The following is a 144179-nucleotide window of genomic DNA, read 5'->3' as shown; positions in this document are numbered from 1 at the left end:
GAGAAAGAAAGAAAGAAAGAAAGAAAGAAAGAAAGAAAGAAAGAAAGAAAGAGAGAAAGAAAGAAAGAAAAGAAGAAGAAGGAAGAGGGGGAGAGAGAAAACTCTGTGCTCTTATTTGTAATTGTTCCATTATTTATCATATATTAATATTTTTCACAGTCCCTACACCTAGAGTGATTTTACTGCCTTTCTTTTGCCCAGGTATTTTTCAGGGTTTACATGTCAATAGTCCAGAGCATAAATATAGGTGCGTTTAACAGAGTTGAAAGGGATTATGGAGGTCTTCTAGTCCAGCCCCTGCTCAGGTAGGAAAACTCTAGGGATGCCAAAATCTGAATAGAGGTCCTGGGAAAGGTGTCAGAATAACAGAATAACACTTAGAAAGGTACCTTGGGGGGAACGCTATACCATTTCAGAGAAATGGCTGTCCTGTCTTTTGTTAAAATCTTTCAGTGTTGGAGCACTCAGAACTTCTGGTGGCAAGCAATTCCACTGGTTAATTGTTCTCACTGTCAGGAAGCTTCTCCTTGCTTTTAGGTTGCTTCTCTCTCTGTTCAGTTTCCATCCTTCTGCTGCTTTGGAAAATACATTGTCCCCCTCTTTCTGGCAGCCCCCTAAAAGCCTGTTGTCTATCACTCTCTTGGGCAAAGCATGTGAGCCATTTCCTCCTTTCAGTGGCCCAGGAAAGTACATCTATAGTACGTAGATAATAAAATCAAAAACAGGTGAACAACATTTTTACAAACCTATAGATATGTTGAGGCTGGGTATGACAAGGAATGGCTGGGAGGAGAGGGGAGGGGCCAGGCGAGGCAGCCCTTTATGTGAGTGACATTGAGTTGGCCATACCCACCCAGTCACATGATCACCGAGCCATGTTAGCTAGTCATGCAACCACCAAGCTATGCCCACCCAGTCACATGATCACCAAACCATGCCTACCCAGTCACATGACCACCAAACATGGCCACACCAGTCACATGACCACCAAATCATGCCCACCAAATCACATGACCCTAAGCCATGCCCACCAAATAAACCACGCCCACAGAACCGGTAATAAAAAAATTTGAACCCACCATTGAAGGCAAGCTTTTGTGAGCTGATTGTGACGTCCCCACCCCCACTCATCGCAATTCAACCCTTCTCAGAAAAGCTAGAGTTTGGGACCTCAGCTGGCATATAATTCTGGAAAAATGTATTTTCAGAGATGGTAAATTTGGAAATTTGCCATACAATAGTAGAATTAGCCCATAATGGACGATAGTGGAAGAATTGTTCTTATGTCATTTCCAAGATTTATTCTGCATGCAGTAAGTCCAATTATATAGATATTTATACTTCTTTCTAAATATAAGCTTAAATTAAAGTAGATAAAAGTAGGTGATATTAGCTCATCAACAAGTTTCAGATTTTGTTTTTAAAAAGAGAAGGAAAATGGATATGCATGTACAGATATTACATCTGACAAACTGTAGTAAAGGGAAAAAAAACAAGAGTCAAAGGAGAAATAACCACCATTGTGATTATTTGGGAACCCAATTCAACACAAACAACTATGTGTTACACTAATTACACTAATTTAAGTGCCTGTGCATTTTATTATTTTTTAAGGAAATTGCCTATGACTCTTGAGTTTCTCATAGAATAACCTGACATCTATAGGCCTAGCTACTTTTCAGAAGAAATAGTCAGAGTTTTGCATTGATTATGTGAATAAATATATATATACAGGTTTAAAAAGGGTTTTTTAAGTAATTAATTTTTCTGATTGAAAATATCAATGAAAACTGCAAATTCTATGGAGGTACCTCTAGGTATGAAACATTCCTAATTGTAAAAGAACAGGATAGTTTAAATTTAAAATTATATACTTATTTTTTAAGAAGGAGTTATTTAAGAAGTTATACCCACATTTTTTTTTCTTTTTGAATACAATTGTAAATGACATTTGTAACCAAAAATCTAAATAGCTCTATTCAGGCATGATAAGATTGTGAAGAGGTAAGTGTAATTCAGCTGACACTAATCCTGGCAGACATCTCTGTCAAACAACATCACAAAGGAAAGCTTCTTGTAATTGCTCACCATTTAAGCAATATGTATTATAATATCAGAATAGGCCAATATCTTTTTTCCAAAGGATTGTTATTTTTTTTAAAAAAAGTTGCAGATGAAACAATGCCTGTAACTGGAAGATTCCCCTGTCAGTCTTTTTTTCTCCCTTCCGCCAAACCAGTTTAAAGGGTGGTGGGTTTTTGGCTTTTGTTTTGTAAGGTAGAAAGAATTACAGTTTTGTCTTCTATTATATCAGAATATAAATTACTCACTCCTAGTAGCAACCTCAACAATTCTCTGAGGATAGAGGAAACCAAACTTGATATATACTACCAAGAGTCAGAAAAGGCCACTTCAGATTTTTGAGATCTGTATCAAAACAAATTTAATTTTTTTAACAAAAATTAAAAATGCTAACCCTTGAAAACAAGAAAGCACAAAAAGGGTGAAACATAATAGGAATATTTTAAATAAAATAATGAGCAAGGATCTAAATTGGGACTTCCTTTATCTCCTTCATTAGTTCAATTCAAATGTGTTTCTTCAGGTCAATTTTGACTCAAGAAGACTTCCCCATGCAATATTCTTGCCAGCACTTTCAAAAATTGCTTCCTCTTGCTCTAAAATCACCAGCTTGCCTTGAGATTGACTAGAACTCAAGTTCTCCTATTCTGACTTTAACCACTATACCATTCCCACCCCCAATGGGACCTAAACATTTTCCTCAGAAAGGCCCACAGGAGGAATAGTTGCATTTAGATTCAGTGTCTATAATCCTGTAGCATTTCAAGGGATAAAAAGTCCATATTGTGTGTGAACTTTTTATCCCTTACAATTGAAATGACCACCATGAACAGATAATGTGTATGCTGAATCTCCCAGTTTGTAAATTGTAAATGGAATTCTCACCACCTTACGTACGGTAAGTATCTGAGGCAAAGAGGAAATACCAAAATAATCCAAATAATTCAAATAAATCATAGGTAGACATTGACTTACAATTGTTCACTTAGTGACTGTTCAAATTTACAACAGTACAAAAAAGAAGTGACTTATACCATTGTTCACACTTATAACCACTGCAGCATCCACATGGACATGTGATCAACATTCAGATGCTTGACTCATATTTATGACAGTAGTGTCCTAGGATCACGTGATCCACTTTTTGCAACCTTCTGACAAGCAATGGAAAATCAAATTTACTTATTAACAATAGTACTAACTTAGCAACTACAGTGATTTATTTAACAACTCTGATTGAATCACGAATCACAATTGCATCCATACACTATATAAGCCAAAATTAAACAAATCAAATAACGGTTTAATGAGATGTGAGAACCTAGCCAGTAATTTATCCTTCTGCTATCCTTCAAGAAGAAAAACAACAATCTGATTCCAAATGTACTTATACAAACAAAAACAGATTAAAAAAAATAGGGATAACAAGAATGACTCAAACTTTCAGCCAGCAAGTGTACGCTGGCTCAGCACTTTCAGGATGCCAAGCCCAAATTGGAAGAAGAACATTTTATTTTTCTCCACCCTTTATGCGCTCAGAACACTGTTGTTTACAGCAAATGATCACTATTGTCATACAGTAGTTTGGTTTCTATAGAAATCAAGCTGAATCCTTTTAACCTAACTTTTAAAAATGAATAAATGTTAATTTGCTGAAAAAACAAAATTGCTATAGCTTTGAGTTGCTCAATGGCAAAACTTTTACTGGTAAAATAAATCATTAAAAACTCTCCACCATCATTTACACGTTGTTCAAGCCATATAGAAACTATTTATCCCACAATAAACTATATTTGTATAAGTTTATTCTTTATTTGTTTAGTGTATGGCAATATACATTAGCCAGGAAACCCCAGTGTTAATACAGACTAGTTATTTGGCTGCCTAAAACTGCTAGTCTGTTAGGTTCACTGTCACATATTCTCCTGGAGATGTAGTAACTCTCTGCTCAGAATGTCATCTGTTGCTTTTTCCCTCCAATGATTTCACTTTGAATTTAGGCAGGTTCAGTGCCAGTTGGATTTGTACTCAGAACACAAAGCATTTTTTCCATCAAAGTGGTACCTTTTTATTGATTTGCATGTAGCATGCTTTTGAACTGCTAAGTTGGCAGAAGCTGAGGCAAGTGACAGGAGCTCACTCCCTCATGCAGTACTAGGACTGTAGTCTTCTCTTTAAATCCCTGAGCCATCATACCTCTTTTTTTCTTGTTGTAATTCGAGAGATAGAGACAAGCTTTTGGTCATCCCAATTCTATGTAAACAACCTCATTATCAGTCCCCTTGTCCTCAACCCATTTTGGGGAACTACCCAAGTAGCTTCAGGGAGAAGAGCAAAGGAAGCCATGTAGTTAATTAGATTTTCTTTCAGCAGACAATTTCACATTAGAGGCACTTCTGAATTTATTGCTACTCTGAGAAAGAAGGAACTTTAAAAGTTTGCTTCTTTGTTAGCAGTTTTCTAGACCTTGGTTTGTAGCTCTCAAGTCATCATTTGGGAATAAAGCACAGGTTTTTTAAAATATTTCCTTTAAAAATAGCAATAGTAATAGCACTAAGACTTATGTGCTACTTCATAGTGCTTTAAAGCCTTCTCTACATGGTTAACAGAGTCAGCATATTGTTTCCAGCAATCTGGGTCCTCAGAAGGATGGAAGGCTGAGTCAACCTTGAGCCTATCAGGATCAAACCCCACGCTATGGGCAGAATTAGCCTGCAACACTGCATTTCAACTACTGAGCCACCACTCAAATCCAAGTTATTAGCCTGTGAGATTTAATTGATCCCCTTGGAAAAGAAAAAAAAATCCTAAAAATAACTGTAGTTATTGCATCAAAAATATTACCATACTAACAAGAGCATTATGTTTCTTTCTTTCCCTGATGTGTATCTATGGCTGGAATTTGGTCACAGTCAAATAATTTGATGAAACAAATTTGACTGCTTTTTTAGCCAGAATGAATTAATTGTTAGGTTGTTATATTAAAACCAGTGACCACCACATAGTACACTTGGGCAAAAATGTATGCACCAGGCTTTTTTTGCACCAGTATTTTTAAAAATAGTATTAAAAATTGAAGTTTGCTGCAAAGTAAAATCTCAGTTTCCAAAGCATTCTTATAATCTATGGTTTTCTGGCAAAGATGCTCACAAGAAATTTCAAATTGCTGTGTTTGACCACCGATACCATAATAGTATTTATGTGATCTCTAAGAATTGGACATCAACTTGATAACACATAATCAATTTTAAAAGTGCTGATATGCTTTATATCCCAAACAAATGATGCAGCCTTCAAGTAGCTCAACAATAATATTTTATTCTGCCAAGAACAGTGAGGGCTGACAACTTTACATCAAAAATTTTCTGAGTGATCTGCTGTCTTTCCATCTGCAATAGATTTCTATGCTGACTTTTTGGTGTTTGTCAGTAACAAACAGCTAATACTAATGCTAATCAAAGTAATTATATTAGCTGTCCAAGAAGAAAAGAAGTACTAATAAGAATTTAGTCAATTGTCATTTCAGATTTTCATTAATTCTGTTATTTGTCATTTGCTTCTATCTTTTGACTGAGGACAATTATGCCAGCTGCTATTTGAATAGAGGCTGTCCAGCTACATTTAAATAGATTTTGTCTTCATTAGCACTTTGTGTATATTCATCTAGAGAGGGTTCTTTTATACTGTCATTAAGCAAGCCCAATTCATGCTATCATTCAGAGTGTTAAAGGAAAATATTACAGATGTCTTACAGTTTTAGAAATTATTTCCTCCATTTGAATCCCATTTTTAAGTCTCACTCAATTAGCTCAAAACACATTAGCCAAACAACAATTTTAAATGAAGATGTAATTCTTTCCTATCTTCACAAGTGTTCGCGTTTTGCACTGTTCTGACATTAATTGTTTCTTTTTTAAAAAGTTATATTAATTTAAAATTGGAAATGATAGAATATTAATGATTCCTGAATATGTCACCCCAATCTGCTCAGAGCAAAATGTATAATGGTTCATGTAAAATAAAGTATTATAGTACCGGTAAGAAAAATAATTTAAATGTTTAAACATTTTTCCAAAATTATCAATTCCCAGTTATATGGAAGTGTAATTATATATGCTTGGTTGACATGTTCAAGAGACAAATTTATTTATTGTAATATTACCTTAATATACTACTCCATGTTCAGATCAGTAGTTCACATCACTTCTCTGCTTTCAATAAAATTTATGCTTTTAGTTTAGCACTCTCAACTCAGAATTTGAAAAAAATGAAATTCAATTGATTGTCATTCGTATTGTTTGTGCTAATAAGCCATATGTTCTCTTCAATGTTCTAAGCAAATATTTATTATAGCATGTTAAAAGCCCATATATGCCCCTTACTTTTTACAACCAACTTACAACAGGCAACAGCACTTACATTGTTCGTCTGATCTTGAAAAATCTGTACAGGTAGCCCTCAACTTACGATCACAATTGAGCACAAAATTTCTGCTGCTAAGTGAAACATTTATGCCGTTTGCCCTATTTTACATTTCTTGCCACAATTGTTAAGTGAATTCCTGCAACTATTAAGTTAGTAACATGGTAGTTAAGTAAAGCTGGCTTCCCCATTGACTTTGCTTGTCAAAAGGTTATAAAAAGGGATCATGTGGCTCTGGAACACTGCAACTCTCATAAATATGAGTCAGTTGCCAAGTGTCCAAATTTTGATCCTATGATCATGGGAATGTTGCAATGGTAATAAGTTTGAAAAATGGTCATAAGTCACTTTTTCCATGGTCATCGTAACTTTGAATGGTCACTAAATGAACTTGTAAATCAAGGATTAGAATGCAATTTAAGATACAATTTACTAGGAAATTTCAGGGAAAGTTGAAGGCAAAGGATTTATGTATGGTAGCCAGGAAAACTTATGAACATGCCCCTGTTTCCATCAGGAGTTGAGGTTGACTATAGGGAGACTTTCTTTAATAAAAAATAGACAAGATCAGTACTACATCCAGAGACATACTTTTTTATATACAACTATACACACACCATGCAACACTATGCAAGGCAGGTTTTTTTAGATACAATCTGTAAAACGGCATGGTCAAAACAATGCTGCTCCTTTCAGAAATGCTACTGCAAGCTATATGGCTTGAGAATTTCAATCTACAACCAAGATATAGCATACTTAAAAGGAGGGTCTTATATGACATGTCATTCCAAATTGACATATTTCTGTCCAGTTTTTCTTACATGTTTGTTCCTGTTATCTGTTTTATTAGCAAAATGCAAATTTTAGTCTCATCTTTCAAAAGTACAATTATAATTTACTATTAGGGACAAAAAATAATCACAATTGAACCAGATGCCTTCAGAAAAACAGCAGCTGCAATTTGTGGATTCAAACTAGTTTCTCCTTATTTACATGAAGCTCTCAAGCCAAGCCAAATGGATCTAAGGCAGAATTAGGTTTATGAACTTTTTCTTTCTTTTCAGTTGGGCCTTGTGTGTTGCATAGAAGAGATCAGTGCTGGATTTAGGAGGCAAAGAGTGCTTATAGATAGATGGCTATACAAATAAATGCACTTCCCTAAAAAAAAAAAAAAAAACAGAAGATACAGGCCTACAAAAAAGCACACATCACTTTAGAAAAGAAAATGATGGTCATCTGATTGGTGTTCCTTCTCAACTTGTTATTCAGGATTTTTGATGGATATTATCAGAGCCCTACTTTTTTCCTTTTATGAGCTTAATTAGCATAATTTGTTTTCAGAGTGTGCAATTACTTGCATTGATGTCTCAGTGCATTAAGAAGTGAAGCCCAAATCATTGTTCCTGATATAAAAGTACCCAGATGTAAGATATATGGCTATTTATTTAAAAATTGAAGAATGTAAAGTATTTCTCCTTATTAGATGAAAGTTTTCTAGACTATTAAACAAGTGAGAGTTGATGCAAAATATTCCCCTGGGAAAATATTTTCATATGAGTATTTGCTACAAAAGGAATAAAGCAGGAATTTCAGACTTTGACACAAAGGGAGGTCAATCTAACCCTTTTCTGTTAAAGTATTTTGTTGGTCAAAGAACCATCCTGGAATTTGTTCATGGTGTACAAATGTCATTCATATATAATTTTTCTATTACACTACATTAATAGATTAAAAGGTGGATTAAAATAATCAAGGTGGCAACTTCAACTGAGAGATGAAGCTCCATCAGTTTTTGTATGTGCATTGGCATTGTATGCATCTACAAAGAATAAATCATGCAGTCATAGCTGCCATCTTGACTTTTCAAATTGGGCAAAAAATTCCTTTGAAGAGGAATATCATTGGCAGAATAATATTCCTCTGAATATCAGAAAATAAATATGGGCCAGCCAGTTCTTCTCAGTCCAATCTACCTCACAGAATTGTTGTTCTTGGAAAAATTGGAGGAAGAAGTTCTAAATATACCATCTTCATTCCCAGCATAAAAAAATAAATCTAAGAAATAAATTAATAAAATAAAATCATGACTCATATACAATTGATATTTATGATCTAGTAGCCACAAATCAATTTGGCCAGCAGTTTTAGATGAATTGATTTAGTATTAATTTTGCATCTAGTGTCAGATTATATCCTAAGGGACCATAACATGAATATCTACTGTCAAGAATGAATTTCAAAATTCTGCAGATTGATTAGGAACAAAAAATCTGTTTGAATCTATAAAGCCAAGCAAGTAGTAGCTGGCATTTGTGTGTGATACACTTGACTTGTTTATTTAGTTGTGAGGCCTAATATTACAACATTTAACTTCTATGCATGCATTGGATCTTGTGTTCCACTGTAGCAGTTTGTAGTATCCAGCAATTGACAGTTTCACTTACCTTGATCAATGCAATAACTAAAGCCTATTCAAAGCAGCCCTCTTTACCAGCATGTACAGATATTTTAATGGGTCACTTGCCCTGAAGAACCAAACAGAAGCCAAGTTACTTTACATAGACCAACAAGCATCTGCCAATTAGCAGAAAACCATAAAATTCAGTAATCTTTTGTTATTTAGGGTTTTTCTTCCTTGCTACATTGGCTTCCTTACAGCAATGATAGCATTAATCTTGACCTTTAAAAAAAAAGAATCATCCCATGCATTTTGTTGATTTCTATCTTAGCACATTAGGTGGTAGAAAATACATTGAAGCTGCAATTCCTAATTCTACTTTGAATGTGAATTAAATAAACTTGATTTTCTTCAGCATCTTCATAAAAGAATAGAAAAGGATATTGTCAAAATGATTACATTTCCATTTTTTCTCCCATAAGTCATGAATGGAGAATAATTTTAAGAAGTCTTATTGAAATGCAGAATAAAAAATAATCACTTATTAAGAGAATGATTTGAAAAGCATGAATAATGAATTTAGCTTGCCTGAACTTGTCAAATGCAGATCAGTTATCAAGTAAACTAGAATGTGCAAATTTAAGGATTTTTCCAGTTGCTTTTATCAGTTTAGAAGAACGGCTGTGTTAAGCAAGACTTTAATCTTTTGAGAAAAATATGTTATCCTGCAGACATCATGGCGATCTTCAGAGGCATTCTCAATGTAAGTCAAAGTGGTAAGAGACAGTGTCCTATTCTCTGAAGTTGCACAATAAGAAACATTGCAAAATGGTAAGAAAATTAGTGAATGTTAATTATTAAAAAATAATTAGAAATAAATGACATCACACTGAAGCCATGCTCTACACCCTGCCAGGCTGAAAAGCAATTCCCAAGAAGAATACAATACTGTATAGAGTATATACTGTTAGCACATTGAATGTAATGTAGAAAATCTTGATCCATAAGAAATCAGAGGATAGTTGGATACATTTTCAAAACTATTCTAAGAACCTTACAATTCTAAAACAGTGATATGAGTATAACTAATAGTACTCTACTGTACTTGTCATAGCAAGCCAACTTCCTTGCCTCCCGCCCCCCAAGTGTGTTGATTGCATTGTGTAGCACTTTTGTCCCAAAAATACTCTTTAAAAGAATATAATCTTAATTACTTTCATGAATAACAACAGATCAAGGCCCATCCTGGACTTGCAGAAAGCTATGCTAGAGCAATGGAGCCACTAGAAAGTCAACCTTCTATCCTTTCACCCCACATCCTTACTTCTCCAAGAAACTTCTGCAGTTCTGGCTGAATGGTGAGGAATAGTCACCATTCTCAATATTTTTTTTTATTTAACTGGCACTTTTCTATGGATTTCTTCTTGTAGTTTATAGAATTGTCACACTCAGTTCTAAAGAAATAAAACAGGCCTTTTTCGGTTGACTTTACAATGGGAGGAAAAACAATGTTAGGAGGAAACCAAATAAATCAGGACTTTTGTTACAGTGTTTTCTTCCTCTTTCACCAGGCTAAATGAAAAGCCATTTGGCCACCTGCTTAAGTACCTGGAATGAATGTAACAATTTTGCTCCTATTAGAGAGCCAGTCCTCCCATAAATCCAACAGGCCGGCTTCCATCAATTTGCTTTTTTTTCTGCTAAACCTCTCTGTTTTATTCTTCCTCCATTCATCTTATATATGGGTAATTCAGTCCTTCCTGTCCCCCTACCCCTGTCCCTGCCCCATCTGAAGCTGCTAAACCATGCTAAAGGTCATGCTATTGAAAACAGAAACTTGCCTCTTTAATAGAGGCATTTCCTCTGCTCTTCTCTATAAAGAATAACCTGTATAAATGCATACAATGTGTTGTATATAGACATTTATAGACTTGTAATACTACATTCCGATTGGACAACCATTACCGCCTAGCGATTGGTGGTTAACAACGCATTACGATTGGCCACCTAAACGGTGGGAGGTTTAAAATGATGCCATTGGTTGCGAGCCACGAGCAGCCGCTATAAAAGGGGCTGCCGCGGCTCGAGTTCAGTTGAAGTTACTGACAGTTAAACAAAGAGCTGAACTCAACTCCGGTCTCGAGTCTACTTTGTTCTGGCAATAGAACACTGGCAACGAAGGTGGGATCGAGCGAACAAAGACCGAAAGCATGTGGCAACGTACGCCGAGAAGTCAACGAGATGGCTGGCAACAACGCGCCACCCGCACTATTCAACCCAGCTGAAGAAGACTGGGACAGGTTCCTGATGTTCCTGGAAAGCAACGAACTACAAGGAATCACTGACCAGAGGAAGAGAGCCGTATTCCTGACACATTGCGGTCCGACCATCTTCAAAATGGTGACGGCATTAGCGAAACCGAATGATGTCAAACAGATTGGCATGGCCAGACCTGAATCGGATGCTGAGAGCCCATTACGTGCCTGTTGTGTCAAACCTGATTCGAAGACATGAATTTTACAAATGGGATCAACGAGAAGGCGAAAGTATTGGGGACTTCATAGCAGCACTAAGGGACATTGGAGGAGCATGTGAATTCCTCATGGATGGAGCCATGAGGGATCACATAGTCCTCGCATTAAGAGATTCTACCCTGCAGAGCAAACTGCTTAACCGACCCAACATTACCATAAATGAAGCCATCGCTGAAGCAACCGCAGCTGAGGCAGTAAAAAAAATCTGTGGTGAAAATGAAGCAAATGAATACGGCTAACAGTCCAAGTCGGAGCAGAGAAAAGAAAGTGGAAGGTATTCAGAAACACACTACCTCAACCACCCACCATATTTTGATGATGTGTTAGTATCTGCCGGAAATAAAAAACAACTACAAGACTGGCTGAGGGCAGTTTTGAAAAGATTTAGGGAAGCAGGACTAAAAGTCAAAAAAGAAAATGCCAACTTGTCACAAATCAGGTCGAGTTCCTGGAATACCTTACAGATGAAGCAGGGATACATCCCACTGAGAAAAAAATAAGAGCAATAAAAAAAGCACCCAGACCAAAAAACAAAACGGACTTGCAGGCATTCTTGGGTCTCATTAATTTTTATAAAGTTTTTATGCCACAGAAGGCAACTATAGCAGAACCAGTGCATAGACTACTCAATAAAAAAGCCATTTGGAACTGGGGCCAGCGTGAGGAAGCCGCATTCCAACAAATTAAAGACTTAATAATGTCCAAATCAGTATTAATCCAATACAGCGACACTCTGCCACTGACTGTCACATGCGACGCATCACCTTTTGGAGTAGGCGCAATACTTAGCCACACGCTACCTGATGGCAGAGGAGCAACGATTGCTTTTTACTCCAAGACGCTGTCAAAAGCCAAAAAAACTATAGCCAACCAGACAGAGAAGCTTTAGCCGCTATCTCAGGTGTAAAACATTTCCATGAATACCTTTACGGTAGGACATTTTCCTTAATGACCGACCAAAAGCCACTTCTAGGAATCCTGGCAGGCAACAGAGCCACCCCCAACATCTTATCCCCAAGAATGACACAATGGTCGGAATTTCTGGCAGCCTACAACTACAAGCTAATCTATCAACCAGGTAAAGCCATACCCCACGCCGATGCACCTCTACCAGACTTCAACGACGACCCAGTTCCCATCACACCCTGCAAATTGAAACAATACCGAACCTGCATATCACCGCATCAGACATTGCAAGGGAAACCGCCAAAGATGCACTAATGGCCCGAATGCTGAACTGGGTGAGGAGAGGTTGGCTGGAAAATGACAAAAACGAGACTTTTAAACCATTTAGAACCCGGCAAACTGAACTGTCAATTGAAAAAGGATGTATATTGGGTGGGGGATAGGGTTGTTGTTCCAAGGAAATTACAAGAAGACGTACTAAACATGTTACATGAGGGACACCCAGGCATGGTAAAAATGAAGTCCCTGGCCAGAAGCTACGTCTGTTGGCCAGGAATAGACAAAGACATTGAGAAATGGGTGAAAACATATAATAAATGCCAGACATCCAGACCTACTCTCTCTTCAGCACTGGTCCTTGACTGGGAGATACCCAGAGGCCCCTGGTCAAGGATCCACATAGACTTTGCCGGACCCACAAAGGGATATACATTCTTAATCATCATCGATGCCTACTCAAACTGGTTGGAGGTCAGCATCATGAGTTCAACAACAACTGAAGCCATCACTAAACAACTCAAGAAACTCTTCGCCACTCATGGTCTACCAGATGTATTAGTATCGGACAATGGCCCACAGTTCACAGCTTTAGCCTTTGAACAATTCCGCGTAGAACAAGGCATACGACATGCTCTGACAGCGCCAGCTCATCCGGCAGCAAACAGAAGGGCAGAACGCATGGTTCAATACACGAAAGAAGCATTAGAAAAAATTGAAGGAGGCAACATGCAAGACAAAATCAATACCATGCTCACCATTCAACATATAACGCCGTGCACATCAACAAACAAGAGCCCAGCTGAACTTTTAATGGGCAGAAAATTGCGAACATACTTGGACAGACTACACCTCACCTACAACTCAGAGAAGCCACCAGACTCCTCCAGTAAGTACCGCACGTTTATACCAGGCAACTTGGTATAAGCGAAAAACCATTGTGGTTACCGGCCATGATAACACAAATAACAAGCCCCAGGTCGTACCGTTTAGAAACGACGGATGGCAGAACATGGAAAAGGCATATAGACCAACCATGGTCTAGAAACCTCAAACGCAACACTGATACACCCCGAAACATAGAACAAACCCAAGCATAACAGCCAACAAGTAATAATAAAACCAGAGGGGGGGCTTAAATAATAAAGAAAGGGAAGACCCTCCTTTAACATGAGCAAAACAGACCACCAACCAGCAACAGAAAGCCCAAGGACAAATAAAAACTACTTACCAATAGACCTCTTCGAAATGAGGAAGCTGGAAGAGAACCAGGGGAGCAGCAGCCGAACCGACTCTACCTGTCTGGGTAAATCAGAAGGGAGTGGCAAAAGTCATCCAAATGACCTAACAAGTATCGGCGAAAGCAGCAGGGCTGACTCACCCTTCCAGGAGGTTCCAGAGAGAAGGACGGGAGAGACATCGATCCTGTCCGAGCCGATTGAAGACAACACAAGAATGGAACTGCACAGGTCAACCAGGACCCACAAAAGCCCCGCCTATCTGCGTGACTATGTCACGTAAGGTTGGACCAAACCAAGAGGGGAGGGGTGTTGTATATAGACATTTATAGACTTGTAATACTACATTCCAATTGGACAACCATTACCGACTAGCGATTGGTGGTTAACAACGCGTTACAATTGGCTGCTTAAACAGCAGGAGGTTTAAAATGATGCCATTGGTTGCGAGCCACGAGCAGCCGCTATAAAAGGGGCTGCCGTGGCTCGAGTTCAGTTGAAGTTACTGACAGTTAAATAAAGAGCTGAACTCAACTCCGGTCTCGAGTCTACTTTGTTCTGGCGATAGAATGAATAAGAAGTGGGTGGAGATTTTCACATATTTTCAAAGTTTTTCTCACTGTGTAAGTTTCAGACATCCCCTTGTGACACCCAGTCAAAGTCAGACCTTGCAGTTCCCCTTGCAGATCATAACAGGGCCATGAAGACATCATGCCAAGTTTTGATAAAAACCTTGAGGCTGTTGTGGTTTGTTTGGCAGTTTCCACAGAACCCAGCATTGGGTACTGTGGAAACTGGTCATATTAAAGGTATCTCTGCTATCATTATTAAGAGGCTCCTATAGTTTGTAAGAGATTATTATCTTGCTTGCTATGTATGCTTTTTATGTTCAGCTTTTAAATCTGTTTGCACGAGGTAATAATAAAACTTAAAATATTTACTGAAATGTTCATTGTTTCTAAATCCAAAGAAGCCAATTGCCTGGGCACCTGATCACTTCCCTCTGATACTTAGCAAAACAAATGTATTCAAGGATAAAAGAAAAACATATGGGAAAAGATTTAATATAGAGGAATAAACTTATGGACTTTGTTTGAATTTGAAGCAGAGATTTGTGAAATGCAATTCTGAAGCAATTTGGCTACTAAAGAGATTAGTAGTACTTAAAAGTACTTAAAATATGGTAATATTTCAATCAGTCTTACTTAATGTCGGAACCTCTCAAATGCTGAAACCCAGAATGATCAGCTAGTGAGCAAGATATTCTGGAAGTTGCAGGTTCAACTTATTTGAGAAGGACAGCAAATTTATTATGGCAGAAATATTTATGAGCTAAGTCCTAAGCCAAGGCCCCAAAATGTTTCTGAGCCAGTGTTTATATTTGAAATGAGGTATATCATTGCAAAATGGTTTTCATGGAATGTGTGGCCAGCCATAAAAGCCTATGTACCAAAAGAAACTGTGAGGTAGCTTCCCATTTCTCTTTTAATATATCAGTATGCTACCTGTCAGTCAGTTGTTTCTGTTTCTTTCAGAAAGGTAAAGAACTAGACTGCAACCATTCACCATTCTTACTTTCTAGGAATCCCTTCACAGTCTGTGTAGTATCCAGAGTATGTTTTGAAAATTAAGTACATGCTTTTCTTCTGCTATGTAGCTTTTAGAATATGATGGATGCCAATAAAACTATCACTAGAGATACTAATATTGGTAGTCACCAACTGGAACTCTGACGTTCAGTTCATTATTATCTGAAGTAAGTTTCTACATATCTATCATGTAGTAAACAGTACTCTTATAAAACAGTACTCTTCTATAAATTTTCTTAATATTGGAGATCTTCCCCTGGCAAAAACTATCATCACCTTGGCTGAATGCAACCTCTTTCAGAAGCCATACCCAATAATTTTCATTTGTCCTTTTCCCTTCCACAAGATATTTATACTCAGAATTATTTGGCTGTTATATATATGGTAAGAACATGACTGAGAGACTAAGGAGACCCACATTTTAGCAAATCAAATGCAGCCTAGCAGATGTAAAGATATGGATTCAGATGCAAATAAGGAAAGGCTGAGTGCAAGGCAAAAGAGGCAGGAACTGAATTGCTGTCGACACTATAGAGCCCTCCCCCACCATGTCTATCTCTCAATGAGAATAAAGGCAACTGGAACAGTGATGTATCCCTGCACATTATTCATCTCCATCGCCCATCTCCATCGTCCCAAAGTAAAACACAATCAGTGGCTGCTCAGCCACTCCTGCTGGAGGCAACATCAAGGAATACAGCAATCCATTTCAGACCTGTTTTGCATTTGTTAGAATAAAGGACAAGCTGGCTATTATTTTAATCACTGGATTGTAAACATATAAATTCTGCTGCAATGTCACACTGCATGTTTCTATCCACTTATCAGCCTTTAGCACAATCCTATATTCTTTCTTCTTGTGACTATTCTTATACCTTGAATAACAAATTCAGATCAACATGAACATGGTGATTAGAGTATCACTAGAAAGAACCTGAGTTAAATCCCTACTTAAGGTTGATGGTGATTTAGTCAATCAGCCATTACCTGACTTAATATACCTTGTACTAGCTGTAGAATACTGATTATTTTAAATGTAAATGAAATTAAAGCACCACTCACTACTTATTGGTATGTTATTCAGACAAGTGCGATTTTTGGCTTTATTATCTTGTACTAAAGGGAAAGAATACAGGTAGTTGACTTACACCATTGATTTAGTGGCCATTTGAACAATGGCACTGAAAAAAGTGAGTTGTGACCATTTTTCACATGACCATTGCAGCATCTTCATGGTTATGTGAACAAAATTTAGACTCTTGGCAACTAACTCATTTAGGATAGTTGCAGTGTCCTGAAGCTATCTTATTATCTTTTTTTGATCTCCTGACAAGCAAAGTCAATGAGAAAGCCAGATTCACAACAACCATGTTACTAGCTTAATAACTGCAGTGATTTACTTAAGAACTGTGGCAAGAGAGATCATAAAATGGGACAAAATTTACTTAATAATTGCTCTACTTAGCAACAGAAATTTTTGGTTCTGTTATGGTTGTAAGTCAAGGCCATCATGCAGCACTCAAAGTTCTTTTTTAGCTCAGCTGAGGGGCGGCAATCCACTCTGCCACACGAATCAAATGAGCTAAGAATCAGTAGAATAAAGGACACCACTCCTGATGCAGGCTTCACACTTGTGCACTTCAGTGAATCAGCTGAGCTAAAAAATCAATGGAATAAAGGACAGAAAAGAGCAAGGGCGGGTGGTTATGGCCAGCCAGACGTGGTATTTGCCAGTTCTACGAACTGGCCAAAATTTCTGCTACCAGTATGCCAGAACCGGTCTGAACTGGCTGAATACCACCTCAGAAGAGGATGCTCCCAACTATTTTGAAACTGAACAAAATCTATTCTTGGTCTCCTCTATAACAGTTTTAAGCAACCTGATCCAACTCATTATGTTTCAAATTTCACTGTTATTTCACTTTCTATTATTTCTCATCAAGCAATGTTTACAATAGCTGAGATAGTAGGAACTAAAATTCAGCATAGTTTTGGGGCTGTATGAGCAGGGTCATGGTATTGAGGAATGATCGTTTTCAATCTGACACTTCATATCAAAGCACAAGCTTTACAATTCGATAGATAAAAAAATTGCAGTACCAATAAACTATTGCCTTACCTCTTGCAATGGATAAGAATTGCTTAAGAGCTGATTTAATAATTAGGGCCTTTCTTGATAAAACTTTAAAAAGATTAAAATTTCTCTGTCTCTAAACGTTTGCTTTATTAAATTGCTGCTTATCAGAAGCTAATTGGTGCCCCTGAGAATTGTGGCTCAGAGAATCAGCCATACCAGACAGGTAATTTGAAAATGCTACTTCTTTTTCCCAGAGAAATCACATCTAGGAACAAGAAAATGAGATAACTGCAAGGTAATAATTTTGCTAAAAAAAATAAAACAAAAGATTGTCCCAGGTAGAAATCATCACTAACCAGATAAATGATAGTGTGGTCATGTGTATAATACAGAAAGCAAGCATTATTTTCAAGAAAGAGTAAGGAGCTGCATATAAAGTATATTCATGTGTCTACTTTCAGAAGAGCTATCTTGAATATCCGATTTGTTGACTGCTATTCTCATACAGGCAAAACAGGGGTGGGATTCTACAGGTTCACATCTATTCACTAGAACTGGTTGTTAACATTCTAAGCAGTTGGGAAAACCAATTGTTAGAAGAAATTACTGGCCTAATCCTGTAAGGAAGGCAGGAAGGAAACATTCTGGTGTTGCTTACAGAAAATGCCTCTCCATTAACCCTTATTACATTCTTGGCAGGACTAGACTTCCTGTCTCTGGAACTTCGCTGGAGTTTTTTTTCTCTCCTTTGTTGGTACTTTGCTTGTGTGGAGTGACCATTCAAAGTAATAATGGCACTGAAAAAAGTGACTTATGACCATTTTTCACACTTATGACTGTTGCAGCATCCCCACAGTCACGAGAGGCCAGGCGAGGAGATGCATGCCTCGATGTGAGTGATATTGAGTTGGCCACACTCAGGCAATAACATGACCACCAAGCCATGCCCACAGAACCAGTTGTTAAAAAAAATTGAATCCGACCCTTGAGGCAAAATGCCATTTCAAATTATGATCTTAAGAATGTACAAGTTAGAGAGGACTTAATTCCTCATATAAATTAATTATCAGAAATTGGACATATTAGTATTGCGGGGTGAAAAGTACCTGTAAACCAAGCAAGTGCAGAAACAAACAGAGAACAATTAACCAGTGGAAAAATTGTAGGTTTTCTATCACTTGAGGTTTTTAAGAAGATCATAGACAGCCACTTGTATGAAATGGTATAAAGTCTTCTGCATGAAAAGGGAGTTAGACTAAAGATTAGAAACCTACAAACCACTGGTGGGATTCAATTTTTTTTACTACCAGTTCTGTGGGTGTGGCTTGGTGAGTGTGGCAGGGGAAGGATACTGTAAAAGCTCCAGTCAGAAGTGGTATTTGCCTGTTCTCTGAACTACTCAAAATTTCCACTACTGGTTCTTCAGAACTGGTCAGAACCTTCTGAATACCACCTCTGCTACAAATGTAATTGTTAGAACAAAACATTATATTTACTTTAGATAAAATAATAACAATTCATGTTCAGATAAGAAATTGAAGACACATTATGTACAAGTGCTGTAGATAGAAAGAGTGCAAATGGTCTATATATTCCTAGCCAAATCTGGAGTATACCTGGAGAGGTTATGAATATTCTTCCAAGAACCTGATGGAAATGTTGAGTGTAATCTACAGATTAGGGGAACGGAGAGAAATTGTGAAACAAAAGTGGTATGATGTTAAAGACAAAAACACAATAAACAATTTGAATTTTTTTATCAATTAAATATATTTTTGCATTATTTTGATGTTTTATTGAAGGATTATGCATTTTAAAAACCTATCAAGAGCAACCTACCTGGAAGAGGCCTGGGTAAGGGGAAATATTCTAAGTCATCAAAAACAAACACAGAAACTGGAATTTATTTATTTGTGAACAGTTAAATTTTTCTTTTACCTTGAGAACATACGTCTTAGCTGTTTTTAAGTTATAATACCTGAAACTTTGCACAAATTCTTGAATTTATTTTGTTTGAGTCCTTAACAGTGGTGGGATTCAATTTTTTTTACTACTGGTTCTGTGGGTGTGGCTTGGTGGGTGTGGCAGGGGAAGGGTACTGTAAAACCTCCATTGCCAGCCCACTCCAGGGGAAGATTACTGCAAAATCCCATTTCCACCCCACTCCTGGGGAAAGGATACTGCAAAATACGATTCCCTCCCCACCCCAGTAACCTGCTTTCCAGGTTTGTTCTCCTGTGCAGGGCAACAAAAGAAGACCCAGTCGATCATCAGGAACTCGGGAGGCAGAGAATAGATGGGTATAGGGCCAGTCAGAGGTGATATTTGCCAGTTCTCCGAACTACTCAAAGTTTGAGTCCTTAAGATCATTTTTGTGCTACTGAATGACTTGTAATCAACTTTAAAGGCAATAGAGACTTTGGCGCATGAAATTGATGATATTGTGTGATATGCATGTACCATGCTTTAATGCATTTCAGAAAGCTTGTAATGCATTTCAGAAAGCATGACACCTAGGGAAAACATAGCATATTCATTTCCATCAGAACCTCAGTTTCTATAAACAACAAAATATAGGTCCATTTTATATCAGACCTGAACATCCTGGTTTTCCCCAAATAAATAGTTAACATGGGTTCCCTGATATCTGAACACAGGTCAGGAAAAAGCGCTTCAGAAATAACTGTTTCCCAGACATATTTTCAGAGCTAAGAAGGAAGCTTTTCTTTCAAAGATAAAAGATAATATAATATACCTTACACTCTAAGGTAACAGCAAAGCCTTCTCCCTGGCTCCTAAGGACGGTGAACTCATAGGAAGCTCAGAGACCAAGCTGTAAAATTCTCACAACTTTGTCCTTCACTATTCTTATTTTCCACCAGCAATACTGGGTTTCACAGTCCAACTTATTCTGCAAAGTAAAAAAAAAAAATCTGGCCTTCTATATGGAGATTTTGTATACTGTACTGAGGATTTTGCATGTGAATCCTATAATTTATCACTGAGCTCTAACCTTTCTATATAATGAAGAAAAGCTCAATATATGAATCATTCTTAGCTTTGTTTTAATGTCATTATGCTTACATTTCTAATTCTAATCAAGTTGCTTACTAATTCTCTTTAGATTAAAGTCTTGGAATTCCTATGATTGGATAACTATAGGGCTATATATATTCATCATGGGTGGAATTTAATAGGAATTGTAAATATAGCCATAGTTATTCAAGCTTCATATCTAGTGTGGGCAGGTGTTAGCATTCCAGAGATTAACATATGTCAATAAACCCATGTAGCTCTGGATTCATTGCAAGATCTTTGAGCAGTTAATCATCCTAGCTTCAGTTTATTTTCTATAAATTGTATTTGGAACTCATATTTCCCATCTATTCTTCTATGTATTGTTTGTCCAAAATAGCAAAAAGGGGACTTATAGGTATATTTTTACTTCAGATCCCACTAAGTACAGCAGATGATAACCTATGAAATATAAGCTTCATACATTTCCTGAAGCTCTACTTTTGTGACCCCTTGAGCATCTAGAAAATGTCTGGAATGACCAAATGAGAAAAACATTTAAACTACTGAAATGTGGAGCAGAGTGAAAGTCAAAGATGTGAAATATATTCTTAAGCCCTTGTGGTGGCCTAAAAGTACTAATTACAATTCTTTTCCATAGCCATCACTATAAATATAGCCAGTTTTGTTCATGAGAAGCTGCAAAAGCAAAATAGGAGATTTTTAGTATCTAGAAGGCTTTAGGCTTTCATTTAATCCAGTCCAATTTTCATCCTAGCTCTTATTAAATCATTGCACAAGCAATATTGTTACTGTGTTCAATCCAGTGACACTTGGAATCCTTTAGTCCTTTGAAGCTAGAGATTTTTATTTTTAGTGTAATGCAAAATAATTGGCTATCCTGTTGTATAACTTTCCCCAAGCTCATGTATATGGGGAAGCCTAAAATGTTGGCTTCTTTGACTCCAGGAATTCTACACAATCAGAAGAGGAGAAACCTATAGTGGAATATAAAAGACCAGAGGACCTGTGTTCAGTAGCAGGGCTGAAGGTGCCCTCTTATTTCTAATTCTATGGCTACTTCATACAAATAATATGTGCAGAAGGCTCTGGTTCTTGGAAAGACTACTGAGAGGCAGATTTAATGGTCAGCATGTAAGAAATGACACTTTGAAAATAGGAGCCCTCCAGTTTAGTAGCCTTAAAAAAATCAATGAATTCTTTCTTAAATTTGGGGGTAAAAGTCAACCAAGAACAGACAAATATGAATGATGTTTGATGTAAGAAAAAAGAAAAATAAGTATAAATATAATATATAGCTTATTACAGATAGTTTCTGGATCTGGAAATATTTACAGTTGAAATGGCTGTATAAATTTTTTAAAACTGAAGGAAATATTAAAATTACAGAGGGTTCATTAGGCATGGATGTTGCATCAAAAAATAATATTTTGTAACAATCTACAACACAAGCCAAAGCATGCCTTCTGAGATGCAAATCTTCCTGGCTGACTCCCAGGCATGTGCAAAAGTTCTCAGTCATCCTCACTGTAGCAAAGAAACTGAGAGGGAATAAGATTGAACTATAGATAATGTTTGAAAATGCAAGCACAATGAATTCCCAGTTGCCCCTTCTCCACTCTCCCTCCATAATTGCCGTAGATCTTTAAATAAATAAAAATATCATAGATTCCCCACTTCTGGATCTACTGAAACCTATACAAGCAATTCAGTATTAATGACCATGGAGCAATTTCATAATTGTAAGAGAAATGTAAGAGAAATCATCATGTAAGAGACATGGAATCTTAGAATATTAAATAGGCAGCAGAAGAGGAAAGATTACTATATAAGAGTAAGTACATAGTGCTCTGTGGTATTACTAGATTATAATTTATTGAAATAATATTTTCTATAAGCAAGATTGAAATTGAAATAGATGAACTAATTATATAAACACGATATATAAATAAATGATTTTTTTTTAAAAAGGATTCCTGAAGAAATACCATGAAGCAGACGCCCTGAAGTTTTGGACTTTCACTATTTCATCACTGAATAAATAGTTCTGTTCACTTTTTTTTTCAAGCAGTGAATTTTTTAGAACAGATACATTAAAGTTGCTATAAAACTGAGATTTTTTAAAAATATGATTTTAAAAATAAAACTTAAAATATGCTTCAAATCTAATCAAAGATAGGTAGATAACCTTTACATGGCAAATTGCCCTTGAACTGAATGCCTGGCTAATTAAGCTTCAGAAGACCTTGCTTCCTGACCCTCATTGTTCAGAAGCAGCCTTTTATCTAGTCCTCAGCTATCTTGCCTTCACAATGACTGGGGTCTTTCGTTAAAGTTAAACATTGTTCAAAACCAGCTTTGTCTTATACAACGTTTGAACTATTTTGATTGTTTGGAAGAGTTATCATTCAACAGATACAGAAGATTAACTAGAAAATTCTTCAGCCTCACAGCTGCACAGCCCTTGTTTTTTACTCTTTTAACAAAATGAGCCAATCTTTTTCCTGTATACACAGCAGGCTCCTAGCCAGGCTGACCACATGCTTTAGCTGCCTTTATCTTGGATAAAAATAATGGGGGGAAAGAAGCCAAGATTGCCTTACCTCAGATTTCTCTGTTGCAACTCTCTCTTGAGCAAGAAGGTTTAACAAGAACTCCCTTTTATGGAGCAAGGATCAACTTGATATCAGAAGCAAAATAAAAACACTTTTCCAACTTCATAGGTCCCTATGGAAGTGGACTGGATATTTTCACCCATTTTTAGAGGTGTTCCAACAAGTTACTCAAACAGACTGTTTTAGGATTTAAATGTAAAGCAAAGCAAACATTTAATTGCCAAAATATTTTAGCAGCCCTAACTGAAGAACTTCTCAACCAGCGGGCTTAGGATCTACACCAGGAGTCTTCAAACTTGACAGCTTTAAGACTTGTGGACTTCAACTTGCAGAATTCCTCCACCAGTCCCGTTAGCTCAGGAATTCTGGGAGTTGAAGTCCACAAGTCTTAAACTTGGCAAGTTTGAAGACCCTTGATTTATACTACACTGTAGTTAGTAAGATACAGTACTTCAACTCCCAGAATTCTTAGCAATGTTATACTATCGAGAGAATTCAGGACTCAAGTTAGTGCACACATCTGAAGGCTATCCAAGTTGCAAAAGTTAGCTGTACTTATTCTGGCAAAATTCATTTGGAACATTTTCAAAATCCTTTTACTCTGGTTCAAATCCCCAACTTGACCATGATTGTACAGGATGATTTGGATCCAGTTGCTCTCATTGTCCAATCCACTATATTGGATTTTTGCTATAATGGTAAAATAAGAATGTTTTTCAGATAAAAATTAGGACATAAATACAATGCATAAAAATAATAATTGTGTTGTAAACTGACAGTTTTAATATTTTTCCAATAAAATTATTTTATTATAATGACTGAGGAACAGACTTGCTTGGAAAGCTTTCCATTTGTGGGGAATGAGGTTTAAAAGAAATGCATTTTGGATTAGGCCTTTTAGTTTCATTAACAATGCCATTTGTTGGAAATCATTTTGTATGTGCTGATTGAATTCATCTCTGAGTGCACAAAAGTACATTTTTCTTGCAACTGATATCAGCATTAACAAAACTTGAGTCAGACTGGTCATTTAAAACCTTTACCTCATGGATTTTGTGTGACCTTAAAACTGCTCTGGTTAATACTGCTTCTTGTCACATTCTTGCTGAGTCACCGCTCAGTTTTAGTATCAAGGCAGAGATATATTTCAAATCCTGTCTCACAGTTCATAGTCAGAGATGTACTATGAATGATTAGATGGTGCAGACTGAAATTGTGGACAGATGTAGCTCTCTCTCCAAAGAGACCCAATTTCTTCAGCTCAGATAAGTTGTCCTAGTTCTGGTCTTTTGATGCTGGAAGCTGCATATTAGAAACATTTATCTGTTTTTTAACAAAAAAACTGCTCAAATCAATCTGTGGTTAAATAAACAAAGATCACCAGTGATGGTTCTCAGGCAATGTTTTGTTGGAAAGGGCTCAAGGTCCAATTGTACATTATGACTCTCTGTACAGGTTTGCCACGTACCAAAGTACAGTGTTTCCTTGTTCTTATTTGCACATCAGCAAACAAATACTATTTAAAAAAAATAGAAATCTGAACTGGGGGAGTTAAACCTTGCATTATTGACATGATCAGTCATTCCCCTTACCCAACTGCTTCCCAAATAAAATACCTCTATTAGATCTGAATGAAAAAAATAAATAAATCTCCATTGTGTTCAAAATTTGCTATAATGAGGTCCATTAGATTGAAGTTTTGCCACCAGTAGGAATTATTTCTCACAAAACCAGCAAGAACTTCAACAATAATGGCATTTACAGAAACCCTACACTTAGTTCTAAATGGAACTGTCAGGAGGAAGTATATCTCAGTACCACATTTGGAATTAATTGTATATTTATGTTTTGCTATATTGGTTTAATCTTCCTTCCTCCACTGATGGAAATATATTTTTTACGATTTATTCATTCCATAAGGCTTTAAAATTATATGTTCATTATCGCACTGGGTCTGGGAGTTTTATGAACAACATGTAGAGTTTTTTTCTAGATGTACTTAATGAAATGGTTTGCCTGATATCCCAAGCAGATAGCCTGTGCCCCCAGAGAGGTCCTCAGATTCATTCCCATATCCACCATGCTATTAATTTCAACATCAGACCATCACTGAGCAGGACATTCAATGAAAAAAAATGTACATTGAGACTCTGAGAGCTTTGAAGTACTCTCCCATCATATTATCAGGCTTACATTCTGATCCAGCTCTACATAGTGTGACCTTCATTGATCGTAAGTAAATAAGTTGCAAACTAGCACCCACCAGCACTAAAAATGCCTGCTGCAATGCCTATTTTGTGTGAGAAATTGCTATTGGATTTCACAAGACTTTTAGATAGAGGTGAGTACAGTTATAAAAAATTCCAAATAAGATGCTGTTCATTATTTTAAAAAGTGACTACTTTTTGTAATTCAGAATAATGAGAAATACAACAGCCACAGCAGATGTTATACTAGATTAAAACACCAGTATTCTTAAATCTTCCTTCTAGTTAGCTTTTCCACCATTAAATGGCCATTAATGATATGAAGCTTTAAATTATCTAACTGATTGATGATCAAACTTAAACCTAAGTTTGATCATTGCATTCTAGGAAGCAGAGGGCCTATTTTTAAAAAATGTATTTGAGATGGGAACATTTCTAAGACAAAGTCATCATCACAGGAGGCCTGTTGCTGTTCTACAGGAAACCCAACCTAGCTAGAAAAATAAGAAATTTCCTTTTCAAAGAAACCATGGAATGATTGCTAAATAGTACAATATAACAATAAAAGAATCTTGTCTCAATTCCTGATTTTTTAGGTTGAGAAAAAAAGGCAAGCATTCATTTGGATGACTTGTCAATTGTGTCTAAAAAAGGACAGACTTGACATGATTTGGTTGACTGTCACAGGATTGAGTCTTAAGCTGAACTGCAAAAGCAAAAAGTAGAGAGGATGAGAAAGAACTTGAGTGCCTGAACTCAGTGATGCATTAATGTGGAGTTTTAAAATTTTGAATCAAAGAAAAATAGAATCATTGTTGCTCCAAGAGTGATAAGCTGGCAACTAGCGGCCTTCACAGCTTTAATGATCAACCATTTAAAGATAGCAGTTGGTGGATTTCCCTGGCTCTGATCCCCCTTCTCCCACAACATTTCTTATGAGAGAGTGAGAAGGACAAGCAAACCCCATTTGCTATCCGTAATGGGCTTGGTGTCAAACCTCTTTATCAACAAAAAGATTAATGAATCTCCCTGAAGTGAGATAAGGAGAATTTATTAAAAGGTTAGAGTGACAATAAAAGCTTTCTGATGGGTATTTTTATTTCCAGACATGAAATCAGTAGTTAGATCTTTCCAAACACTTGCAGCCCCATTTTTCCGGGCATTCTATTATATACAAAAGAGAGAATGCTTGCCTTCTTTTGAGGAAACCTCAATCCTGCACCCACTCATTGAATTAATTAATTTAGATGCTCATTTCAACAAGTGACTGTGGGTAGAATACATAAAATTGTTTTGAAATGGATGCTGACTTTCTTATCACAATGAGAACCAATTGCCACAGTTAACATGAGTGCCTGAATGAATACCTTTCAAGAAACTAAAGTGACAAGTTGCCATCCCAGAGCTTCTCTGAATTACAGCCATTCTGTTCTTTCTGAACCCGGTTCTATCATTCTTCAAGAAGCGTGTCAATTAATCCAGTGCTAAACAATAGCTGATAAATTGATAAAATGCAAAAAAAAAAGTGCTGATGAGGTGGGATAGAGGTCCCTGGTACATCAGACAAATTTCCACCCCAGCCCCCATTTCTTTCTATGTACATCTAATCCATCAACCACTTCCCCAGACTTCTTTGGAGGGCAGGTTTGGTGCTCTTCAAAAAGAATGCTAAACACATATTCAATTGTATCATACTGATAGATCACACTTAAGGGATGGCCCACTAGGACTCTTAGGTCCCTTTTGTTAAATATTACTAAATATGGCCATAGAGTAGAGTTGGCTAGCAGACTCCACTCATTGGCCCAACCGCTGGTGGGAGAAATAAAGTCCCATCAGTGGCTAAAGCTTTGGACAGCGCCGGTTACATAAGCTGGCACCTGCCGCGGCTGAGCAGCTTTTGCTTAATAGACACAATAAAAGAGTTTTACCTGCTGCATCCTGCTTCTTATTCCCGTGGACCCACTTAACACTGGTGATGAGGATGAGATTCTGAGTTTCAGAGAGAACAAAGGACACCTTGTGGGAATTTGGATGCCATTTTGCTGGTCACCAAAACAATCATGACCCTGCTGACCAACATGGCACACCACCCAATGTCGAACCCCTACAACCCAACAAAGGAGAAATGGTCCTCATACATGGGCCAATTCAATCTACACCTGGAAGTCAATGGATTCCAAGGAGCCCTTGATGCAAGGAAAAAAGCCTTGTCTGACCTACTGTGACTCCAAGATGTATAAAATGGCAGATGCCCTCATATCAGATGACCTGTGAAGCATATCCTGGGATGAATTCCAATGGGTACTCAAGGGACATTACGCTTCCCTCCCTCCTACCAGGCGAGCCGACACAAATTTTACATGTGGAGCCAGAGAGAAGGGTAAATGATAAATACGTTCGTAGCTGAACTGCAGAAAATAGCAAAGAACTGCAGGTTCCCAGACACCAAAGGGATTATACGAGACAGAATCATCTAGGAATGAGGGACCAAATGCTACAAAAGAGCCTCTTGGCCCAGGAGGACATCTCATTCAAGGAAGTCATTGATGAGGCATGAGCCGCGGAGTCCTCAGACAACTCACCAGCGTGGATCAAAGGAACTGGGACATTCCATGCAACCCAGGTCAATCGCCACCCCAACCAAAGCGACTCTGCCTCCAAAGCAAGCAAGGACAACAACAGAGAGGTGCACAAGGTAAAGTCTGGTAAGCCAGATGAGAAACAAGGGAATCGACAGTGCGGGGGTTGTGAAGGAAATCACCACCGCTCGACATGCTGTTTCAAAGACACCATCTGCTGAAGAAGTGAGCGCATTGGCCACATTGCAAAGATATGCCGAGCCAGCCAACCGACCAACAAGCAAGGCAGGTGGGCATCATCACCAGCAAGGTAAAATGGTCCCCAAGGGGGAGAGCAGAAGACTCCGGGTGGGAAATTCAAAAAGAGAGATGACACCAGGGAAAAAGAAACACAATTCACCTTCATTGGCTATGCCCAGACCCAGGTGAGGCAAACCAATGCCTATGAGGCCAACAAAATAATGACCACAGTATCCATTGAAGGCAAGCCCTGCCGGATGGCAGTAAACTCGGGATCCTACATCTCCATGATCTCATGGAACACCCTCAAAAGAGTACAACCCAAACTGCGGCACGATCAATTGGAACCACAGATTTTATATTAAAGGACTACCAGGGCTGCTGCATACCTGTCTTGGGCAGGAAGACAGCCCACATAGAATACGGCTGTTTTCAAAGAAACCTGCCACTCACCATCGTAGACCGGAACCTGCCAAGCCTACTGGGAAGAGAATGGTTGAAGCTGCTCCAGATCCACATCACTGGCATTCACACAGCAGAGACCACCCCCATGTCCTACAGCAGACATTGCAGAACTGGAACAGGAATTCAGCAACATCTTCAGTGACAAACTGGGCAAGTACATGGGGACCCAATATCATTTAATTTACATCCCAAAATAGCCCTTGTCTGACTCAAGCTGCAGCAAGTCCCATTTGCTCTCCGGCCCAAAGTCAAGGAACAATTAAATAAGTTTATTGCCCAAGCTGTCCTCGAGCCGGTTGACCATGCCAAATGGGAGACCCCAATCGTCATCCCAGTTAAACCAGATGGGTTGGTCAGAATTTGTGCTGACTACAAGACCACTCTAACTAAAGCCGTCCAGCAAAGCGCCTATCCCGTGCCAGTAGTGCAACACCTCCTGCACTCCCTGGGCCAAGAAACTATATTCACCAACTTAGATCTGGCCTAGGACTATCAGCAACTGCTCATTGAAGAGGCGGCTGCTGAAGCACAGATGATCGTCACCCACCGAGTTGCTTTTAAATGCAAGCAACTGCAGTTTGGAGTAAGCATAGCCCCCGGCCTGTTTCAGAGCATTATGGAAAGGCTAGTGCACAACAGTCTTACATAATCCCAAATATGTCCAGAGCATTTTGCTGATTTACTTTAATTTAGTCATTTTGTCCAATAATTCAATAACATTTGTCTGGTATGTTCTGATTTTTGACAAGCCCATGTTGGCTTATAGTAATAGCTTGGCTTGTTTCTAAATGTATGCAGATCTATTGATTGATTAACTTTTCCAGAGTCTTCCCAGATATTGATGTCAGGCTGATTGATCTGTAGTTTCCTGGATTTATTTTTCTTCCTTTTTTGGGAATCACATCAGCTCTTTTCCACACTTTTTTATATTTCCTAAGTGCTCTAAGGTCTATGAAATGTGGTTTAATAGTTCTGAGACTATGTCTGCCAGCTTCTTCAGAACTCTGGGATGTAATCCATCTCGTCCTAGTGATGTGGGTTCATCTAGAGTGGATAATTGTTCCCTTACATTTTTGTCTACACACTCACCAGAATGGTTATTCATTGTCTTTGACTACTTTGTGTAAACCCAGCTAATTGGATAAATGATAGATGAATTCAGCTACTGAGCTATAAACTCATCAAGTCTAATTTCAGTCTGGAGTTCTGATGGCGTTTTCATCAACAATGAATCTGAGACCGCGATTGTGCATGGCTTTGATCTGTGCTCTGCAGATCGGAAGGTCCCAAACAGGACCAGATCCATCCTAGAGGGGTGGTGAAAGAGGGGGAGATTGCCAGCTATGTTGAGGGAAGCCTCATCTTCTATCCCCCCAAGCTAGGTATATTCCTCTCAAAGACAGGCAGTAGCAGCAGTCTTTAATGGCTGCCCTGGAGATGGGAAAGTATCTGGGAACTAAATTTGTGCTGGAGCAGTGAAGAAGTGGACAGTGTGGAGATCAGGCATAACATATGGACATAAAGATACCCTGGAATTAAGGTATAAAGAATTTTTCAAAAAGGATTACAAAGTGACAATCAGAGAGACCAAAAAGAAAGGTGGAAATAGATGTAAGAGGATTTGAATTCTGACAGGAGCTAAATTGAAGGAGAAGCTGGAAGAAAATTTGAATAAACATATGATTTTGGCACTAAATAGACATAATTAAATGTTGAACTTGAATATGCCACAAAGAAATAATTAATATTTGGATTTATTGAATCATTGAGACTTAAAAGCTTCAAACAATGGAGAAAAAAGTGGAAAGAAAGGGTGCAACTTGGATGTAACAGAGAGCACCACCTAATGGTAAAGGAAAAAATTTAGTGACTTTAAAAAGTGCCTGGTTTTTTCAAAATCAGAACTTGATACAAAATAAGAGGAATCTTGTTACAATAAAATAGAAACCCTGAAAGGGGAAAGTGAAAACACAGAATATTAAAATAAAAGAAAAAAGTGTGAAGAAATTGGGACTGTGGTGATTTTGGCACAAATTTAAACTTATGGATATTGGGTTATTTGGTGATTTTGGAAAAAACTTAAAGAAGTAATAAAAACTGATCGTTGGAAATAAACATCAAAGACGCTGGTCTAATTAAATTACTGGACAATTGGTTTAGACTTAAATTCCAAAGAAAGAGAAAAAGAAAATATAAAAGAAGTATATAAAAATGGCAGAACTTTTCTTGGAACTAAAAATGGAATTAAGAAACATAAAGGAAATGTTATATGAAAGAAATGAATCGTGCTGTATTGCCTTACCATTTGGAGAAGAAAGAACAACAAGGAGTGCCAGAAGGGGAGGAGCTGGTCAAAAAGAAGCCAGCTTCAATGAACAAATGGAACAACAAACATTAAAATGAAGGGGGAAAAAAGAATGAAAATTAAAACTTGGAGGTTTGAAGGGACAATTAAAAAGGGAAATGTCTTGAAAAGCAAACAAAGAAAAAGGAAACAGCAAAAAGGGGAATTATAGAAGTAAAACTTAAAGAGGGAGGAGGATAAAAATTGGAGTAAGAAACAGAGGGAAAAAATGAAGAAAAAAGAGGTAATAAGAGAGAAAAAAACCCAGAAAATAAGGAGATATGGAAACCAAACAAAAGTGATAAGAAATTGTTTAGCTAGGAGAGATAGAGATAATGGGTAGATAAAGATTTTTAAAAAAGGATTCTGCAAGGTAATGTGTTGTAATATATAAGAATGTAGCTTTTAAAAGCTAATGGAACTGAATTTTTTTCCTTAATTGGCTTCTTTTTTTAAGGATTATTGTTAATTTATATATAGTTGAAATAAATGCAAAAACTGGAAGCTATGATAAGAAGATGAATTATATTTAATTAAATAAAGAATACAGTTAAAATGAATTATGAGGATTCTAGTGAAAATACTAATGTCAGTTTCTGTACTTAACTGAATAGATCAATATATTTGAAATAATAAATGAGTTAGAAAGTAATTGAGGGAAGGAATACCAGGCAGAATCTTTCTATCTATCTATCTATCTATCTATCTATCTATCTATCTATCTATCTATCTATCTATGAATCTTTGGTTATTCAGGTTTTCTCCTGCATAAAGTTGGAAGTATCTAGGCGACATTTCGATGAAGTCTCATTCATCATCTTCAGGCTTGTGTCTTCAGCTTTGTGCTTCTCAGAGTAATGTGAGCTTGCAGCTACTTCTTCCTTTTAACTGCTAGTGGGGGTGTGATTTGATTGGGTGGGGGCTTGGCTGTGTTCTAATTGGATGGGGGTCTCTTCTCATTGGTTGGGGGGTGGGCTGTGTTCTGATTGGCTGGGGGTGTGTTCTGTTCAGGTGGGGGCTTGGTTGTGCTCAGGTTAGTCTTAGTTGCTGGGGGATTTGAGCTGGTGAGCTGTGATCCTGCTGTTTGGCTTCACGTTCGTGGTCATGCCACATCTTCATGGTGGGTGTCAGTTCACTTCATGTATGGGTCAAAGGGGTTTTCAAGCGGGTAGTGATGCAGCTGCAGTATGGCTTCTGGTCCATGGCCGTGTCTCATCTTCTGTGTGGGTGTGAGTCTGCTTTCTATGTGGAAGTGTGGTGGTAGCATCTTGTGCGGCCCTCATGTGTTTGCACTCACAAACAAAAAAATCTCCACACCACTAGCCAGGCAAACACCTGGGCACAAAAAGATCCCCCCTGATACCTCCAGCTCAAACACACCCCAACCAGGCACCCAGATGAAACCTAGCTTCCTAACAAATGATAGCCATCCATTTACTCAGAGCTAAGCTGCATTAAAAGCCTCCAATACAGGAACACAATGTTGCCAGCCAATCAAGACACAAAAAAAGCCACAAAACAGACAGAAGATATTAGAAACACCAATCAAGCAGAACACAGCAAACTCCAAGACCAATAAACACAGACCAAGACTCCCAACTTATCAGGATGAAGAAAAAACCATTCTGGCACAGGAGTAGGCTAGCCCCAAATTTAAAACTGAAACAACTGTAAAAGTCTGACTCACAGACGAACACAATACAGAAGCCTGATGATGGCAGATGAGATTCTGCCAAAATGTTGCTACAACTTTAAAAGCACAATTATAATGATGTGGGAAAATACCCGAACAAAGCTGAATGCCATACATGTAAGTACCCACAAAAACTTAAGAATGAATATATATATATATATATATATATATATATATATATATATATATATATATATATTCTTAAGTTTTAAGAAAACTTAATCTACAGAGGCCTGATGATGGCAGATGAGATTCTGTTGAAACGTCGCTACAACTTTGGAAGCACAACTGCTATGACGTGGGAAAATACCCGAGCAAAGCCGAATGCCATATATATATATATATATATATATATGTATGTATATGATTTACAGTAGTTAGGATTTTATTGTTATTAAACTAGAATGTGATAATTATACAGTGATTATATTAGGATAAACTTTGATTATGGATTAAAGGGGAATAAATTGAGGGATGTATAAAAGGGTAGCACACTCTAATTCATAATTAAAGGGGGAAATTTTTGGAATTATTAGATTTAAGATGAAATTTACTGAATAATGAAACAAAATCATGTGATAAAATTGCAAATATGACAGATAAAAGTATAAAGGAATAAGGAATTTAGAATAAAAAATAAGAATGTTAGACTATAAAACAAGATATGAGAATATTTAAAGAAAAAGAAATTAAGTTAAGATATAAGTTGAAAATGGATTTAATAAGTGTAAAGAAAATAAGAATATTGGAGAAAGTTTATTGGAAAATGGAAGTAATGATATAATATAGGAATGTGAAAGTTAAATATATATTAAGGTCATGTATGTATTGAAGTGTAAAAACCTGGAACCACATTGTTCACGGAAAGAGATGCTTTTAAAATGTAAAAATAAAAAAAAAAGTACAAAAAACCCCCCCTAATTTCAGTCTAATGTTAATCTATGATTCAAACTAAACTTATTTCTTCTATTTTCATTTTTAGAGAAAACACTGGTCAGGAAAGGGAACTCTTGTATTCTCAACTGCTAAATGTGATACAGTGTGATGGAGTAAATAAATACATTACTAACCGTCGTGAACCAGAAATGAGTATCACTTATTGTAAAAATCTGTATAGCTTCATATCATATGACATTATAAAATATTATAATGGCTTTTAGGCACATGTTGTGGAAAAGATATACAAGCATACTGTATTGGGCAAATCAATTCAAAGTGTGAAAGAAACAGTTGTATTATTTATGGAATCATGAATACATTTGAAGGTAGTAAAAAAAAACTTGCAAATACCATTATGTTCAAAGAAGAAACACAAACGTGGGTCAAAAGGATACTTAATCTTTAATCTTTACCCCAAATTTGCATCTTCATTTTCTCAACATTTCTTAGTGGGAGTTTAATAGGATTTACTGACTGCAGGATTTTAGCATGTTTGCCCATTCACACTCAATATTACTGCTTTTGTAAAATGCAGTTACTCCATTAAAAACCAGGTACACAGTGTAAGTCATCTCAATGGATTGCCCCTGCTATTGTAATGCAAATCTATTGTCTTTGAGCAAGATACCACCATTGGCTGAAGTACAAAATCCTTTGAAAATATCAGAGCAGACTTTGAGCAAAGTAACAAAAGATTTGCCCTTTTGTCATATTATCTAGTTAAGAGTTGGAGGGGGAGACAGAATGCCAAAAGGAGGGAAAGTATGCATATTGTCCAATCCTACTTTTGCCTCCCTCTATCCTTCAATACCATCCACTAATTAGTATGCAGTCCTCAATACAGTCATCCTTTCACCACTGTTTGATTATCCTCTGAACCAATGCAGAATTTTCAGGTGTAGCCAATGGTTTAGCAGTTCCAAAGGAGAACATATTGTTATTGGATTATTAGTTTGAGCCTTCTGAGTCATCAGTATCTGAAAATAGGTTGGATGATGATATATTCTACATCCATTCACTGAATCTTTCGTGATTAGAAACATGAAAAAGTTGGGTTTTGCAAACAAAAAATCAATGCACCTATTTATTAGAAAATGTTCTAGTTATATGTAATTGCTTAATACTACTGAGGTAGATCAAAGTAAACATTTATATTTAATCTTTTCTAAAGTAAGAATGAGCAAATTGCACCTATGAAAAAGGAAGCAGCAAAAAGGGGAATTACAAAGCAGTCTTTAAAGCAGACTTCAAAATCATCTCCAAATTCAGTTTGTGTGGTTTCCCCAAATTAATCAGCATAATCTACAACCCTCCATTTCATGTAGGGAATTCATGAGAGTTGTAGCATAATCTCTAAGGAAAGGGTTAATGGTTAATTTTTTGGTCCAGGTCTTGGAGAGTTTCAAGTCCATCTGCAGTCAGTTTCGTAGAAGGACTTTGGAGCTATCATTGGTTCTCACAGTTACATTTCTATTTTAAAGATTTATAACTGTAGGGAAATTAGAGGAGAAAGTGCCATGTGCCACCTCACATTTCTGATGGAAATAAAATGTATAACTCAAAAATTAAATAATTAAAAACTCATAATATTTTAAAAGAAAAAAAATAAAATTATTGAATCATAGATTTGGAGTAACTTAAAATATCATCAAATGCAATCTCCTGCACACTGTAGGATTCAAAACTATCTAGCCTTTGTTTGAAAATCTCTAGCAAAGAGACAGAAACTACTCCATTAGCTAACCTATTCCACTGAATAACAATTTTTAATCTCAACAAATTCTTCTTAAAGTCAATTCTGTATTTCCATTTTTGAAATTCATTGCATTAATTATAGTCTTAGTTTGTATTTGGCTGTGAGAATAACCAGGAGGAAGAGCCACAGGCAATGGTCAGATAAGAGAAGTCTGAGTCAAAAACAAAGAAACACAATTTGACAGAATATCTTATACTTGTTCCTCTCTACTTCTGATAGGATAAAGGTAGCAAGGGGAGGGAGAGCCAAATTCAGACTGAAAAAATAGTATTAGCATTAATAACTTTGGTTTCCTTGTTTGGGCTACCTTGAAATGCTGATACTTATCCTCTGGAAAAAGTAAGCCTGCAAGTGAGAAGTCCAAAACTTCTACAGTGTGACTGCTACTCATACATCCAAGACAGCTATCATGTACACTCTAACCATTCTTTTCTACAAGCTGAATATATCTAGATCTTGTAACAATTCCTTATAAGTTTTGATTTCCATCTTATTAGTCCTTCTCTGGATTTGCCCCAGCATATTCTTGTCTTTATTAACTAGAGTGTGTGGAATTAAACACTCCATGCAAGGTCTGACTATGGTAAAGTAGACAAGGTTAATTACTTCTTGTGATCTGGACTCTGTGTGCCTCTTGATTTTATTTAAGATATTGTTGATCTTCTTTGCAGCTGTATTACACTGTTGATCATTTCAGTTTTATTCTTATGTGTTATGAATATGCTATTTTGAATCATTTCTCAGAGATATGTGATACATCTCGTCCAGCTTCCAGCATTAAAAAATTGTTCTAAACCATGCAGAAAAGTTTTGAATATATCAATGCTTTAGATCATGTCTTTTCAACTTCCCAGCATTCCTTTGAACTTACAAGTATGGTCAGAATGTTTAGCAGATTAATTCATTATAGTTATATTTTTTCTCTTTCTCTCAACTTTTGATTGATAGTTTCATACCTCTTCTGTGGTGTTCTGCTTACAAGGCAAAATACAAGTTTGAGGCCACACTTGTGTAAAGTTTGACGTAAAGAGCCAAAGTACAGTACACACAAGCAGATACTGTTCTATTTATCTTCCACCAGGGTGTGGTTTGCTGAGTTGTAAAAGAGCCACTAAGAGCGTTCGCTTCCACCAGGAAAACCCTTGCACGTAGCTTCTATGTCAAATGTGCTGGGGAAGGAAATGTGGTTTTAAGCATTCCACTACATCAAGCTGGACAAATGGGGAATTGATTAAACACTTAAAAATGTCCATTTTAAAAATATGAATAGGAAATAAAGAATTGCCAAGAATGATTATTTCACACTTTGATACCCTCTTGGATTGTTTTTGGCAGTAGTCCATCATTCAGATACAGTGGCAATGGCTGTTTGAAGGAAAATAGGCTGATAGCAGAGTTAGAATATGCCAGTGATCAATGGCCCAGCTTAGAATTCACAGTTTGCTACTCCCCATATCTTTTTATTACCAATGCTTTATATATACTCTTAAAATTTACAAATGTAAATTTACGCTGAATAGCAATTCATTCTTACATACAGGTATTTATTTATTATGTATAACCTCCAAGCCACTGTCAGAATAAGAGTGAAAACTTCACTTAAACACCAGTAAGAATGATTTCAACTATCTCAGCCATGAGCTGAGGGCTAGTTAAATGCAACATGGTGAATACATAGCAGGAAGAAAAATTGCCAGAATATATTTGTGTTGTAATGGGGTATACAGTGGAAAAGCCTTATGACAGATGTATTGATCTTCGTTGCTGCTTCCCAAATGCTTCTGCAGAACAAAGAATACTCGGTTAGGTTGACATTAGTTCTGATTTATCAGAGTTATATACAATGCATTTTTTTCTCCCATAATAGGTTTGGATCACTGCCTCTCCATTCCCATTCTCTAGCTTGGACTTCGTTCAGCTTCTCCTCCTTTATATGGAAAAATCCCCGTGACCTACATTTTAATGATAATTCAGGGCAAATTCAATAATGGAAAAGATATATGGTTTCATGGGTTCCTTTGCAGAGACAGAAAGCTGACTTCAGAAAATGTACCATCCTATTTACGTGATAATATTCAAATGTCACCTGTTCCTGATATCCAACCTGGTATCCAACATAGAATCTTGCAACATGCTGTACAATTCACCCTTAATAATTAAAAACAATTTAAACCAGTCCTTAGTCGCAAGAGAACAATGTTTGCAAGAACTGAAAAAAATCCAAGATAATAATAGAGAAAGTGAAATCTAAGGAGGCACAACAAGCAACACAAAAAGAGAGCAATCTTGTCATGTTTTTACATAGTCTTCAAATGTTCTTATGCTTTAAAAGTAGCTTCCCTTCTTACCGAATGAATTCTAAGCTTCTATTCTTAGATGGTCATAAAATATGTACATAATATATGTGTATGTAGTATATAATATGCAAAATTGAACTTAAGTTTGTGAACTATTTCAATTTTCAATATTGCATAAATATGACCTAAAGAGGGATCAGTTCTCCACATAAGTGCTAACATTAATTAAACAGAACTGAATTAAATAAATACCTGCTTTTTTATTGAGGAAAATGATCCATTTCACTAGGTATTTTGGAAGGGACGCATACATTATTTTAACCAGACCTATTGATCTACTTAATATGCAAAAAAGGACACAACCTAGAATGCCTCTATCCTATTCATACATGTTCTTCTTTTTATTTTATTTTTGTTTTAAAACAATTACAGAAAATAGGAACAAAACACATATGTAGTTATGATAGACATGCATACATTGTCAAAGAAAATATTTTTTTAAAAAAAGGTGAAAGGAAAAACAGATAAACAATATAAAGTAAATAATTAACATTCTATAAATATTTATTTAATACACTATTATGTCTTTCTCCTTTCATCTTTCCCTCATGTAAGCTTCATTCAAGACTACATGTTGTCCCTGAATAGTTGGAAAGCAATGAAAAAGCAAAATAAAATTATAAAGAATAAATCAATAATGTCCTACATTCCTCAAAATCACATGGAATTTGCTATATCCATTGCAATCAATTCATCCCACCTTGACTCTAGATTAGATTAGAATACGATGTAAGGGGAAAGTAGATTGCATACAAATGGAGCTGTTTTACATTACATATCACAAGAAAATTTCTTCAGATGTATTTTATTAATTACTGTTATTATTCATTCTAAACACTTCCATTTCATCTTACGCCAATCTGGAATTACAGGAGATGTTGGCTCACAACAGTATTTTCCAAACTCATGAATGCTATAATTCAAATAGGCTGAAATCTTCTTCCAAAAGTATTCACATGCAAAACCTCCATTATTGTAATGGCATTAGATTGCAGTATTATTTTGAGTTATATCTAGAACTGATGTTAGGTAAATCAAATTGTGAGCTGCTTTTCAAGCACTTTTCTTAGACTTTATGCTAAATTTAACAAGTGAAGATTGAAGGGAACAATAGGCGAAGAAATGGATCTGGATTTATGTGCGGGTTTTGATGCTCCCTGAGCTTGGTAGTTTGCTTTGAGATGTTTCATTACTTGATCTTGGAACATCCTTAGTGCCAAGGAGTGTGGGGTTTTCCCTTTGTTTATGTATTAAGCCATAATGAGATTTGGTTGCTTTTGACTTCAGGTATTGTGTGAGGCTTTTTTTAACAACATAATTTTTAAAAGTTATGATTCAGTATTTGGAATGTAGCCAATTAAGCGATAGGATTAAAATTGTGAATCAGGCAGTATGGTGAAAACTATTTATTTAAAATATTTGTATGTTATCCAACTTAACCAAAGTGACTCTGAGTGACTTACTTTAATAGAACCAAATAAAAAGAATAAATAAAAGCACAATAGAGAAATAAACAAAAGAATAAACAAACCTACAATGCAGAAACCAATTAAGAATACCAAATTGATGGTCCAAACAGAAAAGATATCATCATGTATTTGTGATTCCAGCACATCCTGACCAAACATTTTAGGAGAAAAGCCAATTCCTCCTAGCTTTTCTAAAGGCCAGAAGGATCAGTGCCAACCATAGGTCCAGACAAAAGTCAATCCATAAAGTAGAGATCACTACCTTGAAGTTGTATCTCCTGGGTCCCACAAAGTGGCATTGTTTAATTTGATAGATCTGGAGTGCATCTAAGAGTGTTTGGCTCAGCCATATAACCTAGAAAGAAGTAGCAATAAGTTATGAGTCTGGTAGATAAATGACTGGAGAAATAACATAAGCATTCATGTGGATAATTGCTTTTAAGTGATTACAACTACCATGATTTTAATTCAAACAATTAAATGGATAGCTAAAGGAGTTTTACAAGTGTGTATTTGTTGGTCAGTTCCAATGATCTCACCTGATCAATAACCTGAAGAAATTTGCTTAATATCATAACAATAGGACATGATCTTAAGAGTGATCTGTTTGATCACAATGTCTGTTTTAACAGACAAAAAATGTCAGAACTGAAACTTGTCACCTATACTGCTTCCAACATTGTTTAAAGAGAAAATATTTCTATGTGTTTGTTTTTTGCAGATAAAGAATACAATGGAAATGGCCACAATTGTGCAAAAAAATTTTTATCAAAATGTTTCTTCAAGAAAATATTTGCTTGATAACAATCTGCTGAATGTTTACTAGTGGTAAATGCAACTGAATACATTAAATCTTATTAGTAAGCACAGCTACAATTGTGAAATTAACAATTAAACATTGCAGCTAAAGATTTTATATCAGATCATCTTCCTAATCTGGAGGATCATGCCTAAATTTTTAAGCAGTGAAAGAATAATTTTGCAGGGGGAAAAAAAACCTTTAAAAGATGCAATTTGCATCTTTTAATGTTATCTTATAACATTAAATCAAAAGAAAGTTTGGTGGAAAACAAACAAGATAGAAAGAACTGTAGGGAGGGAGTGTTGCATTGTTTTAGAGGGTGGACTTTGCTCTTTTCATCTCCTGAACTCAAACAACAGTAAGTTTTCCAGGTTCTTTTGTTCTACAAAGATAGCTCCTAAAAAGATGCATGGAGGTTCCTCGGAAGGAAAATCCCTGACCTTTTGTGGGGCAGGAGAGGAAAAGGGTGAACAACCATTCCCTACTTAATGTGAACTGAGGCTCTTCAAAGTTTCACAGAAACCTCTTTCGCAGCACTGCTCCAAAAGAGTTTCACCTCCTGTGTTTATCTAGGGTGGTGCTCTGAGATTCTGGTCTTTCAAAACCATGCTGAAAAGCCCCGATTTATATGCAGCTCTTCATTGCCCAGTCCTTTCTTCTTTGAAGCAATTCTATCCTATCACAGCAATTTGAAAACTGTTTTCTTTTCTACTTGTTGGAAGTTGTGATTCCCCTGTCTTCCAGGAAAACATTAGAAGAAAGGAAGAGGTGAAAACACAAGCAGGGTAAATGGTTAGCTGCTATATTTATCACTGTTTCAAGCTGTCTTTAGAATGGCTTTTGAGAAACATAAATGACCTTTGAAAGCATGAAAGAGATCAACTACTGCTTTATTTGGATTCAACAAAAAACATTGGTTAAGACTAACATGGCTCTTACAAATGATTTTGACCTCCTTCTCTACTCTGCATCTTATAGATTAGCTTCATACAATACTGTCACATTTCTTCCTAGTTTCTCAAGTATGGTTTACTGAATAAACCACAATTTGCTAGGTTCACATGACACAGGCAAATCTAAGCAAAGCATTTTATGGCTTAATGTGATATGAAGTTGGGCATATTGTTTCTAGTTCTAGTTGTTCTTAAAATCAGGAATAGTAATAAACCAAAACTGCAAAAAACCTCAAAATAGGAAGTCTGCTACTGATTTTCTTTTACTTTTATTTCCCCCCCAAATTTCCAACTTGTAAATTATATATATCATCATGATATAAATAGTGCCCTTTTGCACTTTCATTGCAGCTTTGCAAGCAAATAACTGTGCACTATGACATTATCACAAACGTTTTGTTCTATGTCCTTTTTTTCACTTTCTGGACATGCTTATGGATGTCTGTAATTTCAAAGGGAAAATATTTTAAAGCAATATGTTGATAAAAATTAGGGAGATTTAAATCCATGGAAATCCATGGCTATGGAAATTGTTTGAATAACTACTAACCACTCTATATCTTTTGATCAACTTTGCCATAATTTTGATGATCAGATAATGGTAGATGCTCACGTATGAAAATGTGGGGTATGATTCCAGTGAAAAAGTTAACAGCAAACTATATATAGCAAATGGCACAACTATCAATTAAAATACAATTAAAATACAGGCTAAATAGTCAAGACCTTGTTGATGATCCAAACTCTGTCAAGGATCTTGGAGTACTCATCTCTTATGATCTAAGTGCTAGAGCACACTGTAACTACATAGCCAAAAAGGCATTAAGAGTTTTAACCTAATGTTATGTAGCTTTTTCTCTGGTAATATTACACTATGAACTAGAGCATACAAAACATTTGCTAGACCAATACTTGAATACAGTTCATCAGTCTGGAACCCACATTACATATCTGATATTAACACAGTTGAGAAAGTCCAGAAACATTTCACAAGAAGAGTTCTCCACTCCTCTACTCATTGCATAATACCTTATGCCACCAGACTTGGAATTCTAGACCTAGAAAACCTAGAATTACGCTGCCTTCCCTCCGATCTAAGTATAGTATATAAAATCATACATTGCAATGTCCTACCTGTCAATGAATACTTCAGCTTCAACCATAACAATACAAGAGCAAACAATAGATACAAACTCAAGATTAATCGCACCAAACTTGATTGCAGGAAATATGACTTCAGCAACAGAGTGGTCAATGTCTGGAATACACTACCTGTCTCTGTGGTTTCTTCCCCAAACCCCAAAAACTTTAACCTTAGACTTTCTACTATTGTCCTTACCCCTTTCCTAAGAGGTCTGTAGGGGGTGTGCATAAGCGCACCTACCTTCCTGTCCTATTGTTTGTTTTATTTTTCTTATATGTTTCCATGTATTCATAGCTATGTTTTTATTTATACCTATTATCTTGTAAGCAATTGACAAATCAAAATAAATAAATAAATAAATAAAATGGTTAATTTCTATGCAAGTTAGTATTCTATTTGGTGTTTGAGTTATAGACAACCATTGTCATTTTCACTAGGTTACCAGCATCGTATAACTTATTATACACCAAAACAATGCTTTACTCCCTAAAATTATGCCTTACCCAGCATATTAGTGTTAAAAATAAATTTTAGCAGTGTGCCAAATTCTGATATCCAAAGTCTCAACAGTCCCAGGTCTGAGAATCTTAATGAATTTCAGGAAGCAATGCTATTAACATAACTGGGCATTCTCTTTATTAACAGAATAAAGCAGAGTTGGAAGGGACCATGGAGGTCTTCTAGTCCAATCCCCTGCTTAGGCAGGAGATCCCATATCATTCCAGACAAGTGGCTGTCCAATCTCTTCTTAAAAGCCTCCAGTGAAAACCCACAATTTCTGAAGGCAAGCCATTTCAGTGGTTAATTGTTCTGGCTGCTAGGAAACATCTTCTTAGTTCTAGGTTGCTTCGCTCCTTGATTAATTTCCATCCATTTTTTCTTCTCTTGCCTTCTGGTACTTTGAAAAATAGACCTCTAGTTCTTTGTGGCAGCCCCTCACATATTGGAGGGGCTATCTTATCACCCCAGTACTTCTTTTTACTAGATTAGACATACCCAGTTCCTGTGACTGTTCTTCAAATGTTTAGCCTCTGACTTCCTATTCATCTTGGTCATTCTTTTCTGCAATTTTTCTAGAGTATCAACATAGTTTTATAATATGGTGACCAAAACTACGTGAAGTATTCTAAGTTCATTAAACTATACCAAAACTTATAAAACCCTGTATATACACATATAGATAGTGGCTGTTTTAAGGTTGGACACTTAAATATGATGGTCACCATCCCCCTCTCTCTCACACACACACAAACACAATTAATTAGAATCCATTTTCACATCAACTTTCATAATGCAACTACTTGCAACATTTGGGTGATTGTTGCTCCTGTTTGTTGCAACTGCTTTCCCTTTCTCAATCTGATACCCGTTACTGTATTCCCAGAATTTCCAATTTGATTGAACTTGTTAGATTGGGAAAGGCTAATTTGGTAGGCTAATGCAGGACAATCATAATATATGCAATACATGATATCTATTGTTGAAACAAACAGATATGTCCATTGTGATTGAACGGAGTTCAGTTGAGGATTTGGGCTTTGAAATGAAAATATTAAAATAAGGGGTAGCATTTACTTCCATAATCCTGTACTTCCATAAAATTGGCTATTAAGATATTGAACAATGAACAGAACCCTGGATGCAGGTCACTGGGTGATTTGGAGACAGTTCTTTTTAAGGGTTTTGTTGTTTAGGATCAAATGAGAAGTAATATTTCCCATCCTTTGTGCTATGTTGATCTCACAAAAAAGGCTATAAATAGAATATATAGATACAAAATAAAATAAATAAGCATCTTTAACTGATTATGGCTAAACTAATGGTATAGAAGGTGTTATGGAATTAGAAATCTCAAATGTGCCAATTTGTCAGTTTGTTCATTCATTAGTTCCTTGAAATGTAACACAATGATATAAATTGTTCCAATATTCCCAGATGTCTGTTGACTGTCTTGTTATTTTGGCCTGAAGCCAATACTGGTATATAACTGTGTCAAACTCTCTACATAAAAATATTTCTTTCCCATACCACAGATTGATTTTAAAACAGGTTTTTCTTCTTTTTAAAGGCCAGTCACTCTCTCTCAGCCCAGTTCATCTCCGAGAGTTGGTTGTTGGAAGAGAAAGTTGTGTTTTAGCACCTTGAGATGTTTATCAAAATAATGAAGGCAGAAATAAACAAACAAACAAACCAAACAAATATAAAAATATAAATAAATGGATCTATCCAAATAAATGATGTATCAATTCATGTACAAGGGCTATAAATGATGTATCGATTCATGTACAAGGGCTATGGACACTATTGGTTATTTTAAAGCCACTTTCCTTTTAATATATAGGACTTTCAGGCATGTAGATATCAACCATTGCAATATTTGTCGATGGCCTTGCTATAGTAGTAGAGAATTCTGGGAGTTGATGTGCATATATCTGGAAGTTGTCCAAATTAAGGAAAGTTGTAATAATGCCTTCAATAGATTACTGAAGAAGAGTGCCTTCATCCAATCTTGTTCACACGTTAAGAATTTTTGTCTTCCTTTGAGAGTTGCTAATTTGATCAAAATAAAAGGAATGGGCCTTGGGGTTATGACTACAGGCTCATAAAATAGCTTGCTTTTTGAAATTTGCAAGGCACCATTACTATTAGCTTTTAAAATAGTGCTAAAAATAAATTTTAATTGCTCAAAATATCTCATGATCAAACCATATGGCTCGACTTAGGCTCCAGTTGGAATTGTGGAAACATGAAAAATAACAAGGGCTTCTCAAATATTATCTATTTCAAACTAAGGAGAGAGGGATTGTTTTAGATTGAAAACTGAAAATGTAAGGAGTATTAATAAAAAAGGCAGTTTGAGCCACATTACCCATTTTATATCATCAATTTTTCACCTGCATATTTTTAAAGCAGGTTTCTCCAAACTGGTGCTCTTCAGAACTTTTGAAATACAATTCCAATCATGCTGACTTTGAATTGAAGAAAACTCCCTAATGTGGAAACTTCCAGGCTATGTAAAAAAAATACACTATATATATTCAGAACAATGTGAGATCCATAGGACTTTGCCAATTTTGGAACAAAGGACTTTCCACAAGCTAATAAGAAAGTACCTAATGATCATTCAATAATGATCTAGTCTTCTGATAATGGCCTTAACTGTGGAAAAATATATAAATTGCTCATAAACAAGAAAATAGTTACTGATTTGTAAGCATATTAAATACCCATTAAAAAGTATAGACGTAAAAGTGATTTTAAAATAGCAATGACTTCCTAAATTGCTCCCATAGTAGCCAGATTATATATTCTGACTCAAATAAGGTCACTAGGGAAAGGATATTGGCAATCTAAGTCATATTAATCTTGCACTTTGTTGCGGGTACTGTTCTAGGAGCCAATTCTTTATAGCTATCTAAAAGTCTAAAAGAGTGTGGGGACTTGCTAGATCCCAGAGGGCCAAGACTTCTATGCAGTGATGGGATTCAAAAAATTTTACTACCAGTTCTGTGGCTGTGGCTGGTGGTGGGGGCTTGGTGATCATGTGACTGGCTGGATGGGCATGTGACTGAGTGGGCATGGCCAACTCAATATTACTCACATCAGGAGCACCTCAGCTGGCCTCTCCTAACCCCTCCCCCTCCCAGCCACTCCTTGCCTCGTCTTACATGTTATGGTGAGAGAAGAAGCTTTTTCAATGTCATCTTTCCCTTGATACTAGCCAATAAGATGTGATTTTGCTATCAGAAGACCTGATGTAGTTTGCCAATTATTATTTATCACCATTCTCTTGGTAAGACTGAGTGAAGAGATTTATAAAGAATAACAGAGTTCCAAAGGACCTTGGACGCTTGCTAGTCCAACCCCTGCTGAAGCATGAAACTCCTATACTATTATGGACAAACTTCTTCTTAAAAACCTCAAGTGACGGTATACCCACAATTTATGAAGGTCATTTTTCTGATTAATTGTCAGGAAAAATTTTCTTATTTCTAGGTTGGATTTGTTTGATAAGTTTCCAACTCACAGATCTGTCTCAGAGTTACTTCCCTTTGAGCCAGGCACTACCTATTTTATACATTTTTTTCTTCCTTATGTAAAATCTTACTTTTCTCTCCATTAAATTGCATTTTGGGTGAGAAATGATGTTCTACAGTGGTATTCAGTTTACTACCATGATTTTTGAAAAATGCACTAAAGCTTGAAAAATACATCTCTGCATATACTAATAAAGATTTTTTTTTGAACATTAAAGCGTACAGTCAAGCAAATATTTCCAATCCTACAATTGAAAACACATTTGAAAGACATTTTCAACTTTGGAGCCTAGCTGCATCCTCCAAGCAGCGATCCTAGCACCAATGGCCACCACTGCCTCACAAGACAGCCAAGCCCAAGTCCACCAGGTGCTCCTAGACAGTCTCTCAGGGATGGCACGTGAAGGGACAATCATGCCGGCCCCACATTGCCTGCAAATGCCAGTGGATGGCAGTGGAACTTCCTCTCCTCCCTCTTTTGAGGAGATTTACAAACTGCTGGGGCTTGCCTGCTGGGAGGGGCGAGGGAGGGGTGACCAGGAAACACAAGGCTATGCCGCCATTGCCCGGGGCAGCTGCCCCTCTCTTGCCAGGCCGAACATTTTGGCAGAGTGAGGGCTGCCACTGTGACATTTGTGCGAGCTCCATGAGCTGGAAAGTATGGCTGATGGTGGGGAAGGAAGAGCTGCTCTGGCAAGGCTTGATTGCCTTTTGGGCCCTGCTCTGGGCTGCCACCTATTCGACCTCCACCCCACTTTGGGTCCTGCTTCAGCCCGCAACAAGGGGACATGCCACTTCCAGGTCAGCCTGGCCGGTGGATGGGCAAGCAGATGACCCTCAGGGGAGGCATTTTCTCTCAGGCCTCCCACATGGAAGGCCCCATGGAAGTTGAAGCTGTGTCTGAAAGGCAGCCAAGCCTCACCATGCCCTCCCCCGGCAGCCCTGATCACAACAAACCTGGTCTGGATCTTCCTTCCCCGCCCTCAGAATTAGGGCTCGCTCACAGCATTCTCCGCAGCTGCCCGCACTCACCCAAAGCATGTGGTTTGGTGGGCAGGAGAGGGAAGGGGTGCCAGGCAAAGGGGTGATGTGGGCAGCATAGTGTTGTGCTCCCTACATAGGTTTAAATAGTGTATTTGGGGTGATCAGTAGTAGTAAATAAATAGAGAGACAAATTGTATCTCTGAGGCGAGGAGAGGCCAGGCAAGGCACCCCTTAATGTGAGTGATGTCAAATTGGCCATGCCCACACAATCACATGACCACCCAGCATGCCCACCCAGTCACATGACCACCAGTGGTGGGATTCAAATTTTTTACTACCAGTTCTGTGGACGTAGCTTGGTGGGTATGGCAGGGGAAGGATACTGTAAAATCTCCAGTCAGAGGTTGTATTTGCAGGTTCTCTGAGCTACTCAAAATTTCCACTACAATTCTCCAGAATTGGTCAGAACCTGATGAATACCATCTCTGATGACAACCCAGCACACACCCCCACCAAACCTGCCCATTCAATCATATGACCACCAAGCCACGCACACCAAATAAGCCATGCCCACAGAACCAATAGTAAAAAAATTTGAATCCCACCACTGGTTAGGATGTTAAGATGGATGAAAAGAGCTTTGAAAGTGCATTACCCATTAGAAGATCAGCATTATCATCTCATGGACTTCCAATGAGTTTTTGGGCCTACGTCTTTGCTCACTTTTTACCAGAGGTCAATCAGGAGGCAGAATGTATTTACCTTACAAAGTACAAGGGAGTTATAATGTAAAGATAATTTATTCTTTTGTAGACTTTATTATGTGGAGTACTTGAAAACAAGAATATCAAAACTCAAACAGAGAGATGAAATTAAGTTCTAAAAGTAAACAGTTTTGCTATTTCAGCCTTGTATTAAATCCACTAAGGGCCATGAAGTTGAAGCATTTTAGCTGATTGGTCTATAGCTATTGCATAATTTTGATGGTTCGGAGGCATAACATTATCTATTTAGCTCTTTAGAGAAACACAGTGATGGCAAGTAGTGGTCAGACTAACCAGGGATTAAAAGAGAGAGCACGCTCACATTTAGCCTGGAACAATCTCTAAATATGAAACAATCTCCATATTAGTGGGCATTAAGTCATTACCTGACTTAACTTCCAGTATAAGATGGTGAAGCATAACAAAATATGGGCCCGTAAATCAGTTTTGATTTCTAGCAACCACATAGACAAATTTCTCCATAACAACCTGTTTTTAACCTGGTCTCTCAAATCTTTGAACAGTGCACCCATGGCCACTGAGTCCATCTATCTTGCTGATGTTCATCCTCTTCTTCTATTACATTCCATCTTTCCCAGAATTAAAGCCTTCTCTAAATTACACATGAATAATATCATAAAAGATATTAATTGGTAGATGACTTAAGCCTGTCCCACTCATGACCTGGCAAAAAATAAACAAATCCAACAACAGAAAAAAGATAATGCCAGGGCATGTTTCTGCCATACTGAGGTACAAGTGGAGAAATATTCTTTATTAGAGATTACACAAGAGAATGGCAACATTTACATATAATAACATGGAATCCTTTAAACCATGATTTCTAGAAAACACTGGTCTGGTTCATAAATAACACTGTTGCAGTAGCTGGGTTCCAATATTGCTCTAAGCTAAAACAAACAACATTGTGATATAGCATGATGTGCAAGCTATAACACTTATTTCCAGTTTAACTCTTTCCTTCCTTTCTAGTAGCTTCTTTGCATAGGACAAAAAAATTATTTGGAAAATCCACTTAATGCTAATTCTAATTTACAGTAGCTAATACTGTGTAAACATTCTGGTCAAGTAGATTCTTATTGGAATAGCTGCAGGAAAGAATCCATTGTAAAGTATCTTGAAAGCTTTGATCTCTTCATTGGTTTAAGTATTATCTTTCCAGTTCTTCATTCAGCTGAATATAAAAAGGTATTGAACAAAAACGTCACCCGAGTTTGTACAAGTTAGCACTTTGTACATTTACAAACACTGCTTTGAGATCCACTAGTATAATTTTAAGAGAATCTAGATAGAAAAATATCACATTTCTTGAGCTATTTATAGACAACTATCATTTTTAGTTGTAGTAAGACCCTAGGACCATATTTAGCTCCCCTTCCAAATCTTTTTTTACTCAAGTCTAATTTTCATTGTAATCAGAGTAATGCTTAGTACATTACTGGAGAGTAAATAATTAAATCAACTTCTAATGTTAAATATAAATCAGTTAATTGGTTTTCATACTGGATCTATTCCTTGTTTAGAAAGGGTGGCACCTGGTACACTACTCCAAAGCTGGGTGTGGTTTTTAGCCTGAAAGAAGTTGCACACCTTGTTTACAGCAGGAAGAAAAGAGCATGATCCACCTACATTTGATCAATCTTGAGTTTGCTATTGTTTAAAGTCCTTGTAATTTGAAGGATGAGAGGGAAATGCTTTCAGTTTTAGGGATAATTGTACTAAATATTAAATCTGCCCATTTTCCTTATTATAGCCATAATTTGCAATTCTGGCCAGAAACATTATGAAGAGCCAAAATGCCAGTGCAGATATAATAGTAAGCACAGCTGATTCTGGTAGAAATAAAAAATCCTCAATGGTTCAGGGTGTAAGTATATTCTTTTTACCCTTCAAGATTTGATGTGTTATGTTGCACAAAAACTAAGATTATGGGATCATCTCATAATTCTTATTTGCTATTCAGTTTGGTGGTGCATATAAAACACTATGCATTCGTGGTCTTCTTTCTTTCTCCATCTCTTTCTCTCAAATCCTCATTTACAAGTTGCAATCTGTCATTAGTTATACCACATATATCCTTTTATATCAAAATAACTTTTCTCCTTACTAATGAATATAAAATGAATGAAAGCCAAATATAGTAGCTAACATTAATAAATAATATTAACATATGGTTTGTAATCATGCAGCTGACTGGTTGATCAGACATAGGCCTCAATTAATTGTCTTGTATGCAAGTTAACTAAACAGGGATCTCTTCTTCTTCTTCTTCTTCTTTTTCTTCAGCGTTTGTCTCGCGCTCGGGCGAGGTCCGCTAATGTCCTTGAGTACTGCTTCCACGCCTCTCTGTCTGCCACGTGTGTCGGGTCTGCCTTCGCGATCTCTAGATCGGCCTTGATCGTGTCCATCCAGCGTTGTTTAGGTCTACCACGCGGTCTCGCTCCTCCGACAGTCATCTTCATTACAGATTTGATGATGGATTCTTCCTTGGCGCGGCTCACGTGGCCGAACCATCGTAGCCGGACTGCCTCATGACCGTGGGGATGGGCACGACGTTGAACCGTCTTACGCACTTCTTCGTTCCTGACGCGATCGAGTAGGGTGAGGCCTACCGACCATCGGAGCATTCGCATCTCCATTATCTGGAGTCTGCTTTCGACTTCTTTGGTCGTCGCCAGCACTCTGCGCCGTATATGGCCACGGGCGCACCACAGAGTTATAGATTTTCGCCTTCAGGCGCATCGGCATCTTCTTGTCACAGAGGACGCCCGTGACGGACTTCCATTTGCCCCACGCTGCATTGATCCTGGCTGCCACCTCAGTTTGTAGTAGGCCTTCTTCCCCAAGAGTAGTTCCCAGGTACTTGAAGGTGGAGGCGCGCGGTAGCTCCTGCCCGTTCACGTGGATGGAGCCTGTCATTTCATTGTCAGTGGTCAGGTATTCGGACTTCTTTAGGTTCAGCCGGAGCCCGAACTGCTCGAGGCGGTCGTGCCACTGTTGGACTCGGTGCTCGAGTTCAGCCTTGCACAGGTTGGCCAGGAACACATCATCGGCGTAGAGCAGCGTCCATGGGGCGGGCGTGTACAGGTCGTGTGTAATTGTGTCCATCACCAGAATGAACAGCAGTGGTGAGAGAGCAGAGCCCTGGTGTACGCCCGACGGTAATATTAAACTCCTCTGATATCCCAGCTGCCGCTTTTACACGGCTTTGTGACATCTGTATAGGAGTTGGACCCATTGTACGAGCAGCTCAGGCACGCCGTGATCTCGCAGTGCGTACCAGATGAGATCGTGCGGGACTCGGTCGAAGGCCTTTTCCAAGTCTAGGAAGGCGGTGTGGAGCGGGATTTTCTTCTCTCTGTGAGCCTCCATCAGCATCCGCACACCGAAGATGGCGTCGGTGGTGCCGCAGTTCTTGATGAATCCAGCCTGGTTGACGCTGATGTCGACGATGTCCCGAATCGCGCTTATCAAGGACGCGTTCAAAGATCTTCATAGTGTGTGACAGTAACCTGACCGGTCTGTAGTTGGAGCAGTCCGCTGGGCTGCCCTTTCCCTTCCAGATCGGAACAGTGGTGCTGCGGTACCAGTCGTGTGGCACTTTTCCCGTGGAGACGATGTTGTTGAACAGCTCGCACAGCCACAATGCCGAGCCCGGTAGTGCCTTTTTCCAGAAGTCGGCAGGGATGTCGTCTGGTCCTGTTGCCTTACCGTTTTCATGGCCTTGATGGCGTCGGCGACCTCGCTGGCATAAATGCCTGAGACTGGGCCTTCAACTGGGTCACCTCGCGGGTTCGTGGGTGTGGGAACTCCTCGGTGGAGATCTTCTCAAAGTATTGCCGCCACCTCTCCGCAGCGTCTCTGGGGTTGACGATCAAATTTCCCCTTTCGTCGTTGATCCCATGAAACTGGTCAATGTCCAGGGTCTTCCTGTGTCTGCTTTTGGCTAGGCGGTAGATCTCGTTCTCGCCTTCTCGCGTGTTCAGCTTCTCGTAGATGTCATCGTAGTGGGAGCTTCTGGCTGTCGCTACTGCTTTCTTGGCTGCCTTTTTGGCCGCCTTGTATTCGCAGAGCTTCTCGCTGGTCTTGTCCTGAAGAAAGGCCTTGTAGAGCCGTTTCTTCAGGTGTACGGCATCTTGTACTTCCGGTGTCCAGAGCCATGTATCTTGTTCGATGCGTCTCCGTCCTGGCTTGGTGCAACCAAGGGATCTCTCTTTTTACCAAATGCTGAATCTCCACATCAACTACATCAAATTGTACATAGTATAATTCTGAGTATGAGAATCTATATTTGGAACATAACAAGGAGTCTCACCTGACATTATACAACTTAGTGTACTAAATCCTTTCAAAGATGGCATGAATTTTAATTGTTTTTGAGGGTGGGGGGAGGGAATCCCTAACCCCAACAAATTGGAGACATTGTTTGTCTGGGTTCTTACCCACAACGTCAATCAGTATATTGTACTTCTGTTGTTGTTGTTGTTGTTCTATTTGTCTTACTTCTTGCTATGGAAAAATATTTAATGTAGGAACCCTTATTCCAGCCACATTAAAGATCAACACAATTATTATGTCAAACAAATCAGACACATTTCATGGAAAGTGTTCTTGTTCACAACATTTTAGAGACTATAATAAAATAGTTGTCTTTCTGCTGTTTTTTTTAGCCGTCATAGAACTCTTTGAAGATTGACTATGCAGACTGCATTAAAATGGTTCTCTTTTTGGAGATGGGAGGAGCTTGCGCCGTGGCGATACGGTCTGCAATCGAGCTCCTCGATTGCAGCCGATATCTCCGCCACTGGCCGGTCCAACGGACCTACGCTGTCCCGTGGGACAGCCATCGTGAAGAGCATATCCTGAGGATTCCGGGATACCGCAAAATCCCTGGAGAGCCCGGGTGAAGCTCTTCTTGCCAGCGGCGGAGAGGCAGCCCCATGCTGCTGAGGCGGCGACTCAGACGGAAAGAGTTTGAGAAAGAGTTTGTCGGTTGGGTGAGAACTTCTTTTTTTTATTTAATTTTTTGAATTTTGAAAGTTTACTCTAATTATTTGAAGAAACCTGTGTGATTTTTGTTTTGTTTTTGACAAAATTGATTTAGCGGCGTTTTTTAGGGAAACGTCAAAGAGAGAATCCATTTTTTTCTTTTCTTTGCTTCCGGACTCTATTGTTACTTATTGGATAACTGGACTGTTTTCTTTTTCTATATATTCATATGTTTTATTCTTCTTCTGGACTTTTTTTTTTTTTTTTTTCTGGGCTAGAGGCTTCTCTTGATTTTGTTTGATTTTTCGGTTTCTGTTTTGTGTATTGCAAGCCGGCTTTCCCTTAAGAGAGGAGGGGGGAAAGTGAGAACTATGATACTTTGTAACACTGCCACCTAGAGGCTCGGAAATATTTAAAAAAAGAAAAATAGACTCTTCTTCTCAAGGACATCCCCTGATAAGATAGAGGAAAGCACTTTGTGGAATATTATTACAGGTGTCTTTCTGGATATACATGGCTCAGCTTTGAAGCTTGTGGGAAAGAGAAGGGAGTTATAATTAGAGCCTTGGATAATTAAATAGAGTGCAGTGTTGTTGTTTTTTTTGAGTTCTGCCAACCCCTTCACTAACATCAAGGTCCTGACTTTTAAGCTTGATTTATTTGCAAAGGAAGCCTCTGAATTTCTTTTTCTACTTATATTTTATTTTGATTTAACTGATTTTATTTTTCTTTTGCCTATTTGGATCCTGTTTTCTCTTTTTTTTTTTTTTTTTTTTTAATGTACATTAGCGGACTATTTCTTTTTCCTTTTTTTTAATTGAGGTTTTTCTTTTTCTTTTTTTTTTTTTTTCTGGCTGGACTAAGGTGTGGAATCTGAAGAAACTTATTTTTCTTGGTTTTTGTTTTGTTTTTGTTTTTCTCTTTTTCTTCTTCCCTTCTTCCTTTTTGGCTTTGTCTTGTTTATTATTATTATTGGGTTTTTATTTTTACTGTTACTTTTTTTTATGGTTTTTTTTTTTTTTTTTTGGACTAAGGTCAGGAAGAATTTGAAGAATTTTTTTTTTTTTTTTTTTTTTTTCTCTCACTTTTGGCTTTTTTTATTGTTGGCCTTTTTACCTTGGATTAAAATTTCATATTTTTTTCTCTTTTTTTTGTGGATTAAAATTTGAAAAAACTTGAAGAGTTGGAACCACTTAAAATGAGTAAGAAATTTATATCTTCGGGTGCCTCTATGTCTGCTTCTGCCTCCCCACCATCTGGACAGCGTTCAATTCAGACATTGTTAAAGCAAGATAAAGAGAAAGAAAAAGAACAAGAAAGAGTATCCTTCAGATGATTATGCAAGGAATTCAAGATCTTAAGGTAAAAATGGATACTATTGAACAAAGAACAGGTAGGATGGAACAGATGATGGAAAAATATGAAGAGAGACTCCAAAATGTTGAAGAGGGAGGCAAACAAAGAGAGGAGAAAATTGGAAATATCGACAATAGATTAACAGCGATTGAACAAGAAAAAAGTGAGATGTTGAAGTGGGAGTTGGATAGATCAGAATTTTATCTTAGATTCCAAAATATAGAAGAAGAAAAAGGACAAGATTTGGTTGCGATAATGGTAGGAATCTTGGCGGAGGCGCTCGAGATAACAGAAGAGAAGATGATGGATGGAATTGATGAGATATATCGAGTTTTTACAAGATATGCGATGAGAAATAACCTACCCAGAGAAGTTCATATTAGATTTATTAAAAAATCTTTGAAGACACAAATATTGCAAGTAGCAAGAGAGAAGCCACTGAAATACAAAAGTAAAGAAATTTTGGTTTTAAAACAAATACCTAGAAGAGTGAGAGAGATGAGAAGAGAATACCGATTCCTGACTAAAAGGTTATTGGAAAAGAGGTGTCTTACAGGTGGTTGATTCCAGAAGGATTGATGTTTACGTGGCAGGAACAGAGACATAGAATTGATTCAATTGAGAAAGCAGAACTGTTTTGCGCAGAGGTTTTGGAGGCAGAGAAGGAGGAGCAGGAAAGGAGGTCCCATCAATTGAATCTCAAGAGGAACAAATGGAGGTTGGAAAAGAAGAAGGTGCAGTAGGTGGACAAGTGGATATTAAAGATCAACGTGAGGCAAGACCCACGAGAGTGGTTAAATCTAAATATAAAACATAATTATGGAAGAAAAAAAATTGATTACAATGAATATAAATGGACTGAACTCAGCTGCTAAGAGAAGGAAGATTTTCCATAAATTAATGAAATTAAGGTTAGACATAATTTGTTTACAAGAAGTTCATATTAAAAAGCAACATGAACAATTGTTATTACAACCAAAATTAGGAAATTGTTTACCTCTTTGACACAATCCAAGAAAAGAGGGTGGTTTATATATTAAAGAGGCCATTCCAGCAAAAATGATTTATACAGATGATGATGGGAGAATATTAATGGTAGAAATAATGGACAATAATAGAAAGATACTTTTGATTGCAATTTATGCACCGAATGATAAACAGGAAGAATTCTATAGAAAATTACATACTAAGACTGCCGAACTTGACTATGCTAATGTAATTATGATGGGAGACTTTAATGGAATTGTGGATAATAGACTTGACTATATTGCAACAACAGTAAAGCATAACAGGAAAACTCTTCCTAAATCCTTTTTAAAATGATAGATGAATTAACTTTAAAAGACATATGGAGAGAAAGAAATGATAAATCTAAGCAATTTACGTTCTATTCAAATAGGCATCTATCATGGTCCAGACTGGATATGATTTGGATCTCAACAGATTTAATGTCTAGTATTCAAGAAGTAAATATTGAAACAAGTACTTGGGCTGACCATAACCCATTGACAATTGAATGGAAGGGACAAAGGAAAAGATCGAGATGGACATTAAATAATTCTATTTTAAAGGATAAGGAATTTATACAATGGATGGAGAAAGAATTGGCCTTCTTCTTTAAAGAGAACAGAAAAGAAGACACCTCAATACAGAATGTTTGGGACACAATGAAGGCCTATGTTAGAGGCTTGATAATAGACTATACAAGAAAAAGAACAACAGGAAAAGGCGAACTCTTAAAGCCTTGGATGATGAATATAAGGGACTTGAAAAAGAATTACAGAAAATGCCACACAGAAAAGATGTTAAAATGAAACTGGATATAACTAAACATAAAATGGATTTAATAGAGAAAGAAGAACTGGCACAGAAAATTAGGAATGCTAAACAGAATTATTTTGAGGATGCAAATAAGCCAGGTAGATGGCTAGCATACAAATTGAGAAAGGAGAAAGAGTCGAGGAAAATACCGCAGTTAATAGAGCGACCAAGGTAAAATTTGTTATGGCAGCAAAGAAAAAAAAGAGATTATTTATGATTTTTATAAGCATTTGTATAAGAAAGAAGACATTGATGAGGAGAAAGTTAAACAATACCTACAGAATGCAAATCTACCTAAGATACCTAAAGAGATTGAAGAAATGCTAGAAAGTAATATAACAATGATGGAGTTAAGTCAAGCACTTAAGAAACAAAATAATGGAAAGGCACCAGGTCCAGACGGGTTTCCTGTAGAATTTTATAAAATCTTTCAAGAATCACTGTGTATTCCACTGTTAGAAGTTATGAATGAAGTTATGTTAAAAAGATGATACCTAAAACATGGTCAGAGGCTTACATTACACTTATTCCAAAAGAGGAGGCGGACCTACTGCAAATCAAGAATTATAGACCGATTTCTTTACTAAATGCAGATTATAAAATTTTTGCTTCAATATTAGCAGAAAGACTTAAAAGTACTTGAATAACTTTATCCACCCAGACCAAAATGGGTTTTTGCCAAAGCGACAAATCAGAGACAATATGAGAGTAATTCTGGACACCCTGGAATACTATGAGGCACATCCTGAAAAGCAAATGGCTTTGATATTTTTAGATGCTCAAAGGCATTTGATAACGTGAATTGGAGATTTATGTTACTTTTAATGGAACAGATGGGCTTTGCTAGAAGATTTATTCAGGCAATAGAAGCAATTTATAATGAACAAACAGCTAAGGTAATGATGGAGGGAGAATTTACAGATCCTATTAATATAAGAAAAGGCACAAGACAAGGTTGTCCTCTTTCTCCCTTGATATTTGTATTGACTTTGGAAGTGTTGAATAGAAATATCAGAGAAGATAAAACTATAAAAGGAATGAAAATTAAAAGGAAGAATTTAAACTACAAGCCTTTGCAGATGACCTAGTCTTTATCTTGGAAGACCCTATAGAAACAGCCTCGAAACTGTTGGAAAAGATAGAGGTCTATGGGGAGGTGGCTGGTTTGAAAATAAATAGAGATAAAACAAAGATTTTGTCAAAGAATATGTTGCTGAAACAAAGGGAAGAGTTGGCAGAACTGTTAAAAATTCAAGTTACAAACAAGGTTAAGTATCTGGGGATATATTTGACATCAAGATGTAGTACATTGAAGGAGAATAATTATATTAAACTTAAACAACAGATAGCTCAAGACTTGAAAAAATGGGAGAACTTACAATTGTCATTAATAGGAAGGATTTCAACAATTAAGATGAACATTTTACCCAGAGTCTTATTTTTGTTTCAAACAATACCAATTAGGCTTGGAAAAGAATATTTTGAGGATTTAAATAAAATTGTTTTGAAGTATATATGGCAAGGTAAGAAAGCAAGAATAAAGTTAAAGCTTTTACAGGATGCTAGATTTAGAGGAGGTTTGGACTGCCTAATTGGGAGTTGTACTACCAAGCTGCAAACTTGACGTGGGTTAAAGAATGGATAACATTAAGGAAAACCAGATTGTTGACATTAGAAGGTCATGATTTGTTGTTGGGCTGGCATGCTTTTTTATGGTACAAGGGAACTAAAACACAGGGTATTTTAGAAGGCATTATATACGGGAGTCTCTGTGGTTGAATTGGGAGAAGATAAAAAAACAGTGTTATTTGAAAATTCCAGTTTGGTTATCGACGATAGAAGCGTTTTCTTATCCTATAATCTATAAAAAGGAACAAACAGTTAACTATGGGGAATTATTAGATGAAAAGGGTGAACTTAAATCGATGCAAAAATTGGAAGAACAAGGTATACGGATGAATTGGTTTTCATATTTGCAAATATATTCAAAGTACTATGAGGATTCCAAAGCAGAGGATTTTATGATAAGCAAACTGACTTGGATAAGATTTTGATGGGTACTGATGAAAAGGTGATTAAAAAATTGTATGGTTATTTATTGCAAATTAAGCTTGAGGAAGAACAAGTTAAAGAAACTATGATTGCGTGGGGAGGAATTTTGGATATGGGATTGATTTAGAGAAATGGCAGAAATTATGGTCGCAAAATTATAAAATGACAATATCTACAGCCTATAAAGAAAACTTGTATAAGATGTTTTACAGGTGGCATTTTCCCCGACAAGGATAGCAAGAATGTTTAAGAACAAATCCGAAAAATGCTGGAAATGTCATCAGAAACCTGGTTCATACTATCACATGTGGTGGACTTGTGAGGATGCTAGAAAATATTGGACTAAAATCCACATGTGGCTGGAAAAAATGACAAAGAAGCATATAGACTTGAAACCGGAGTTTTTCTATTGGGAATACTACCAGATACTTATAGTAAAGAGTTGAAATATTTGATTGTAAATGTATTGACTGCTGCTAGGATTGTATTTGCAAAAATTGGAAAAATGAGAAAATTCCATTGCAAGAAGAAGTTGTAAAGAAAATTTTGGAATGTGCTGAGATGAGTAGATTGACTTTTGAAATTAGAGAGCAAGAAGATAAACAATTTTATTTAGTTTGGGATCTTTTCTATCAATGGTTGAATGATGAAATATTAAAATATAAAGTTAGATAATAAGGAATAATAATGACTTTATTTTCCCTTTCCTTTTATTGGTTTTTGATACTATATTTATATAATAGTTTTCTTTGTTTCTTTCTTTTTCATATTTGGGATAGAATTGGTATGATTATAAGATTTGTTTTAGAATAAAATATTTAAAATATAGTTATCTCATAAAGGCATGACCGAATAAAAGTTTAGTCAAATTTTTTTTTTTTCTTTAATAGAGATACTAGGATTTATAAATTTGTATTGATAAGAGTATTATATAAAGTAACTGTAATTGTGACTATGAGGTGAATGCACAAAACCGATGGACCAACCGACTTACGGTGTGTGTACAAAAATATGGGGGAGCTGATACTTTTATGTTTTGTTGTTGTGTTTTTTATGTTAAAAAAATAATAAAAAATTATATAAAAAAAAAAATGGTTCTCTTTAAGCTGTTGCGGAATTATTTGTTGTGCTTGATGAAATGAAATACTTTAGGGTACAAGTATGCAATGGTGCCAACCTGTCTTCTGTAGGTAATGCATAAAAGAAGAAATGGTTTTATTGTGTAGTTTCCTGTTTCTCACCTGAGGATACACTCCTTGCAGATGAAAGAGAAAAAGAAAGAACACAGCCAAATGCCTACAAAATCACTGCATAATTAATTTGTGTGAATTCATTCCTTTCAGTCCAGAGTGCTCAGGATCCAAAACAATGTACATAAGCAAGCCATGTGTATAATGTCAGAATGTGGCTCATCTCACTGGGGCCAGCTTTAAGACAGGTATAGGCTAGGCATTAACAACAAAACACTTGCAAATGCACATGTTTGATTGCTAGCTTACTAACATTTCTTACACACCTTCAGTTTTTGCTGTGGGGAAAAGGAAATTTTTTTTTTCCTCTTTCCGTCAAGTCAAAATCTGATAGGAAAATGTCAGATGGTTCCTACTAGCAACTGAGACTGATCACATGAAAGTGTTTTTGAGAGGAGATCAATATCAAACATCTTGTGAAATCATTCAGGTAATTTATTCCCAAAGTAAAATGTGCTCAGATAAGTTTTTTTTAAATACCTTAGATAACAGATAATCAGAGTTGGAAGGGACCTTGTATGTCATCTAGTCCAACCCCCCACCCAAGCAGGAGAACCTATACCATTTCTGACAAATGGCAGTCCAATCTCTTCTTGAAAGTCTCAAGTGATGACGCTCCCACAACTTCTGAGGGCAAGGTGAAAGGTAGAAAGTTTATCCTTATTTTCAGGTTAAATCTCTCATTGTTCAGTTTCCATCCATTGTTCCTTGGTCTGGCCTTCGGGTGCTTTAGAAAATAGCTTGACCTCTTCCTCTCTGTGGCAGCGCCTCAAATATTGGAACACTGCTATCATATCTCCCCTGATCCTTCTCTTCACTAGACTAGCCATGCCCAGTTCTTATAACTGTTCTTCATTTGTTTTAATCTTCAGTCTGCTAATCATCCTGGTTTTTCTTCTCTGTACTTTTTCTAAAGTCTCAACATCTTTTTAATAGTGTGGTGACCAAAACTGTATGTAGTACTCTAGGTGTGGTCATACTAAGGTTTTATAGAGTGGTATTAGTATCTCACTTGATCTTGATCCCTCTGTTAATGCAACTTAAGATTGCATTAGCTTTTTTGGTGGCTGCTGCACACTTCTGGTGTGCATATTTAGCTGGTTGTCCACTAAAATTCCAAGATCTCTCTCACAGTTACCACTATTAAGCCTGGTTTCACCCAGTCTATATGTGTACTTTTGGTTTTTCTTGCCTAAATGTAGGACTTTACTTTTGTTTTTAAACAATTTTATTTCAGTTTTCACAAAACACAGAAAAATAAAACATCTTTTTTAGTGAATAGCTTGGTTCCAGGTTTTCAAATCTCCATACAGATATAATCTCAGTTACATATTCATCTTTCATATTCAATTTCATGTCTTATCAGTACTTTAAATATTCTTTATTAATTTTTACCCTCAAATACTTCCCCCATGCTTATTTTATAACTCTCTTATTCATTTCTAAATCTATTGCATATCCTTTTCAAGGTTTTCATATTTTCAAAATAATTATAATTATACTTTTATCTGTCCTGTGTACAATTTCAATCCATATCCACATTTCAAACATTACAAAACAAGGTTTCCCCTATAGTTAAATAGTTATAGTTATTGATACAATTAAAGTGTATCATCTTCATATCTTATAGTTGATTCCCTTTCACATCCCATTAAATATTCTACTTCTAAATTATTCCATTAAACAATTATAATTTCCATCATCTAATATATTATAACATAAATCCCTTCTTTGCTCAGATTCTGCATGGTACTTCCCCTTTAAATTACTTCTAACCAATTTTAAGTTTAAAAGAAATAAAAAATAAATAAAACAGAAGAAATTAATTAATCAATTCAAATTCATCCTAAAGAAAAAATTGGTATTAATTCCCTTACAATCCTTCTCATAATTCATTTCAATCACATTTTATAAATCCTTAATATACATTAATATAATTCAATTGTATTTTATATATTTGTGTTTTTTATTTGATCTAGCTGTTATTGTACATTCTATTAAGTAACAATTCCTGTTTCATCTTCCATTTTAATTACATATATTTTCCTGTTTTCTGCATCATTTCTTATTTCTAAAATATTTATACAATCACTTATCACCATGCAGAATCCTCTATTTTAGTTGTAATTTTAGCCATTATCTGTGTCCATCAATCAAACTATTACCTTTAATTCTTGTTTGTTTCCCATATTTCTTTATTTCCTGATTCTGTTTTTTGTAACTTCTTTTCCCCTTTATTTTCCTCCTCTTTTTCTCACTCCAATTTTTGTCCCCCTCCCTCTTTAATGCTTCCTTCTGTAATCCTCCCTTCTGCTCTTTCCTTATATTTTGTTTATTTCTCACACTATTCCTTTTTTCTGATTGCCTCCTCTAATTTCCAATTTTAAGTCCCGTTTTGAACAAAGCCAGATTATCCTTCTTTCACTTGCAATTGTTCCTTCATATTTTTTATTACCATTTTTCTTTCCAAATAAAGTTCTGCCATCTTTCAACACTTTCCAGTACTTTTAGACCATTAAATTCTGTAAGATTGCTTCCCAGAATTAATTTCCAAAGTTTCCAAAATCATCAGACAATTCCAGAACAGTTTCTTCTTGCTTCTTTCTTTGATACAACGTTCCAAAATCCACTTTCACTTTCCAGGGACTCTATTTAATTGTAGCAACATTTCATTTACTTTGTTATTCTTTAAATGTCTTTTAAAAGTTCACATTGATTTCTTTCAGCATCAGGTGGCACTCTTTAGTATGTCCAAGTTCCACACCCTTTTTTAAGATCTCCCCCCCCCCTTCTGTGCCGCACTTTAAAAAATCTTTTCCTAAGAGTTCTTAAGTATTTTAGCTCCAGGGTACCTTGTATGTTAATCCTGCTTAGCCCGGTCACCCAAGCTGTCCTCTTCTTCTCTCTACTCCTGCACGATCTTGTCTGGTCAGATCTTCCTCTTTGGGATGCGCATTTTGGCCATCACTGCATCTGCTTCGGAGAGGAGTTTTATGCCTCACCAAGGAGGGGGAATGAGGCTCCTCTCAACTCAGCTGGCATTCTCCCCTTTTTCCGCCACCTCTATGGGGTGGCTTTGCCCCAAATCAGGTAGATTGTGGCCTGCTAGTGGTGAGCACAAACCAAAACCATGGTCATGGATTCAGTCCGTCACCGAGGGAGCTTAACCGGAAGTCAGGACTTTACTTTTCTCTACATTGAATTTCATTTTGTTAGATACAGCCCAGTGTTCTAGTCTGTCAAGATCTATCTGGATCTTGAGCCTATCTTCTTGGGTGTTAGCTATTCCCTCCATCTTAGTATCATCTGCAAATTTGATAAGTTCCCCTTCTATTCCCTCATCTAAGACGTTTATAAAGATATTGAAGAGTACTGGGCCTAAGACAGACCTTGTGGCACCCCATTGCTTACTTCCCTCCATATAGACTTAGACCCATTAAGGACTACTTGTTGAATACGGTTTGTCAGCCAATTGCAAATCCATCCAGTGGTGCTGCTATCTAGCCCACTTTTTTCCTAGCTTACCAAGAAGTAGGTTGTGGTCTACTTTGTCAAATGTTTTGCTGGAATCTAAGTATAGTATGTCCACAGTATTTTGCTGGTCTACTAATTTAGTCACTATGTTGAAGAATGAAGTAAGATTGGTTTGGCCTGATCTGCTTTTGACAAACCCGTGCTGACTGCTAGATATTACTTTACTTGTTTCTAGATGTTGGCAGATCTGTTTTTTTATTATCTTTTCCAATATCTTCCTGGGTATTGATGTTAGGCTGATTGGTCTATAGTTTCCTGAGTCTGTTTTTCTTCCCTTTCTTGAAGATGGGGACCACATCAGCTCTTTTCTAGTCCTCTGGTAGTTCTCCGGTGCTCTGGGCTTTTTGAAAGATATGATGCAGTGGTTCTGAGATGACCTCTGCCAGCTCCTTTAAAACTCTGGGATTAATCCTCAGACCCCGGTGACTTGTGTTCATCAAGATCAGACAGGTGTTCTCTTACTATTTATTTATTTTATTTTTTTGCTTATTTTAACTTTTATTTCTTGTCTGTCTTTTAGAGATATGTTTTTGGTGGGTTGAGCTATAGTTTCTTTTTGCATGAAGACCAATGTAAAGAATGAGTTAAGCAGTTCTGTTTTCTCTCTGTTGCCTGTTGCTTCCTTGCCATCTTGTCTCTTTAGTGGACCAACTGCTTTCTTGATTTTTTTCTTGTTATGTTGGAAGAAACTTTTTTACAATTATCTCTGATTTTGGTTGCAAGTCTTTGTTCATTCTGAGCTTTTGCTTTCCTGACTTTGTCTTTGCAGATTCTGGCTATCTACTGATATTCTGCCTTGGTTGTATGTCCCCCTTTCCATTTTTTTGTGCTTGTCCTTTTTTTCTTTCACTTTGCCAGAGAGGCCTTTGTGCAGCCATGCTAGTTTCTTCTTGGATTTCTTGTTTTTTTTTTCTCAAGATGGCAGCCATCCATCAAGGACAATCCTTTTCCTTCTCCTCTGTAATTCTACTGATAAGAGAAAGTACCATCTCTCTCAATCTTTTTTTTTTATCTGTTTGATCCTTGTCAAGTAAAGGACATCAAACAATAGATATAAACCACATATTTTACTTCACTTTGTCAAATCATTCCTGAAAGAAAAATATACTGCATCTGTAAACTGTATCACAGTAGAGAGAAATTCGTGCTTATAATCAGGCTAAATTGTTGATTCATTTTTTGTCTTCCCTCAGTAAAGTAGAATGAAGAATTCTGTTTCCAAGTCACAGTTTCCTTAGTAGGCAGACCATTCATTCTCAGGTATAAATCATTGGAAGGCAATCCTGTTTTGTTAAATTACTTACCTTTAAATGTTTCAACTGTATACTAAATTGGTATGTCTGTTTCCAGCAAGTCTGAATGTTTTTGTTTTGTTCTTTTCTGTTGCATGGACAGCCAAGCCTGGGAAAGATTGTTTTGTAGATATAAATATTCTCCTATTTTGGAGAACTGAAACAGCTTAATAATAAACTTCTTTAAAAATTAATGCAATTTAAATATGAAATGATTCATAATGATTATGTAAGTTCAAAATTTTTCTTCCTCCTTGGAGTTTCTCTTGAAACAGAAAATATTCTACAGAATACCAGAGTAAGAACAGATGTCATAAGGCAGGGTATTTTATTAGACAAAGCAAGCACATGCAGTGTTCAGTGTAAGTCATCCTACTTAACAATGGTAATTGGAAGCAGAATTTCCATCATTAAATGACGTAGTGGTAAAATGCTATGTCATGTGACAACATCACTTAGTGATGGTAATCCTGGCAGTCCCGACTGTCATCATTAAGTGAGGATAGTGGGTCACTTAGTGAGAATCTCACATGACCACGATTTGCAGCTTCTGCTGAATTCTCCAAAGTTAATGGGGAAGCCAATAGCAAGTTACAAGTCCAGATGTCTTACAAACAGATTGATGGGTGGATGAATACTAGGAAGTGGGACAGAGAATATGCAGGCTCTGGAGGTCTTGCTGCTGTTGTACCCTATGTGTGTGCTAATAGGTGTGCACAGAGATGTGAGGGCATGTTACGGGCTATAAGATCCCTGGTAATTTTGCAGTAGAATCTGGTAAAAGAATGTGCACAACAAACTGCAGAAACAGAGGCAGAAAATGTACCATATATGTACCATCTCTATATTATATTTTAAAAGACTTTTATTCCTGAAGTTTCACCATTCTTTTGGGGGGAAAATAAAAAAATCATTGTGAATTTTGCTGTTAAGATTTAATACTTTTTCTACTCTTTGGCATTATGGGCTGTGATGACACAGTTGTTAGAATGCAATACTAGAAGCTACGTCTGCTGACTGCCAGCTGCCAGCAGTTCAATTTTCACGGGCTCAAGATTGACTCAGCCTTCCATCCTTCCGAGGTTGGTAAAATGAGGACCCAGATTGTTCGGGGAAATATGTTGACTCTGAAAACCATTTAGAGAGGTCTGTAAAGCACTGTGAAGTGGCACCAGAGGTGGTATTCATCAGGTTCTGACCAGTTTTGGAGAACCAGTAGCGAAAATTTTGAGTAATTCGGAGAACCAGCAAATATCACCTCTGACTAGAGATTTTACAGTATCCTTCTCCTGCCACACCCATCAAGCCATGGCCACAGAACTGGTAATAAAAAAATTGAATGTAACCAAGATGATCCATTATTTATCATGAAAACTCATGAAACCCATGAACACTCCTGTCAGCTGAGAAGTTGGGGGGGGGGATGATTTCTTGGCAAGTGTACCATAGGTTCCCAAGAAGAGAAAACACATTCTAGAGAGAAGCCTACAGTAAGAGACTGCACAATTCTGAACTGGATAGGGGAGGAGGAAAAGGTCCAGGGTAGTCACACTCTAGAATCTCACAGGGTCTGAAGGCTATAGAGATTCTGTCTACTATATATAAGTAAATAAAGAACTAGACTTGATCAGAATTCTTTTGGCCTAGTTTTGATATCTCCCCCTCCAGGAAGAAAGGAAAGGAAGAGAGACATGAGGGAAAAAAAGATGGTACAGATTTGCATATAATTTGCCATTAATAATTTATATGTCTGTATAAAAATTTACAAATATTGGCTCAGCAACTTTGACTGAGAAGGTTTTCTAAGTGTCCTGGTAAACAACAATTTAAGTATGAGTGAAAAGTGTGCTTCAACTGCCAAAAAGACCAGTAGATATATCAAGATCACATGAAGTGTAGAACCACTTTATACTGCATTGGTAAAACCAGGCTTGGAATACTGTATCCAGTTTGGGTCACCATGATAGAAAAAAAGATGTTGAGATTCTAGAAAAAATACAGAGAAGAGCAACAAGGGTGATTAGGAAATTGGAGGGTAAAGGATACAATGAATGGTTGTGGAAATTGGCTATGTCTAATCTAATGAAGAGAAGGATAGGGGTGGCACTATAACAGTCTTCCATATTTGAGGGCTGTCACAGACACGATAGGGTTGACTTATTTTCCAAAGAATCTGAAGACAAGACAAGAAATAATGGTTGGAAGCTACCAAAAAGAGAGCCAACCTAGAATTAAGAACAAATTTCAGGTGCCACAATAGGCATGCTTATTGATTAAAGGTACTTGAAGCACATCATTTTTGATCTCACTAGAAGAGAAAAAAAATCATGGAAGAGAGATACCCCAGGTAGTCTGGTCCTGTGCTATGAAGAATATATATGTGATAGACAGCAACTTGAATTGTACCCAGAAGATAATCAATAGCCAGGACTGTTACATGAGCATTTTGAGACGTTCAACACTGCTTCTTCTGCTGCATTCCAGAGCAGTTGTAGTATCTGAGTGATCTTCAAGGACAACCTCATGTAGAGCACATTGCAATAATCCAATCATGGAGTAACAACAGCATGAGTGATAGTATAAAGCACCTCACAATCCAGGAATTAGTGCAATCAGCATATCAGATAAACCTCTGCAATTATCCTTTTCTTACTCTTTGACAAGACAACCCTCTAATGATGTATCGATAAAGTAGATGTGACTCCTCACTACTAAAGAAGGAGGCTTCTGCTGGAATACCTTCCTGGCATTGTAACAGAAAGCACTGTTTTTAAAGAGCAATATCTGGATTTATGTAAACAGAATGTCAGGAGAAATCATTAAACTATTAGAAGCTATCTTAATCCTTTAAATAAGATCCCTAACTATGCCAAACCTATAACCTAGACTACCATTTAAAAACCGTTTAGACAGGGTTTGCATTTCTTGCTGAACCATAATATTGTTTATAGAAATTGAACCATATTTTGTTGTTGTTCTGTCCCAGCCATTCTATGGGACTTGGATAGTTACTTAGGAATTATGAGCTGTCCCCTTAAGGGAATGCATCAAGGTAAATGTAGTTAAAGCTATCCTGGGAAATGTAGTTCATGTCACATGGCCACATCTATAATCCTGATTGGTCACTAGTTTGACCCTCGATGGGTTGGGGGAGTTTCCCTCATTCTTTGTCTGAACTCTAACTCATGGCAGCTTCTTTCTATCACTGTGAGATGGGTTAGGAGATAATAATCTTTTACTACAAAGCAGATATACAGAGGATTGGTCATTAAAGAAGAACTTCATCACAAATGTGAGTTATGAGGATACCTGATGAACCAATAAATGCAATTTGTTATGGACGTCTTGTTGAGTTATCTATCTGCATCTGTACAGCTTCAAATCTACCTCTGTGCAGAAGACAGAAAAGTAAAAGATGATCTCCTGAGGCCCATCTATATAAAGATTGTTAATTTGGATTTGTGATAAAGCAAAGTAATATTGAAGCCAGGAGTGAATATGCAATGTTAATCTAAACCTGCATTTCCCATCATCTCTCTCTATGAACATCAGAACTCTTTACATGCTGTGGATTGTGGGAGGGGTTGGAATTCCCCCATGTGCTACAAACAAAGAGAACCAGTAAGCCATCCACTCTCCCTTCTCCATTTACGCAAGAGACTTTCAAACATCCTATTCTCTGGCTTAATCTGCGTCTTCCCATTGTTGGCCAAAGGAACCTTACAACCTGTTTGGAATTGAAGGAGGGGCCAGGTATTCCCCATCTATGTCTCTCTCCAGTTACAAACCCTTTCCAAATGCAACAGAAAGTTTGAGAAATCTTGCATGTATTGCTAAAAGGAAAGGCTTTGCATTTCTTATGCTCTCGTTCTTTGAAGAGGCAATAAAGAAGGTCTCTCCAGCTTTTTTTCAACCACTCTGGCCAGTTTGTTGTGGGTCATAAATCATTAGTGAAGGACCATCTTCAAAGCAACGGAGCACATTCCTTCCCCCAAATCACAAGGCTGATTTAAGCAAGCTATTTGAACAGAATAATTCAAGGAGCAATTTCTTTTGTTTAAAAGCCTAATGTTTCTTCATCTCCTCCTATCTTTACTAAAAAATTAAAAGCATAACACAGCCACAGTGCATGCAACTTACTGAAGTATTTTTCCTAATGATTTTTTCCCTTCTAGCGAAATCGGCTGACACTCAACTATTAGCTTACAGCACCATCTGAAGTAAGCAATAAATTTCTTTGGGCAATCAGTAAACTTCATAGCCACGAAGCTCCCTCCCCCCCCCCCCAAAGAGAGAAATCAGACTCAAGTAAAGCAGCCTACATTCCCATCTGATGGTCAAGAAGAAATTTACAGTGAAGTTAAAGAATTTTTTCATTTCTTCCTTTTTTTCAAGAGTAGGCAGGAAATTCTCCCCTCTTTTTTCTTCCACAAAGAAGTGAGACATAAGCAACACAGCCCACAGCTACATCTGGAGCTCAAGGAGAAATTTCCCAGACTTCGATTTTTTTTTACACAGTTTCTCAAATATTGATAATTTTTCCATTGATAACCCCCCCTTTTTTTGAAAAACATTGTGGACAATTTAATCAATTTAATTCAAATGTCCCAAGAGTAACTGCAACCTAACATGGGCATAGCAACAGCATCTTCCTGACCCTCTATTACCACCTTGTGAAGCAAGCGACAATTATAGGCACATTTCTGTGTTTGCCCTCAAGTCTTCAGACTACACTACGCGTATTTCTGTGTTCAGCACTCTAGTCTTCAGACTTTGTGATACAATCTCTAGTGCCCCTTTGTGTTGCAAGCTCACAACGCAACCTAGAAGCAGCCATACTGTGTGCTGTGCTAGCATCACCCAGACTCTACAGTGCCACCTATGTGCTCAAGTATTAAATCCAGCAGCAATTCTACTTTCTGCTACCTGCTTGCAGCGCACCCTAATACAAAAAAAGGGAATCGCATGGAAAACCACTAAATTTTTCCAACATCGCCTTTTGTCAATTTGAAACATGGCAACTGCCTCAGCCATGACAGATGTCTCTGATGTACCAGTAGACCCGAATCCTCCATCCACCCTTGTCATAAACGTGGAACCTGGTTCCCAACAACCACCTTTAGATGTCCAATCCTCTGGAGAAGCCGCAATACCTCAGAAGGCCTATGACCTCAGACAGCGTAGGAAGCTTACTTCACCCACGGTGCAACGCTTCAGAGAGGATTAGGAAAGGCAGTATCTCTGTCATGCAGATGCATGGATAGAGCTGTTCAAGATCTGTGACACCTCCAAAAGCCAGTTGCCTCTTGAGAGCCTCTTCCAGATGCAGAAGGAGTTAGAGGAGCACCTTGCATGGTGGAGAGACAGTGAAAATAAGCTTAAATACATACAGTCGAACCTGGAAGACCCACAGTTCCAGGAACATATTCATTGCTTCAAGGAGGAGAACAAAGAACGCAAAGATAACATTCAGGAAGGGACAAACTCCCTCCAGATTGCAATCTTTAATGCGCTTCAAAAAGAACAAGGGGTGAGGGAGAAGTCCACATTTGACAGAGGTCTTCAACCACAAGCAGCTTCTTCCTACCACTCAAAGAAAGCCTCCTCCCTCCATCCCAAATCAGTTAGATCGCAGGCAGGTTCTAGTGTCTCGTGCCAATTCTCTGCTGCCAGCTCTCACCATCCTTCCAGAACATCCTCCCATCGTAGCGTTGCATCTCAGGCCTCCAAAGCAGCAAGTTATGTCAAATGAGCTGTAGAAGCCCAAGTTGAAGCTGCAGCAGAAGAGGCAGATTTACGTATTACAACAGAGGTGATATGGCAGAAGGCTGAACTGGCCAAACTACAAGTAGAAATGGCCAAAGCTCAGGCCAATCAACAAGCAGAAATGGCCAAAGCTCAGGCCAATCAACAAGAAGAAATAGCCAAAACTCAGGCCCAAGTGGAGTTACTCTAATGACAAAGAGAGACGGCAGCAAAAACAGCACGGGCCGCAGCATGGCAGAAGGCGGCCAATGCTGCCTCCCTCAACTTCAACCTCAACAAGTTGGGAGAAGACAGCCCAGATTCACGGGTCAAGGGCTACGTGGATGAGCAGCACTTGCTTTTAAATGAGCAGATGGAACCACCTCAGTTGCCTAACAGTCTCCCACAACCAGAGAGGCACAGGGATGAATCTCAACCACAGACTTTACATGTCAGTTACACAACTGATGTTGTATGACCTAAAATATGAGATTCACTTCCCACCAACAGCAAACCTTCCCCAACTGATGTTGTATGTACTAAGGTCTGAGATTCTCTTCCCAACACTAGCATCCCTACTCCAACATCTCATGGCCTGCTGGCTGAGCAACGTAGCCCACCAGTGCCTACAACAACTTCTCGATGAGTTGACATGTCATCAACAACAACTTCACACTCAATCCACAGGCAGCAACATTTCTGCCACAACCTCAATACCAATCCGGCTCCCAGGCACCACAAGGTAACTGCCCCCAGCCTACACAGCAGTGTGACACTCAACCATCGTCCCCAGTATGGGAGAATGGAAGGAATACTACAACCCATCATTGACTTACAACCCGAACCCACCCTACAAGAATCCAGGGGAAGAACCCTCTATGTCAATACCTCCCCCCAACTCAGCAAATGCTGAAGATTACTGGAGAAACTTGGCTGTACAGAGTGGAAAGCTAAATTTGCATGCCAACAGGGTTCACAGATTCTCTGACAAGCCAGGCAGCGAGTACCTAGTATGGAAGAAACTTTTCCTGCACCCCGTTCAGGCAGCATGCCTGAACCCTGATGAAATAATCAGACACTTGATAGCATGCTGAAATACCGAGGGCACTTTTGGTATCCCACTTAGAAGACCTGGCCACTGCCCTACAGTTATCATGGAAAAGGCTTCATGAACTGTATGGTGCTTCTGAAGATGTAGAAGCAACACTCTTGGATAGCGTCAACAGTTTTCCTAAAATTCCTAACGACAAGCCTCACCGAATCATAGACCTCGCTAACATACTTGTCCAGCTGAGAATGGCACAATGGGATCCCAACTCACTGGGACTCACCTGTCTCGATCACGTTGACACACAGAACAAAATTGTTCGAAAACTTCCGCAGGTGCTAATTGAAAAGTGGCTCCAGTTGACTGACACCTTCATTGCCAAGGGTCGTCACCGCTTTATACCCTTCACACTTCTTGAAGAATTTGTGTCCCACCAGGTGATGGTGTACAACACACTGGGCCTGTGGACTCAGAGCTGTTAGTCCTCCTAATAACAGAAGATACAACAGCAACCATATATTGCCCTCTGGCCCTATGCACACTTCCAGGGAAAGACCCTTCATGGCTGGCCCTATGCAGACTACCAGGGAAAGACCTTTCATGGTTGTCCATAATACCGAGATTGGCTCCTCATCCACACACAGTTGGGGAGAAAAAAATCATCTGATACAACAATTTAGATCTCCAAACACAAGGAGAATAGAGTTTTGTCATATGTGCAACACTCGTCACTTGCTGAACAGCTGCACTGGGTTTGCAGTGAAATCATTGACCCAATGAAAAGAGTTGCTAAGAGAGTACCAATACTGCTACAAGTGTTGCGAATCCAAACACCTGTCCAAGTACTGCACAGCCAAAGTGCAATGTGACTTATGCCATAGTGACCAACACCCAACTGTGCTGCATCCAGACTCTGAGCCGCCACTGCAGATATCTTGTAGCCCTCCTTCAGACAGGGCTCCTCAGCAGACTGCCAAACTGCAACCACAACCAAGGCTGAGTGTCAACTGCACAGCACTGTGTGCCCACTCACCATACCCTTGTTTGTGTCTTCCCATCTGCTTAGCCAAAGTGTACCCTGAAGGACGCCTTGAAGATGCCATGAAAATGTATGTGTGGATAGACACTCAAAGCACCTGCACCCTGGCCAAACCTGCATTCATTGACCAATTTGAGGTGCAACAGGACAAACTTCCCTTCACTGTATCAACATGCCATGGACCAAGAAGCACGGCGGGGAGGAGAGCTACTGGACTCTGCACAGAGTCATTGGATGGAAGTACCCGGTTCCCACTACTGCCCATATTTGAATGTGATGGAATACCGAACGACCGCAGTCAGATCGCAACACCTGAGATCATAAGTAGCATGACTCACCTACAGCACCTGTCTCATCACTTTCCCTCTCTAGATCCGGAGGCTGAGATCCTACTCTTGCTGGGAAATAATGCCCCATGCACCTTTTTCTTCTCCAAGTCAGTTGGCAGCCCTGTAGACAGTCCATTGGCCATCAAATCTCCACTAGGATGGGGGATCGTAGGAACTGTCAGTGACGATCGGATGCAGGCTCCAACCCAGGCAAATGCCTTAGCACCATCCATTCCAACTGATTTCCGATCCCCTTTAACACCATCGAAAACAAAAATGCCATTTCCAGCCTAAAAGTCTGCCAGCAATCAGTACACTTTCGCTAGGACACCCTAAACAGCCACCAACAACTACCAGATGTTCCCTAAGATGCTCTACACGGGCATATGTCTCCGCAACACCCTTTCCAACAGCTTCCTGATGCCCTTTGACACCGTGGAAGCTAGTGTACCATTCCAATCCTAAAAGGCCACCAGAGGTGACCAGCAGACTTTCACCTTTGCCACCAAGAGTACCTGTACACCCTAAAAGGCCACCAGAGGTGACCAGCAGACTTGCACCAAGAGGTCAAATTTGAAGATTGAACCTCAATCTATACAAAGATTGAACCTTTGTATACTTTCCTTTGTTTGATACTTTATTAATGTTTACTGTTTTTCTTAGTTACATAGCTAACTGTTTAACTTACTTATATAGTTATCTGCTATTCATAGTATTACTATTTATTGCTTATCTTAGTTTATAGTTAATTTTTTTTCTCTTCTCTTAATAGTGGAATTTAGAATTCCAGGTGGAAAGTGTGTTGTCCCAGCCAGTCTATGGGAATTGGATAGTTACTTAGGAATTATGAGCTGTCCCCTTAAGGGAATGCATCATGGTAAATGTAGTTAAAGCTACATTGGGAAATGTAGTTCATGTCACGTGTCGACATCTGTAATCCTGATTGGTCACTAGTTTGACCCTTGATTGTTTGCAGGAGTTTCCCCCTTTCTTTGTCTGAACTCTCTAACTCATGGCAGCTTCTTTCTATCGCTAAGAGATGGGTTAGGAGATAACCATCTTTTACTACAAGGCAGATATACAAAGGATTGATCATTAAAGAAGAACTTCGTCACAAACATGGATTATGAGGATACCAGATGAACCAATAAATGTAATTTGTTATGGATGTTGTTGAGTTATCTATCTGCATCTGTACAGCTTCAAATCCACCTCTGTGCAGAAGGCAGAAAAGTTGTTGTGAAGCTAATAATATATTTTAAATTTGGAATGAGCATTCATTCCTGTAAAAATTGTGTTGTGTAGCACCTTAATGACTAACAATTTTACTCTCTCACTAGATTTCTAAATTATAATCCAGTTTATCAAAAATATAAACTCCTGAGAAAGCTTAAAAATCCCCTCATACATCTGATAAAGGAACTTCTAATTCTCAAAGACTGAGTTCTTTTAAAGGTATCACAAAATTCCTTGCTGCAGTGATCAAAGCTATTTTCCAGAATTTTCAATTGTGCCAGACTTTTTCAACTGTGAAATATTTGGGAAAACAGTAAGAATAAGAATGCTGTAGTGAGCACCTTGCTGATGTCTGAGTTCATGTTTGACTATGAACTGTCATTGTGGCCCATCCAGCAACTACTTGCACAATTATTTGAGATACACCTAAGTTGCCAGGCCATGGACTTCAGTCCTATATCTAGTCTTTGCTGTACCATTGATGTAAGGAAAGTTGATATTTGCAAAGTGGGGCCCCAATGAATGAATATACATAAATTGAATTCTGTTCCATGCTAGTCGATGGTCACATGATTATATTACAGAATGTAGAAACTCACATTATCAAGAGCATCATTGGGTAAGAAAGGCTTAACACAAGTGACCAATCTCCAGAAATTGCTTCCACGATTTGGAAACTAATAAGATGCTACTGTGTAACTAATGAAACAATTGATCTTTCATGAGGAGTCTTTGGTTTCCATGAAAATCATTTTTTATAAACAGAAAATTACTTTTAACAAATTTCAGGTATAAGTTAAATATCTCCTATATCTGAAAGCTCTGTAAATCAATGCAACATAAACGTTTTTAGTTCCAAGGAGTAACTGTTGGTCTGTTTTTCTATTCAGTGATAAACTGATAATTTCTTTTGTTGCCCTGATATTCTTTGAGAAAAATTGTAATTTTTAGTAATTATCTTGATGTGCATAATTTCTCTGCAAATCAAGGCAATGATAGTCCCTGAAATTAGAGCAATATTAGAAACAGCACTAAATATTACAACTGCAGTGATAAAACCTGTTTTGTTTTTCCTTAGCCAACCAAGAAATAGATATGTACATGTTAAATCAGAATTCCCCAAACTCTTCAGTACATTAACCCCTTCATGAAGTTTCAGATAGTTCATCACTCCTCAAATATTATATATGAAAAAATATTATATGAAAATTATTATTATATGAAATTATTATTATATGAAAAAATAATAAATACAATTTTAACTAACAATACTATGAATAACAACAACCACAGGGATAACCCAAGGCCACTCTCACTGGCAGTTAACCATCCAACCCTGGGTAATATTATTTCATCCCTATATACCTTACCTTCAAGATTAGGGACTGGTAAGGAACTCTAAAAAGACCCCCAAACTTAACTGATCCCAATAAATTTTCCATCATTTATCAATCACCTATTGAACCCCAGACATTTACTGACCCAAGCTGATATTGGCTACTTTGTTAAACTCTGGCTTAATTCTACCTGCTTTTCTATAAATATGCATATTTTAAAAAGCATTGTGGCTTCATAATGGTACCTTTTCAAAAAGTAACTGGACTTTGTCTATAGCAGGGGTGTCAAACTCATGGCCTGTGGCTCCCTCCCCTTTTTACCCCCTTGTCTCTCTACTTCTAATTCGGTCTTCTGCATTTCCCTCTTCTGTTGCTTTCTAATTTTATACTTATTTTTCAAGCTATTCTTTTTTGGGGTTGTTTTTCCAAATCTTAAACTTTTCATTCTCTTCCCCCCCCCTTTCCTTTTTTTCCCCATATAAAATTACTTGTTCATCAAAGATGGTTTCTTCTTTGTCCCAATCTTCTTGTTCTGCAGGCATGTCTTGTTGTTTCTCATAGTTCCATATTTCCATTTCTAAGAATTGAAATGCGAAGCCAAAAGAACCTCTCCCTTCTTGTGTATCTTCTTTGTACTTTTTAAGTTCCGTTTTCAGTTCTTCTAAAAGTGGTGCCATTTTAAACACTTTTAAACAACCACCCAATTGATTTTAGTCATTCAAATGCAGAAACCAAAAATCCAGAAGTCACCAAGTAATCCAAATACTTCCGAGCCATTTCTTCTTACTTCTTTTTTCCCTGTCTCTTCCTGGGGTTTTACTATTTTGTTGCGATGTTTCAGTTAAAATGTATCTTTTAGAAGTCTTGTTGAGATTTTACTGTAAGTTCTTTTTAATTCCAGGCAGTCTCCTCCCTTCCAGGTCTTGCCCTTTTATTCTTTTTCTCTCCTTTCCTGCTTTCAAAAGCTTTTAAGTATCCAGAAATCTTTATTATCCCTTTGACATTTTATTTTCAGTTTAAATGCCTATTGATGTCAAAGTGGATTTTTTTTTCAATTTCTTGCTTAAGTCTCTTAGCTGTCAGTATAGGGAAAGGAGGAGGAGAGAAAGAAAAAACCAAATCCTTTCCCTTTTCTCTCTCCTTCGCTTCTTCAAAATCTTCTTTGGGAACAGTATTTTTTTTTTTTATAGTTTCAATTTCAGGGTACCTTATTTGTTGCTTTTGCTGTTTGACCCAGTCAATCAAAACTTTCTCTTCCCATCTTCCTCCTGCACATTCTTTTCTGGTCGAGTTCTTCTTTGGGGTGGCCATCTCTGATCACTGCTGCAACCACCTTTGGGAAAGGGAGTAATGGCCAGCTGAGGAGGGAGGTGCAGCTCTCCTCAACCCTGCAGGCAGTCTTCCCCTTCTTCACCACCTCTGCGGGGGGCTTAGACCTGAAACCAGCCTGCTTGGGGCGCTCCAGCGGCGAGCACGAATCGAAACCATGCAGTCACGGTTTTGGTCTTTTGCCAAAGAAGCTCAAACCGAAGTCACCCCAAAAACAATCCCAGTACTGCCATATTACATGATTGCTGAAGGAAATTTATTTGCTAGTGTTTTTTTTCTATGTGCAATTCATTTATTCATTCATTCTTCCTTCATTTGTTTATATTTCATATTTCTAAGCTGCACATTTCACCCAAAAAGTGACTCTGGACAGTATATGCTAGTTGTTACTTATAAAACCTATAATGGACAGTATATGCTAGTTGTTACTTTAAACCTATAATGGCTTGAAGCCTAGTTATCTAAAAAGGCCACTTTTCCTTGACAAATTCTGCCACCAAATATGGGCAACAAAAGTACCTGGCTAAAGTTCTTTTCCTCCAGGCATTATAGGAGAAGCTCAGCAGGAGCAACTGTTGGGAGGGGGTTCCTTTTCCATTCTACCCCCAACTGAGGTAGCAGGAGTGGGATATTCAATGTGACCTCACAGAGGATTCCATTCTTATGACCTTCTAAAAGCAACTGAAAACTTAGATTTTCAGAAGGCATTAGAAGTTGATTGTACATGTATATGATCGACACCAGAATAATTAAGTTTACTATACTATATGTGTATTATATATCACTTTTTACATTTTGAATAGTACCTAAATTCCCTTTGGTTAAGGCAATAAAAACATAAATAAATGAACAAACACAAATTAAGTCTTCTTAATTTCAGTAGATCTGCTCCAAAGTCTAGATTTTTGTTAGAGTGATTTACACTTTTTTTCGTACACTGTTTCCCACTTCTCTGTACTACATTGAAGTATGTGTTGCCCTTGGTATTATTACAGAGATTCTGCATTTATTCCATAAAAAATTCTACTGACTTAAATCATTCATGCATGTGCATGTAAGACAATGGCAATGTATTAGATAAAGTGGATTTGAGTCCAATAAAGCCATTTCCACAATATGAATCCATGTCTTTAAGTGACCATGTTCCTTCATTGTTACTTCAGTGGGTGCTCAGTGTGGCAATGATCTGAAAAGAAAACACATCTGGTCTGATCATGTGTCCGTGATTTCAAAACAGCCTAGAGCAGTTTTTTCAAATGCATTGGCTTCTGTCCTTCACAATCTTAACATCTTGAACTTTCATCTGTTATGTAGCTGTTAACAAAGCCTAAAAGTCAAAACAGAAGGAAAGGTAAACTGGCCAATGTTATCTTGTGAATTTTAGACTCAGTATGGATGTAGCAGCATCAGGTTATCTTGACTGATCCAGTTTGCATTAAACCATCAAACAAATAGTTGACAATATTTCAAAAATTATATCTTGCCCTTAGACATGCCATTCTAAATTGGGTATTTACCGCTGTTGTATAGCCTTCGGTTGAAAGCATGCAGGTAACAGTCCAGCAGAAAAATTAGCAGCTCTATCAGGAAAATGCTGTTGCAGAAAGATTGGGAGAGAAAAGGATTAATCTGAACCAATTGTTGATTAATGTATTAATACTTTTGGAAGAATCTGAGCACATCTGAGATAGTTACACTTATTTATCCAAGATAGGCAAGTACTGTACTTTAATTCTCATGTCCTAGAATACTATCAAAGTTTCGAAAACCTTTGGATAACTTTCAAGATTCATGGCCTAATACTTTTTTATTTAAAAAGTAATTTTTGAATGGTATATGTTACAGCAAAAAAAGGATTATTTTTGGTTTGTGTACATCTTAGTGGTGATGTCAAGTTAAATCATATTTTGACAGAAATATGCTTGAAGCCAGGTGTCAGATAAATAATTTTATATCTGTTAAACTATTGGGCTTTCTGAGCCAAATGAGAGAATATACAGTAGTTACAACTTATAGGGTCGGCCAAATCCAAAGCTTCCTTGTGAATCTTGAGTGGTATGCAGCTACTTAAATAACAAGAAAACAAATAAATCTATGATTCCTTTGCAAGAATAGCAGTGGATATATGAAAGAGAGTGACTTATTTGTTTTAGTAATGTTTTGTTTTAAGCAAGTGAATTAATGTTATTAGTTAAAAATACTTAATGCACAAAATTCAGCATCCCTGTCTTAAAACATGGAATACCTTACTTTTCCATCTTTGTTCCAAAGACTTGCTGAAGAACATTGAGAATGAGTCCTATTCTTTCATCAAGTTTAGCTTGTCACAATGCCAGCTACATGAGAATAAAGAGTTTCTGTAAGATTCCCTTCCCCATTTTGTCTATCAGAAATGGATTGCAGAAATATGGACAGCCATTACATGGCCACAAAGAGACACAGAAATGCTAACTCTTTGTAGCCACTTAATAATAGATTTTTGTAGGCCAGTCTGATAAATGTATTGCCTACCTTGATGCCCATTAAATGTTAAATTGTCCATCTTAGTCAAAGAAAGGATGGCACATTGAGCAATCTGACTGGTAACAGCATATGGCTAGTAGGTTTGCATTCAGCTCAATAAAATGCAACTCATAGCTAGAAAAATCAGAGAAAACCTTCAATTGATTTCATCTTGTGCTTGACCCACATCAAATTATGAAAGTTAGAGGAAAAGACCTTCATTTGCTTTGCTGAAGATTAATTGAAAATGTATATTTGAAGTCACAGAAGTTAAATGTATTATCCTGCATTCATACACTAAAAAGTAATTCCTTTACAGGCAAGAAGGATTAACACAAATTATAGGCTGAAGGTATCAATTACAAGTCTCCAATATTTCATATAGTTTAGCCCCTTGGTTGAGGTTATATAGAATAGAGCAGCTATGCTAAGTGATAATAGCACAGAGCAATGTTAATCTACATGATTGATAGGATGTAGTCAAAAGCGAACCCACTTTTAACAGAATTTTCAGGACAGTGAGAAGCAAGCAGAATGAAAGCCAAAGGTTAGGCTTGCAAACTTTTTGTTGCTTATATTCCAAGACTTTTAGGAAAAGCTTGGTCCACAATAAAAAATATTTTTCCTGTTTTATTGTACCATATGAAGAGAAGCCAAATCCTTTTTACACTTATTTATCAAAGGTTGCTTACTCAGCTATTTCTGTCCATTCTGGAAGCACTTCAGAACTGAGAAGGTCATGAAGGCTGTTGCCACTGATAAAAGCATGGAGAGGTATTAGATAAAAAATTCAGGGCCCATCCTTTTTAAAGGAGGGTGGAATGGGATTGGGTGGCCTATCATGTTAATACACATTTTTTCAGAATGTTGAGTCCATTGCCTTTGTAGGAATGAATTATTAATGAACAAGATACGGTACTACTACATTATAGAAAAGTAGTAAGTTGCGGGTGTGACTCAAATTAATAAATAATGAAGTAAAAGTAATCTACGATACATTCATCTAAAGGCTATTCAATTTTTAAATGCATGGCCAATTTGCATTTCCAAGATAAATATATATTACTTTTACAGATAACTTGGGCAATGACCCCTACTCTAAAACAGGAATACAAAGGCCCTATAGTACAAGTGTTCTCTGGTTTCTAACCCTGTAATCCTGTTTACACATACCCCAGAATGAACACAGCCTTGCTACATTCTGCAGTGAGATGTTTTCTCAAAAAGTCCTGAAGCTGGGCCAGCAGAGCTTTGAGAACTGGATAACAATGCTCAACTGATCTCAGTAACAGTGGGATATATTTAGAAGTCATCCTTCTATCTAAAATGCCTTTTCACAGCTTCTCAAATAACCTGCCATACAGGATTTTTCTTGACAGACCTGAGTAAGGAAAAAACAATCATGTAGACCGGTTAAATAATTTCAGCCAGTGTTTATACTCGTTTAGATTCTGAATGTATATAATTGCTATTTTCTAATAATTGTTTATAACAGTTTTAAAGAAAAATGTTTTTGTTTAAAGTATTTATAGGCTGCCAAGCATAGACAGTCTTTGGTTAGAGGTCTTTGGATCATTGCTTCTAAAAGCAATGGTAAGCAGCTTGTTGTGCAAGTCTCAAAAAAACCTTCCAACATTTTCCCTTTCCTCCAAAAAAGAAAACTCCCAACTTGCCTATGGTTCAACCAAACCTAACATGGATATCAACAAATGTCCCACAAGAACTAAAGGTATTCAATTTCTCCCCATTTTTTTTACATTATTCAAACTACGGCATTTATTTGCAAAATCTGCAAGAATATTCTTTTTTAAAAAATAGTAAGGAAATAAATAGTAGCTAGGTGCTCCATTCCATCTACACTTTGTGTAGATTATGTCTGGCTGAACTCTTTGACATTACTTTATCAGATTAGAATGAGAAAATATCATTGTTTAAATGTTTAATGGCCTAGAACCCCTGGCCCCCATAGCAATTTCTAAAACATTACCAACTCAAAACATAGCTATAAACTGTGATTTAATTATATATTTTATTTCATAAATAATAAAGAGGCATGAATTTTAATTTATCCAGTTCTAGAATTTTCAAAAGAGCTGCACATGTATAAAAACAGAATTTTGTAAAATATTATACTGTTTCTTGTATAAACAAGAAACACAAAACTGTAGCTTAAGTAGACCCACTAAATATCCCCAGCTATGCAAGTAACATCTATCCTGTACAATGGTTCATATTACTCCACATTAGTCTTATAGAATATTTGTAAAGTGTGTTTCCTACAATTTCCTTTAGCAGATTTTACTTCCAGTCTCAATAAATACCTAGGAAAAGGCCAGACATAGGTCTAAGGAGTATTTTTTGCTCTTTGGAGATACATATCTCATCAACAAGGATGAACAAGGTTTATTCAATACTAGTTGTGGTAGAGTTAAAAAAAAAAGAATGAAAAATGCCAATCCCTCTTTCCTTGGGAGTAGGAAACAAACATTTTTTTATTTTATTTTAAATGAATGAGGGAAAGAAAAGTACAAAACAAAACAACAAAACAAATCTGTAGTTTTAGGTGGGTATACTTCTACCAGAGCATTAGGGTTAAGGTTATTGTCAATTCCATTGACAATTCAGTCTGCAAAGAGCAAAAATGTCATTGCTTTAACAAGTTATCAACCTTTCTTTGCATCTCAATGTTTGTGGGACAGAAAGTACTAGGACTTTTAAATGTTTTTATGATATAAAATACAGGAGTTTAATTAATAGGATGCTCTCAGAACAGAAATAGACCACCATTTCATAAACATCACAATTGCCGAAGTAATACTTCAGGTACTACAGGAAACACATTGTCAAGTTGCGCACACGAGTCATTTAAAAAACTATGTGTTACAAATTTAGAGACACAAGGACTAGTCCCTTTCATTTTGTATTCAGTTGAATGAGTGGACCCAGACTTCTAGGGAAGAAATGAAGAACTTTTGTATACTAAGCTAAGATTACGGAGAAATGTGCAACATGTTTGTAACAGCTAAATTATTCTACAACTGAGAACATCTATTGTGTACATCTATTGCTTGTTGAATACCAGAATCACAAAACTAAGACAAGAAATTGTATCAACAACTGTATTTCATTGTTATAATATAAAGAGACAAAACATAATGCAAATGCCATTAAAATTTTAATGAGATACCAGTGATTTTTAAAACATTGTCACATTTTACAAATGTCACATGAATAAAGTTGTTTCATGCAGATAGTCTTTAATAAAAAGCAAAATCAACATACTAGAATGTGTTCAACTTGTTTCAATGAATTACTTGGAATTGAGTTTATTGAGGTTTAAGAAGTTATCTACATTTCTATAAATATAGACGTTAAGTGACTTTTAATGTCACTAGTGCAGATACATATAACCACCATACAAAAGCTCCATTAGAAGCTACTTCAATTCTTTCGAAAAGGATCAGGATTTCTTTCCTTTTTTTAAAAAAAGCTGACACTTTCAGTATTGGAAAACACTAAAGTGCATTTTTGGTTACCTTCTAACCAGTTTCTGGCTATAAAATTTGATTTTGCAGAAGTTTTTATTTCTTAACAGTCAGAAAAATAGTTAACCCTCCCTATATCTGATCAATAAATTTATACTAACTTGGTTGGTTGTGCTGAAGGAAGGACAAATCTCTGTTCAAGTTCATTTAGTATTGGAATTATGATTTCTCACAGCACCAGTAGAGTAATACAGGCTTCATTTTAGCCCTTTGACCTGTTACCCATACCAACTGATTTTTTTTTTTTGGGGGAAGGAAATTGTACCAGTAAGAAATGTGTTTCAATATTATATGCCATCCCAACTCAAACACTGCTTGCATGACTGCAAACAAGAAAAGCTTAAAGCATCGAGTAGATGTGTCATCTTTAAACTCTTGTTTTCCAGTGTCAAAGTTTTCAAGTGTATAGATTCAGTACATTCCTAGTACTACCAAAAAAGAATATTTTTTTTACAAAAACCTGGCAGTACATTTCAACAATATTGGGCACAAAGGACATGTAGCTTTGCTGATGTTAGCTTGACTTATATTGAACCATGATCAAATTTTATTGCCATCAATTTAATGTAAAGGTAATATTGCACTATAAGAATCCTGAAACTCCTTATGGTAATAGTTTACATTTGTCTAATTGTTTGGGTTTTTCATCTAAAACATGTCTTCTTGGAACAATAATAAGTATGGTCCAAATCTGATTAGCACTGCTTTAAAGATGCACAGCTATTTCTAAATAACTCCTACACACCAAGACATGCTATATTATCAGGAAACTCATCCACACTCTTACATAGTCCATACTTTTTTCTCTATCAGGCTGCAAATAACATGGCTACCACAATGGTGGTAATTCAAATCATTTGCATTCCAACTAGTATTTTAAGAGAAATCAGTTAAAAGTGTATACCATTCAACCAATCTTTCACATTCACAGCCTCTTAAATACTAATTGTCTAGATCCAGACATGTTAATATTGTTTTAAAGCTGCATATCTTCATCTAAACATCCCACTGACACAAGCAGTAGGTGAAAAACTAATGCCTTGAATGCAATTTTGTTGCAAAGGCACTCTCAGACATGACTATACCATGAAGCAAACCACTCATTTTATTATTTGGTTATTTAGATATCCAGATTACATTTACCCACCCATCTGTTTCCTGAACTCTTTGTACTATGTAACAAGGGAGTTGCTTTTTTTTAAAGTAGTAGTCCCCAAATACATATAGGGAAATGATAAAATTATCTGCCTGCAAAACTTCCCACCAGACTGCATGTTTAATCAATCTGTACAAGATCCAAATGAGCAAGTCTAGTGCTGCCGACTTTTTTTGTGTCAAAAACCAAGAAGGAATTCACCCTTAGTCACAACATCTCATCTTTTCTTTTTCTGTTGTCTCAGCATTTTCCTTCGTTTAATTATCATGTCATGCAGTTTCTCCAATCCTTCTTTAAGACCATCTCCGATTATAGCACAAGTGGGCTGCAGATGCCAGGGAGTGGAAGAGCTCAGCTCGCTGGTTGCCAACATCTTTTCCACCTCCGAAAGCGACAGTGAATGTCTCAAGTCCTGCTTGTTGGCCACAATGAGCACAGGCACTCCCTGGTTCTCGGAAATCCGTGTGATTTTGTGAAGTTCCGTTTTTGCTTCTTCCATTCTTTCCACATCCACGGAATCCACCACGAAGATGATGCCGTCCGTGCAGCGGGTGTAGGACTTCCAAAGCGGCCGTAGCTTCTCCTGGCCTCCGACGTCCCAGAAGTGAAAAGTGACGGTCTTGTGGTTTCCCAACGTCACCTTGATTTTCTCCGTATTGAAACCTTTAGTGGGCACAGTGTTGACGAATTCGTTGAACTGCAACCGATAGAGGACGGTGGTCTTGCCGGCACAATCCAGCCCCAAGATCACGATGTGGAAGCACTGGAAAGAAGGCAGGCTCGATAGGATCGGCGTCTGCTCCGACAACCCATTCCCCATCGCGCAGGGGAGGGGCCCGCGGCGAGCAGAGGGCACCAGCCGCCCGCCGCCGCCGCCAAGCTTCTTCGCCTGTCCCAGGCTTCTAGTGACGATCTTGCTTCCCTGGCAAGCAGACGAGCGCAGAGTCAGACCAGACGACGATTTCAGGGCAGAAAAAGCAAGCCACGAAAGCACAAAATCCCAATCCGCTGGTCAGCTAAAGTCTCGCCGCCTCTTACCCGGAGGCTCCAAGAAGGCACCTTCCAATGCCGCAGCAAAAACCGCCTGTGCTTCTGATCGGGCCGCGCCTCCTTACCGTTTTACCCAACCCCTCATCGTTCCTACCCCTTCGTTCACGCTCCGCTCGCCATTGGATCAAGAAGGCCTTGCCGAGGAAGCAATTGGGCGGCAAAGTAGGAAAACCACTCTGCGGGTTCTGCTCTCCGCTTTCAGTTACTGGCTCCCACAGCCACCCATCAATCTGATTGCCCAATCTGTTTGAACCTCATTGGTCAAACTGAAGCGCGTGAAGGCAGGAGGAAGTTGGACGTTACCTCCCCGCGGCTGGCTTGCTCCCCCCACCTTCTCCCGCCGCTTTTTCTCCATTCATAGCTGTAGAGAACGGAATGTACTGCAGTGCCTGTCCCTCTTACGCCTTCAACAGAAAGGGAGTTGCCTCCCGTCCTGTTTTCGAGAGGAAGGAAAAAGATCGCTGAAACTGAGGCTGCCTCTTCGGTCTGGCTTCAGTTTTCCTCCTCCTTTTCTAGCAGGAAACATCCTGGCAGGGCTAATTGTCAGGGCTACTTCTGCCACCCATAGGAACATCGAGATTCATTTCTGGAAACCTTATTCTTAATCCTCTTTTCCAACCTCCTCCTTCCTAAATGTGGAAAGAGGGAGGTGGGCATCTTCAAGGTTCATGAGATGAAATGTCTAAAAGCGCTCTGCCCAACTAGTTGCGTTAGGCGCAGTAAGCGAAGAGTTCCTCCGTTGGCCTCCCTGTGCACTCGTTTCCTAGCAACCGTTTTCAAATAATGCCCTCAAGTAACCGGCAAAGAGAGGCAAACGCTTTAGAATTATTAGACATTCCTCCCCCCCCCTTTTTTTTCTAGCAAGTCCTTCCCGAATAGCCCCGCCTTCTCGGAATTCTGCCTGCTACGCGTCACCTTCCTCAGTGCTTTTCGGTCAGGTCACGTGAATGACAGACCTCCTTGGCCACGCCGGCTCTTTTGTATTGATCTTATTGAGGCATCCACCCTTGGTTACCTGATGGGGAAAATGTTATTTTTTTCCTGCAACTAAAAGAAACTTGCTGTTTTCGAGAAGTATGACAAAAAAACCCCAAACCTATTAGGTGGAAAGATTAAAAAGGAATCCCTTTTCTCTTGCCATGAAAACATATTGCCTCCTTAATTCCTATGTAAATGTACAAGGGGTTCTGATTAGAAAATTGGCAATGTTAATTCAGGATTCCGCTCACATGTATTCATGATGATAAACTGCAGACCTAAAGAGATTTTTCTCTCTGCTACTTAATTATCTTTGCCAGCCATTCTAATGTTATTCCAGTGTTGTTCCACCCTGGCTTTGTTCCTCAAGGTCAGGTTATAAGACCAAAAGTTGTTTAACATTGAATTTTGTATGATGTATATTCATAACCATAGGTGCTGTTCTGCTTTCTCTTCTCAGCAAGCTTCCTGCCTCAGCACTTGTATGTAACCATAAATCAAAACTAATCCAGGGTGTGTGGTGTGAATCCCAAATCTTGGCTTCTTACATGAGGGTCTGGTTTATAAAACCACGAGATCTCTGAAACCATTTGTGAGCAATTGCTAAGGGCTAGACTATTGGTTGTGACTGAAAGCAATATAGTTTTACAAAGTAGGGTATGGAATGAAATTACAAATATTTATCTAAGCCATTGTGTATGATAGGAATGAAAGTTTTGCAAAATAGATTAGCATAGTATTTGCAAAGCTCATAAATCTGCCTGAACTAAACAACTGTTTATGACATAACTTTTTTCAAGTTAAACCAATGTTATATAAAATAAACTATGCCTGAATTAAACCAAAATTAAAGTTTTTAGTCACAAGACTGCTTGCTAAATTAACTTTTGCTTTATGAAGTTTTTTGCGGAATGAAAATGAAATTGACTTGATTGATTATGAAATAGACACCTTTGTGAACTAAGCCAGTTTTTATGTGTTAGCTTCTTTAACTTAAATCAATGTTTGTCATGAAACTATTAAGTGTGTGACATAAATCAGCTTTTGTGGAATAAAATAAGTCTTTGAAAGTTGTAGCAGCTTTCATGTATAAAGTCAAAATAGTCTATTAGCTATGCTAGGATTGTGTGTGTGGCACCAATCTTTCTAGGCTATACTACTATGTATTTGGTTCAAATGATTGTAGTATAAAATCACGTTTCTCCAAGCTAAACTAAATTTCTAAAAGTATTAAACCAAATATCCCCATCATTTATCCATCTTGGAAAAGAGTGCCCCCAAATTGAAATCTTGGACCCTGCAATTGGCTATAGTACCTATATACAGTATATTATTGCTGATCCTTCCCTTTTTCCTTCGTATAACATAGTAATCGGGGTAGTAGGCATTTTTTTAAGAGTTGGAATGTCAATCTAGACATTTTTGAATATTTTTTCACAAATATTCAATTCCAAATCTTGCAGTACTTAGAAGACTGTATGATCCTCCAGCAATGTGATTATAAACCATTGGGATCTGATGGATTACATCCTAGAGTTCTGAAGGAGCTGGTAGATGTTACGTCAGAATCATTGTACCATAGTTTTAAAAAATCTTGGTGCACTAGAGAACTACCAGAGAATTGGAAAAGAGCTGATGTGATTCCCATCTTCAAAAAAGGAAAAAAAAAACAGACTCAGGAAACTACAGACCAATCAGCCTAACATCAATTCTTGGGAAGATACTGGAAAAAATAATCAAAAAACAGATCTGTGAACATCTAGAAACAAGTTATAACTAATAGCCAGCACAGGTTTGTTAAAAAACAGATCATGTCAAACCAATCCTATTTTCATTCACACTAATTTAGAGTAACTAAATTAGTAGACCAGCGAAATGCTGTGGGCATAGTATACTTCGATTCAGTAAGGCATATGACAAAGTAGACCACAACCTAATTCTTGGTAAACTAGAAAAATGTGGGATAGACAGCATCACCACCAGATGGATTTAGTGGTACTACATTTATATGGAGAGAAATAACCAGTGGGATACCACAAGGCTCCATCTTAGGTCTAATACTCTTCAATATCTTCATAAATGATTTAGATGAGGGAATAGAAGGTGAATTCATCAAATTTGCAGATAATACTAAGCTAGCAGGAATAGCCAACACCACAAAAGGCAAACTCAGGATCCAAAAAGATATTGACAGACTTGAACAATGGGCCTTATCCAACGACATAAAATTTAATGTGGAGAAAAGCAAGGTTTTACATGTAAGCAGGAAAAAATAAAGGGAGCGAGTACAGATTAGGCAAAACCTGGCTGAAAAACAGTAACTATGAAAAACTTTGGAGTCCTAGTGGACAATCACAAACATGAGCCAACGGTTTGTGGCAGCAGCCAAAAAAGCTAATACAATCTTTGGTTATATAAATAGAATCAAAATCATGTGAAGTATTAGTATTGCTTTATAAATCCTTAATAAGGTTACATCTAGAATACTGTATCCAGTTTTTGTCATCATATTACAAAAAAGACTTTGGAAAAAGTACAAAGAGAAACAATAAAGATGATTAAGGGCCTGGAGACAAAAGCATATGAAGAACTTTTGCAAAAATTGGTTATGTCCAGTCTAGAGAAAAGGACTAGGGATGACATGATAGCAATATTCCATTATTTGAGGGGCTGCCACAAAGAAGACGAGAACTTATTTTCCAAAGTACCAAAAGGTAATACAAGAAACAATGGATGGAAATTAGAGAAGCAACTAATGGGACACTTAACCAGCGGAACAATGTGCTTTTAGAAGTTGTTGCTTCATCACTGGAGGGTTTTAAGTAGAGACTGGACATCCACCTACCTGAAATGGTATAGGGCCTCCTGCTTGATCGTGGGGTTGGACTAGAAGACCTCCAAGGTCTTCAGTTAGTAACTACATTACTGAAAAAAGTGACTTATGACTGTTTTTCACAATTACTTTTCCAGTCTCCCCATGATCACGTGATCAAATTTCAGGTACTTGGCAGCTGGTTCATATTTATGACTTTTGCTTTGTCCCAAGGTCATGTGATCCCTTTTTTGCAACGTTCTGGCAAGTAAAGTCAATGGAGAAGCCAGATTCTCTTAACAACTGGTTTACTAACTTATCAGCTTCAATGATTCACTTAACAACTGAGGCAAGAAAGGTAAAAGGTAAAATGGGACAAATTCACTTGACAAATGAAATTTTGGGCTCAATTGTGGTCGTAAGTTGAGGACTACTTGTATTCATTTTCCTGATTGAGTTAGTATAATATATGTGGTAGACTAAAGCATAAAACTTAACAGATATCTTGAACTATTTTTGTTAATCTATCTCTTAGACTTATAATGATAATGGAATGGGTAAAAATTTATACACTGTATTCTGAGATAGTTTGGAGAAAATAGATAAAATTAAATGATTACTTCTACCAAAATAACTATGTATATTAGAGACAAACTCTTTAGAAGATGATCAAGATAGTGAACTACTTGAATATGTAAGTAAATCAAACATAATTATATAAAAGGAAGACAACAGTTTAACAATAGTTTTGATTAAGAGGCTTTATTAATTGGAAGTATAAAATTCATATTTAAAAGCATATATTTAATTTATCATAAGTTCCCACTCACCAATGAGAAACGGAACAATTATTCTCACTTTTTGATAACATATATTCATCTTGATCCTTCATGTTCTCATCAGACTTAATACTTACTGTAGTTGGTCATGTCAATGAAGAGAGAATTATAGGTGAAAGCAGGCTTCCATAATGTTTTCTTATTCAGAAACTGAATATACATAACTAGTTGCAGACATACCAATCCAATTAATAATGCATAATAGTTTTGTTTCTCATAAGTGCTACAAGCTCTGGAATGTAAATCATTTCAGAGCATCTTAAACTGGAAACAAAAAATTAATACTACTATTGAGATACATTCTTATAATCAGTAAATACAGGATTACCAGATCAGTACTGCAAAAAAACTCAATAAACAGCAAATAGAAACTAATGAGTTTTTCTGTATTTCTTTCCTGCCATCTAATGGTCATCATGTTGTAATTTTGTTTTTATGTGAAGGATCAGAATAGAAGGATAAGTTTTTCTAAAATGTTCAGATGTCAAAGGAATATAAATAAAATTATTTTTGGCAACTTTTTGTTGTGAACAATAGTGTATAGTTTTCTTTCTACAGAGTTTATAAGATGCATACTAGGTTAGAGAAGTATTTAAATAACTTAGAATATTAAAAGCAACTATTTTCACTTCCTTTCCTAAGTATTGACAGACAAGCTCAGGTATTGTATAGTTGCCTCTTTCAAAAACTGGGAGTTTTCCTGGGCTATACAATTCTCTGGTTCTTTAAATGTCAGGTTTGAAAAGTTAAGTTGTGATTACTGTCCAGGACATGGCATAAAAATAGATGAAAAATAAACGTTTTATGACTGAAGTATAAGCAAACCTAAAATGACTGGACCAATACAATGAGTCAGGAGAAAAGTTTGGACAACCAGACCAATCTTTCCTAAATACTCAATTAGAAAGCTATAAATTACTGAGCTAGTATTCAATCATACTTGGGTAATAATAGACAAGCACATAATAAACCAAGCTATAGGCAGAAAAGAAGGCTATGCTGTGGAAATTCCATAATCTCTTTTCAGAGTGCAGCTCTGGTATTTAGTCAATGAAATTGACAATGATAACCCTAAATGTTGCTCAGAGATTTTGGATTTCTTCATTCCTGAACAATGTATTTAAGAAAGGACACTTTCTAATTATGTTGGGAGCACGTATTTATGCGTGTAGAATGTGACATGTGTTTTATTCCCTAAATATACACCCATGATTAAGGCACTAATCTCAATAATAGTTGTTTTTAATCTTTACAATCACATACTCAAAATTGTTGGAGAATATGCAGTTATTTCCATGATTCAGTGTTTTGTAGCTGTTAGTTCTTCCATTTGTTGTAATCCCAGCCCAAAAACCAGCCTGTGAATGTTGGAGGTTCAAAACCTTGTTTTACAATAACAACTGGAGTCCCTTTATCTCTTCCAGAAGGATCAGTCTCAATGTAGTTTTTGGCTGAAATACATGAATACATAAAATAATACTGTAATATCACAGCAAAATAGTATTCTATTTTCAGTTAATTTCAAAATCACTTAATTTAATTTCTACATCATTCTTCCCTTAACAGAATCCTAGAGCCCAAGAAAAGTATGGGAAACCTGTCATAGAACTATTCTAATAAAATAACTAAAGAATAATTAATCATTCTTTACATAAATAATCTGCAAAATTAAAGCAGAATGCTGAAGGAGTAATTGTTTCTCCATACATATAAATCTTGAAATGTTTACAATAAAGAGGACACCCTGAGGATCAGCCAAACATCTGAAGAAAGAGTCCCATAACTGGATACCATCACTGAGAGGGCCATACTAATAGAGCCAAACACACCAGGGAAACCACAAAGAGGAACTCCCAACTTACCTTAGAGCACAAGTTGGGTGATAAGAATGAAATGATTTTTAATATATCTAAAACAAACTGCTATTATTGGGTATTTTATGTTTTAAGAGAATTATCTATGATAAGCTGATCTTTTTTATAATTTAAAATTATCTAATTTATGAACTATTAATCACTGAAAGTTCTGACACAGCAATTTAAATTTTAACATTAATTTTATCTTGTCTATGCAAATAACACAATTTTAGTAATGTATTTTAATACTTGAATAGAATGATTTGTAATTTCAAGAAAAAAGTGATATGTGTGTGAGTGTATATGTTTATGTATATGTATATATATTTGATATTATCTGAATCAATGAAAATACAAGTTGGGTTCACACTTCATATTGAATCATGATGGATAGATTCATATATGATACTGAGGCATAAACCATGAATTTAAATTTGCTGTGTTTTGATTTGATTTTCACAATACATTAAACTAAAACTAAACAAAATGAACAATATTTTTACACAGCCTACTCTTTCTCCTATATTGCATTAATTGCTCTTAACAAAGAATAGGCTGTCCATGACTGGGCTGATCATAAATTACTGTACTATCGTCTCAGAATATCCAAAATTTTCTTTGTAAAACTAATAGTCCCCAATATCTTGGAAGTAGGCTTTTATATAGAGAGAGAGACTTGCTCTTATTTTTGATTTTAACTCTTATAACAGTACTTTCAGTTGTATAAAGAAAAGTTCTAAGGGATTGTGAGGTAACTGATATTAAAATGTTACCCAAATCAGAAGAAAAAATATGCATAGTATTTGCATATTAACATTAGCCACATCATACAAAGAGAATCTGTATAAAATGTTTTACAGGTAACATCTGCCTCTGGCAAGATTGGTTAAAATGTTTAGTAATACATCCCTGAAATGTTGGAAATGCAAACAACTACCAGGTACATACTATCACAAGTAGTGGACTTGCAAAAAAGCAAGGGAATTTTAGCAACAGATCCAGATGTGGTTAGAAAAAATTGTTGGACAAAGTTTAGAATTCAAACCCAAATTATTTTTATTAGGAATTATAACAGAGGGTTATAGTAAAGGGTCAATATATTTAATATTATACATTCTGATAGCAGTGAGAATGGTATATGCCCTGCAATGGAAAAGTGAAAATATACCTTCAGAAAGGGAGATAATAAAGAAAATATTAGTCTGAGCTTAACTGGATAGATTAACGTTAGAATTTAAAAATAAAGAGACAGAATATTACGGCACATGGAACAGATTTTACAAATCATTGGAATTGAGAGGTGGGAATTTGAACATGAAATAATTAGGCTAAGCAAACCTGGAATGTATACATATAGACACCAAAATGAGTATATTGGTCAAAAACAACTGTACAAGACTAGCAATGTATAAACAGTATATATGTCATTTGTCTTTTATTTTAGTGTGTATGGCACAAACACAGTGGTCTCTCTTGTCTCTTATTGGCAGGTTAAAAGGAATAAAGTGCTATGGTATAATGCTTGCTATTTTTATCTAATTTTTTAACATTTTGTATTGCAGTGAATTGATGTAAGGAAGCTAATATGGTTTAGTCAGAGATACCAGGCTAGAAATCAGGAGACCATGAGCTCTAGTTCTGCCATAGGCAGGATTGCCAAATGCCTAAATTTTGATCACTTAACCAGGGGGTGCTGCAGTAGCTGCAATAACCATTCACTCAGCACCACTGTAATTTCAATCACTGAATGAATAATTGTTAAGTGAGAACTACCTCTGTGATTCAGTAAATTGTGAACAAGCATGTTGTATAAACATAATTTAAAGGTCTCAACAGTTAAAAGAAATAGATTCTAACAAATGTCAAAATATTCAGAACAGCCAAAGAAAAAAAATTAAATAATTCATCATAACTATGAAATGTAATATCGAACAGTGAACCAATTAACCAGTGATATAAAGATAACTTGCAGTTAAAAGCCACCATACTTCAGTGGTTTTAAAACACAAGCAAACCCATTCTTAAAACCTTATCTTTCAATACATGTTTTCTTATTATTAAAAAGTGGTTTCTATCAAACCTATGCCAAGCCATATATTTTGAAGAGCATCATCATCTCACTATAGAATCAGTCTCTCGCAGAAGAAACCAGATTAACTGTGGGTTTTCAGAATACAATAACAGTTGTATATAGCTTTGGTGTATCAACAGTGCCTTTAAAACACTGCAACCATTTGGAAAACACCTGGGAGATCATATTTGAAATACAAAACTTGAACAATTTTTAAATGGCAGCAAACAGGTAGAGAAAGTTGTGCTTTGCTCCCATATTTTTGGAGCACATATTAGATAGGCATTAAAAAATAGAAACACTGATTTGCAAAATTGACTAAATTTATCTAATGAACAACTGAAAAAAATGTAAAAGGGAAGTGTGATAAAGGATGAAAGTGGTTGAACAAACAAATGGGCACACTTCAAAAGAAGCAACCACTATGTCAAAAAAAATAATTGGTTTTTCTTACTCATCATAATATACTGTCTTATAAGAATAAATATAGCTGAATTAAGGAAGCACCTGGGGAAAAAAAATCTCTTACTAAAAACCTTTTCCCAATTTAATACTTTTCTGAATTGTTTGTTTTCAATTGTTACATTGATAGAGCAGTATAGGTGCATATCTGAAGAGAAACACTGAACTTAAATATGAGCATCCTGCAAATCAATCGACTATTTGATTTCTTTTCTTACCAGATTTAACTGATTCAGCACGTTCGGTTTCATTAGCATCTTTGCCAATCCAGACAAATACCTTGGAGAGAGAGAGAAAAAAAACAAAACAAAATCATATATCAGTTTTTGAAATGGAGTTTGGAAATCATTCTACAGATTAAAGTTAGGAAACATGTGTCCAGTTTCAACTATTATTTTTTCTCATTTACTAAAACACTACAGGTTGTACTTACTACTACCAACTGGGACTGGAATTGCCACTGCTAAGTGAAGGGATCTTCAAGTGAGTCATGACTGATTTTATGACTTTTTTGCCACAATCATTGAGTGAATCATCATGGTTGTTAAGTAAATCACAGTCATTAAACAAATTCAACTTTCCCATTTACTTTGCTCATTAAAAGCCAGTTGGAAAATTTTCAAATGATCACATGACGTGATGACCCGGGGCCTGACACAAAAATAACCAAGTCACAAAAATAGAAGAAAGTCCTTTTAATGCCTCCAACTTGGTCCCAATGTCTAATTATCCTCTGCTGGATATCAAACTCTTAAAGAAAACAGTTTACGGAGGGAGTAAATGCAGTCTGCTCCCAAAGTAAAGTTAATTCAAAATAAAAAATCCAACATGCCACACTGAAGGAATTACTATGGCATGCAAGGATGATTAATTGCAGACTTCTACCAGATAACGCAGCAACCACAGTTGGGAGGAAGCCAAACCACAGATAAGCTCCGACAAGAATGCATGCTTTGCTTCCAGCAACTGTGCCGTGTGCAGTTTAAACAGTCCTCCCAACTGCAGCCCCTGAAGGAGATCAGGACCCCTTCCTTCCCTGTAGACCACGCCACTCACGTTTCTCCCTTATCCACTGCGTGCTCTAGGATGAAGAGGGGATGGGCCTGGGTCTTCGCCTGAATGCCCATTCGGCCTGTGCCCCTCCCCAGTTTCCTCCACAACCACCAGAGCCATATTGCCACTCCCTGTCAGCTGTTCCATCTCTCCTTCGGAGTCAGACTCCAACAGGGGCATGACATGATGCTAGGATGCTGCAACCATCATAAATATTTGCCAGTTGTAAAGCAGCCAATTTTTGATCATGTGCCCATGGGGAAATTGATGATCATAAGTGTGACAGCCAGTTATAAGTCATTTTTTTCAGTGATGCCATAAGTTTGAATGATCACTAAACAAGTAGTCAAAAGTTAAGGATTACTATACCTGCAAATGCATTTTCATGTTTTATTTTAGTATCAAATTGTACATGTATTTTAATCATTGTCTGACTGTTTGCTATGCAAACATATTGTTCCTTCTTACATTTGAAAACCAGCTATAAAACACAGCTCATAGTATAGAGATATTCATTTGAGTCTTTCACTTTCCAGGCAATACTTTTCTATTCTACATAGTTCCCTTATTTATTTGATTAATACTCTAACATTTAATGGGACTTTGCTGGGTAGCTTCCAAAACGTTAAAAATTATAATAAAACAAATATTAAAACATGAACATACAAACCTACAATACATAAAGCCATAATAAAGCAATCAGTATTAAAGCACTAAGGATTTATTTCTTGCATAAATCTTTTTTAAAATGTTTTCCTGTACCAGCATCTTAAATAAAGATTTGCCATTGGCTAAACTTAATGGAATTGAGTAATATCAAAAATTCTCCTCTCTCCAATTTGATTTCAGTATCTAGTACAAGTTTTGTTAAACAGAGATTTTCCTTTTTATATTTTTTCCTCAAACTCATTTTGTCCATTGACATTTACACACACACACACACACACACACACACACACACACACAAAATATTCTCTTAATCGCATTCATTTAAATAGTTCATTTTTTTACATTAAGTTGTGGTTAGCAATAAGCTTAGAATCAAATGGGTATAGGTATGTGTATTTTTTTTAAAAAACATAGCGATCTAAGAACATAAAATAAGAATTATAAAAATAGTTTCTAGTCTTATCCATTTTCTCCCTTCCTTTTCTATTTGCTGGATACAGAATTTAAAATTTAAGTGCTACCTTTACCTTAAATGACACAAATCTTTGTATCGTGCACATATTGTACACTTAGCTCTACACTGTAGCTTCTGTCATACAGAAATTCTCTAGTAAAATAAATATTTTACCTGATCCCAAGTATCTAACAACATGACATCATCCTCAGCCAAATCTTCTTGAGTGAATTCTCCAGGGACTTCTTCAATCTAGAGGAAATAATATTTTACTGAATCATACATTTCTCTTATTAAGAACACCCATGCTAAATTAAAATATTTCCTTACTAATTAGATTCATATTATTTTAAGATTAGCAGAAGGTGTATAATAACAAGGAAAAAAGGGAAAAGTAGATAAGACTGAGTAAATAATTACAGTATGAGGATGCTACAGATGGTCATACTCAATTGACATTAGCAATTCAGGTCATGTGAGGAGACAAAGTTGTCAAAAGCTAAATATAATACTAAACAAACAATAGTTCATGTACTCTGCATGAGGATATGAGCTTACAGATATAGAGCTAAAAGCAGTACACCAAAATGGCTTAGACTAAGATTTCCATAGAAATCTTAGCCAATATACCACCATATATAATTTCATTCATATGTGAATAAATCAAACAATGTGGCACACCTTTTCTTGGCCAGTCTAAATAGAGGACAATACATTGAACAAAAATATTCCAATGGCATTATAAATACAGGCTCCAGTCAACCTATGTTTACTGCAGAACTATCTTCATAAAGATCTTAATACAATGTATAGTGTCCCGATATTATTCTATCAAACTCAAGGAGCAACATCTGTGGGAAAGGATGAGAATAGGCAAGATGACAGTACAGCATTGCAAATGAAATCCTGCTTTTTAAACATGTCTGTAACACTGATGTTACAGAAAAGGAACAGGGTTGTTTCCACCATCATTTTGCCTGAGCTACCTTCCCTTCCTCAAGTGTTGCTATGACAAGTCCTAATATCTGAATCTTTATAAAATGTTCCTTTATATTTTATGCTCTTGCAAAAAGTATTTTTATTTACTTACAACATATTCAAATAGATTTATTATGCCCAAGAAATAAACAACCATAGTAAATTAGAAAAAACTTATTATTAAGTTTTAAAGTAACTCTTAAACTTACTATAAACCTGCCAGTTTTATTAGAACAACCATATAGACGAGGCGGATGGTCTTCTGATTCACTTTGCAAATGGGGTGATGATTGGTATTGTTTTTTACCACCAAGCGCAGTCCAAAATTCCTCTAAAAAGTAACCACACAAAAATTACCTTGCAGGCATTAAATCTTAAGAGACCTGCTTCCTGACTGCCCTGTCATGCTGAGATTTTCATTTCATTTAATTTTATTTGCACACTCACGGGGTTCATGACTTTCTTCAATTCTTGAAGTCTGACATTTTAGGACACCAGCTACATACTTAGCAGCTTTTTCTTCTTCTTTGCTTGCTCCTTTACCAATCCAGGTATACCCAGACTTAGTTGGTAGTTTCAAAACAAAGACATCATTGGAATTCAGTGAAATTGCATCAACATCAACCTGAGATTAAAAAAAGACATTTGTCTTTTTCTGTTTGCCCCCATTTCTGAACTTTATATTGTAAGCAAAATTATTTTTTTCAAGCACCATATGCTTGAGCTAAGAAGTTTAATACAATGTAATGAGACAAAATTGTAATTTATAATCTTAAGAATAACTAGTTAGGAAAAAAGTTTCCTTTACACACACACATACATTCATACTCAAAATAATCATAAAAATAGGAACAGAAAATATATAATAGGTTCAGTGTAACAAGCAAATCAGAGGTACAGCCAGTATTTCATGCACTTTAAATATATCAATATTTTAGGGATGGTATCTTTTGGGGGGAGAGGGGGAAGAAAAGGAGGAATTAAATTTGTGCTTAATCAGACTTATCCTTAGTTAATCAGGTTGCAATCTGAGACAAGTTGGTGTTTATGTTTTGTAAATTAAAATATGAATTATGAAGTAGCATCATAGCACATATGGGCAAATCTTTAGCAAAGAACTGTATTTTCTTAGCTGTCATTCACTTCAATTATTTTGTTCGTTTCTTATTTTGATTATCTGAGGTTTATTTTGTTCCAGTTTTGCACCCATTTGCAATTTTTAATGGTCTATGGATTGAACGGGACGCGGTGGCTCAATAGCTAAGACGCTGAGCTTGTCGATCAGAAAGGTAGGCAGTTTGGCGGTTTGAATCCCTAACACCATGTAACGGAGTGAGCTCCCATGACTTGTTCCAGCTTCTGCCAACTTAGCAGTTCAAAAGCATGTAAAAATGCAAGTAGAAACATAGGGACCACTTTGGTGGGAAGGTAACAGCATTCCGTGCACCTTTGGTGTTTAGTCATGCCGGCCACATGACCACAGAGACATCTTTGGACAGTGCTAGCTCTTTGGTTTTGTAATGGAGATGAGCACCACTCCCTAGAGCTGGAAATGACTAGTGCTTATGTGCAAGGGGAACCTTTACTTTACCTTATGGATTTTTATAAACATTTCCCCCAATTTTATTTCTTTTGCAAAATTATCTTTTCTAATACAATTTCATGCATTATTTTTATTGGCTGAAATTTCCCAAAATGTGTATTCAGTATATGCAGGGGTGGGATTCTAATTTCTTAACAACTGGTTCTGTAGGTGTGGCCTAATTTGTGGGTGTGGCTTGGTGGCCATGTGACTGGCTGGGCCTGGCTAGGTGGTCATGTGACTGGGGTGGGCATAGCTAGGTGGCCATGTGACTAGGATGGGCATAGCTAGGTGGTCATGTGACTGGCAAACCAAATATAAATGGTCCTTGCTTAATGGCCAGTTGCTTAGCAAGTGTTCTAATTTACGACTGACCTCCCCAGAGCTATTTAATCTGTTTTTGGTGTTTTGACAGCCATGCACACACACACACACACACAACCAGTTACAACATCCCACACAGTCTTTTGACTGAGGTTTTCTATGTTTCCAACAATTCCTTCTGGTTTCCGGTTAAAAATGTTCATTGGGGAAAATGGACTTGTTTAACAACCAGTGTTTGCTTAATGACCACAAAGTTCACTTAATGACCATGGTGTTTGCCTAACTCAGGGTCTTCAACCTTAAACACTCAAGGAGCCATTTTTCTATTTTCTTTTAAACAGGTTTCTTCCTTCCTTCCTTTCTCCCTCTATCTCTCTCATCTCTTTCTTCCTTATCTCCCTTTTTCTTTATCCCTCTCTCTGTTTCTCATTTCTCTTTCTCTCTCTCATCTATAACTGCTAAGATTGGAAGCTGATTTTTTTATAATCCTATTTCTTTGCCATTTTTTTCACACACATTTGTTTATATGTATCCAATACTCTTTCTTCCTTTCTGCTATGTATTCAAAATGGGCAATGATTTTATGTGTGTGTAGCATGTGTATATGTGTGTTATGTATGTGTATTTGTATGTATATTTCACTTTTAATGTGTGCCAGTGTACTTACAGTAACAAAATGACAATAAAAGTTATCTTATCCTATCTTCCTTCTTTCCTTCCCAACCCCATTCCTCCCCACATCCTATTTTGTGTTGGTTTCCCAGCCAAGTACTTACCAGGTCTGATCCTGTTTAGCTTTCTAAAATCAGCCTACTGAAATAAATACCAAACTAAACTGCCCAATAATTTACCTACTATTAATATCTTGCACCTGATTTCAATGTAAACAGCCAATCTGCAGTATTACTTTTGATAGGCATCTGCTGCATGTTATTCTCTCCTCCTTGATAATCTAGTCCAGAGATCCCCAAACTTGGCAACTTTAAAACTTGTGGACTTCAACTCCCAGAATTCTCCAGGCGGCAAAGCTTTGGGAACCTCTGATCTAGTCTTAGCTGGACAAAACAGTCTGGAGCCACTGGCAAGAGCAGCTCAGCGTGGAGAAAAGTTGTGTGTCTCTCCATATTCCTTTCTCCGTGAGCAGCCTCGCCCCTCATTTGTGAAGCGCACTAAGTTTAAAGGTGCTGCGAGAGGCTGCTTGTGGAGAGAGGAATATGGGGAGATGTGCGACTTTTCTCCATATCGCATCCGTATGAAAATACCTGGCCCTGTGTCTGGACTCCAAGTAATTCTATTCAGTTACACTGAGAACAGATTTCTGAATAGGAATTTATTACCTCAACAATCCTGGTGATGGTTCCAAGGTTTCTGCGAATTTGGAACAAGCGGGTTGCAGCAGGGGGCACTTGGCCAGTAGCCTTGGAGGTCCCATCCTTGTAAACAATGAGTGGCTTATCTTTGAACAAACTCAACAAATGTGGAGGTTCCTTGCCTTGGCTCACTCTAATCTGCAAGTATTTTAATATGAAACACAGGATATTTTTACAAGTCTTATATCAGAAAATCTACTGCCCAGTTCTAGCCTCAACATGTTGGCAGGAATCATTTCTTGAATAATTCAAGCTTTAAAAAGATTTTAAAATGTAAGCTTTAAAATAAAATTGTAGCAGGCATGTAGTACAGTTATAGAACTTTAAGCCTGTTCTTTCCTGCAATAGAAACAGTAAAATGGAGTGAGTGTATCTGTGGGTGATTCAGGAAGATTTGAATGTAAATTCAGAAGAAAACAGGGGTATTTACCACACATAGGAAAACCCTACATCTATTTCAAGAAGCCTCTTTAATACTCCCTCAATGCTGTCTGTTCTTCAAATATTGCAAAAATAATCTAAACTACATCGTGCCAAATTGCCTTGCCAAAAACCTGAGACATTTTTTGGACCATTAGCAATATATATGAAGAGCAATGTACATTTTTCAATCCATATTATTAAAAAGGTGGAAAACTAGTATGACCAAAATTTAGCATAATAACAAAGAACTTTGGAAAACTGATTTGTAGGTTATATACTAAAATTATTTTTTTTCTAAAACTATCTTTATATGGCAGGGTGACTGAATAAAGAATCCTTTCCAACTCTGTTCTGTTATTCTTTCTATGGCCACATATACCCATCCCATCAAACTGAAAGAAAGTCCAGAATGGTTACGATTTCCTGACAGGGGCAAGAGGTTTGACTAGAAGACTTCCAAGATCCCTTCCAATCTAATTATTCTGTATTCTCTATATCCTTAAAAATACTTGCATTGCTCTTTTTTCCCCCTTCAGAATTGTCTTTATGCTGAAGAAATATACAATCTACCATCTGATATAGGAGAAACAAAAAGGTAGGCAGGAAGCAGTCTACAGGACTCTGCTCCTGGAATATATGGAATATATAGATGTTTGCCAAAATATTCTTCTTTCAGGCCATTTATGTACTATATTTTTATATATCTGTTTGAATCCTTTTAAGTAACTTGGGTTTTAGTGCAGTTTCAAAAGAAAAATGTGAAGTTGGCTAATTGTACTTTAAAGTAAGTCAGTTGTGAGTGGAGGAAAAGCATGATAGGTAGAAACAACACATGAGAAAAATCTATCTTACAGGTTAGGGAAGGAGTGATTCTTTGTGGATATCATATGTTTCACAGGGACTGAAGGATATCTACATTGGGTGCCAGTTTCCTGTAAGTGTTGCAAACCTTCAAGCAACATAGCCCCCTGTCCATACACAATAAGTATTATGGCTTACTAGGAACTTGATAAATATTATGAATCCCTAGTTTTTGACCAGGGCTCCAAAAGTGAGAGCTGTTTAAGCACATGGCATATCTCCTCCGAGAGCTTGTCCTAAGCTTGGTGGTAGGAAAGGACAGCCAAATAACTAACATGTGAATTTGAGAGAGAAGAGTGAGCACAAATGAGGTTGGATGTTTCCATACTTGCTACCAATGGCATTTCATCTTGCACAATAATACTAGTCTCTATTAAACAATCTTTTAAACACAGTCTTGAGATTTAAGATCTCTACAATTTTATTCACAAGTCTAATGTGAAGTTTGCCTTCTCTATTGTTGGTCCTTATATGATTTAGTATTACTATGGATTCCTCCTCCCAACTTACATTTTGCAAGACAAAAACATTCTTGTTCCATCATAGTTTTGGTCCAAACTACCATAGACACATTTATAATTATAAATACTTGGTAATTACTATTACGTTTTTCTGGTTTCTTAATTGTTTTTATCTGGCTTTGTTTTAACTGGTTACATTATTGTATGTAATCCAGAGTCTCACCATGGAGACATTAAAAAATAGAAAAGGAGTGTAACTATGATCTTATGGAGATTCCTAGAAAAACAGCACAATACTATTTCCAATTTAGCATTTGGAGAGCTTTATATATTTTTTTAAATAGGCAGCAGCACCATCTGGTGACTGAAAACCTAATTGCATCCTAGATTACCCAGTTAGGATTTTGAAAGGTCTGTTTCTTTTTCAAAATATAATTAGGATACAAAACAACAGAGTTGGAGGTCTTCTAGTCCAATCCTCTGCTTGAGCAAGAGACTCTATACCATTTCATACAAGTGGCTGTCCAGTCTATTCTTAAAAGCCTCCACCAGATGGGACATCTACATTTTTCCACTGGTTAATTGTTCTCACTTTAGGAAATTTCTCTTTGGTTCTACATTGCTTCTCTCTTTGATTAGTTTCTATGTATTGCTTCTTGTCTTGCCTTCTGGTGATTTGGAAAATAGATTGGCTCCCTCATCTTTCTAGTAGGCCCTCAAATATTGGAATACTGTTATTGTGTCTCCCCTAGTTCTTCTTTTCACTAGACCAGACATACCCAATTCCTGCAAACATTCTTCATAAGTTTTAGCTTCTAGACCACTGTTTGTTTATTTAAGTGTCACAAAAAAATAAGGGTATATTTTTATTCTCTATAAAGAACAAGCAGCATTAAAAATATCTAATATATATATATAGAGAGAGATCAAAACTGATTAGAAAAATATGAACATATTTGGTATGCAATTTAAAAGTAGTTTAAATAACACACCAAATACTGCGCTATTTCTCTCATGTTTTCTCAAGTTTGCACCATCAAGATGTTCATATTTCTCAATAGAGTTCTAACCTGGACAGCCTGTCCGTCAAGTGATCGATCAAGTTGGACAGTTAAGAATGCTGAATGAGTAAGTTCATCTTTAGTTGCATGAGTTCCTTGCCTGTGGATAGAAGAAGTACAACTAAGTCTCACTTCAAACTAATCATCCCCAAGATTATATAAAGCATAACTCTTTCTTTGAGTCAAGAAGCATAAAGTAGTGGGCTTAGAACATATTTGGAAAAAAATGAAACAGAAACAAAACTTATATAAGTAATCTTATTCCAAAAGCTACTTGAAATCATCCAATTTAGAAGATTAGGATCAGGGCAGACACTAATATGTTTAAAGTAACAAAGGATTCTGTTCTATAGTTATAGAAGGGAGACAAGAAAATCCTAAAGTATGTCATAAAGTATGCAGCTTTTCTGTATTATGATAATTTTTTTAGTTCTCATTGCATTACAAATATATTATACTTCACAATTTGAGTTAGATGGGACCAAAAGTCAAAAGACCGAGGCACTATATCTTTCATCTTAAACAATGTTGGTCTTTATTGTAAATGGAGCTATTCTGACTGTAAAACTAAAGTTTTCTCTCACTGTGGTTTTCAGCTGCTTGCCTTTCTTGCATAAACCAGCTGGAAATTAAGCCCATTTAAGAAATACCTTTCCAGATTTCAACCTTTCCTTCCACTTTGGCCACAGTAATAGCCAGATTATCTATCTAGGCCAGTGGTTCCTAAAGTGGACGGGGGCAAGGGTGGTGGTGGCAGGGGGCGCTAAGGGGCAAGGGGGCGGCAGAGGAATGCTGAAGGTGGACCCCTAACAGGGCGCAATTCAGGGATGGGATTCTACCGGTCCATTACCATTCCTGGTAGTTCGGAGAACCGGTAAAACTGCCCCCTGGCTGGCCCCATTCCTCTCCGCCTGCTCCTCCGTTCCCTGTCCAGTCAGTCCTTATTGCGCATGTGTGACATTGCATGCATGCACAACAATCACTGATGGCCACAGTGGCAGGTTAGAGAAGCAGAGCAAGCAAATCCGGAGGTCGGTAATTTGCACAGCAAAAAGCCTCCAGATGCTGCATCTGGACTCCAGCCACACCGGAAAAAAAATGACAGTTGGAAGCTTTTGCAGTGAAAATTACCGACCTCTGGCTTTGCTCTGCTTCTCCAACATGCCGCTGCAGCTGCATTCTAGGTGCCGACCATGCAGGCTCACCCTATTGACTGCTGCACCACTCCGCTTGGACTTACTTGGGCAAGTCCCTCTGATGCAGCAGGCTCAATGGAATGGACTGCGGGGCCGGAGCCTAGAATGCAACTGCAGTGGTGCATTGGAGAAGTAGAGCAAAGCCGGAGGTCAATAATTTTCACTGCAAAACCTCTAGCCACCACATGTTTTTTTCAGTGCGGCTGGACTCCAGCTGCACCGAAGAAAAGACACGGTATCTGTATGCTTTTTGCAGTGAAAATTACTGACCTCTGGCTTTGCTTGCTCTGCTTCTCCAATGCGCCACTGTGGCCTTCAGCGATTGTCGTGATGTCGCACATACGCAATAAGGACTGACTGGGCAGGGAATGAAGGAACGGGTGGAGAGATGCCTGCAGTCCAACTGCACCGAAAAAAGCATGTGGCAGCTGCAGGCATTCATGACAAGGGCAATGTGGGCTGGCAGGGAGCCCAACAACAACAATGGTTCAGCCCTGGCTTGCCTTCCCTGCCAGCCAGCCACAGGAGAAAGGTAAAGTCATGGCCCTGGGGCAACAAATGAGGCAGTTGTGGGGGAGGAAATGGGAAGATTAAGGGCCAGGGCATCTGAAAGGGGAAACGGGGTGATGCAGGATTAGCCCAGGCCTTTGACAGACTAAGCCATGCCTGCCTGGCCAGAAAATAGGTAGATAGGTTAGAGAAGGGATAGAGAGAGAGGGAAAGAGAGAAAAACAGAGAGAGAAGAGGGGAAAAGAGAGAGAAAGAGAGAGGGGGGAGGAACAGACAAGAAAGTAAAGAAGGGAGAGAGAAAGGAAGAAAAGGGATAGACAAAGAAAGAGGGGGAATGGAAGGAAGGGACAGAAAAAAGAGAAAGGAAGGAAAAAGGGAGGGAAGGAGCGAGGGAAACTGAATGAGACAGCTAATCCAACCACCTGCTCCAGCAGAGTTCGAAGGGTGTGTGTGTGTGTGTGTGTGTGTGTGTGTGTGTGTGCACAGCTATCAAAATCCAAAAACAGGTCAAGTAGCTCTGGGGAGGTCAGTCATAAGTTAGAACACTTGCCAAGCAATTGGCCATTAAGCGAGGACCACTTATATTTGGTTTGCCATGCCACCCAGTCACATGACCATCAAACCATGCCCACAAATTAGGCCATGTCCACAGAATCAGTTGTTAAGAAATTTGAATTCCACCCCTGGGTGGGGGCCACTGAGGATGAGTTTGTAGCACCAAGGGAGCGGTGGAATGAAAAAGTTTGGGGACCACTGATCTAGGCCAGGAGTAATACAGCCACAATTGTTACATTTCCCTGTTCTTTCTCCCTTTCACCCGTATCAGAAAAGCAAATGTCAATTGCTTTCCCTGGGCATGATTTTTCAGGACTGGTGGGGATAAAAACAGTTTTGCATTCTTCCTGTCAGAAAATAGAAACTGGAATGAACTCTTGTCAATTTTTCTCAGTTAAAACAAAACCTACAGGATTAGCCAGCAGTCCTCCAAAACAAAAGGTAAATATTTTCTAGTAGGCACCTCAGCAGCCCAATACAAAATGGCTGCTGAAGACAAGAGTAGAGACTGGGTAGTGTGTGAACCAATCAGATTGAAGATATTTATTTTGAAAATGGAATGAAGTGTCAGCAACCACTTTTGATGCAGCTCAGAAAACTCAGGTGAAGGTCCTTTCCGAGCAGACTGAGAACTGGCAGAGGGTAATGCCATCCCTTCTAGCCATCCCAAAATAATAGGAGATCCAATCGTGTCCTAAGGCAAGCTGAAGCACAGAATTATGCTTAGTATATGCCTACAAAGTTTTCAGACAGACTTTTCAAATCATATTAACACAATAATAGCACTTTAACTAAACATACCATGTGTAGATAATCTTGCCCTTAGGGTAGGTGTACAATATGATGTAGCAGTCACCACCATAAAACTGCCCATAGCTACCAGGTTCTATAGGGATTCTGCCATTACTTTCAATGCGCCAAATCTAAGAAAAATAAGGTATAAATGGAAAACTACTGTACATAGTTTTTTTAGAACCTATTTTAGATCCTCAAACAGAACTTTTGATACACTATCATTCCAGAGGAACAATCTGTCTGAAATCTTTCACAGCAGAAATAAATCATGTGGCACATTAAAGTATAAGCTTACATTTTTTCCTATTTAAATACATTAAAGGTATACTTATAATTTAATATTTACATGTCAAAATAACAACTTGTTCACATGTACTTAATTCAGATTTGGTACCTCAGACATCTGTGAAGGGGAAAAAAAGCATTAGTATCCTACAACCCTTAAATGGTCTTTTTATTAGTGGCTTGACCAGAAATCTTTAGTCTATAGGAACACTCGTGAGGAAATCATCCATGGTATGTTTTAAGAAATCATGCAGTATCTTCCTGTGTAATGTGAGTTAGAAGGGGAGAAATTACATTTTTTTTAATCTGCATGGGATTATGCAATTGAGGAAATCCTATTCTACTTCATTGGATTCAAGTTCTAGATATCTTGGGAATTTAATGGAAACAAACAACAAAACTTCAAGGTTTTGTTTTAATCCACAGAATATAAGCATGCCCCACTTTCCTTTCATTAATTACAGTCACAGGAAATGATCATCACTGGGAATAATGCATGCAAGGATGATGGAGGGGAGGTGTTTTTGTCCCTCTTCTTTACTTGTAATTCAAATAAAAATAACCCCTCCCCTCTTGTTTTTCTCTAAAAGGGAAGGATTTCCCCTTAATACCAAGAAAGCTTCTCTGAAACCTGGGTAGGGACACAGAAGTGAGAGAACAATCAATCGCTCTTCCCATGACCTGAGGACAAGGTGTAAAGTTTGCCGCAGCTACACTTGTTAATAGTTAAAGCATTGTGCTAAGATGTGTCCTGTTTTATATTTATGAGCCAAAATACCTCGATTAAAATGTGAACTGTGAGAGTGTTTGGCTAAAAAATATTACAAAAATACCACCATAAAACAAAAATAAGTATTGAAAGTTGACAGCAATATAAGGTCAATATGCATAAATACCTCCACTTTCCCAGAGCCATCATCTATCATGTTGTGCTGGGCTGCCATTTGGGGAGATTCATGTAACTTGCTAGCATCAAATTCAATTGGTTCGATTTTTGCCACTCTCTCCATGACATGCACTTTTCCAAAGCCATTGCTTTGATCTCTGTCTTTCCAGTCTTTAAAGAACTGCTTGAAGATGGGTGTTTCACCTCCTTCTGGAAGAATCTGAATCTGTATGTCAAATCACAGATACGATATGAAATCACAGATACGATATGAAATACATATAATTACCAGCATTATTTTTCTCCCATATTGTAGGAAAATAGTATCAAACAGTACTTGATCCAGTCTCCAAATAAGCCTCAGCTCATAGGGCATATTTAAAGATTGGACCATATTCCATAATATTCTGGAATACAAGCAAGACTTTTTAATAATTATTATAATAATTATTATTTCAAATGTACTCATCATGTGTCCCAGCCAATATTGTTAGCTTTCTTCTTAATGATTTCAATCCTATCAAGAGGCCTATGAACTGACCAAAATGCAGCTGATACCACTATAAATTTCTTTCAAATATTTGCAATCTCTATTTCCAAACTAGTGTTTTGTAATAATTTCTCTTTTCTTCTTTTCAGCCTTAGTGTCTTGAAATAGCTTCACTGATAAATTATAATTATTTTATATTGGAATACTTCACTGATAAATTATAGTTATTTTCAATGACAATGTTACTGGTTTGATATATTTCAGGTAATCAATCTGAAGGTAACAACACACATTTTTGTTCTGTCATTTTCAATTACATTATAGTGAATTCACATCATAAGTAATTCTCATTGATAGTGAAGTCATAGTTTTTACATAAATGCTGATGTAATATTTTGCAAAGTCAGTCATGCCTTTTTTTTTTTTTGGTAATCAGTATGTATGATTTCACTATATCCAGTTTTATTTGTTTCATTCTTATCTCATCATCTACTATCTAAACTAGTATTTCCTATTTGAGCCCAATGACATTTATGTGTAGGAGCTGTTCCTGGGCAACAAAAATGTTCCTTCTTTTTTATTTTTTTAATGTGCCATTCCTAATCCATTACCATGTTCTGATATTGTCCAATTTTCCATTACTATTTTTCAAAACAATGTCCATAGAGTGCTTTAATTTTCAATTTTTCTAATCTCATTTTTAATTATTGCTTTTTAATAGTCACGTCTAAATTCCATTTCTGCAAATAGTTCTTTCTGAACCATTCCCCCCAACCAATTCGTGGAAAAATGATCTTCTATGAAACCAGCCCCTGGTGCCAAAAAGGTTGGGCATCACTGTCTAAATGTAATCATCAAATCATTTTTTTCTTCATAACCTGCATGCAATTTATCAATTCCAGGCGCACTTCATTTTTTTATATTTTTTACTACTTCTGAACTATTTTTCTCTTTAAAAGTCTCTAATTTTTCTCTAATTCATTTTCAGTAATTAACTCTCAGCAATGTCATTTTGTTATTTTTAATGGAATGATCCCATAGTTTTCCCCAAAAAGTAAGATTACTTTGTTCTTAAATATTTATATTCATATCAACAATGTTTATATTTATTTTAATTTTGCTTAGGTTTACAAACATTATTTCACTGGGATGGTACTTGGAAACAATATTCCTTATCTTGATTAGCTCTAAATTTTAAATTTTGTTTGAATTGGCTTTTATGACCATTATATTACTTTGTGTAGGGTTTTTTCTGATAATATAATTTTCTGTTTTAGTTCTTGATTATGAGCTGTGGTTTTGGTTCTGATGATGCTCTGTTTTTTTTAAGATCTTTAAAAACCAAAATCACCTTTCACTTGCCAAAAGCCATTGCAATTTTTAGAATCAGTTTCAACTGTTTGTTTTTATATTTTCATAATTTTAGATCTTGCAAATTATTCAGATTTTCATTTATTTCTTTCACTTTCAATTCTAAGAGAATTTCCACTTAGGTTTTTTAAAAAAATTGTTTTAATTCCTTTCACATCTCAATCTTTGGTAACAATGCAAGCAACATAATACATTACCCCAGTTGAGTTGTTTCAGAAATATTAATGCTGAAATGGTTTTCAGGTTTATGTTCTGAAATATCTCAAATAAGAGTCTCCTCTATGTTTGCTTTAAGACAAATAGTCTAATTCTTGCTATCAATTCTTGCAAGTTTTTAATGACTTTTCCAGCCAATTCATTTTGCCTTTCAGTTACTTTTGGTTGCTGGAGCCTGAAAATTGCTGCATTTCCTTGCTTAACTAGTTCATTTTCTTGCAAATCTTGACTCTCCTTTTCTATTTCTGGCTGATAGATCAAGAAAGCTTTATCATGCATTTGCAACTATTCAGATTTTTCTAAACCCTGTTCTCTCTCAGTCTATTGTTATTCTTTTTCAGGTACGTGATCATTACTTCTTTTTTTTTTGCTTGAAATCTCTGTTGCATTTAAATATATGAAATAATCAGCATGAATGTTTATGCTCACGCAAAACAAATAGTAGGTGGATCTTTTTGAGGCATTCCTCTAGGTGCTTCAAACAAATGTTAAAACTAGCTGCTTGAGAAATTCTTTTTGGTCAGAAATGTGAATATCGTATTGTCTGACTTTTCTATTTTACAAGGCTTTGCTGCTTTTTAGATCACATATATGTAGCAGATTTTGTTACAGTTTTTGATCTGATTTTATGGGGCTTTTGGTTTGGTGTAGGATTTTATGTTAGGGTTTTTAATTTTGACAATCTTAATTTTTATAATAAATCTAAAAATTCAAGCCTGGACATTAAAATATTGAATATTGGAAACATTTTAATCTACAGATAATATATTTTCTATCTCAATTGTACCCATAGTACCGTATTTTTCAGAGTATAAGATGCACTTCCCCTCCCCCCCAAAGTGGGTGGAAATGTTTCTGCATCTTATAGAGTGAATACGGGCCTGTTTTTGGCCTACTGAACCCTCTGCATGTCCCATTTTTGCCCTCCCCAGCATCCAATAGCACTCTGCAGGCCAAAAACAGGCCTGTGCAGAGTGCTTCTGAATGCCAGGGAGGGCAAAAACGGGACCCATGGAGGCAAAAAACCGTTTCTTTTCTTGCTTTTCTCTTCTAAAGCGAGGTACAACTTATGGTCCAGTGCGTCTTATACTCCGAAAAATACAGTAATTAGGTTATGGTAGCCTTACAACTGCAGTTACTATAACGTTAGAAATCTTGTGTAACAGCAGGTGTTCCTTAAATAAGCATACCTGTGTGTTGAGAGGATAATTCATTTGCTGAACAAATTCCTCAGCTGATTTCATGGCAGCCCTCCTCTCATCTGGATTAGCATTTTTACCTTATTAATATAAAACGATAGTTCACATTACAACAATGAAGTGGTTCGATGAAAGGAAAAGTTCAGAAACTTCTTCGGAACACTGACATTTATTTTAATTTATTGCTGAGTCTAAGCTCAATTTGATTTGGGGGGGGGCAGCATAACTTCAAATGGCATAATAGAAAAGATTCTAGCAAAATGGTAGCAATTGATATTATTTACTGATTTAGGCAACAAAGCTTCTGATAACTGCTAGTTATGAATTGTTATCAAAAACTTAATTTAATCTGCTCAGGTTTACAGTTTCCTTTACTGATTACAGGAAAGAGATCTGTCATAGTAGATTTTTATAGCAGCTTTTTCATACTTGGCAACCTTAAGATGAGCAGCTTTTTCATACTTGGCAACCTTAAGATTTTTAACTCCCCAAATCCAACCACCAACATGTTTAACAGTATTTCCAGCATGATACATGTTTTACAGTATCAAGACATTCCAAGAGATAAAGAACAACAAACAAACACACAAACACAAACCCCTAAGAGAATCTATTCCTGCATAAAGATTTTATGACTTCACAACACTTTCATTTACATGTCCTGAACAATTTTACTTTTATCAAAGAACCAATTATAGAGAATGATCTACCAGGAAAGCAAACAAAGACCTTTCATCTCTTCAGAAACAAAAACTTCAGACTTTATATCAATGTATGTCCACATGCTAAAACAAAGGTTTCTTTGGAGGATTATGATAATGGAACCCCTAAAAGCTCAATTGCTCAGCAAATTCTTTCTGGCAGGTAAAAATCTTAGGAAATTTCTCCCTTTCTTTTTGGTTATTTTTTTTAAAAGATTTTTACTCTGTAGTTACACTAATAAAGCAGGAAGCTAGAGTGATTTATTGAATCCAGATATTCAATGGCCTTCCTACCTCATTTTGTTTTAAATGAGACCAACTTTCTTAAGAGTCTGAACAGAAAAATTGTCTCATGTCAATTTTATCTTCTGGGGCCAGTGACTTTCATTTCAAGCTTCTATTGGCATTTAAAAAGAAAGCAGAGAGACTTCCATTTACCTTTCCATACAAATATCTGTCTAGCTGCACCATAATCCAATATAAAACATTCTTCAGACAAAAGCATTGGTCTTGAGAAGGGATTTTCATCTGCAACAAGTGTAATCTTCATAGACCCACTGGCATCGGACACCTGAATATGCAGGACATTCACATGAAGATCAACTCACAGTTCAAGTAATTTCACTTGGTTACAACTTCTAAAGTTCATGTCTAAGGATGTACAGGGGGTGCCATTGCATTCAACTTTGAACTTTCAAATTTGTGCTCCTGATGCAACGAAAGACAACAAAAAGCTAGAATCTGGTTTATATTGTTTTATTAGTTTCAGTGGTTTTGCTTCAGGGTAATGCAATATGAGATTAAACTATAAAAAATTATGTAAATTTTAATTATTTAAATTAAGTAATCTTAAGTAATGTTAAATTGAAACTTTAAAAATGAATTATTACAGAGAGAGCTCTGCAAAGGAAATTGGCTGAAGGTTTACTAATAACATTCTTTATCGAATTATCTCCTAATAACCCAATTTCTTTTCCCGTAGCAGAAAGGAAGGAGAACAATTGCTGTATTCATCTCATTTGTTACAGCAATTTGGCGCTATAAAAATGAAAATGCAAGAAGCCAAAAATTAAAGCCTACATACACTTTAATTTCCCGCATACACTTTAATTTTCTAGTCATGCTAAAAACAGGAAACATTAAAATCAGCAGGGACTACAAGCTCCTTTATCTGAATACAGTCTATTTAGAAGTAAATATATCACACGTTTTGGAAAGGGGAACCAGGATCAAGTATAGCACTAAATTAAATACATGTAAATCCCTTTTCAGTTATTTAAAGTGGTACTTTTGCAGTACCAAACATCTTTTAATAAATATGTGCCAGCTTTCCTTTACTCCAGACATAAAAGAGGGTTAATCAATGTTTCATTCCATTTCCAAAAGAACCAGTTTCTGCTCTCATGCTTCATTTTCCATTGTTTCCAGAAGAGAGAGCTGAACTATTTTACTTTATAATTTGGTTAATTTCTCCTTACAATGCATTAGAATTCAAAAATAAAAATGACAATTTTATAGCATTAAAATCAAGTCACTGAAGTTCTTTAGAGAGAATATCACTTTGAAATTGTATGAACAATGTAAATCAGTAGGAAATTCTATTGTTTAAATCACAGACCAAAAAAACAAGATTAGTACCTTCTAGCTTTGATGGAAGAAAGAACCGGAGTGGCTGTTTGCGAAGTGAGTTCCTATTATTATCAGAGAGTATCACTAGGTAATCAAGAATAGCTGACATCTTTTTCTTGATCACCTTTTCATAAGAGAAGCAGTGGACTGTCAATTCTCCTCTCTCACACAATAACTATTTATAATTCTTCTGCATACATTTGTAATTACTTAGGCATATAATTGCAGGCAAATATTAGCACATGATGTTTTTCCTGGAATGGAGAACTATAAAATGTTAGAAGTCCTTTTCTGCTATTCAGTTGATAGTGAAAGTTTTCAAGCAAGGTAGAGAATCAACATACATAATAATAGTCACTTTCCTCTTCATTTCCAAGGGTTCAGTTGGATGATCTCAAGAGGAGCCAAACTTGCATTTACTTGAATATGCCCCTCCATAATTTTTTTTGCTTTAATGGGGCATCAGATAATACAGAAAACAGATATAGTATCCTTAAGGGAAAATTTTTTAGAACACAGGTTCAAAGTATCAGGTTGAAGGCAGCAGGCAAAAGCCATGGATGAATACAGCAGGGTGTCTTACAAACAATATCACAATCCAAATACCAGCATTAGTTATTTGAATCCTGATACCGATGCAAATATGTAAATTACAATATCTGTGTGATGATATTCTGTACTTGCCACATACAGTATGCATACTCGTTGCCTGTGGATATACATTGCATATTTTTAATGTGATAAATCTGTCATAGATTTAAATGGTTGAAAGCATTTAAATAACTAATTTAGACTGCCAAAAAGGGTACGAAAGAAGCATATCGCAGTAGCCATATCAAACCATTAAAAGAACATGCTTTCATTGCTCCATATAAAAATATATGCATAAAAAAGAGGATTCTTACCATGTAGAGTTTAGCATTTCGCCTGTTGGTAATATCAGCTGCCTCATCATCATTGTCATTGCCTTCCTGAAGATTTTGCTTGGGTCCTAAAACCTGAACATAAAGAAGTTGGGGCTGAAAGAGACCTAGGATGGCAAAGTAATATAAATAACCTGACTATCCTTTTTATTTATGGATAAACATTCTTGATCATTTTTGGTGATTTTGGTTATTTCAAAGTCGCACCAACATAAGCCCACCTAATTTTGCAACTTCAATCAGATGTCTTCATGCCTTTGGAAAGATGGATGACAAGAGGTTGATCTAAACCAGACACATGCTAGGAAGGTAGTGGGTATTAAACTTGCTCATTCATAGTATTTATCCAATGGAAAACTTTCATTTCATATGTGTTTATTCAAAACTCCATTGTTCCAATTTCCATGGAAGTTCACACAGAAATATGTATTTCATAATGTTCTTTTGAACTTATTCTTTCATAAAATGTACTTTTCTAAATATATACAACTTTCAAACTTAGACGGTCTAAAATATGTACTTGTTTCCTATCATAAAATTCAAACAAGTGGAAAAACCAATCTATCCACTAGTTGGTCTGGTCACATTGTCCACATTGAAAATATAGGATCAAAGAACAAAAACTAAATACTTACGGTAAAGAAAATTTATGGAAATTACGGTATGTTTACATCAATGAACAGGAGGCACTTCTCGGAAGATTTAGCAAAAAATGCTACTGAGAGATTACATAAGTCATTTTATATAAGCCATTCTATCCCACCTTGCCATCGCAAAATTAGGAATATTTTGGACTGATTACAAGAAAGATAAAATCTTTCAAATTAAGCTTGACTTCTGATGACTCCATGATCATGTCCACTGGTTTTCTTGGAAGAAATAGGTTTCCAGTGCCCTCTTCATATTATGAGCAGGGTTTTTTTAACTTTTCAAACTAGCTCAGAAGCCCTAATATTTCCTAGAGGTCTCCCATACAAGTATTAATTAAGCCCAACCCTGCTTAGTTTCCAAATCCATTTTATACACCTCTTAATGAATCACCAAATGCATTGTTACCTAGGTACATAGTCAATATGAAGATGGGTCAGCATTAAAATGAGGCTATTTATAAATATTTATCTAAGGGCAAATCCTGTGCAAATCTCAAAAACAGATGCACACTTTAACAATTGCCAAGTTTATAAAATTTGATATTTCGGATCTAAAAAAGTTATTCTGAGGCATCCTATACTGTATGTGACTTGTTTTCAAGTCTACTTCATTTTGATGGAAAGAAATATAATTGCAAGTTATAACTATATCTGTACAATTAAAATGAGAAAAGCAAATTCTTAAAATTGAGTTATATAGGCATCAAATGTGGGACCTGCTGGAAATTCACTGCCTAATATAAATACATCATTGAATTCTCTTCATATGTAGTAAAGAAAAATTAACCTCATTTGGATTAATGTCTAACCAGAATATATTTAAATAAGATATCTGCAATGCAATATTACCCAGAGTATATATTTATGAAGCAAAGTCCCATGTTGACAATGCAAATATTTGATAAGGGAGAAACAGCAAAGCAATATGATATAAAGATAATAAAAGCACCTTAAACATATTTAAAACAAGAAGCTACCTCTATATATTTCTGTCCTATCAAGATATTATGCAATAAGATAAATAAAATAGTATTTGCCAGCTGACAAATATAGTGGCATTACTTTATTCATGGTTTATGGCCTTTTCTTACTTTTCTGAGGAGATTAAGAGCAGACCCAACAGAATAATTATTCTCAGGGTAGTTGGGAAAATGGTCAACTGCCAAATTAAACAGTCCCTCCAATAACCTCCCATATATCATTTTTCCATCAGTTACAGTATACTGATGACCAGCATGTTTTTAATCTTATTTTAAATTATTGTTAATATTTCTGAAATCCCTAAATAATTGATTTGGGTTGCTTGGAGGATCATCTTTGCTTCTACATATCAATCTTTATGTTCATGATCAGGGATCCTGTTCATATGTTCATCACCATTTCCTTATCTCTAAGATGTTTTCAGTTAAATAGGCTATAATCAATGCAATTATATTTTGATTAAATCTGGGGTCCCTTTTTACATGCACGAAAATTCATAGTGGGCCTAGTCTTGGTGCTTCTTCCTCCCCCAAAAGGCAACTGGACTTTGTAGCACCTTTGGGACAACCTGGATGACTGAGAATCTCCATAGGCCCAAATAGGCCAGGCAATGTTGGTTTCAGACTAGCATATGACACTTCCTTGTAGGACATCAGGAGCACAAGTGAGCAGGGGAATAGCTGAAGAAGATAGTACCAGGATGGCCTCATTAGTTGTGGAACATGAAATGCTATGTACTAAGAAGAATCACTGCTCATTCAGCTGTTTCTCCTCAGGCAATCTACAACACTGGGCAGAAAGTGAGATGTGGCTGGGGAAAAATAAAAGCAGCAGCCAACAGCCTGGAGAGGAAGTTCTGATGGTATCGGCAGCAGCACTGAGTAAAAAGGGCAAAAGGAGGAGGGGTTTACTCAGCCGCTACTTGCCAGTTTTCTCTGGTAACATCATTAAGTCAGAAGTAGGAGAAAAAGCAGGCAATCAGCCTCAGACACATCTACCAAGTCAAGATTATATTGCTGGAATACTGTGGAGTATATCTTGTGCTCCAGTAATTGTGCTCATGGGAAGGAAGTTTGAGATTTCTAAGCAGTTTTAAACTTTGTTCTAATGCATCTGGGTTTTATTTTAAAGTTTAAAGAATTTAAAAAGAGCCTATATTTTAAAACTGCTTAAAGGCTGACAATTCAAGGATTTTAAAATATTTTTTCCACCTGCCCTTTTTAACAAGTAGCAGTTTCCAAAACATGTCATAATGGCTTCTTTATGTAAAGAAGGATTATAATTATTGTCCCAAGTAGACTAAGGGTGCTCCATGAGAATGTCATGATCCACCTAAATTTATCGAGAACTGAGTTTCTAGTTCAGATACTTACTAACAAATATCAACTCTGTCTTGAGGTAATTTAATGTAATTTATAACTGTTCAAACGCCTTTGAACTTATAAGTAGTTAAGGTGCAAAGGACACAATCATACAGAACAGATGAGTGGGTTGGGTATACTATAATTTAGGTGTACAGAATTGACAAAATGTAATTTCTTAAGAAAGTTGTTCAGTCACTTTATTCAAGAATGTCTCAGCTTCTTAAAGAAAGTCCAACACACATTTAATATCACAATGTCATTGGATAACTCTCAGGGATGGAATGGGACAATTAACCAGAGGCATATGGCTGCACCCACTTCCCCACAGGCCCTTCCTTGCAGCTGACTAATTGCAGGCATTTATTCTTGGCTGGACCTTTTCCAATGTCCCCCCCTCCCCTTGTCCCACGTGATTCAGAGAGGGACACTTGTCTCCAGCCAAGAAGCTGCAGGGGATGCATACCTATGCATCCAGGCACTGGGCTCAACCCTGCAGCTTCTGCCACCATTCCTGCCGCCTGTTGTGTCCTGCCTGGCCCTGCTCTGTACCCAGCTTCTCTGGACACTGTGGCATTTGGAAGAAGAGCTAGCTGTACACTGGGGCCAGGCAGGATGCAATGGGCAGTAGCCTATGCCACCTTCTGAAAAGCTGGGAAAGGGAAGCTCCTGCCCCCAACCAGCCTTTCCCATGTGGGCAACTCGAGCTCCACCAAGCTGGTGCAGGCAATCTTGACAAGACAGGGTGGTTGGCTCCTGGGCCAGTAAGCTTCAAGCTTTGAGACCCTATTAGAGAACCCTCCCCATTTGCTTCCCTGCTCCATTCTATCCATCTAAATCTCAGGGACATGATTTAGTGCTGCAGGTGACCCAGAGGGGCATGGACAAGCTACACTTACAAATGCCCTTGGTGATTAATCATCTCCTGACCCTGGAAAACATCTGTCCCAAGCATTGGTGGAGGGTCCCCAAGTCCCATCAGTTCAACAAATTGGGCTCTAGTTCGATAAGCAAGGCCAGGTTCTCAAAACTTGAAGCTAGCTGGCTGGAAGCCAACCACCTTGCCCTCTCAAGATTGCCTGTGCCAGGTTGATGGATGTCAAGGCAGTCCACATGATGGGAGGACCTTCTCCTTCCAGTCACAACACTATCTCTCACTGCAGGACCCTTCCCCCGAGTCTGACAATCAGGATGTGGTTTTGAAGGGAATTGTGCATGATACATTTGAATAAGGTCTGGGGCATGTACCTTGGACATATCCTGCCAAGAACGAATCTCCGTTTCATTTTCCAGTCTCCCCACAAAGTACTGGAATCGCCCCTTCAACCATCGTGAATCATAAATTCCTTTCAGGAAGCAGCAGCAGCTGTCACCTGTTGTTCCTGCCTCATCCCACTCTGAATCCTCCTCTTCCTCACAACACCAGAGCATCCAAGGGAAGCTGGATGCAGAGCAGGGTCAGATAGGCTACAACAGGTGGTGGAAGCAGAAGCTGGGGAGTGGAGCCCAGAACCCAGATGTGTGGCTATTTGTCCCATATACAAGTGTCCTTCTGTTTATCGCCTGGGATGAGGGGGTAGAAAACTAGTGGCAGGTGACTAATGGGGGAAGAAAAATACAAATGGAGATCCAGCTGAGGATAAACACCCACAATGGGTCAGTTGCATTGGGGGGGCAGTGAAGGGGGTACAGCCATGGGCCCATGGTTAATTGTGCTAGACCAGTGGTTCCCAAACTTTTTCAGTCCACCGCCCCCTTTGTGCTAGAAACTCATCCTAGGTGCCCCCCACCCAGGGGTGGGATTTAAATTCTGTGGGCATGGCCTAATTTGAGGGCGTGGCTTCCTGGTCACGTGACTGGGTGGGCATGGCTTGCTGGTCACATGACCGGATAAGTGTGGTTTGGTGGTCATGTGACTGGGTAGGCGTGCCCAGGTGACTGGCAAACCAAATGCAAGTGGTCCTCACTTAATGGCCGGTTGTTTAGCAAGTGTTCTAATTTATGACTGGCTTCCCCAGAGCTACTTGATCTGTTTTTGGAATTTTGACAGCCATGCACACATACATACACACACACACACACTCCCTTCTAACACTGCTGGAGAAGGTCATTGGACTAGAATCGGCAAGGCATCTCTGACTAGATTCTAGTAGTGAATAAAATCTAATCAGAGATACTTTGCTGATTCTTGTTGATTTGTATTATTTGTATTTCTTTATTTTATGTTGCTGAATTGCATTGACATTTGTGTCCCTTCTTGTGCACAACCCAGAAGCTTTTGTGATTCTTTGCAGCAAAAATTACCGACCTCTGGCTTTGCTCAACTTTTCAAACGTGCCACCACTGCCGCATTTTAGGTGCCAGCTCCGCAGGTCCACCCCATTGAGCCCGCTGCACTGGAGGGACCTGCCCAAGCAAGTCCGAGTGAAGCAGTGCACCAAGTCAATGGGGTGAGCCTGAGAGAGGGAAAAAGAGAGAGAGAAAAGAGAGAGAGAAAGAGAGAAGGAAGAAAAGAACAAAAAAGGGAAAGAAAGAAAAAGGGACAGATGAAGAAAGAGTGGGGGATGGAAGGAAGGGACAGAAAGAAAAAGAAATAAAGAAGGAGGGAGGGAGGGAGGAGAAAGATAATGAAGTATCTATTCTAGTCCAATCACCTGCTCCAGCAGGATTAGAAGGGAGTGTGTGTGCGTGTGTGTCCTCCTTGTAATTTACCAGTACATTTTGGTTTTGCCTTCTTCAGAATTGGCACTTTAAAACATTGGGGGAAAGTAATTTTTTAGGGTGGAGATCTGATCCAATGGATCCTGTTTAAAGTCTCAACAAAATGACTAGCTTCCTGATAGTCTTGACCATGTTTTGTCCACAAAACGTTTAATAGAAGCCAAAGATGTTTCAATGTGCTGGCAAAGATGTTTCAATGTGGAAAAGGGCCTCAGTCTAGGCCTCATTCAATCTGATGCATCAGGTCTCTCTCTTTCTCTCTCCCACTCCCTCCCTCCCAGACTGGCTTTGCCCTACTTTCCCAATGTGCCTGAGGGGCCGGCGCTTTGAACATGAATGGATGGATGGATGGATAGAGAGACAGAGAGAGACAGGTAGGTAGGTAGATAGATAGGTAAGTAGGTAGATAGATATATTGGTAGATAGATAGGCAGGTAGGCTAGCAGGCAGGAAGACAGACAGACCTTTTGGATGGATGGATGGATGGATGGATGGATGGGTAGGTAGGTAGATATAGATGGATGGATGGATGGATGGATGGATAGATAGATAGATAGATAAGGTAGGTAGACAGAAAAACAGGCAGGTAGGCAGGAAGGCAGGCAGGCAGACAGACCTTTTGGATGGATGGATGGACAGACAGACAGACAGAACGTGACAGCGGTGGCACTTTGGGAAAGTAAAGCAAAGCTGCCTGCCCTGGGCTTCCTCAACCCTGCCCTGCTCCAGGAAGGAGGGAACAGCACTGCCCTCTACAACGTGAGTGGCCGGAGGGGGGGGCACCCTGTGAACTTGCTGTCAGGCAAGGCAACTACAAGGAGGGGCAGGCTTGGCTGAGCAGGATCCTGGATACTGGGCATGTGGTCAAAGCCCCCCTTCCTCTGCCTCCTCCTAGGTCAGAGGTCTGCAACCTTAAACACTCAAAGAGCCATTTGGACCTGTTTCCCACAGAAAACAAAACACCGGGAGCCCCGAGACATGGGTGGGCGTGGCAATTCAATGTCACTTCCACTGAGTCACATGAACACCCCCCCCCAGGTTTTATGGTTTTCTGTGTTTTCTATGGGGAACAAGTTGCTCCCTCTCTCTCTCCTCCATCCCTCTCCCATCTCTTTCTCCCTCTATCTCCCTCCTTTCCTCCTTCTCATCTCTTTCTTTCTTTCTCTCTCCCTCTCCTTCTCCCTCCCTCCTCTAACTTTCTCTCTTTCTCTCTCTCTATGCCTCTTTCTCCCCCACTCCCCACCCGCCTTCCCTATTCCCATACCCAGGAAATAACTGTAAGGAAATTTGGCCACGTTCTTTCTGTCTCTGGAAACCTTGCATTCCAAAAGGAGTGACAGTCAGGCTGTTACCTCACAGTGCTACGACGTTGCTGCCTTAGATCGCTGCTGAATCCTTGCAAAACTGGGCAAAGACAGAGAGAGGGGAGCAGACAGAGCTGAATTGAGTTGAATCTCTCCCTCTCCATTTGTATCTCTGTGTGTGTGTGTGTGTGTGTGTGTGTATCTCGCTCTCTCTCGCTCCCTGTCTGTGTCTCTTCTCTCTCTCTTGGAAAGCCCTGCGTGCTCTCCTTGGGCTCTTCACTGTCCCCTTTTCTTTCTTCCTTTTGGAAATCTGGACTGGCTGAAGAACGAGAGGAGGGGGAGTGGGAGGAGGGAAGCCTCCACCACGGCTTCCGCTTGTTCCTCAGCTAGCCCGGATTTCCAAAAGGAAGGAAGAAAAAAGGATAGTGAAGAGTAGAGCATGCAGGGCTTTTTCAAGAGTGTGAGAAGCTTCTTTTCTTTCTTCTTGGTGAGTTTTTGGAAATCCAGGTTGGCTGAGGAATGAGCGCAAGCCGAGGCGGAGGCTTCCATCCTCCCTCTCCCCTCCTTCTCCTCTCATGCGCACCCTCCAGGTCCCATCACAGCCGGCTCCATGACTGTTTGCTGCTCTTGCAGCACCCATGCAGCACACTCAAATTTACTGCACTTCACTCCATCCCCTCCTCCTCCTCCTGGACCCCATTACAATGAGGTGCATCGGAGTTGCTGCATTCGAGGTGCTGGCTCCTGATCAGTGCAACGGTCAATGGGGTGACCCTGCAGAGCCTCGAACGCCCCCCTGCTGCCTCTTAGCTGGCCCCCTTGCCTCTTAGCGCTCCCCTGCAGCATCCCACCGCCCCCCAGGGGGAAGTACCGCCCACTTTGGGAACCACTGTGCTAGACCATTTGTGAGTGCAAAGGTATAGATTTCTGATCATAATAGCCCATCGTTTGTGTTTAAGTTCCAGTAGAGGACTATTAAAGATTTTGTTTTAAGTCTTTTACAGTTAACTATTAATTTTCACTCAGAACAATAATATATCTGATAGGGGAATAAATTATGGGAGACCCTATCCATATATCTCTACAAAGCATGGCTGATTAAGCCCTGAATCAATTATTCTAAAGGCAGTGATACAGTGGAAATTTGCCAACTAAATATAAGGCTCTTAAATGACACTTAAGATTATATTTGAATTAAGCTTTTTTTTAGTTCAAGCAATGAGACCCAATAGTTACTCCATCCTGGTCTTGTTCAAACATTTTTTTAAAGTTTGTTTTTCAAAAATGAGTGAGCAGAATGCCATTACAGATGTGAAAAAGAAATAAAGAAAAACATTTGGTATAGATTACTTCAATTGTCCTCATGTTGAAAGCACTCAAGTTAACCAAATAAAAATCAATATTCCCAATGTGCCAATCACTGTGTAATCATGAAGTAGGACAGACTGGCCAGTGAATTTTGTATTATTAAAAGAATTATATTTTCAGTTTGTTAGTTATAGTCCTATGGACCTTAATCAATTAAGTCTATTGATAAATGAATGAATAAATTAATTGATTAATAAATAAATAAAAGCTTCATTTAAAAAAATTGCTTTGCTGTATCAGAAGAAAAAACACTTTTTTCATACCTTGGATTTTATGAGAAAAATATATTTGTTTGTGTGTGTGTGTTTTCTTAAGTTTTTGTGGGTACTTACATGTATGGTATTCAGCTTTGTTCAGGTATTTTCCCACGTCATTATAGCTGTGCTTTTAAAGTTGTAGCAACGTTTTGGCAGAATCTCATCTGCCATCATCAGGCTTGTGTATTGGGTTCGTCTGAGATGTTTCTGTTTTAAATTTGGTGCTAGCCTTGTGCTTTGTTAGAATAGCATGAGGCTAGCACCAAATTTAAAACAGAAACGGCTGCAAAAGCCTGACATACAGATGAACCCAATACACAAGCCTGATGATGGCAGATGAGATTCTGCCGAAACATTGCTACAACATTAAAAGCACAACTATAATGACATGGGAAAATACCCGAACAAAGCTGAAAACCATACATACATACATACATACATACATACATACATTAATATTATAATCACTGAAGGAACATTTTAAAACTCTGCCATGTAAAATTCCTGAATAGAAAATATTGTTATAGGTATACTCTGAATAATGAAACCAGAGTAAACCATTTTAAATCTTTTTCAAATTAAAGTTTAGAAATGTGGCCACTTGTAAAAGAGCTGCTTCCCATTTGGGACTGCAAAAAAGAACTGCAGTTTGATTAAAGAAATTATGATTTAATTGCTACTTGTAAAGAAGAAAAAAGTAAAAGAATTCTATCTATGTACAAAAACTAATACTGTAGCTCTGCTTACATAGAAACAAAATAAATAAAATCAGTTTTATGTATAAATATTGCAGAAACTTTATGGGTACTTTTGCGTGCAAATACTTCTCATTATAGAAGAATGAGTCATTGCTCGCTCCATCTTCGTTTTATAACATAGTAATGTAGATTCTGTACTTTTATCCAGTGGTGGGATTCTAAATTTTTTACTACTGGTTCTGTGGGCGTGGCTTGGTGGATGCGGCAGGCAAAGGATACTGTAAAATCTCCATTCCCACCTCACTCCAGGGGAAGAAAAATCCCCATTTCCTCCCCACTCCTGGGGGAAGGTTACTGCAAAATCCCATTTCATCCCCATCCCACTAACCTGCTTTCCAGCTCCCAGGGCAATAAAAGAAGACCCAACCGACCAGTCAGAGGTGGTATTTGCCAGTTCTCTGAACTATTCAAATTTCTGTTACCTGGTTCTCCAGAACCGGTCGGAACTTGCTGAATACCACCTCTGCTTTTATCACTGAAAGGTCAAATAATGTTATTTCAGATTCAGGTCCATGTTGTCTAAATTAGGGGTGCCCAACCCATGAGCCATGTTCCATTACCAAGCCATAGGCCTTTCAGAACTGGGCCGCAGAAGGAGTGGGTGAGTGCATGCGCGCACAGAGCTCCACTTGCATGTGAGCAAGCAGATACATACACACAGGTCCATTTGCATGACAGTGTGAGCACAGCTCCATTTGTGTAAGTGGCACATTTGTGTGCCTGCCGCTCATACAAATGGAGCTGTGTGCACACCTGTTTGCCCACTGCTCACATGAACCATCCCTTCTCCCACCCCCTACCGGTCTGCAAAGAAAGGTTGGGGAATGCTGGTCTAAATAATAAATCTAATCCAAGCTGGTACAATAAAACACTGCCCACTTGCCACTCCCAGTCTTTAAATGGCTATTGCACACTTCATAAATATGGCCTACTACTTTGGTAAATGGAGCAGTGGTCTTCAGGGTAAATACCCACTGAAAATACAAAAGCAAAAATCTGCAGTTGCTAATTGTTTGTAATACTGTAACTACGTTCATCCACTATTTGACTATTCTCTAAAAGTTTGCATGGCAGCATGATATATTTGGGGTGTATTACACGCTTCCAAAAAATGGGGTTAGAGCTCTAATCAAATCATAGAACTTCAAATTCATTACTTAATGGGCAGAAATGAGAATGCAAGGTACTTCATCCCATCTGGTGCTTTTTTACATCACTATCCCTTCTTTCTCTCCCTCCCCCACTCTCCGTCCCTTCCTCCTTCTCCCTCTCTCTCTGCAGGTTTGACATGTGCCTCTTAAATATCAAGTCACCCTGCATGGATCATTTATCATCTTATCTGAAAGTTGAAAAGAGAATGTGCTGTTTAACTTTTATGACTCTGTGAAAGATATAAGGAAGTTATTTTTCACTTTGAAATAATGCCAGCAGGAAAGGGGGAAGAAAAGGCAGTATATTTAGTTAAAAGATGTTTATTTCCAAGATTTAATGAGATATATCTACCCCATACTTTTCAACATGCAGTTATCTAGGATTATTAAAATCCTGGGTAAGAGGAACAAAACCTCATAACTTTCTAGTTGGCTTCTCTGTAGAGATTCTGTGCTTTGGAGATTATAATCATCACATGTTGTATTCGTTCAAGGACGTTATAAAAATAAATTGAATACATTACCTTTGACTCAGTTCTGCCATTTTAATATAATAAATAGCCAGGAGTTCTGTGAGAGAGTAAAGGTTAAAAAAAAGTCTGCTTGATCATAGGCGATTTTCCATCATAAGAGTTTTGCATCTTGATCAGGAACTGTGGGATTTTTTTAAATAATAGATTCCATAGCCTAAAAAAGTTTGAAACTACAGGCAACAATTATGTGTGTGTGCATATATTACATTATATCATTGCGTATTATATTGTATTATATTATATGGAAAGTACAGCTGGCCTATGAAATCATCCTCCACGCAAGTTTTTGTTTTTCTGATCAATTTATAAATTTACTAACACCAAATCTCTTGTCATCTTGATAACTATTTCTCAAGTAACTACAGAACTTGAGTTGTCTTGTTTCCACACTCCTTTGAAACAAGCTGGAAAGAGACAGCTCTACTTTTATCACTGTATCAATTCAAATTTTGCCTTTTTTTTTCTGCCTCTGTTGGTGTGATACTGAAGCATGTGGGTTCAAGTAACATTTCTGAATGTTTCTTTCCCAGGTTGCAAACTGTTCCTTAAAGAGCAAGATAACATTATTACACCAAGATTTCCACAATTGATTCTTTCAGCAGAATTCTATACTGTCATCATATAAAGTTGTCTCTTATATACTATAACAAATAAACCTTGTCTCTGCTCGCCCCAAAATCATATCCACATGGTTTCTTATTAAATATAATTGCTTCTCCTAGGAACTCAAGAATTTTAGCCTTTTCACGTCTCTACATTTCCTTGAAGTAGAATGAGATAAAATCTGTTTATAGTTATAAATATATAAACATTTACTATGCATATTTTGAATAAAAACATTTCTTTCCTGATTCACTTGATCCTACTTTATACCGAGTTGGTCCAATTACTGAGATTGTTTGTTCTCTGAAGTCTCATAGAATAGTTTCATTTCAATTTGCTCATTCATTTCTCATTCAAGCTATATCAGGTCACTTTTTAAATACTCATTCCTTTCTGGTGGTTTGTTCTCCTTTCTTCAGCCTGCAGCTCACTACTGGTCCACATAAATCAGGGCTCTCAAATTTGATCCCACTGCAGGCTGTATCAGGATTTTGTTTTCCCTTGAGCAGCTGGGGTGGGCCTGGTCATCGTGACTGACTGAGTAGGCGCGGCCAGGGTGGTCCTGGGCTGCTGCAGCAAAGCTGGTCTCTTGCCATGTCTGGGATGGCCCTATGGGGACAACTCTGGGCCTATCTCAGGTTGGATCCGGCCCGCCAGCTGTGTGTTTGACACGTCTGACATAAATCAATACTGACTACAGGGTGAGAGTTTTAACCAAAGTTCTTTTCCAGCCTTCACAAGATGCTTATACCTTCTCACATATACAAAAACAAATCCATGAGATCTGGAACTATGGCCTGAGGCAGGCTAGATAAACTATCCAACTAACAAACATTTTTAAATCAAATTAAAATGATACCTTTAGAAGCTCCCCGGGCTCACTTCCTTCATCCACAACAATCAACTGTGCTCTCCCATTCCGTTCATTGTCTCGAATGCCTGCAGCAACCTGAGTAGCTTTCAAGCGCTCATATTTATTGCAGGTAGAGCCACACCACTGGTAGATATGCTACAAAAAAACAAACACAATTTTGAAGGCATTATATAAGGGAGTCTTTATGGTTGAATTGGGAGAAAATTAAGAGAAAATGTTATTTGAAAATCCCAGTCTGGTTATCAACTATTGAAGCTTTTTCTTATCCTATAATATATGAGAAGGAACAAACAGTTAGATATGGGGAAATATTGGATGAAAAGAGTGAACTTAAAACAATGCAAAAACTAGAAGAACAAGGCATAAAGATGAATTGGTTTTCATATGCGCAAATACATTCAAGGTATCTTATAGATTCTAAAGCGGAGGGATTTTATGATAAATTGACTGATCTAGACAGGATCTTGACAGGTACTGATGAAAAAATGATTAAAAAATTATACACTTATTTGTTGGAAATTTTATTAGAGGAGGAACAAATTAAAGAAACAATGATTGTTTGGGGGAAGAATTTTGGGTATGGGATTGATTTGGAGAAATGGGAAAAATTGTGGTCTCAAAATTATAAAATGACAATGTCAACAGCTTATAAAGAAAACTTGTATAAGATGTTTTACAGGTGACATTTTCCCCCAACAAGAATTGCAAGAATGTTTAAGAACAAATCTGAAAAATGTTGGAAATGTCATCAGATACCTGGCTCATACTACCATATGTGGTGGACTTGTGAGGACGCTAGAAAATATTGGACTAAAATTCGCATATGGCTGGAAAAAATGACAAAGACACATATAGATTTGAAACCAGAGATTTTTTTATTGGGAATCTTACCTGATATATATAATAGAAATTTGAAGTATTTGATTGTAAATATATTAACAGCGGCTAGGATTGTATTTGCTAAGAACTGGAAGAGTGAGAAAATTCCATCAGAAGAAGAAACTATTAAGAAAATATTGGATTGTGCTGAAATGAGTAAATTGACATTTGAAATCAGAGAACAAGAAGATAAACAATTTTATGAAGTTTGGGATCTTTTTTATCAATGGTTAGATAATAAAACATAATGATAGAATATTCAGATTTAGCATAAAAAAATTTTTTTTTCTTGATATTATCTTTTTAAAACATTATTAAGGTAGATTTGGTATGATCTTATGATTTATTGCAAAATAAATTAAGTAAACTATAGTTATCTCGTTAAAATATGAATTAACAAAATTATAAACAATTTTTTTTAGTGATGATATTAGGTTATACAATTATTGATTGATAATATGAGCTATTATGTAATATAATTATACTAGTGACTAGGAAATGGATGCACAAAAAAAAGTGGTAAACCAATCGATGCATTGTATGTTAATTCATGAAGAAGGATATTTTTATGTTTTTTGTGGTATGTTTATGTTTATCTTGTTATGTATGCTTATGTTTATCTTGTTATTAAAAAATAAAAAAAATTATAAAAAAAAAAAACAATTTCATATTAATTTAATGTTAATATGGATTACATTTACAGAAACTTTTCCTTTCTGATAGGTTCTAGGCCAGTCTTTTCAAGCTTGATGTTTCCAGATAATACTTTACATATTTTATGGCCAATTAAATAACTGCAGTTCCAGAATAGAGATGCTACATTGTAGTAGGTTAACCTTAAGGATCTTCTATATTTAGACAAGACAAGTTCTATTTTCATAAGAGGAAGCAGAGTTGCACATGTTTTCTCTATGTTTATAAATTCTAGACACATAAATCACAGGTTCTAGGCAAAAGTTTATTCTCAAAGGATCATTTCTGCCAATTATTAACATCTAGCTGATGAAAAAAATGAGATGAAAAATACACAGATAATTAATATAAGCTATCTCATAGCAGAAATTGATTCTGGTTTTGCTGACAAACACATTCTAAGTACTAATTAAATCCAATCCTATTAATTCTTTAAGATACCCATCTTGACTAAGTGGTCACCTACCTGGAATCAGAAAGATTTACAACAATGATTTTAAAAGGCAAACTCAGAACTCCTACTCCTCCAATAAAAGGCATATAAAGAAAATATGGTGCATACTCATTCTGCATGATTCAGCCACCCAGCTACAAAAATTACTAGTTCTGAGGTTATGGCTGATCCACTGACCTAAAAGCACCCTAGAAAGTTTCCTCTTGCTTCCAGAAATAGAGCATGGGAAAAATACTGTAGTATAATTTGAACCAAGGGTTGCCACCTTTTGGACCTCAGAGACCACCAAACTCATACTTTTAAATCTGCTTAATCATAATTGGCCTGGAGGCTGGGAGGATCTGGACGGGGAGGAACTGGCTCTCCCTCAAATGGAAGGAAAGCAGAGCCCTCCCCATTTCCTGTCATTTCATATCTTCCCCAAATCAGAGGAAACCTCTCTCTCCTTTGCCAGGTGTGGCTGCTTGGAGTTGGAAGAGGGAAAGAGGCCTGGGCTGAAAGCAGAGAGGAAGAGGAGCTACTAATAACCAGGCAATACCCCCCCCACTTTGGCCTTCAAGAAGACTCCTCCCCCCCAGGCTAAGCTCCAGGTTTCTCCCGCTACTTCCAAGCAGAGAAGGGTCCCTCCCTGGAGGGACCGAAGGGGGGTGAAGTGGAGGCCGAAGGGGGCGAACCCAGGAAAGCTCTCACCTGCATAAACAAGCTGGTTATTAGGAGCCCATATTCCTCAGCGCTCTTTTGGTCTGGGCATTTGGTCTTCCCCCCCAGGCCAAAGGAAAGCCAGCCAGGCTTCCCCTTCCCTCCTACCTTTCCCTCTGCTTCCTTCCCCCATACTCAATCCTACTCCAGGACAGAGGAGACCGGGCTGGAAATGTGTGTTGGCATTTCCAACACACATTTCTCTGGCGCTCACCCGTTCCTCCAGGCCTGGCTTGCTGAGGGGGGAGAGCAGTCGTGACATTTCTGCTGCCCACCCCCCAGCTCCATCCATCGCTGCCTGAAAAAGGCACAGGAAAAGAAAGCGAGCAGAAAGATAGCTCTCGCTGGGGTGAAAGATCAGAGATTGGAAGGCACAGGCAAGAGAAAGTGGCTCTTTTCAAAGGCAGCAGCTTCTTCTCTTCTTTGATCTCCACTCTTTCACCCCAGTGAGAGCTATGTTTCTGCTCGCTTTTCCTTTGCTTTCCCCGGGCAGCAATAGTTGAGGCCATGGGGAGGGGGCAGCAGAGCAGAGCAGAGAGGGATGAGAAAACTGATGCCTCTGACTCTGCCCCATTCTGGACCTCTGAACTGGATGGTGAATGCAGACTTGCCCACTCCGCCCCCCTCACACCACCAGCAGCGATACTTTTCCTGCCCTGGGCCATCCCTACAGCCCTCAGCCATTGAGGAAGAGCCCAGGACAGGACAGGCAAGCTGAAAGGTGCGGGAGTGCCATGCAAATGCAAATAGCATGGTGCTCCTGCACCTTCCAGCCATCTCCATCACCACTTCAGCCCACCTGTGCCACCATCCTCCTCTGCTGCAACAGCACCATCACCTCATCCTGGCCGGTAAGGGCTGCGCTGCTTTTTTCAGATTTGCACTCGGCCAAAGGATCCAGTGGGTAGACAGGCCATGTGGGCAGTGCATCCTGGATTAATTGCTTTGGAATGGACATTTCTCTGTGGCCCACCAAAAAATTTTCACTGACCACCAGTGGACTGTGGCCCATCAGTTGGCGACTGCTGATTTGAACTATTATTAGCCTATTTGGATGCTATTTAGCAAGGAATAATACTAACGGTTAAGCAAATAGTGTGTTCTCATTTACCAACACATTTGCTAAGAAAAAGTTACAGAACTAATTATATTTCTGATATCACGGAGTATTTGAATTTCCATCAATTTCTACTGCACATAATAGATCCCAACACAGGAACAAAAATTAAAATCATGCTACAATATGGATTTACAAATATATTCAATGATATAACATATCACATATGTCATAGAAAATTAACTTCAAAATTTTGTTTTAGAAAATATTCAATATTTGTTCTAGATATATATTGCATGAATAATTGCTTGGCATATAATTTAATTCAATTAATATTCAATGTTAGCTGAAGTTAAATAGATTTAAATTTATATAGCTCCTGCCTTTACTTGATTAAAAATTATAATTCAGCAGCAACTTGTGTCCAGTGTATTTGTGTGTCATACACACACACAAACATGCTTGAGATTTACTGCACAATATTAGATAGGTCTTTCTAAATAAAACAACTAGATTTAGAAAAACTTTCTGTGCAGTAAACACAACATTGCAAACACAAATACAAAATGTTTATTTTTCTTTTCATTTTAGCAGTCTTTTTTGTAAAAGAAAACAGAGCATAATAACGATAAAGGAGTAAGAAGGACAATATTGGTTCTTTCCATTTTCCTATGTTAAAGTAAAGAGAGTTAAAGTAAAAGAAGGTAAGACAAGGTCCTGGAGTGTTTTTTAGAACACGAGAAGTAAAAAAATTCATTGCTACACTTATATGAGAAGAACTGGTTTAAAAGTTTCCATTAATAGCTTCTGCTTTTGCCGATACAGAACTCTGGAGAAACATCCTGTTCAGACTGGGATTTTCCACTGTTAACAAACTGAGACATTATTTCCATGGCAGACTGGATCAAAAACGTTTTATATAGGATTCATGTAGTTCCTTGAAAATTGGTATATGTGTTGTTTGCCAGTTAGCATCAAGAAAGAAAGAAAGAAAGAAAGGAAGGAAGGAAGGAAGGAAGGAAGGAAGGAAGGAAGGAAGGAAGGAAGGAAGAAAGAAAGAAAGAAAGAAAGAAAGAAAGAAAGAAAGAAAGAAAGAAAGAAAGAAAGAAGAACAATGAAGGCAGCAAAGATATTCTTCTTTTCTACAGCCGGTAGAAAAGGGAAGAAAAGCAAGGTCCAATAGCAAGACTTTCCATAACTGGCTTTCCTTGTCATAGCATTGCTGTTGCACCTTGCAATTGGCCTTGATCCGAGATTTAAATTCCACACTTATGGCTTCAGGCTGTTTCTAATGAATAACAAACTTCTGTCTTTAAACAAAAACTATGTTACCTATTGCCACTAGCAGAATATTTTGTGACTATAGAAACCATATTTTTACATTTCCATGCTTATCTTTGTCTACCTGCCAGAGAAATAACCACAATCTTCTAAATGAAATGAATCATAAAACCATAAAGCTGGAATGACTTTAGGCAACACCTCATCCAACCCTTTGGAGAGAACAGGATGCATTACAGCATTGTTGAGAGATGACCATCTGGCTTCTATTTGAAGAACCCTGGGGAAGAAGAACTTACAACTTTGTGTAGTTGTTTATCTGAAGATTCATATCTTCCTTCAATCATCTACCATTGATTAAACATATGCATTCATTTAATATTTCCTCAAAAGTTTGGTTTCCACACTCCATAGTTTCTTGGTTACTGTCACTGAAACTTGCTCCGATTTGTCAAAGTAATTTATGAATGTCGTACATAGAACCAAACACAATACTACCACAAATGGGCTCTAATCAGGATAGAATAGAGTGGAACAATTACTTTCCATACTCTGGACTCTATGCTCCTATTAATGGATTCTAATATCTAATTTACCTTTTTATCAGTGCTTCACACTTCAGGTTCTTATTTAACTTGTGATCTAAAAAGCTTACTCATGTCCACAATGTGGACAGGTGCATTTATATTTCATTCTCGTCCCATTTCTTTTGAATATCTTGCTTCTGCAATTTCTGTTTCGTTTTGCAGTAAAATTGCATCAAGGGTATTTTTCATAATTCTGTGTATGACACATGGCCCACATTCCAGGATAATCTCTAGCTATGAATCATACCTTCTGACCACTTATAGCGGGAAGAAACTAAAAGGAGGATATACCAAATTTTACTCATGTCTTGTGAGAATAGAATTGTTTCAGTTCTTCAGCACTTCCTACTTTCATGTCAGCCCCCCTGCTTGCTGTCAACTGCCAGAGTAAGTGGGGGAGGACACACAAATTGGCATTTGGATGGGGAAGTGAGCTGAGAAAAGACAGCATGTGTGTGAACCAAAAGGGAGATAGCTGCTGTGCAGCTGCATGGATTTGTTTATGCCCAGTCAAGGTCAACGGTCTTGGTATTCCAGGTGAGTAAAAACACCTGAAGATGCATCCCACAAGACACTATATGAAATGGGGATTGGTTATTCACTGTGGGTCCCTAGGGGAAAGGGGATTGGGAAAACTTTCTATATGTAACTTTCACATCTATTGCCTCAGATCTTGCTTTTCTTTCATTGCTATCATTTCAAACTCAGTAAAAGTACCTCTTCTCTACAATCATGGAATCATTTTTCTTGGGTTTTGAATGGAGGCACCTTTAAGCAAGATCTGCTTTGTCAGCAAACCTAGAGATATATTCTACCATGGGGGCTGAGCAAAGAATGTCTAACCAAGACAGCAATCAGGAGGACATGGGAGTTGCTAGGTCGACCCCTCCTCAGTGGTCAGGAGGAAACTGAGTGGCTGTCAGAGATGCAGATTGAGGAGAAGCCATTCCGAGCCAAATGGTCATTAGGCATAGGACAGATGGAGATTCCTGAGGTGTTTCCCCCAGGAGTAACTGCTGCCAGATGCCAGGATGGAAAGGCTGCCTGTAAGGAAGATGACAAAGAAGATCTCCTGCACGAAACTCTTGAAAGTCAGAGGGCTTGGAAAAGGTATGTTTTGTCTGTGCATGAAGGGGCTGAGGAGCCAGGGGAGCAGAAGCCTCTGCAAACCCAGAAGTCATTCCTACGGCTCAACCAGGGCCAGCACCAGCTGTAGGAATTCAAGTAGCTGCCATAGACCCCCCCCCCACTTGGAGGCACCAAATTCCAAAGGTTCCTCCTCTGGGAGTAAAATATGGAGGGGATCCCAAAGCTCTGGGATTTTTCCTAGCCCAAGTTTGGAATCACATGCCGAAATATGGGGAGGGTTTTGTTTCAGAAATAGCCAAAGTGAGGTGTGTCACCATGGCCCTGGGACTGTGGCTGATGGATGGTCATCCTTCACAATGATGACATGACATGTTTATGACAGCTCTCTGAGCCTGTTTTATAGACCCCCTTGCTGAATGTAAGGCAAAGATCAGAATGAAAACCATAAACCAGGGACGAAGGTCAGTGGCTAAATATACCCAGGAGTTTCCTGAGTTGGCTTGTCACATGCATGGGTGGTCCCAAGAGGCTTTGGAATCTTACAAAGATGGGATAAATGAGGAGGTCTACCAAAGCTGTATCTCTTGAGGGGCCCCTCAAGACCTTCAGCACTGGTATGTGTTGGCAGCTGATGTGGAGATTGACCTGGCCAGAAACTGGCACCATGGGGGCCACAACTGGAACAAGCCTCCATTTTCTACCCCGAGGAGAGGCCCTAGAGCTGCCAGAAGCAGGCCAGCTGCCAAATGCAGGTTCACAGTTTGTTTCAAACCAACACCCGACAGAGGAAAGAAAGTTGAAAAGCCACCAACCAAACATCACAAAATGGCCCTGAAGGCATGGAACTTGTTGAGTTTGGTCCTCCAGAACAGGAGTTGGGAACTCCAACCACCCCAGGGGAGAGTAAAACTGACTCCAATGATGATCCCCGGTAAGTCAACAGGTGGGCCCCATGACCCTCCCATTGGAGTTAAGGGTGCCTTCATCTGACACCCAAGGGAAGATGTTAGCCCTTTTGGATTCTGGGTGTACAAGGTGCGTAATTAGTTCACAGGTGGTGGAGAAACTAGGGCTGAGATTAAGGACATTGAAAGTGCCCATAGCGTTTTGCCAGTTGGATGGATCAGTAGCTGGGAGAGGCCCATCTCACTTCTGATGAAGCCAGTAGAAATGTGGATGGGGGATCACTGAGAGACTTTGTGTTTTATTGTGGCCCCTGGGATGAAGCATCCTCTCCTATGTGGATTGCCCTGGCTCCGGAAATGGAAACCTCATGTGAACTGGAGGAAGGGACTGTTACACACCCATTCCACCCAGCTGCAGAGGGGGAGAGGAAGTCCCCCAGTAATAGCCAAGATCACAAGGGAGCTGACATCAGTGGCAAGTGAACACATAGCTGAGGAGGAGAAAATCCCAAAGGAATATTGGGACCTCAGGGAGGCATTCATCAAGAGGGCTTCAGATGTGCTTCTACCCCATCACCCCACAGACTACAGCACAAAGATCCTCCCTGATGTGAAACTCCCTAAGCCAAAGCTCTACTCGATGACCCCACGAGAGCTGGAGGAATAGCGAACTTTTGTTGATAAAAACCTAAAACAGAGTTTTATCCAACCCGCTAGGCCACGAGTGGCTGTTGTTCTGTGAAAAAAAAGATGGCTTTTATTTTCTTTGTATGAACTATAAAAATCTGAAAACAGTGTGTAGAGAAAATGTTTATCCACGCCCCTTAATGAAGGACATGCTAGCTCATCTAGCCAAAGGAAAATTTTCACTAAGCTGGATTTGAGAGAAGCTAACTATAGAGTTCGAATTAAGGTTGGAGATGAATGGAAAACCACACTCAATTGCCTTTTGGGATGTTTCTAGTTTAAGGTGCTCCCATTTGGATTACAAGGAACCCCTGCCATATTTATGCAACTGATAAATGAGGTGCTGCATGAATATCTTCACAAGGTTTTTTTGGCTAATTTGGATGATATTCTTTTTATGTGGAGAACATGGAGGAGCATATAAAGTTGGTGCGATCTGTCCTGAAAAAACTCAGATCTGCTGAACTGTATGCCAAATTATAAAAGTATGAATTTCACCAGAAAAAAAATGATTATTTGGGTTACCACATATCACATGAGGGAATAAAAATTGACCCGGAGAAGATTCAAGCAGTCATGGAATGGGTGCCCCCATGCACCAGAAAGCAGTTGCAAAGCTTTCTACATTTTGCTAATTTCTATCAACAATTCATCCCCACCTTTGCAAAAATTGTGTTACCCATTACTAATCTTGTAAACACAAAAGAAGTTAAACCAAAGCCTAGCCTAGCTGACCACGGAGTACCAAGCAGCCTTTTAGAAACTGAAATAGTTGTTTGCAGATGAACCTGTTCTTAAACATCCCGATATGGATGTCTGCTAGTCCAGGCCAATGCCATGACATTGCTGTGGGGATGGTTTTACTACAAGCCAATGCCACTGGGGCCTTACAGCCCTGTGCCTACACCTCCAGGAAACTAACTGAAACTGAAAGGAGACGGGCAATTTGGGAGAAGGAAGCATTTTTGGTTCAATGGGCCTTACTAACTAGAAGACATTTCCTAGAAGGGGCAAAACACTCATTTGAGGTGTGGATGGATCACAAAAACTTAGAGGCTTTAAAGTCCCCCTGAAAATTGTTATCTAAGCAAATTTGTTGGGCACAACGTTTTAATTGTTTTAATATTTCCTTGCGATACCTTCCTTGGAGGAAAACTTTTATGGTATGCGCTTTATCGAGATTACCCCAGTGTAATAGTGCCCGGCCAGAAGTGATCCACCTGGTTGTCCCCTCCAAACAACTGGCTGCCCCAGGGTCACCAGAGCCCAGCAGAAAGCAAATGTTGATATCCCTACTGATTTAACTGAACAGATAAAAAGGGCAGTGAAAACAGGCTGGTTTTTGGCCCACTCAAATGGGTGCACTATTCATGATGGCCTTGCATGGGTAGGTGCAAAGTTATATGTTCCTGTCAGTCTTAGAGGTACCGTTTTTCAACAAGCTCACAATTTGAAAGTCGCAGGACATTTTGCATTCGTGAAAACATTACACTTAGTTAAATGGCAGTTCTGATGGCCCTCTTTGAAAAAAGACATAGATGTCTACATGGTTAGTTGTCCTGTCTGTGCTTCTGCAAAGAGGCCTCCTGGCAAACTGGCTGAACTGCTCCAAAACATTGCTAGGACTAATGCTCCATGGAAAGGAATATCCATGGACTTCACTGTTGAATTACCTGAGAGTGGGGGAAATACAGTCATTTGGGTGATTGCAGACTTGTTTTCCAAGCAAGTGCATTTTGTAGCCTGCTCAAAGATTCCCTCTTGCTAAACTGTTTATTCAATACATGTGTATAGGTTACATGGTGTTCCTGAACGCATAATTTTGGATGGTTTTTTTTTTTACAATGAACAATGGAACAAAATAAAACATGCACACAAAGAGAAATATATAGTACATATACACCTATTTTTAAACTAAGTTTACAGGTTACAGATTACTTAAATAAACTATAGATTTCATTTGACAAATTTAGCATTTCTAAGAAACAGAATTTGCTGCAAAAAGAAAATTTGTACAAGCTATGACTATACATTAATAGTAGCAAATCTCCTCTGATGCTTAATATTGAGTCTTAAATCATATACATTTTAGAAAACCTTTTTCTATCCTGGTGCTTTCAGATTTTTAGTAGTGGAGGAAATTATTACCAACAAATCTGGCAAAGCATTCAAATTAGAATAAGGCTAGACAAGACATTCTGGTTTGAGCTTATAACATGAGATGGTATGTGCAGGACTTTCTCTTGTTTGCTTTGGAAACTTGAGATCTATGACAACTTACCTTTCCAAGATCTACAATGAAGCAGTCTCCCTTGTTGAAACTCTGCCATCTAAGAGGAACTTCTGTAGCTCTAACCACTCTCCGACCCTTGATATGTAGGAGTCTCTGAGCACTTAAGTCATTTGTAATTACATGCTTAAAGCCAGAAGCAATGCCACCTGCCTGTAACAACAAGCACATCAAAAAACCTAGGCTTTAGCAGTATTCAAGATCATAACAAAACACATTTCCAGAAAACTTAAATTTGGAGACCATGCATGCAATATATGCTTGGAGCTTCAAGTACATATAGGCAAACCATAAAACTTAATTACTTTAGTTCTCCCACCTTCAGATGTAATCAGCAGTAATAGCTCATCTAAGAACAGTTTCAGACACTGACTTCAGCAGAAATGGAGATAAAAGAAGATCACATCAAAGATATACATCTTTTGGTACTTTTGGCAAAAACAAGCTATAATAAATAGGGCTATACAATGCAAACAGAGAATGTTAGAATCAGTTTCTCACATTTTTCCTAGTTTTGGGGCTTTTAAAATATTATCTTAACACTTTAAGGACATATGAGACTTGACTAATACCACTATTATTTTCAGTTGACATCACTGAAATTCTGCAGTCCAGTTATTTAGGTTTCCAAGGACTGCAAAAAATTAATTAGAGAACAATACAGCAATGTTTATGACTTTGTTTCTTATTCTTTTTTTCTATTTTTTTTCTTAATTCTGAAAAAAAAACACCAGTAACAATTATAGAAAAAAAACTCCTTTCATTTTTATTTACAATCATTCTTGATAGCCAGGAAACTATAGTTCATGAAACAACTTCCTGGTACACTGAGGGAGGTAGACTAATCTAAGAGTTTATCAACTGAATTCTCTCACTGAGTTCATAATTCTTTAGCTAACGAGGCCTGGTCGTAATTATGCCAATTATTTAAAATGGATAGAAGGATTGCAACCTCCTTTGATTTCAGATTTAATATTATATTGATATTTTAATGTAAACAATTCTTGAAAAAGCCTTTTATTTTCCTGCTATACCTTATACTTAATGCCTCCTTTGAAGTATCCAACAAATTGTGTGGACTCATAGCCTTGGATTTCTCGGTGTTGCACAGGTTTACCTCCAAGGTAATCATCCAGCTGAACCGTAAAGATGGCTGCTGCAGTGCTTTCATCCTGAGTACATTCTTTACCTACAAAGAAAGTGTAACATTGGTTCTATTTAGAGAAACAGAGAAGGAGCAATTATGAATGATTAAATTACACAGCTGGCCATCAGCCAAATAGTCAAGGATGCTGCAGATTCTGAATAATCACCCTGACTAGAAATCAATTATCCATCTTCTGTAAATTTTTCCAAATTTTATTTAAAAGAAATCAGTGATTATCATCACCTCATCTAATGACAGGGACATCAAAGCAACTTCTTGTGTAAAAAATACTTGTTTGATTGTGATCCTGAAATAGTAGCTGTAGAAGATCCTGCTAAGGAGCTGTAGAAAGTTCAGATCAGTGAAAAACTGATAAAAAGTGAAAAACTGATAAAAAGGCCCAGTCTTCAAGCAGCAGAAGGCCTATCATATAGAACATTCCTATCATATAGAATATTTTATACTGACCTACAAGACATGAATTTTAGTTGTAAGACAGTATTAGGAAAAACATTCTGATGATATGGCAATGAATTCAGTGTCAGGTGTGCATTTTTCCTTATTAAAAATCTAAGCAACAGAAGCATTTGATAAATCCTCTAATGAAGAACAATTTTAATCCAATATGAATATACTGTATTTTATTAGCTATATTACTGTTTTTCCTAAAAAATTTATCCCACTAGCATAGCTGTGACTAATTTTTTGCTTTCTCCTCAGTTACAGATGTATTCTCAATTCTTTAAAAGTAATATTTGACTTGCAACTGAAATTGAGCTGGAATTACAGTTGTAAATCATTACAATTGTAAGTTGAGGCATCATTTATGAGACCCATTTTTTTCAACATTTTTTTATGGTGGTCTTTAAGCAAATCCATTTTATCATGGGTCTTTTTGCTTGGATATGAGCCAAAAAAGGCAAAAAATTAATGCTGCAAATGCCCATGTGAGTTGGTTGCCAAGCAGCTAAAAATAATCACATAGTTATGGGAGGGTGGGCCATTGTAAGGCTGAAATCAGGTCATAAGTAATTTTTGAGGAATCTATTGAAACTTTGAACAGTTATTAAGCAACTGATCATAAGTATAAGGAGGACTACCTATACTCCCAACGCCTTATATCTTCCTTCTTCAATTTATTTATTAAATAATTAAATGTGTGTATTTTCATTTGTTTTGTATAGACCTTATTTAGTTATGTATTTTCTCCCTTTGGTTTTGCAAATTACCTCTGTTGGGGATGCTCATTTCCAAAAATTGCTTTAGTTCTGCATATCCAAACAAGGCTGAAGGTTTATCTTCACAGCAAAGACATCACTAATGTCATCTTTCAAGTTAATTTTAAAAAAGTGAAATTTGCTGATCCTCAGTTCATTTTTTAAATGGGAACTTAAAAAGCATTTAACCAAGTTGAAGTATCAAGAAGTCATATGCAATGGATTTCTTTTATTTATAAATCTAAGCTTGGTTTTGTCCCAATGACTTTCACTGCTCGTTCCTTTTTGACATCACCCAAGCTAAATGGGATGTTCCAGGAAAGTGTAATGATCTTTGGCTATCTTTTAATAATTTATAAAAAGATAAAACTCTTTCAGAAAGATTTGAACTATTCATCATACCAAAATAATGTAACTAATTCCTTTTCTCCTAAATATATAGAAATCAGTCTTCTTTTCTCAATGAACGAAATGGAAAATTGCTTAATTTGGTATGTTAACAGTATAATGAATAAACATAACAGACTACAAATTAAACACAGCTCACACCATCATGCCATATCATAAGAGCTCTATCTGAATTGGAAAATTACTGTTTGCAATGAGAAACTAGTTTTTTGTGAAGTTGCTACTTATTGCTCACTTTGGTTAGGCACAACATTATCAATACATAATTATTTTTTATTGTTTTATTTTGTGAGGCTGCTGTACAAACTTACGCAACAAACTGCTAAAAGAAGTGACTACTGGAATAGATATATTGCTTTAAAGCTATAGCTCAAACTAACAATAAATCATCTATGGTTTGCTGTAATGGTAACAGATTTGCATATCCTTCCATTTGATGTCTATTTTATGGGATAACAATTTGTTGATAAATCATTTATTAGTAGAAAATTACTGCTCTTGACGTACAAGTTAGGATTACAAGACTGCATTTAGCTTTATGTTGATACTATTTCTGTAAATGTCCAAATTCTGTTTTCTCAGAGACTATTTTCCTTTAAAAATAAAATTGAATTCTATCCACTGAATTGAACACCAACTTTTTAAGGAAACCTGCACTCCCAGATGAATGCAAGATTATCCAGCCAATTCAAAGCATGTCTAGATGTTTCATCTCTACCTCAGAAGCGTCAGCAAAATAGTTTCATATATAATAATTTCCCATCAGCTACAGAAAATGCTGATATTGAATGTTGAAAAAAAGTTGTGTTTAATTTCTTTAGATAAATCAAGAATAAAGAAACATATTTTTTATTGCATAACAGTGTAACTATAGCTGAATATTTAAAAGAAGCATGTTAAGCGGCCGAAGAGTTTTTCTTTCACTTATGAATATATGAAAAAGTACACAAAACTGAGCCAGAAAAAAAAAACTAGGTCATAAGCTGCTTAAATATCTCAGCTATAAATTACAGAGGATACTTACATACCATTTTACTGTACTGTATTTACAATAGCAACACCTCATAGTAAAAATGCAGATTACCTAGGTACTCTCAGCTGCTTTCTAGTTTCTTTGCATGTTCTGATTTAAATAGGGAATCCAGGGAAATTGGTAATTTTTTTTTCTCTGTCTTTACATCACTTCTTCACCCAGAGGGCTGGAAAGCAAGCATTGTGAAGCAGCATATGAGTCTAAGTGCTATCACTATACATAATTGTCCAGCACTACAGAAATCCTGTTTCAGAAATAGAAGGTGACATCTACTCCACCAGATAGTTCCTGGTGGTACTACAAAAGTATAATGCCTTTATTTTGACAAGATATTCTTTTTTGGATTTCTTCCAGTATATAAGCAATGGAATTGACTTCACCCATCTGGAATTTGTTCTTCAAAAGACCCAGATTTATTTATTTCACACATTTGACATAAATGCATCCCAAAGTAATGTAGAATATTATTACTGAAATAATTTGACAAGAACAATAAAAACAGCAGAAATTTTAAAAGTGAGATTAAAAAGCATTGAATCATTCATTCAACATTAAATAAATCTTTAAAAGGTGCCTGAAATATGTTAAACACCTTGAAACCTTCATTTTCTAGAGTTTGATTCAACTAACTGGAGCAAATTGCCATTACAGTTTATCTTAATATAATTAAGGTAATTAATATAATATCCTTAATATAATTATGGAAATCATATTATGTGCACCAGTTATAACATTTAAATAATAACATCGGTATGCAAATCAGATAAACTGCAAATGATGAAATTTTCTTCAATTGCATAATGAAGCCATAATGTAAATGAAGTAAATTATGATGTACTGTGCAATTTATAAATATGCTCTCTTGCCAACTTGTCACTAAATTTAGAGATAAGTTATCTTGTTAACTGATCTCCCTTAAGTAGGAACCTCACAAATTCCAGATCACAGTATGATTGCAGGTTTCATTACAGATAAGGTCCTACAAGTAACTTAGCTGATGACACTCTGAAAATCTTTATTAATGTAACAGGACTGCTCAGAATAGATATCAGATATCTTGCTCCCAAATTGACTATGGATTTACATGGAAAAAGCAAAATTTGGAATTTGATCATGAGCTAATTGGTTGCAAATGCAGCTGCTTGAGTAGGGGTAAAATCTTGCCAATGCGAGGTAGCTTATCCAGAAATCCAGCTGCATTAAGGGAAAATCACTATACATTTGTAGACATTATTTCATATATCAATAGAATAACCATTAGTGTACATATGAATTATGCAGAGTAGAAAATACTTGTATTTCTATCCCAGGCATTTACAATCTAGTCCAAGCTTTCTCAACTTGGCATGTTGCTACACATTCCCAGAACTCACAGTCAATAGTTTTGTTATGAATTATAAAAGCCATAGTTGAAACACGTCTGGAGAATTCTAAGCTGGGAAAGGCTGAACTACACTACAAGACTTCCCTCTTTTTGTAACATTTTTAATGTAACTTTAGTTCTCCAGAATCAGCTTTGCTATGCATGTCTGTGCCACCAAATAAAACAGTCTTTGCTATACACACTGCAAGGAGAAGCAGTAACTAAATTGTATCAGCTGAGTAAGGTTGGGTAGCAGACTTGAAATATGTTGCAGCCATACAACATCTGGGAAGCAACAGGGAAAAATAATTTGTGACCCGAGTACTTTCTATAGAGAGACTTATTCATGCATTCCTAAACTGGCTGCTAAATTCAGTTTGAGCTCTGTTCAGCTAAAAGCTGAAAGATTTCATTTTTCTTCTCTAACTCCACTGGGAACAATAACTGCTTTTCCAGCAAATATGTTCTTCCTAATTGACACCATCTTCAATCGTCAAAGATAGTCAGTTTAACCAGTTTCAAGCATGTTCCTCATACTGCAAAACTGTCTTGGACTACAATAACACCTCCCTCTGGCAGCTCTCTAGCTTCAGAAAAGCTTATTTAAGTTTGTCTTAGTATAGGTTTGGCTAGGCTTTGTTTTTCGCTCCATCAATTGCCCCATCCCAGCAAGTGACCCAGCATCCTACCTAGCCAATAGTGAAGATTGTAAAAGGTGGTGTTACTCTTCTTGAAGGTGTGCAGCACCAGGTAGGCGTCGCCGACGTAGAAATCGCCGTACAAAGGTTCGGGCACCGGCACCAGTTCCATCTTCTCTATCCGCCAGATCTGCAGCCCGACCTTTTGGCCTGCCCGGGCAAATTCTTTGTGATAAAGCTCCGGCGGTGCCATCTCGCTGCTGCTTCAGCTGCTGCTCAGAGCGGTCAAACCAAGTAGACCAACCAAAGTCCTCACGTCAATCACTCGCACGTCTCAACTGCTGCGCTTCATCTGCGAAAAGCAAAGCAACTCTCCCCGCTTTATAAACTTTAGTCTGCCCGGGCCTCCAGCGCCCCGGGTAGGGGAGCGGTTCCGATAGGCGGGTCTTGTTTTCACTCTCTTTCACTACCAGCCCTCCGGCTCAGAAGACCGACGCCTCACTAAGCTGGGAAGCGCACCTGGGCTGGCGAGGGAGGAGACGCCTCTTGCCTTGACGCTCTATTGAGAACCCCAACTGACCGCGCCTCCGATCGGCTGAAAGGCAACTTGTCTCAGGGAACAGCGAGTTCGTTCAGGAAGAGCCAGCAGGAAACCTCGAGGCGGCCAAAGGGCTGCGAAACTTGCCTTCCTTCCAGCAGCCTGGTTTTCTCTCCATAAGTTCATTTATAGCGCAAAGATACAGCCAACGCCCTTTTCAAACAAATCGATAAAAATAAAGCAAGCAATACCCCCGTTTTTATGTTTACCCTTTTTATGGAGGACGTTCTTTGAACGTATGAAGCAATCGTATCAGAATCTCCGGTTATCCTGACATATATATCATTAGGACTTCTGAGTGTGAGAAATACAGTGTGGGGGGCGGAAGAGGATTTGCAAGACAATTCTGCAAATCCCCTCTCTAAACTAAACGGGATGGTGTGGGGCTTAATTGGTCGTATGAATCCAGCATAAGCGCACCAACGTCCCTGTCTTATTGTTTCTTTTATATTTTTTTATTTTTCTTATATGTATCCATGTATTCATAACTATGTTTTTACTTATACCTATTATCTTGTAAGCAATTGACAAATAAAAATAAATTAAATAAATAAATGAAATCAATAAATAAAATAAATTAGTGACTTACTGTTATACGCTTATGGTTTATTTAAGAATAGAGTTTCATAAATGCTAGAGAATGCAGCTTCACATACCATTCATTCTTTAATAAATTCATTGAGCTGGTAGAATACAAAACCGGCTTAGAGGGCCATGTCAATTAAAATTGGAACAAAAATGTTCGTGATTTGATAGAGAGATTGCAGTGAAGTAGGATTAGGAGCCAAATGCTCACTTTTTGAAGCAGACAAGTGGTGCAGAAGAAATCGTGAGAAGAGGGCAGGTCTGGATGTTAATTCCAGCCAGGTTTTGCAGCATTGTACAGATAACATGACTCTAGATAAGTGTTTCTCAACCTTGGCAAGTTCAAGGTGAGTGGACTTCAACTTCCAGAATTTCTTCATCTTAGCAACTTACAGCAAAGACTTAAAGCTAAGACTTCAGAAACTTAGCAGAAACTCACAATACATCTGGAGTCACCT

At 37.5% G+C, this 144179-nt stretch overlaps 2 protein-coding genes across 3 annotated transcripts; both read right to left on the bottom strand.

Moving 5' to 3' along the window:
* Window positions 1–81893: 81893 nt before the first annotated feature.
* Window positions 81894–84694, bottom strand: ARL4A (ARF like GTPase 4A). The gene has a single exon (XM_026706344.2). It carries the CDS (start codon window positions 84308–84310, stop codon window positions 83708–83710), a length of 603 nt encoding a protein of 200 aa, XP_026562129.1. The 5' UTR covers window positions 84311–84694; the 3' UTR covers window positions 81894–83707.
* Window positions 84695–89073: 4379 nt separating this feature from the next.
* SCIN (scinderin) lies at window positions 89074–143252 on the bottom strand. Of its 2 annotated transcripts, XM_026706339.2 has the most exons (16): window positions 142590–143248; window positions 137767–137921; window positions 136724–136885; window positions 126097–126246; window positions 113533–113625; window positions 111437–111569; window positions 110289–110377; window positions 107032–107247; window positions 105857–105978; window positions 102804–102894; window positions 99956–100126; window positions 97160–97337; window positions 96922–97043; window positions 95909–95986; window positions 93777–93837; window positions 89074–90620 (listed from the first exon to the last, which is right to left on the bottom strand). In XM_026706339.2, the coding sequence occupies exons 1-16, from the start codon at window positions 142789–142791 to the stop codon at window positions 90487–90489; spliced, it is 2157 nt and encodes a 718-aa protein (XP_026562124.1). In that variant the 5' UTR covers window positions 142792–143248; the 3' UTR covers window positions 89074–90486. The 2 variants fall into 2 exon arrangements, with proteins under 2 accessions (XP_026562124.1, XP_087772510.1); XM_087916384.1 differs by lacking the exon at window positions 136724–136885 and having other exon boundaries at window positions 142590–143252.
* Between the last annotated feature and the right edge of the window lie 927 nt (window positions 143253–144179).

Source organism: Pseudonaja textilis, chromosome Z (assembly GCF_049901715.1).
Source record: "Pseudonaja textilis isolate UNSWEBS1 chromosome Z, rPseTex1.2, whole genome shotgun sequence".
NCBI lineage: Eukaryota > Metazoa > Chordata > Lepidosauria > Squamata > Elapidae > Pseudonaja > Pseudonaja textilis.
This window is presented reverse-complemented; position numbering and strand designations above follow the sequence as displayed.

Excerpts from the sequence above, each read along its gene's own strand:
- SCIN (XM_026706339.2), bottom strand. The coding sequence starts at position 142,791 with ATGGCACCGCCGGAGCTTTATCACAAAGAATTTGCCCGGGCAGGCCAA. Across the intron at positions 111,570-113,532 it reads GAAATGCTAAACTCTACATG|GTGTCCGATGCCAGTGGGTC; the intron begins GTAAGAATCCTC and ends CTGCATATTCAG. Across the intron at positions 107,248-110,288 it reads ATTATCCTCTCAACACACAG|ATTCAGATTCTTCCAGAAGG; the intron begins GTATGCTTATTT and ends TTTGACATACAG.
- ARL4A (XM_026706344.2), bottom strand. The coding sequence starts at position 84,310 with ATGGGGAATGGGTTGTCGGAGCAGACGCCGATCCTATCGAGCCTGCCT.